This window comes from Aquila chrysaetos, chromosome 13 (assembly GCF_900496995.4).
Source record: "Aquila chrysaetos chrysaetos chromosome 13, bAquChr1.4, whole genome shotgun sequence".
NCBI lineage: Eukaryota > Metazoa > Chordata > Aves > Accipitriformes > Accipitridae > Aquila > Aquila chrysaetos.
This window is the reverse complement of record NC_044016.1, coordinates 33,412,335-33,554,609: the sequence shown is the minus strand read 5'-3', so window position 1 is coordinate 33,554,609 and position 142,275 is coordinate 33,412,335. Positions and strand designations below refer to the sequence as shown.

The window sequence follows — 142,275 nt, the reverse complement described above, 5'->3', positions numbered from 1 at the left end:
GGTCTCTTTATCCCAGCCGTGAAGTATCTATAACACTGCAGTGCAACTTGCTATCATCCACATCTTATTCCTCTTCCTCAGCAAAAAAGGGAATCCTGTTTTTTAACTTTCCTTTTATGGTTCTTTGATCTAAAGTGCAAAGGACTGGTTGAATTTTTGGTACCGTGACTACTCTCTTGCCAGCACCCCTTTAACGTGTGTCTTGTGCCAAAGAATATTAATTATTGTAGGCTACAGTGAAGTCCATCCCTACCCCCACTTGAGCCTCTGAAATGAACAGTGAAGTTGAACTTTGCCAGCAACTGTTAGGAAAAGGGCCAAGAACAGCCTAACAGGAAAGATACTGAGGATTTTTTGTTTGTTTTTCTGCTAAACCATGTTTTTGTAATTATGAGTACTTTGTTGGAATTGCTTAGAAAAGGAAGTGCACATAAAATGGTCCATACAATTAAACTAACTACATATTAGAGTTGAAAGAATATAAGGCTGGTCTCACTCTGTTGCACTCACACAGACAAAACCCCTTCTCAAAAGGAATTTGGCTTGAGAAGGCAGATCTGGAGACAAATCTTAGTTAACTTCAGGCCCATGTGCCATATTGTCTGGTTTACGACTGCCCCAAATGGCCTAAAAGCAAAGGACATTCACACTAAACAAAAGCAATGGCTGAAAGAAAGAGAAAGAGGAATTTGAAAGCTGTCATTTCCAAATCCCTTCTACTCAAAAGTTGGTTCCGGACTCCGGATCAGGAACCCCGAACAAGGCAGCAATTACTTTGTGCTCCTAAAACTATCTTCTACTAGACTGGAGAGAAACAGGACTACTTTATTTTGCTCAGATTCACTTGAATGCTGCTTTAATCTTTCCCCACTTGCTCCTGCCACTTCTCCCCCAAGCTTAGATTTGTAAAATACTGAATCACTAAATTGAGATCATTTGCCACGGCAGCTTTCTCTTGCTTTCCAGGATGGATGATTCTGGGGTATAAAAAAAAAAAGTTTTTCAAGTGTGGGAAATTACAACTTTGTTCCCTAAGTAAATAAATAATGTAAAGGAGTAAGTTGCAGTAGGACTACTTCAAACTGCTATACTTCAAATAGCGTTTTATGATTTCCATTTAAATTGTTTTCTCTAGGAAACGGCAATAACATAGAAGGAGCCTGCTCCTGACTCCCATCACACTGAGGCATATATAGTGAAAGAGGGAACTAAACTTTTAGAAGCATATATGCAGTATTTATGTCCTGTCAAGCACTTTCACTTTCCACAGTAACAAGCCTCCTCCCCTGTACACAAAATGGATTTGATGTATAAACAATATTGCTGAAAACACATCCAAAAAGAAAGCAAGGTCTACTTTACTACAAACCTAGTTTTTAAGACTGATTCTGACCTTGTACAGTCCCTTATATAAGCAAGGGTATGCTGCCATTTGGCTGAGATCAAAATAAAGCCTCCCATCTCCTCAGTAAACAGTACCGCAAAGCACATTATAGTGGGAAACTGGTAAAGTATGTATGACTATTTTTACCCATGCCGTGGGTAATCGTGTTGACGCCTGTGATAGCAACTAACTATTGCCATCTTAAGGTGGCCCTCAGTATTGCTGCAGATGAAGTCGAGCTAGCTGTTGCTGCTACTGTGCGCTGCTCGTTACACACCCTGTCACTTGCAAGTTCTTGAACAAGGTGGTTAGAAGTGCTCGCTCCAAGATTAGTCAAATCCTGCAGTACGGCTCTCTTTCAAAAAAGACACATGTAACGTGTTTAATATTAAAGAAAAGACCCTGCAAGATAAACACTTTCCCTCTCCCTCCTTTCTCTTACATAAAATTATTAAAAGACATCTAATCCCTGGCCAAGCAGATCTGCCAAACCCAGACTTCTGCTTCTAGCAACCGTAAGTCGTATTGCTGCATTTGTTTTGCCTCACTGTACCTCTATAGCCTACCTGCTTAGACAGTTCTGTAACCAGATAGTGCTCCCAAGTGCTTCATAAACTATTAATTTTCATTGTAGACATGGTGTGAGATGACTACTGACCTGATTTATACATAGGAAGTACAGGCACAGAACTAAGGAGACATGCAGACAGTCAAGGCATTCCCACCTTCCAGCTCGACATGACGACGATCTTTGCAAACAAAGCTAAGTAACTTCGTGGATTAAAAAAAACACAAACACCCTCTTGGTGCCTTTTATCTGTAAGAGACATCTGACATCTGTAATTTTCCAATGTGTTTTAATACTAATAAGCAAGCAAGTAACTTCTAGCTGAGTAGCCCGTGAACATTTTTGTACTCGCACATCTTCTGTCACTCCTGCAACTCCCAACTCTGAGCATGAGCGGTGATGGCATCAGGGCAGGGCATAACCGGGAAGTTAAAAACAGATTGGGAAACAAACCTTCCCATGTCACTGGTTCCAAACCCATCCACAGAGGGAATGAATGCAGCGCTACCTTCTTCTGTGAAAGAAATTTGGTATTTTCAGTCCAACGGGCCTGTGAAAAAGCTTCCATGCCCTACTGGTTCTTCAGCCAGATGTACTCTGCAGGGAAATGGAAAACTGAAAAGGATACAAAATGGCCATCTCGCCTGCACAAGTGATCCAGCAGGACAGCACTGAGGCACAGGGGCAGGAAAACTTGCATCCCCAGTACCTGCTATCAGATCTCTTCTGAGATTGCAAATGAGGCCTGAAGACTCTAAATCATATTGTATTTATCCTGAAACAACTTAGAGAGGCAAGCCTAGATGCCTCAAACTAAACCCAGTAATTCCTAAAAATCTGTTGGACACGCATTTATTTTGGATGTAAAATTTTTACCCTTAAATATAAAGGCATCCAAATTTATCAAATTTTTAAATAACTGAATCACTGCAACTCTCCTACATATTTGGCATCATGTAAGAACGTTAAATTAATTCAGGTACAAATTAGATAGTTCCCTTTGTTGCCCTTCCCTTCACAGGCATGTCAACTTGCTACCCTCAGCTGCTCTTCTTTGCAACTTAAATACTATTTAGTTTCACTAGACTTCACCAACTTTGCATAAAGCTGTAATGATCTATTGTGAAACACTTGAGCAATTCAACACAAATCTGGTATCAAAGACAGCTGAGCTTCAAGTGCTTTAACTGAATTTTATAGAAGTAAGAGAGCATGTATTTCATTTGGTATTGCTGATTTGTACTTTCAATAGACAAGCTTTCTGTAGGCTTACTGCACTGTGTGCTGTTTGCTCAGTACAGAACAGCATGTAGCTACACAGTCACTTATACAACTAACTTTGTCCATTTCAGATGAATTTTGCAAATAATGTTAAACATCCCGTTAAGTTACCTGAACGTGTCTGGAAGTTCTGACTTGTGTGACCAAGTGACTTCAGCCCCAGTGTTATTCAGACCGAGATGCTGTACAGCTTTCTTGCTGCCTAACTCCGCAGGGGTGAAGTGTTCCCTCCTTACTCTGCCCAACAGTGGCACCCAGTGGTCAAGTGTTTTCATGAACACTTTGGAAAACGGCTGCTGTTCAAGTTCCCACTCACTGGATTTCCTAAACACAGCTAGAGTCAGTTTAAATGCACCAGCTGTTTTGACTATTGAGGTTCAAAATGCTACCCACTATTGAAACTGTCTAGAAAGCCTGAGACTACCATCGCTGGTGAAGACTAGCCAGAGCTAGGGAAAATGCACAGAATCTGAAATGCTGCACTGAAGGCAGTCAGCCACATCCAAGCAGCAGACAAGGTTACTGTCGGGTCAAACACATCCCCAAGATTGTTCTTTTGAAAAATAAGTATGCCACCTCAAGCAACGAGATATTTTCTATGTCCCTTCCTAAATAGCTACAGACTGTGAAAGGATTCCTGGGCCAGTGAAGATTATTTTGCCCTTGAAGATGGAGCTTTGCTTTTCTAAACGTCCTAGTACTCAAGCCAACTTCCAGGAGTGCAATACAGCCCATCAGACAAACAGTCTACACTTGATGCAGTTTCCCAAGAACCAAAAGCAGCAGTAGGGCTAACAAAGCCCCCAGACATTGAAAGGCACTCAGGAATCTCCATACTGTTATTTTTCCATCAGTAGCCGGAAAAGGATGATGCTTCGGATTTTGGGCATTAACTAAACAGGAACACATAGAGGCGAGCCCAGATGCAGAGTCCAGGACTAAGCTCTGAAAGATTCAGCATTCTTCCCTCTTACACAGAGAAATTGTTTTCAGGTGACTCATATTTATAGTCTCTGTAAATAAGTACTGAGAGGTCAAATGTCAGGATAGCATGTCAGAGAGATAAAGACGACAGGAAAAGCAAGCTATGAAGTGCAGAGAAGGCAGCACGAACAGAACAAACGCTTTTCTCACTAAACCAAGGCTAAGCTGAAAGCATTATCAGAAAAGCCTGTGAACCTAAATTTTAGTAAGCTTAAAACACCCCCAATATTGTAGCATAAGGGATTGCGAGAAGGGGATTAAACTGACATTGGAATTAGACTGATCAATAGATTAAGATGAGATGAACGAAACTGACTTGTAGCTCTTCACCGCTTCCTTACCATGAACTGCTCTGACTTCTAAAAACCACTATCACTTCTAACAAAGATAGAAAATATTCAGCATTACAGTAGTCGACGTTCTTGAAAAATTTTAATACGACAAATGTCTTCATAATACAGGTAAATTGTACATCATAGATTACATGTTTATAAGTGAACTGAATTAGTCTTTTCGTAATTGGACAGTTTCCTCTTTAATTCCATCTTTTGTGACAATGCAAATCTTAAGTGCATCCCCAGTGTACACATCTCTCTCAGCAGCAGAAATAAAGACATCTTTAACCAGCTGCAAAGCCTTTTCCAGGGTCAGAGGTACATGTTCCACATTTTGCATGTTCTTGAAGCCAATCTAAGAAAAGATGAAAATGCATTTTAAAGGAAGTATGATCCATCTAGCATGAAAGCTGTTTCAGTCTCTGCACTCAAATGAGCAGATTTAACAACTTAAAAAGAAGAAATGATTGGTCTATTTTAGAAACCCAAAGCTGGCAAAAGTATTCCTCCACACAGTTTATAGCTGCATGATCAGAACTTTACCAATGCTGATACTCTCACAAAAGTAACTAGAAGCAGATCCAGTATACAGCCAACATAGCTCCTACCACTCATTCTGCATATACAAGATCACAATGAACATTCAGATCTGAACTGATCTAATTCTTCAGAAACTTCTCACTGGGTTAGCAGTATCAGAACTGCCCACAAGCCTTTTCCCTTGTCACTTGTAGTTAGGAACATTTCTTAAAAGCAAATATTCCTCAGCGTACCTAGAATTCAAAAATAACAGTCTATATTGGAGCATAACTAGTACTATTAAGTAGCATATTTTAACTGATAAACTGAAGTGTCCACTTAAGCATCAGAACAGGAGAAGGAGGGGAAGAGTCACTTACTTCACCTCATAAGCAATAAAAAGCTACTTAAGACAACTTTGTTTCTGCAGAAGGTATTTTATTTTCTTCAGTTAATAAAGTTCAAAACTGTCAAAGCTGAGAACCTGGAGTTGTTTAAATAAAAGAAAAAAAAAAAAAGGAACGATTCTATTCCTTTCTCAGCTGATAAGAACTAAGAGTGCTTATTGCTTTTTTTACAAAAGTTGTGTTGACATCAGGCTCAATTGACCAAATACCAACTCCAATGTCAGAGAATAAAATGAGTAAAACATGCTTTGGTATTTCTCTCATTCAACAATTACAGCTTCAATTAAATATGAAAATATTCTTCAAGTATTTTTAGACAGATTTAATTAAGTTTCCAGCAGTTTTATGTAAGAACATTCTTAGAAAATGGTGTCTGAGTTTTGTACAAAGCTTGAGACTTTTAAACAAGTCTATGTTAACTGATAAAATGTATTATACACACCTACTAATTCTATCTTCTTAATTTAGTATTATTTCATGCTAAGTAACAGGCATATTTATGTTATCAGCTAGGGAAAAAAAACGCAGAAAAAAAACCCCAAACGGCTTCTATGGGAAACATAATTCCCCAATTAAAACATTTACCCATATTTTAAACAAGCAGTCCGCTATTTGTAGCACATTAAAAACCTGAACAGATTCTAAAGAAAAACTTTGATTTCTCCTGAGAAGGTAAAGCCACACAAGTCATAAGTGTATGGATTAACAGTCCTACCTGTAACACATTTAAAAATTGTCTCAAAAGCAGTATTCCCCAGAATTAAAGCTACATTAATTTGAATGTCACAAAAGTTTACTGAGATAATAAAGGCAGGGGTGGGGTGGAGAGAACTATTTTACCTGGTTATCAAGCAAGGGTTGCAGCATGGCACTTGCTGATCCACCTGCTTTGAAAGAATCTCTCTGGTATGAGCCCACTGGATCAAAGCTATATACTGCTCCCTTCCCTGGAAAAAAAAAAAAAAAAAAAAAAAAAAAAAACAAACAGTATGTAATCACAATCCAGAAAGATTCTGAGTACTAATAAGCATTTACATCAAGAACCAGCTCTCTCCATAAGCAGTCTCTGCAGTACCACAGACCCCAGCAAACTTTTACCAAATAATACTGCAGTATGTTCAGACAATGCTTTGTACAGTAGGCTCACTATGGTTGTGGCCTGGTACTATATGCAAGTTTATTTTCAATATTTAAGCTATCGCCATGCTCTAACAGACATTTTCTACAGGCCTTACCACAGAAAAAGTGCTGATGCAGAATAATCAAAGCAGGAGAATGTGCTAGAGTGCAGTGCTGCACAAAGAGCTCTGCTGGTTCTAAAGCTAGCATCAAGAGGCAGTTTAGCCATCGTTCTTGAGCGATACAGTTCTTGAATTACCTCCAGAGAGCATGCTTGGATGCCTCTGCATCGCCTTCCCGGAACCAGGGATGATGCTCTGGGCTGCATACTTCCCTCTGGAATTGGGCCAGGTTGCGCAAAGCTTATTAGCTTGCGCCAACATCAGAGATGCAGACACACTGTAGCTCTGAAGCATCAGGGTTTGGTGAGGACACGCTAGACAAAGCGCAGCACCAGGCCAAACTCAGCCTTTCTGTTCAGACAGGCTGCACCCCATTTAATAAACTGGCCAGTGCACTTAGCAGCACAGCACAGGTAGCTGAACAGCCCTGGGAAAGCTAGCAGAGATCCAGAAAGTAACACTAAATCAAAACAAATCAATCTTGCTGGACCCAAATTAAGCCCATGCACGCAAACCTGCACTCTGATTCTTATCAATCGCTACAGCACCCTCATGATCTGACATTTACCACTATGCAGGGCAGACTAATCCCTTTCCAGACTCCACATATTGTAGACATGTCTTAGCAAGACTGGGAAAGCAGTATAACTTAATGGTAACAACAAACTGCAGGGAATGGCTGAAATTATCCAAATAAGACCACCTCTGAGCTCCTGCTCAAAGCCAGAGAACACAGTATTTTAGCAACTCAACCAAATCCTTGGACAAGAGCCCAGTAAGTCCTGGAAGGGCTGTACATTAAACTACAGCTTCCATGTAGAAGTCATGATTTTCATTAGAGGTTAGTTAACATTTAAAAATATCTTTGTAGAAACCTGTCTCTGGAGTAAATCTTTGCATTTAATAAACTCTACCACACTCACAGGCCTGAGTAAAATATACACAATTTCACTGTTAACATCTCCTTTAAAGACACAATTAAGAAATCCAGCAAAACTGTTATAAAGTCTTCCAGTCTAGAGTAAAGTATGAGAGGTAAGCAACATTAGCAGATTTCTCTTGGCATCAAATAATTCTAACATAGTTTTTAGACTTTCAGACCTTCAGAAATGGAAGATCAATTTAGTAGTGGAAACTAAGAAACAAGTCAGATGCATAATGTTCATTTGACCTGTGTAAGTACCATAATGCCTAAAGGTAGGTGCTAGGAATAGGAACATTAACTTTGCTATTCCATCAGTACACCTGAGATGTGAAAGGATAGCTATTCTCCCACAGAAATTTAGCCTCTCTTTTTTTTCTTTTTTTTTGTTTAAAGTCTTACCTTCTTCATCCAGTCCACCAATTATGTTGTAAACATAGTAAGGAAAGAAACGTCGAGAATACAGAATTGTAGACAGCATTGCTGCAATAGCCCCAGTAGTCATGGTCTTGTTATTGGAGTGCTTGTACATCTGCAAGTGGCACAGCATGTCCAAGAAGAAAGTCAAACACTAAATTTTACACTCAATCCCAATTACATTTACTATAACCTCACTACAGAAGAATCTGGTGCTAAGCAAGATTATTAACTAGCATGATTACTGAAAACACACTGGTCTAAAAGTAAAGCCTTCTTACAAGCCAAAAATTAATATTTCTCCAAAGTTTTGCAAAGAATAGATGTTGCCTCATTAACACTATCCTCTCCAGCTCTTCCATTCTTTAAATTTGTGATGTTACACTTAGTAAGAACACAGCATCAATTTCCCCTGCCTGATCTTCCACTAGCCATACAGTTATGATACAAACACTTGAAGAAAAACAACAAAAATTATATTTAAAACATATCATATTATTAGTCTCAAATGTGATACTAAGAATATAAGTTTCTAAATACAATAAGATAGTTAGCTACCTTTAATCTTGCTTCAATAATTTTAGTAAGGGTAAGGCAGTCACCATGGAAACCACTGCATCCAATGACCGTTTGCTCTGTTCTGTAAAACATAAAATTTTGTTGTGATTTTAGACTTAGTATGAGCTATACCGCTTTCTTACACAGTAGATTATTATGAAAACACCAAATGTATTTTCAGTTTCTCTAATGCTATCAAAAACAGTTGTCTAAAATGTAGTAACAGATATTTTATATCTGTATAAAAGGTAACTGCAACCTACACCATGGAGAGGACTCGTTAAGTGAAGGACCATGGAGGTGTCTTTCTTCAATCCACTGACTTCCAAAGCAAGACTGACAAAAGGAAATTCTTAATTTCTTCATGCGACCCTAACTCTAGCTATGACCATTCAGTCTTGCTACAAGATCTGTTCTGAGATGGGGAGCCTGTTACATCATATCACTCAGCCCAGTTTTACTCCATCTGGCCAGAGCAATGCGTTAAGATTGTACAACTATTATGTAACATTTACACTGTAGGTGGTTTTCTGTGTCAGCACAACAGAAGTTAACAGGGCTCCGGATGCATTGTAGAAGGTTAGCTCTTTGCTCAGTTTCAAAATGTTTCATGAACACACGTTTGAAATTTAAATTCTAGTAAATTGGTGAGAGTCTACAAACATTCACGCATACTTATAGACTAACACAAAGTAGTCGTTCAGAAAACAGTTTAAATTGAAATATTCTCAGCCTGTCATTAGAATTACACAAAGCCGTCATGTGCAGTATGCAGAGTGTACCATCACAGCAATTTCCATTTGGACAGTATCAGAGAGTCAAAGATATATATAGCAAGGAGTTAGCCAGGAGAAACTTAAGTTCATATGATCTTGTGTCATCAACAATAAAAAATAAATAAATTGCTTACATAGCTGATGGCAGCCTACTCAGTAAGCACCTGCTACAGTCAAAAGAATGTAAACAATATGTATTTTTAAACCAAGGGAATGCTATCCAGGTGAGTCAAGAAAAGCATAAAATAAGCACAAAAAGTTCCATAACAGAACTACTGACAGGTTTACCTCTCCTAAAACAAACACCTCTTCGAAGTACCAGATGGTTGACTAGAGAGACACAGTACAACCGGCAGCAGTGGGCACGCTTGCGTACCAACACCAAGTGTCCTGACAAAGCAGAACAAGTTACCACAGGATTAAGTTTTGCTACAGTTAAGACAAAAGTTCTTCTGATTATCCAGCCAAAAAACTGACCTAGCTTACATTAAGCCTTGTATCATGCTAAAAATGTTCTGTTATCAGCTAACTTCAAGAGCATGCAACCAGAAATCCGGCTGTATTTACAACATCACATCACATCTTGCATTACAGCAAGAGTCACCATGACTCCAAAATCAATTTTGTTACTATACTTTTTTCTGAGAATCCTGCTTAAAGAAAGTGATAGGTATTCCAGGCAGGTGACATGCTCAGCAATACAAAAGACCTTTCATCTGTTTCAATTCTTACAAGATCTGGACTTACAGTTTGTAGCATTTTGGACTGTCCCGGCAGTGAATTGCATAACCTTCACTCAGTCGTGTGTCAGAGGCAACGATAGAAAAGTCTTCTCCAGCAATCGCCAACACAGTGCTTAAAGAAGAGTATTCATACAATCATGACTTTTAGCACAAATATTTTCATAGGCAACAGAACAACAGACTAGATAGTAGTTCTATATCCAGACTCAGGTTTTGTCAAACGTCTTGTATTCCTCGCTATGTTTCCAACTGTGTGCATCCCTACAAGTGACTCAAGATTGGAGGAAGAAGATACTAGATATACTGAAGAAAATATACATATGTGATTCTCTACTTTGACTAAAAACCATATGGAAACTTGGTAAAACAGAGTTTCTATACAATGCAAGAACCAGACTCAATGGCTTAGCAATTTTGGATGCCTGCTAATTAAAGATTCACCCTCCTAAAACAGTTTGGCTCTCCAAGCAAAACCACTCTAGCCCAGTACTAAGCATCAGTATCATTATACTTAAATTATCATCACTTTTTAAATCTGATGTTATCCTATGTTATTTGCTTCCAAATAACTAGTTTTGTGATTGCCACACATGTGCTACCATTAAGTAACAAATAGATGTCATTTAAAAAGCAGTTAGGCCTTATAAAAAACAAAACAAAACAAACCCCTCTAAATAACACTACCCTGGCCAGATCCTGTCACCAACTCAGAGCAGGTGTCTGTAAAACATCACCTACCTTTAACAGTCATGACAAAGTAGCTTTCAACCCAGTTACAGGTTTAAAAGCTGGTAATACGACCATTACGTGGGTTTTCTGAGCCACTATAAACAAACAGCCCTGCGGGGCACGGAAGGTGCTTATTTTGACCCGCAAAAATTCGGGGAGCCCGAGCGTGCCAAAACCCACACGGACACACAACATCACCCCGAAGAGCTGCAAGCACCCGCGGGACGCTCAGCCCAGGACAAGGCCGAGCCCAGCTCTCCCCCGCGCTGTCCGCCTTTCTCTAGAAAAAGGCGCTCTCAAGGGCAGACCCTCACAGAAAGCCGGGGGGAGGCAAGAGTAAGGCGAGGAAGACCCAGCCCTACGGCCGCTCTCCTCAGCGCCCCCTCCTGCGGGAAGAGGATGCCCTCAGCCCGCCCCACCCCCTGTCTGCCCTCCTCACCCTCCGTTAAAGGTGTAGGGCGAGAAGCGGTGCTGCACGGGCGCGCCGAGCTCGTAGCCCATCTCAGGCCTGAAGTCCGCGTAACCAGCGGCGGATAACATCCCGGCGACCCAGCTCAGTGCTGTCTCACGGCAAAATGGCGGCCCCGGAGCCGGAAGTTGCGATTCACCGCTCTAGGAAGTCAGCTGCCCGCTCTTCTCGTCTGCTCTGGAGGACGTCGAGCCCGGCGCTGGTGGCTGGTTCCCCCGCTTTCACCGGTCTCCGCCCCTGCCAGCGGCCGGGCTGTGAGCCTGTCCCCCCCCTCAGGGCCTTTCCCAGCCTGGGCTTAGCGGCGTGTGTCCCCGCCGCGTGTATGCCCCGTTCCGTCCCACCGTGTGTTCCCCAACCCGAGGCGCAGCACCGGCAGCCGTTCTTTCCCGGTCCGAGCGCGGTCAGCCCCCGCCTTCTGAGCGCCTGGTCATGGAAGCCAGCGGTGAGGTGATCAAAGAGCCCCTTGTGTTTGGGGAGATGGGAAGCCGGGCGGCTCCTGCTCTGGAAAAGGGGATGGGGGGGGCACCTTGAGCAAGGCTGTGGCGAGGAAGGGTCAGGAAGCACACGCGGTCCTTGAGGTGGGTCAGGGGGCGCGGTTTGTACAGCGAGAAAACGGGGAACGACGTTCACGGCGCAGGAGCCACGCGTGCCAACGCCGAGCACTGCTGGGGAAACAACGGCCCGCTGCCCGTCCGCCCCCCGCTCCTTGGGGCCGCCGGCACCTCGACCCCAACCCCGACCTCCCCTCCGCCCTCACTCAAGATGGCGGCGGGGATAGGCGGTGCGGGGCGCGCGGCGGAAGTGACGCACTCGGGACGCGCCGGCGGCGCGGGGCGCGGGGCGCAGCTTGGCTACGGCGGGCGCTGTGCGGCGGCGGGGCGGCAGCGGCAGCCGCAGGTACCGTGAGCGCCGCGCTCGCCTTCCCCCTTCACCGCCACCCCCCTCCCGCTTCTCCACGGGGCTGCTGCACGCTCCGCTGCCCGGCGAGGGATCGACGGGTGCTCAGGGCCAGGCGGGGCCGGTCCGGGCCTGGAGGGCGGGGGCGGGGCCGGGCTCGCTCCGTACCTCCCCGCCGGGGCCCGGCGGCGGGGAAAGCGGGGAAGGGCTCCCTCGGGGGGGGGGGGGGGGGGGGGGGAGAGAAAATGGCGGCCCCCAACCCCCTTCCTCGCGGGGCTGCCCCCCGTCCCGGGGGCGATCGGCGGCCGTTGGTGCCGTTGGCGGGCCGGCAGCTGTGGGACTGCGGCGGGCAGCGCCTTCCTCGTGTGAGGGCGGGCGGGCGGGGGGGGTCGTGGCGGGGGCGGCTGGGCGCTGCTGGGGCCGGTCTTGGGGCGGGTGGGAGGCCCAGACAGCGCGGAGAAGCCGGGGAGGCGGGGTGGGGGGGGGGTCGCTTGATGCCGCCGAAAAGGGCTGTGGGTGTGAGGGGGGAGATCCTGAAAGGGGGCTCGTGGGGGGGCGGGTCGGGGCCTTCTCCGGGGCGTCTCTTGCCTCTAGACTCATGTTCCCTCGACAGAAAGGTTGCCCAGCATCAGTAGTGGAGATGCGAGCAAGGCACGGCTAGGCGGTTACAAGATGGACCTGTGCATAGGTGTTGTCCTAAGTGCGGGTTCTGGCCTGCCTGGGATCTAGACTTCTTGCTAAACAGCTGGGCTGTCCAGGAGTTAGTTGACTTTATTTCTTCTAAGGTCATGTTTCGGTTTCTAATTTACCCCTGTCTCTGGGCTGTAAAACCCGGATGCTGTGTTTGATATCTTCGGTGAGGGTAAAGGTGATCGTGTCTTATGGTCACGGGGAAGAAAAAGCATGCCTTTTCAGGTGCAGTGCAAATATTAATGTAATTCTGAGCTCTCGTACCTTAAAAAAAAAAAAAAAAAAGGCTGAATAGGCTTTCTTCAAATTTTGAGGTGGTCTACCTCGCCTAAAAATGACCTTGAGTATTTCTGGGCAATAGGTGTCTAGTTAGGAAAACTATAAATTAATGGAAGAATATTTGATATCAAGGCGTAACATTTAAATTCTCCCCTTGTGTCATTTATCTCCATAACACAGCAGCAGAGGTATAGTTTTAAAAAAATATTAAGAAATCATGCATACATTTCACTCATGTACCTGAAATTGGCTTTCACGTATTTCTTTTTTTCTCATAAAGTGCATGTCATTGTTTGAAATCTGTTGGTGCTTTATTTTATGGATGTGAATGGAAGAGGGTTTCCTAGCTCTGATTTGACCAGTGATGCTTTTCCCATAGAAGAAAAAATATTTTTGGAAGCCCGAGCCTTAAAATTGCCAGGAAGAGACTTAGAAGCAATGTGTCAGTAAGCTTGTTGATTAGTAGTTAGGAGAATTAAATTCTAAAAAAATCAGTGCTTTTCCAGCTAAAGCAAAGCTTGGAGTAGAATGAGCATTAACAGCTTGAGTTGTTTATGCAGGAGGGTTCAGTTAGACAGAGGCCTGCTCATGTGAGTCAGGTTACCTGCCGGCGAATTCAGCAGAAGCACACTGCAAAGTTTCTGTAGTGTGCCTGAAAAAGGTTATTTTTATGGATTGTGTGTGTGCGTGCGTGTGAATGTTCTTATATGTATTGGTATGTGGGTGTCTCTTATCTAACTCGGGAGCTGATAGGTTTGCTCTTGGGTTTGTGTGTAGGTAGTATTCTCAGGATACTACTTTTTCTCTTTTCAGGCTTTGATTAGTATTTTAGACTCATAATACACGTTTCTCCGGAGCTGATGTTTTCCTAACCTTTCAGCTTGGCTTAAAAAGCTACTTTGTTGGAATGTTTTAAAGGGTTAAAAACCCTCTAGGATTTGAAGCTAATTTAAATTAATCGAAGGAAATACTTCTGGCCTCACCAAAGAAATAACTGGAATCATGGATCAGAACAACAGCTTGCCACCCTACGCTCAAGGCTTAGCCTCCCCTCAGGTAAAAACAAATGATTTGATACGCAACTACGATCTGCATTTCTTTGTGAAAGTGTTTTCCGTTTCTTGCATGTAACTTCAGGATTTTGTTTGCAGATCTGAAAAATTCTCCTGGGTATTGAATAATACTAGTATAAAGCAGAATTTTAAAACCACCAGTTTGTATATCCAGAGGTATAAGAAACATGCAGATATATGGGTTTCCTTCAAGTTGAAACATGACTGACAAGTTGGAAATATTAATTTAATTTTGGTGGTTGCCCTTTAACATACATAATGGACGGTCGCTGCGCTATGAATGCATTTGGTACGATGGGCACAGTCTTTGTTCAAACAATTGCAAATTAAGTTGTGGGTCAAAGTTGAGACATGCTTGCAAGGTAGCGTGAGAAGCATGTCACCATCACTGGCTGGAGATGAACAATGCTAGAACTGACATCTCTAAAGTAATACTTTATTCTATAGATGAACTGCATTTCCAAGGGCTTTCTGTTTTTAGCGAGTTACTACTATATGCCTCAGGTTTGGTATGATCAATTTATGTTGATTTATTTTTAGACTCCTCCTGAAAACTTTTAAAACCAAAATGGAGTCAACAGGATTTGTGGTTTCTGTTTCATGCTTTTTTCTGTAGGGTGCAATGACTCCAGGAATTCCAATTTTTAGCCCAATGATGCCATATGGCACAGGACTGACACCACAGCCTGTCCAGAGCACCAACAGTCTGTCCATCCTAGAGGAACAACAGCGGCAGCAGCAGCAGCAACAAGCAGCGCAGCAATCTACATCACAGCAAGCGACACAGGGAACATCTGGTCAAACTCCCCAGCTCTTCCACTCACAGACTCTTACCACAGCCCCTTTACCGGGAACCACGCCTCTGTACCCCTCTCCAATGACTCCGATGACTCCAATAACTCCTGCAACACCGGCGTCCGAGAGCTCTGGGATAGTGCCGCAGCTACAGTGAGTGTCCCATGTGTTAGTGCAGCATGTCCTTTCTCAGATAGCCCTTTAAAGACTTAGGACCAAAGCCACACAAGGAATTGGGTACTGCATTTTGGTGGGAAGGGAGGTCCTGAGAATTTATGGGTCTCCTCTAGCAATATGAGTCATTTTTGCTTTTATTTTTAGCTTAGCTTCGTTACTAAACCACTTAGTAATATAAACAGTTTCTTAGTGATTTGTCAACCATACATCTTTCAGGCATACCGGTGGAGGATGTTATGTATGTCTTTATTTAGCACCATTGTAACTTCTAACTCTATGCACTTCGGGAGTTCATCATGCTTTCGCTATAAAGTAGTCTGGGTTGATAATCTGGTCTTTCAAAATACGTATACGTGGAAACATATTCTCATTTGTAATTTGCTGGATACTTGTGTCCTGTTCACAGAAAAGCAAACAGCTCCGCTTCACTGTGCGTAGAGCTTTGTTAGTGAGATATTAAAGCAGAATATGGGAACTATCACAGCTGAAAGGGAATTAATAGGGTAGAGAGGAAAAAACTAGTTGCTAGTCTAGGAGCTAGAGCTAAGTTGTACTAAATATTCCATGTTCCAGGCTACAGCTGAGTTTGTAATAAGGGAAGAAAACCTAGAACTAGTTCTAGGTTTAGGTATGAAAGTATTTTCACTGAACTTTAGTTTTACAGAGACTTTTACAGCAATTTACAGAAGGCCCAAAGAGAAATGGTTGATAATGTGAATTTTGCACTGAAAGAATGTTCCTTGTATTTCTTTCTTTCCCCATTGAGGACCTTCAGATTTCAGGGTTTTCCCAGAAAACAAGTTTCCAAGGAAATTTTGCACCTAGGAACTTCTCTTAAACTTTCTAGAGACCTGCTATCCTATCGCCTTGCAGTGGGTTTGCCTCCTGAGTCATTCCCACTTAGTCCTGCATCTCTTCTTCCTCCTTGAAGGGCATATCAAGGAAAATTTCAGGTGGTACTATTACTACCTCATTTTCTCCTGTTTCCAGCAGCTTCCCTGATCATGGTGGGGGCTCTCAGCATCAAGAATTTTTCCTGCCAAACTGAAATAAAGATTCTTCTCATGAGACACTTTTCATAATAGCTGGCAGATAAGGAGGAATCGGCAATCATGCCTTAGGAGCTACTGCCCTACAAAAGGAGGTTCCTGAGCCAAAACACTGCTCAGTGCTCATGTCGGTAGGAAAGATGTCATTCAAACTCCCTTGGAGAAACGAATTAAAGTAAAATAAAATATAAAAAAAAATTAATCAAGCTTGGTTAAAAAATGAGGAAGACACATGAATTCTTTATTGTCTTTTTAATGTATTTCTCTGAACTGTCTTCAGGAATATTGTGTCCACGGTGAATCTTGGCTGCAAACTTGACCTAAAAACTATTGCACTTCGTGCCCGAAATGCTGAATATAATCCCAAGGTAAGAGAAATGTATCAGAGTTCATCCTATAACTGATCTGTCAAAGGCACAGGCTGTGGGTGTAGTTTGCTGTAGTAGATTGAACAACATTCCTGCTATAGATGCAGTTTTATACTATAGTTAAAGAAGAAATCTGTAATAAACCTAAAACATTCTGTCAAATTAGTAAAAAGCATTTTTATACTGATGTAGCTGTGTTTTACACCAGCTTGTAATTTGGTAGATTTAGAAAGAACACAGCACATTTAGGAAGAACCTAACGAACAGTGTAATACACTGGCCAAGTTTTTTGTTGTAGAGCTGGCCTCTGCTGCTATTCATGTGGGCATGTTTGTTCGTAGTGCTCAGAAAGTTCCTTTTTCATATTACTGTGAAATGTCTGATGATGAGGTCTTGTCCCCTATCTCCCAACAAGGAGAAAGGAAGGAACAGTTCAATTCCTGGGCTCCTGCCAGAGCCACAGTTGTTCTGTATACACTGTGGCTTCCTCAACCTGGCTGTTCCCTTGGAATTCTTGTGGTCGCAGTGGAGTCACTCATTTTTTACAGTCTCGCTTCCCCTCTGAGCTCTGTTCCTTTATGTTGTCCCCCAGTATTCCTGCCATCTCCTTGCTCCTGGTGGCTAGGTTTGGTGGAACAGCAAAGTGAAAATGATTTTTTTTTGCATGTTAACTTCTAAGTTGCCTGCTGCTTCTAAATAGCAGTCTGTTAAACTGCGGGATTTTTGTTTAGCTCGGGAAACTTGGAACAACAGCAGAGGACCCGGAGCAAGTTGAATCAAGAAAATGTGATGTTGCTTCATTTTTCTTTCGGGTGGCTCCTCTTAGAAATGTTATCTTTGCAACCACAGTAGTTGGACACAATTTCTAATAAAAGTTTAGATGTTGTGTAGTTGAATTGACTTGCCTTGGGAAGGCTTCAGTTTTCCTGGGATGTGGTTTTTTTGTTGTTTTAGTATTTGGGATTTTGCTGCAGTTTACCTGAACTCTGCTCTCAAAGATTAAAGCAAGCATGCAGACATATGTGATAAATAACTGTTACTGTAAGTTTATATCAGTGATGCTGTTACATAATTGCATGTGAGTAAGATATTGGTGCAGCAAAAATCTGAGCATGCCATGGCAACTTTTAAGGTAGGGGTAGGTGGCTGTGTAAAACTTGTAGGCTAGAATAATCAATATGAAATGCTGTTTTCCACAGCAGAGAGAAAGAAGGGTTACATAACACACTCCTGACTTTTAGTCAGTACATTCATCTATCAAAGAAAGATGTTGCTTGGCTGTATTATTTAAGCCATATTTTGACAAACGTGCTGTTGGGTAACCCACGCTACCGCCTCGGTTATGTCAGCAGAACGGTTTATGGGACTGCATGGGGAGCTGGTCCAAGTTAAATACAACAGGCAAACAGAGGTTTGTGTGTGTGTGCCCACATCAGTTTCCAGAATCTCTTGCTTCAAAGAGTGTAAGAATATTTGGAAACGCAGGCAGAGATGTTACAGTACTTAGAATAAAAAGCTAGAGCTAACCGGACTGCTGTGTTCTACTGCAGTAGTTGAGGCGACTGCTGTTTACACAGAACTTTGATCTCCAGCTTTCTGTTTGCTGGTATTCCAACACTGTTCAGTTTTTTAAGATGCAGAAACAAAACCAATCATAACATATTTGCAGATAGATAGTCTTCCATCTTGCTTAAAACAAATTTCAAGACGTGTGGAGGAAATTTTTTATTTATTTTTAAGATTGTCTCTATTGCTGTGTTGCAAATGTTAGCATTATTTATACGTTGTATATACAGTAATGAGATGAGCTTAGTAAAATAGGAATGCAATGGTAAATATCCTTCTGCCTGACTGTACCTCACAGTGTGTGTTTGAAGCTACTTACAATTCAAGCATTTCAAGTAAATTTTGAGTGATCCATTAAGTATGTTTGAACTTAGTATTTCTTTGCAATACAGTGTAACTTGCTACTTAGATTATGCAGATTTGGTTTTAATGTAACTATTACAGCAATGTATCACTAATGGTCTCAACATTCACATTTCAGCGTTTTGCTGCTGTTATTATGAGAATAAGAGAGCCACGTACTACTGCACTTATATTCAGCTCTGGAAAAATGGTGTGCACAGGAGCGAAAAGGTATGTTTAGGCATTACAAGCAAACTAATTCAGGCTGTCTTTTCTCTTGCACCATGATGTTTTAGAAGTGTGATTATTTGTATACAGTATCTGTATATATACAACAAAGTTGTACAGGTACAACTAAGCTTGCTTCCCAGTTATTTCAAATAGACTTAATAGATGTTTCTACACAAAATGTCCTTTCATGACTGAAAGGACTTCCCTATGAAAGGGGAAATGGTAGTTCTGTTTCTGAAGCTCTTTCATAGCTGATAAATCAGTCTGATAAACTGGTTTGCGGAGGTTATTATATTCACTTTTTTGGCTTTGCAGTTATCTTTTTTTTTTTTTTTCTAATAATTTAAAAATTTCAATGACCATGCACTGGAACTGCTTAAACTGTAGGGGTGGTGGCAGAGGAAGAGCGATTTTATATTTGAATAGTTTCATTCATCACAGGCCAAGAGCTCCAAGTCTCTGGTCCCCGTAGTCTGATCTGTTCTTAACATGATCATTGAAGCATAAGAATTGAAAACTAAACATCAGCTTAACTCCAGTGAGCAGGAGAGAAATTCTGCTCTGAAGAAGTCTGTCAGGAATCCAGAAGGAATAAGCTAATGAGCCGAGATGAATGAATAGAGCTGTACAGGAAACGCTTTCTCTGCCTGGTGACGCTTGAAGTTCAAGTTGTCTTACTCTGTGTCAGGAGCAACCAGATTCTCAGCTGTTTACAAAGCTGAAGGAAACCAAGTTCTGCAACAGCGTGTAAAGCCGTGCAGTTGTGTTAAACCCAGGTTTGAATGCCTGGGCTGAATCAAGCAGAGAATTTTGGCAGTTTACAGATTTTTATAGAAATACACATTTTCTAGCAGTAGTAGTTAGAAGTTGTTCTACACTGAAAACTTAAGTAACAGTTTTCACGTCCCATTAGAGGGACTCGGGTCAATATTTTAAGAGCGTGAAATATGTGGATTTATAATTCACTAGTTTCTGCCTCACGAACAGTGGGTACAACATTAATGGTGTTCAGGATCCTAATGCCAAAATTAGCATGCAAACCAGTGCTAGTTGTTAATTTTGGATGTAAAAATTTTGCATGTGACCTTCCCCTCCCCTCAACACAGACATTTTTTGCCCAGTTACATATTTGTGGTTTAATGCTATTTGCTTCAAGTAATACTTAACGGAGGAAATAATATGAGTATCCTTTTCTCACTTCAGTGAGGAGCAATCCAGACTGGCAGCAAGGAAGTATGCAAGAGTTGTTCAGAAACTGGGTTTTCCAGCAAAATTTTTGGATTTTAAAATTCAGAATATGGTGGGCAGCTGTGATGTGAAATTTCCCATCAGATTAGAAGGACTGGTACTCACACACCAGCAGTTCAGCAGGTAAAAAAAGGCTTGCTTATGTTTCATTCTTGCTGCATATAGACTAGCTTAGAGAGTGACATCCCTTTAGATTATTCCCTTGCACCAGAGGGAAAACCTGCATCTTTATTCCCATCGCTGTGCTGCCTCGGGTGTAACTGAGGTTGCCCAATATGAACCCATCAGAATGATCTTCCCTGCTACTCTCTCCAAGTTTCAGCAAAGCCTACATCTGCTCTGCCCATTCCTGCAGTCCTGCAGATGAAAGCCTGGAATGTGTGTCTGCAACCACGTTTAAACACTGTCACTCTCTTCTCTTACAGCTACGAGCCAGAATTGTTTCCTGGCTTAATCTACAGAATGATCAAGCCAAGAATTGTTCTGCTTATTTTTGTTTCTGGAAAAGTGGTTTTAACTGGTAAGTGAAGACAGTATCTTACTCCAACAGGTTAGATTTAGACTGCGTTACAGAGAACACACAATGATAGCAGAGGTACGTAAGCTGCTAGGTACTTTCCTTTGGAGGTGACAGTACTGAGAAAGAAGAGGTAGTACAGTATTCTGTGGATGAAAATGCACAAAGCACACCAAAGGTTTGGCTAAATCCGTGCAAGCAATGATCATGAATCCTAATCAAGTATGCAGGTGCCCAGAAAGCTGTAAGAGCGCAGGTAGTGTTTGTGTGTGACTGAGCTAACTGTTCTTTTGACAGCTTGGCTGAAGGCTGCTGCCGTTCTCCTTTTATACAGCAGCCGAAGAAGGGGAGATACCCAAGCTGTATGACCTCCTCAACCTTAGGCACTCCACCTACGCCCTTCCTTTTCCCCTCGTGCTGAGTCTTCACTATGGAGGAAAAAACCCACAAGACTCACAGACAAAAGAGCAAGCATGTCCCTGCAGTATGGCAAGCGGCAGGCCTCTGCAGCTGTCTCCGTTGCCAGACCTTGCTCCCTGAGATGTTCACACTCTCAAAAAAAGCCCCACCAGTTAGGATTTTCTGCAGAAATGTCCTATGGGGCTGTGCTTTGTAGTTGGGTCTCCTGCAGAAATCGTGTAGGGAAAAAATCCTATTTGCAAGTATAGCATAAGCATGAAGATGCTAATAGAAGTTTTACCAGTTAGCAAAGTAAACGGTAAGAAGGCTGGCAATGTATGCTCTATATGAAATGTGTATTAAAAAAAAAAAAAAAAAGAGGTCGTAAAAATAGGGATTTATGGATATGCATAGGTTTTGTATAGAGTCACATTCAAATAAACATTCTAAAAGCTAAAATTAAGTATTTGGCAAAAGGTACAAACTAATTTAATTCCCTCTCTTTTTCTAGGTGCTAAAGTACGAGCAGAAATCTATGAAGCATTTGAAAACATCTATCCTATTTTAAAGGGATTCAGAAAGACAACGTAACAGTTTCTACGTCTTTCAGAGAAATCAGGGGTGTATTTTAAAACGTATTGCGTATGGCACAGCAGTAACAAGAGATGGACTTCCAGTGAAACTACAACACCAGGACTTGGACTATTTCCCAGTTAGTGCCTACTTCCCTGATGCTCAAGGGGAACTGTATTCTTGATTATGTCTACTGAGTTACTGTGAGTTGCTTTACTGGGCTGTTCCTGGAGCAGTCCCTCCAAGTTTTATTTATATTCTAGCTTTTAAATAGTTTTAATGCCAGTTCTAATAGAAAATCCGTAAGTTGGTTTAAAAAACAAATGCAACTGTGTCACTCAGTGTATAAACCACTTAAATTGCCATGTATATATGTTTTAACTTCCTTCCATAAGACCATGATTTTTATAATTTTCAGAACTTAAGCTTTTAAATTTTTTCAATTTTAAATTTCTTTGGTGCCAGACACATTCCCTCTTTCCAGTATTAAGCAAGACAGAATAAATTTATTAATGAAAATGGCTCACTGTACATATATATATAATATATACCTTCCTTCTCTTTCCTCCTTAAGCTCCACATGTACAATAAACCCTGTTTATACAATTACGGGAACTGTCTTAATGAATTTTAAGATTACCCAGCTGGTAGAGGAAAATACATTGAGAACTTGTTTTTAATTTAATCTGGACTTTTTCAATAGCACATGCACTACTGTAAGTGACTTGTCATTTTGAGAGAATCTTAACAACGCTCTGGCTTGCTTACCAGCAGTCATATCCTTGGCAACGTCTAGCTTGAATATTTCTAGTATGTTAAAGCAAAAGAGATGACTGGTTCAAGAAGTTTGTGTTCAAGTATGTGTTGCCTTATGTTCAACAGATGGGATTTATGCAAGTCTTAAATAGCTACACTTGATTGAATTGGAACAAAGATCCCTGCTTAGCTTCTAGAATTTCTTTAAATTACTACTTTTGTATTTTACCAACTATGACAGTCTCACTATATTAGTGTTCCTGTAAAATGTCAAAGCCCTTCCGACTAGAGTCAGTATGTACATAATCTTCTCTCTGAACTGTGCTTGAAGCTTAATGGGCTGAGAACTAAAAATAAATTTTTTTTTTCTCCAGTAAGTTTCCAGTAATAGTAACCTCCTTTCTATGACTTGCACGTTCTTTCAAACAGCTTTTTTTTATCTAAAACTAACCCAAATGTAACCATGGTCTCTTTATTTACCAAGTTGGTGTTTCATTCCAGACAAAATGTAGCTTTGGCTGGCTTTGCTACTGCTCCGTTTGCAAATCCTGAGTGACCTTAATCCTTAGTCTTCTCTACTCCCCCTATAGTGGCGTACACCAGTGTTTCTCCAGGTGTTTTAATAATTGGTTTCATGGATCTTATCAGAAAACTGCTGTTCAATAATGGAGCTTTGCCAGGGTTAAGTTCAAGATACCCAAACACTGCATCGCCTTCAGTGCCACACCCCTCTGGGCTGTAAGCTAGTGAACAGTCCCGAACGCTCTTGAACGTAACTGTATGACCATCCATGCTTTTGCAGGATCCTGAACTATTACCGACTTACTTACTTACCTGCAAAACTTGGAGCCGTAATTATCTGTGGGATGGTTTTCAGTAAAATCAGTCAAGCTGTACTACGCTGACTTAAGATACTGTTTGCTGTTCTGTGACACGTATCAAGGCTTAAAACTACCCTTTTAGAAATTAAGTTCTGCGATGACAAAACAGTTTATACGTAAAGCATTCATTCCCTGCCTGCTCATTTTAGTATTTCCAACATCTAAATTAATAAAAAGCCCAACAGCAGGCCTAGGGCTTTCATAAAAATCACCTTCAGAATCACTGGTAAGCAGACATGAAGGGTTTAAGCAGGATAAGGGAATATGTAGCTGAAGTAAATTCTATACTGAGACACCAAAAAAAAAAAAAAAAAAGCCTTATCTTTTCTGCAAATGTAGCTATAGCCAAGCAACTACCACAGTAAATTCGGCATTATGGTTTCACTTCTCTCTTGCCTCAGCTATATGGCAATCAAATAGTAGAAGAATCCCTGCAGAGGGCACGCACTTATTTTTAAACTTCACCAAAGATGGCAGACTTCAGGTACAATTCAGCTTGAAAATCTGCTGCTACAGGCAGTAAGTAACAAGACAAACATGTTCTGGTATGGCTGGCTTTGTTTAAACTGCTTCTGCACCAGATAGCCTCATGCAGAAATAGTTTAACTAACTAACTCAGTTAATAGTTTTAAGTCAGATAAAATGCACAAAAATTAAGTGTTTTATCTTGAATACCCACTCACTCAATCAGAACATGTAACAACTGCCAAGTTAGATTCAGTATACCTTTTGAGAAAGAGAAGCAGATTTAAATTCCACAGTGAAAGACTAGGTAGCTTTGTCTTAGCTATGGGTTCTGGACACCTCCCAAGCATAAGCACTCAAGTGATCACACAGTAGTCTGCTTTTCTCTGGGAATTTATGTTAATTTTTCAGTAGCACAAAGAAAATCCTGACAGACAACAATCTAAGTTCTTGACGTTCAGCCACCAACAAAAGATACTTTCACCAATCCAAAAATACTTCATTTTTATTTAAACATTCAGAATTGAGATTTGAAGTGAAATTCACTGAACAAATGCATCTGGCTTCATTACCAGGTTGAAATAAAAGCCCCTGTGGAGCACAAGAGAGGGCCTGTCAAGGTCTGCTTTTAGTAGTTCTGCAACTGTTACAAGACGCACAGTTACCAGGGTCTTTAGTTCAATTACCTGTTTGCACAGTGCAGAGATGCACTGAAACAAGGCAAGTATTCTGTTTAGATGACTCAACTTAGTAACTTGATGGAAGTTAAATAGAGCCTGCAGAGAAGTCTTGTTTCCATATGAACTCTTCCAGGTATTCATTTCCCTCACCGCAGTTGTCAGCGCACGTGTACACCACCAGTGTTCCCCAGTCAATGCTCTCTCCAAGGCTGTCAACTTGGAGGTGGTTCAGGAGCTGTGGCATAATCTTCAAGGAAAAACAAAAGATTTCAGGTTTAGAGGCAGGCCATGGCTCTCTGCCCTCTCCCTGCGTCTCTTCCAAAAGGGTCCTGCCTTCATTTACGTTCCCTTACACCAAAATCCCAATCAAAGCTACCAAGTAACACAGCAGCTCAAATAAAATAAATTTGGAATTTCCAAAGCAGTGTAGTAGATGCACAGGGAATCAAAGGCATGGCCCTACTTATCTATAGATGTTTTATTTGACTAAGCATTGCCTGATTTTTATAAGCCTCCTTCCATGTGAAATTTACCTTTGTAACTATGTTTTGCCTTTGCATGACATTAAGTGTATTCACCATACATGTGCTTCGAGCATTCAAACTTCTACAGCTGAATACTTCCAGCCAGATGTATTTCCAGTTGACATTGTGAAGGCTTTTTTTTTAAATATACCAGACTCCTATTACTTACGAGATGGTTCCATATTCACAAGTGCACCGTTTTATGGAGGGTGCAAATTATCAGATGGGAACCTACCCTCTATACGTGGAAGTCTTAACAGGAAAAAGCAGTTATGATAGTAAATAAGGGCTCTGTACAATTTAGCATAGTTAGTTTGTAGCAACTTCAACTACCTTGCTTTAATTAACAAGCCAATACCTATACAATTAGATCCTGTTAAGTCTAAACTACGTTACCTATATTACCTTTAAATGAATTTACATACCTGGAATTCAAAAATCCTTTTGGCACCACATGAACAATTTGGGATATCTTTTTCATCAGGAATATTTTCCCTTGATACCCAGATTGGGCCTTCTCCTCCTCTGCAGTATCTAATAATCTGAAATAGAGCAGAAGTTCTCAAAACCATCTTTTCACCTTGGTATAAAATGGGTATTTACTGACATAGACAAAGCTGTAAGATGTTGCAGAAAAAGGTCAGTTCCTTTAAGTAATACCCATGGCAAAATCTATCATTTAGAATAATGCATTTGCAACTAAGACAGGTTCTTTATGTAAGTTTCCTTAACTATTTGAATCATGCAAGTATTCATAACAGTATTTTTTCAATGATCCAGGGATAAACTGCAATGATTTGTATTTCTCTAATTAAGGGACCCAGAAATGTTCAGTCATGTATTTTATAGTCTTGAAATGGAGGAAGAGCAGATTCATAATCAGCACATAGTACAGTATACAGAAAAGTCAGGAATGCAACCCAGCTCCGTTTGCAGTTCTGCATCTAAATGCAAGGGGACTGTCCTAACATCCAAGGAGGTATTTTCAGACATGCATATCCTTTGTTGTTCTGTTACTATCTAAACATTTATACAGCAAATCAGGCATTATCAACAAGAGGACACTTAAGCAGATCAGTTAGAGGGAGGTGATGCACCTACCCCAAGCAAAGGAGGGAACAGACTTAAAATCTCCTACTTCCTGGGTGTGCACCTTAACCCCTCAGCTACCAGGTAAAACATGGAGAGAATTTCTTCGTCCTCCACCACTTTTATGGATTTAGGCCAATGTTTCCTCTAAATGGAACGAGGAACCATGATTTTGTTTGACAAGGTGGCTTTCTTCAGCCTCTTGTGTTAGCAAGAAATAGCATGGGAGGATAGTTCCATTCTATTTTAAATAGTTGAAATTTTAAAGCCATCACTAATTTCTTCAACCTTAAAAAAAGCTAAACCAGCCCTTCCGTGCAGCTGCTGACAGTGACAGAGCTCTTCTCTGCAGTTTTGGTTCTGCTGAGAAGGAAAGCCAACAGGGCTAAAGGCTGAGGAAGAGTGCAATGGTTCACCACCCCCTCTGGTTAGAACCACTTCCCAGGATGGCAGGTCCTCCCCCCACGACGCTGGCTTCAGCACCCCTGTGCCTTCTCATCCTGACCAGTTTCTGTTTGAGATAAATGAGCAGGTGCTAAATTCTTAGTTCAGCGTGAATCAAGTTCTGCATGTAAGGAAGATTAGGGTATATTGGTCAAGGTGTGTGGAGGACGAGGAGGCATCCCCATCGCCATTTCTAACCGTAGGTACAAAAGGCAGTGAAACATTCTGCAGGTGCAGCAGGATGCTGTGTCAGAACCTGTAAGTTCTAAGGCTGCCTCATGTTCTGACCTGCTCTGGTTCAGCAGCTACTCGTTCTTTAAACATTTGGAAGACCTTGTCTTCTTCAGTCTCATGTTTTGCCATTGCTTCCAATGTCTCTTCATCTAAGGACTGAAACGCTTCACCTAAGCAAGAAAAAAAACCCAAACCCCAAAGGTTACGGGCTAATGCAAGACAGCCAAAAGTTAAAAACAATACTGCACCTGTAAGTGCATTTTGCTCTCAAGAATCATTCCTGCCGTAAATCACTCTGAGACTTTTTTTTTGTGACCTATTAAGATTCAGTCACACACGGATCCATTTACTAGTTTTACTTGCATTTTAAACATAGATGTCAGTACTGGAATGCTGGAAAGGGAAGGAGTTAATCTACCAAAGTTTATGGCTCCCAGCTGGTATTGCTTGACTGCTCAACCTTCACAATGTGACACCTGGAAAAGGCCACCCGTGCTGTGCGTGTGCCAGACTTCAGTTTCTAGCACTGAAGAGCGTGTCTCTTACACTCCAACATTCACATCAACGTGGGGCACCAAGCAGTCTCGAGACAGCTTTAGACCCCAGGGACAGCTGGGAACCCAGCAGCCTTCCCCTGTACCACCACAAACTCTCCATCCTGGGCAGGTGCAAAGCCAGTGCGGTGAGCTGCAAACACATCATGAATTTTAGGGGTGCGGGGGGGAAGAGGCCTGCACTTCAACTGCTTCATTCAAGGTCAGTTCAAATAGCCTCAGAACAGTTTTCTTCTAGCACAGACAAGGAGATTTTCTTGAGTATCTTCCATAAATTAAGACAAATTGAACCAAATCAAGCCAAGACCATCTAACTCAAATCTCCCGATTCCAACAGCATCCAGCAGCAGGGGCTCAGGGCCCTGTTTTTCTCACTGGAGTTGTTCCTTCCCTGCGGGAAGCATATGGGGACACGGTGTAACTCCCAGCTACCTGCAGCTTCACTGCAGCAACAGCCACTTCAACAGCTCCTGGAGTTGGGGCTTAGTAAGTCTCTCTCCTCTAAAAGCAGCTTAAATTACGGGATGTCTACAAAAAACGTGCATCACAAATGACTGTAGATTTAGCCTTTTATCACCCGTAGTTTACAATGAACTTAAAAATCACAATATTTTATATTTTAAAAGAAGTGATACAGGCTTCTTTAGGAAGAATTAGACAGCATCTTATTTCTTACCTGCACTGCCTGTAGCTCCGAGTTCCCCTTGTTCTTTCGGGTCCTTTGATGTATCTACAGCTCCTTGTTCATCACCGGGATCTACACTGCTGTCAGCAGGAAATTCTGGTTCCTCAGGTTCTATCAAAATTTCATATTCTGGAAAAAGGAATTCGTTATGTTCTGGAATTGCATCCGCCGAATCATCTACAAAACAGAAAACAGATACCATTTCACAACGTCATCTCGTATTTTATGTCCTTCTCCCCAAAAGCTACACAGCAAACTACATAGCGAAAATACAGCACAAACACTGCATGAGCGAGAACAATTTACATTGCTGCTAGGCCTGATTTAAAGGTAAAAAAGATTTTATATTAAGGACAGTAGAAAACTACAATAGGTGACATGTTGCTCTGAATCTCTGAAAATCCAAGAGACACGGAAGACAGACTAAACAGTGTTTGCAGCTGCATTTTAAAAACCAAAACCTGTGGCTCGACAGCTCTAGCTTCTCTCTAGCTAGCATAGGCGCACAAGTCAAGCGTGCAACAGGCACCCTGAGGCCGTACCATTTTTCTTACTTTTCCATTGCTTATTGTGAGTTGGCAAAGTTTCCACAAATGCATCAAGTATACCTTCTGTAATGACAGTATTAACTACGTGCTAGTACATGTTTCAGGTCCCCCTTGTTTAAATTAAATGTTTCAAATGTCTGACCCATAACTTGATTTGCACAATTCAACTTCTTGTGTTCTGCTTATTTCCGCTTCCTACAAAATTTTCAGAACTAGCATCCCACAAGGTACAACGTGAGATACGTCACACACGCCAAGTTTCATTGCCCCATTATTAACGTGATACTTCTGAAGATTAAAAAAATACTTTAAATACTCTGTACTTGTCCCTTTAACAACCAGCAAACAAGTGTATGAGTGAGATGAGAGAGCAGGAGAGGGGATGGTTTAAGAAAAGGGTCTCTAAAATAGCACACTCATGGAAACTACTCTCTTCACCCACTGATTGTCACACTATCCTGGAAAGGTGTCACCTTTGTCTGTTCCTTAACAACTCATGAATAAGCCATCTTAAAAGGGAAAAAATTGGTCTACGTCCTTTCAGCTTTTCATGACATAAGGCATGCAGAAAGAGGTCTTTGAAAAGGGACCAAAGGCACGCCTTACATTTATTAGCCTTCCAGGAACAACACAGATCCCACGTTCTTATGTCACATCAAGTAAACGGCTGAGAATCTGAAAGAACAACCAACCGATCGTTTCCTCACACGTCGTACAACAACGCAGAAGACACGACCTCCTTTCTTCTCTCCTCTGCAGGCCCTTACCCCATGAACGAGCAAGCTGGGCACGCCGAAAGGACCGCCCGGCTTCGCAACCGCAACCCTTCTCGGCGAGCACCGCGCCACCGCCGCAGCTCACAAACGACGGAGCCCAACGGCAAACTCGCAGCGGGCGTCCGTCCGTCCCCCCCCCCCCCCACCTCCGCCCCCGAAGAGACCCACCTCCGGCGGCGTGCTTCCCGCAGGACCGCCGGTGCCCTCGCCGCCAGTCCAGCGCCTGGTGCTGGGGGCCGCAGTAGGCAGCGCGGCGGCAGCTCCCGCAGACGCGGGGCCCCAGGCAGCCGCAGACGCGGCAGAGAGCGGCACCGCTGCGGAGCCGGAGCGGAGGAGCAGCGGCGGCGAGGCCCGGGGGCGGCTCCTCGGGGGGCGGCTCGGCGGGGTAGGTGTCGTTCCGCCGCGGCAGCTGGTTCCGGAACGCTGCGGGAGAGAAGCGGCCGTCGGCGGGGCGGCCCTCGCCCCACCACCCCCCCACACACACACTCCCCCCCACACACACTCCCCTCACAGCCTCCTCGCTCGCTCGCTCGCCGCCCCCCCGCCCCCGCCTCGCCTCACCGCAGAGCGGCCCCCGCGGGCCCGGCAGGCGGTAGCAGGCGGCGCCGCGGCAGGCGAAGACGAAGAGGGTGCGGTGGAAGGCGTCGGGGCGGTCGGGCAGCGGCGCGTAGAGTTGGAGGAGGAAGGCGCAGGGCTGCTGACAACGGCCGCAGCGAAGGGCGGCGGGGCCCGGCAACCCGGCCTCGCCCAACCACGCCGGCCGACCCCCGACCTTGCTGGGGAAGCAGGCGCTGCGCAACCGCCAGGCACCGCCCGGCCCCGCCGCCGCCGCCGCGAAGCCCAGCTCCACGCCGGCCGCCATGTTGTCGCCGGAAGGGCGGGGCTTCGCCTCGCGGCGGAAGCGGCCGCCCCCCGCCGCTTTCCGCCGCGTGCCTGCGCTTCGGTTTCCTCACAGGGCAAAGGCGGGAAGGGCGGACGGCGCAGTCAGGGGAGGGAGGGGCGGGGGGAAGATAACAAACACGTTGAAGACGCTGCTTTAATTCAGTTTTTAAATAGAACATTCGTAAAGTAATTAATGCCAAGTTGCCTTAAAATAAAAAAAATGAAGCACGATTAGCGTTTGTGGCCATTGCGCAAGATTTGATTCGTGCTCTTCGTTCGTAAGGGCCTTATCTTACATTTAGCCAGCCAGCAATGTATTTTTCTAAACATTAACTTTAATAGCAAGTCTTCTAATTCCCTGTTACATTTTCACATCCATGAAATATTTGAAACCAATCACATTCCTTGTTACAAGTCTAGAAAAACATATTTAAGTAGCCGTTACTGTGCGCATCTCTTTAAATATTTATCAAAAAAAAAACAAAACCAAACCCGATGCTTAATCTGTTATAAAAAACAATACACAGTGAGGATACAAATACAGCTCTAACCCTCGGCGGCAGCAGTTTGTAAGCGGTGAGGGAGAACACGTCTCCCTCCGCCTCCCGGGCCGGTGGGGAAGGCTGGGCGGTGGTCGGCGTTCTCAGCAGGCGCTTACATCCAGTCACAGCATCACGAACCGCTTAGAGCCGTGCGGCTACAGGTTTCTGTACAGGTATCCTGGCGTCTGACGCAAAAAAACAAACCAACCAGTAAACACTTATCATCAAAATGCTGCAAATACCACTCCATTAAACTACTTCTTGTTTTATTTTCCCTGGTCATTGGGTTGCACGCTATTTCAAATAAAGTAGGGAGATTCAAAGCTGCAGTTAATGACACCAGAGAAAGTATTGTGAAAAAAAAAAAAAAACAAAACAAACCAACTAGGATTTTTATACAGATAAATCTAAGGAACTACTAGGGAAAAACCACTACATCTAATGATCTAATGTACGTGTATTGTCCAAAGTAATTTATAACTTGAGAAGCTCTCTTCAAATTAATTGGAGAACGCTTACCAAACATGTCCAGGATTTTATTAACAGCCTCTTGATTTACACTGTAAGTGAATCCATTGGACCTACGGTTGAAAGAAAAAACACCTGTCTCTTGAATGAATATTTCTTATTCCAGTCATTGCTATACAAATAATCTGAATTAAACATTTTCATAACTACTTCATATTTTTCATCCTACCAGCATACATATTAATTTTAAGGACATGGCAGACTTCTAAGCAGATTGTACTCAAGGACAGTTATGGTTTCTTTATCCTTCCCCTTGTTCACAGTCCCCATGTTTCTCTCTTCCCTTGATTTTTATTAGGGACAACTGCAGGAAAAGAACATTTGTATGTTTTCAATCGTATAATTTTCATTATGATCTCGCTGAAACTGAACCAGATCTTCAGCTGATGTCAAATTCTGTTGCACTCAATTGATTTTTTTTTCCTTTTACTTGAAAGGGGAATTTAGCTATAGACATCTATTTACCACTGTGAGAGGGCAGGGGACGTAACAACACTACTTTGTGCACTTTTCAAGAGCACTACAAACCTTAACCAATTCATTTCCCGAACAGGGCATAAGAAAATAGCTCAGGGTTATCAGCTGCCAACTACGTTCTGTGAAACACTCAAGGGAATGTAGGGACTTGTATCAGGGACTTCCATGGTTATACTTTTAAATACAGTAAGAAGCACCACAACACAAATTAATTTGGTAACAGGAAATGCATGTCACTGTATTTTTGTATAACAATAGCTGGTTTTTAATCTTAGGCCTATAAACTATGAACTGTGTTAAAAGACTTTAATGACTAAGCTTTCAGTTAAATTGCTTTGAGACGTCAGTGCTGAACCCCCCCCCCAAAATCAGCAGTATCCCCGATTATTGCTTACATTGCCTGATGAGGTTCATTCTAACCCACAGAGTAACCCTTCTATTAAAAATAAGCAGGACTGTTCTCTTTGCTTATCAAAGCCTTGGGAGAAACTTTGAAAACCAAAAGGTAAAGGGAGGCAGAAGCAGCCTGCTAGTGAGTTAATGAATTTTGTTGCTGGGTCCCACAGGAGTGTTTCCACTGTGACAGGGTGCCATTCTGCTCCTACAACGTGTACAGAAAGGAACTACCTGGGTCTTCACTGCAACTCGGGTAAATCCAATCTACCTTCAGCTGACTGGTGTTCGGGCAGTCGGGGTTCTGCTGTTCTGCTTCATACTAATAGCTCAATCATTAAGAATTGCCAGCAAGACCACACGCTGACTTCAATACACCAAAAAGCCAATGTTACTTACATTTTTTTTTTCTTCACTGCACCTAGTTGCACAAGAGCTGCTAAGGCATTTTTCTGCATGTCAGAAGACAGTGCTTCGTAACACTGCGTGTTCCCTACAGAGAAAGCAGAAACACAATTAAAAGTTTTATCGCTGTCTATTAACAGCTACACTTGTAAAACCTTGTTGCGTAATGGCTGTACACACCCTTCTCAAGAAGTTGAAAAACAAAGTTGCGGACTCCAGGTATCAACTGCTTCTCGGTAAAGGCTTCTTTTGTTTCCTTTGAGAGGTATCTAAAAATTAACTAACATTTTAAAAAAAATTAGCACTTCTTTCCTTTTGATTGTCAGCTTGTTATGAATTACAAACAGACGTGTCCTCATACGTCATTAATCCTGTTCCACTTTGAAAACTGTAGGAGAGGAACTCAAAAGGTATCATTACATAGAGCTTCTGAAATTTTTATTACTGTTTCACAAGCAGGAGAATCCCGATATTAAAATAAGGTTCAGTATTACTATAATAGCTACCTTAGACATTAATTTAACATTCCTGTTCTCACAAACAAAAACAGTATAATTTTTTTAAAGCAATACCTGTTTTACAGATGGTAAAAACTGGGCAAATCAGTGCAGTTCAGCCCAAGTCATACACCAAATCATTAAGAGACTCCACTAGGTTCAAATGCCTACAGTCCCACCAATCTTACACTGACATAGCTGAGATTTTTAGCCTCCTGTTTTTTGTATACATTGCTTATTACAAGAATGAAAGTGTTTAGTCTTATTAAAACCTTGGAAACCCAAAAGAATTTAAAGAGATATGGATGCAATTAATGACTCCCAAAAAAGCTATCAGATATGACATGCAAACTCATTTCTGCACTTGGCAGGACAGCCTACACAAAATGAATTAAGCAAGACCAATGAACCTGGTAAGCAGCACACTCCCTGTTAAGCTTATAAACCCACAACGGGCCACCACATTACAAGGTAGTTACTGCTTTAGTCAATTGGAAAAGTCTGAGCCAAAAGCTAAAAATCAGGATCCTGGGGAGAAGGTGGTTTTTAAGATATTTATTACTGCTATTTCTCAACTCTTGCACGCTCCAGCCACAAAAACAGTCACTATTTATACTGCAGAAGTATCACAGCTCTCCTAGTTTCCCTATAAAACACAGGAGAAAAAAGATAATTTTCTGAAGAACAACATACCTGATAACCTTCCACAAAAGGTCTGAACATAGCTGACAAGAAAGATACTATAACACTTCCTTTGTCGGTAGGGTAGATTTCCTGTTGACTTGTTTGAATGGCATCACATTTTGTGAGTAGAAAACATCCTTCCTCAAAATCCTGGGAGAGAGAAGCATAACCGAAATTTTAAGATCTACAGTAAGCGCAGCTACCTTTCCCCACAAAATCAACAACAAAAACCACACAACAGGACACCACTTCCATTTCTGAACTCAGTTCTCAAGAGACTGGAACCAAAATTTTCCTATGTCCCAGAAATACCTTTATAAAAAGGCAGTGGGAACATGTTCTTAAACACAGCAGCATCTTGATCCACAACAGGCCTAGGAGCAAAGAAAGTGGCTCTGGTAACAGCCAGCCTGAGCTCCCTCAGGATTTTGTCAGAATAGGGTCAGGTTGCCTGGTTTAGGTTTTTTTCCGTGGGTTTATTTATTTATTTATTTTTAAAAGTCAGGGTTTGCCTTTATCTCATGCCCACTGTCTGCAATAAATGATAACACAGTTCACTGACCTGCCCTCTACAAAAGAGACAACACAATGGCCAAAAGTTACACATTATGGAAATTCAATGACAAAAACCATTTTACTGCCAATACTAGCATAAGGCGAGGGACACACACCACACACACATACACACACACACACACAGAACGTGAGGGGATGGGACACAGACATGACAGACACGTGGACGACTAGAGGGTTGGGTTGCTAAGAGATCCCTTAACATTATAGCAACTATTTCATTTGACTCCAGTAAAGTCAGTCATAAGACAGTCACCTTCCTGTTCCCTGCTTGGTTTTGGTACTTAAAAAAAAAATCTACAAGAGGCAACAATTGCTAACAATGAAAACTAAACATAACACTGCTAATCAGCCTTTAAAAAAAGGCCCAATTCTCCTCTATATAAAAATCTACGAGATTTTAATATGGTTCCAAGTCTTGAATATTCTTATGAAAATTATGCTTATCTCTTTTTTTTAACACAGGAAAGATCACAAATATCACCATGAGATATTTGGCCTTAGCATTGATAAAAATCACAGTTAATCAGTTTTAAATCCAAATAAAAACTACACGTGGACTTACCAGTTTATATTTGGTACGACGCTGAACCAGTTTTTTTACTAATAAACTTGTGCTCGCCTGCATTTCAAGCTGGCTGGACTAGAGCCAGCTCCAACCCAGCAGGATGTGTACAAACTGACACAGCAAGTCCCGCAGAGAGCAGAGTGCTGCCTGCAGTTTTCACAGCTTGCGTGTGTCCAGCTGTGTTAGGAGAGCACGCAGACATACTGAGCCCTGTAAGAAGGTGGTATGCAGGAACAATACTGGCTTTGTCTGAGTAATGTTTGTATGGGGCGGGGGGAAGGAGGGGAAGCTCTTTTCAAGCAAATAGCATGCGGCTAAAGCTTCCATAAGACTCTAAGAGGGACACTGTTACGCCATTAGGAAAGTTCTCCCTTCAAAAACCTTCACAGGCTGCATCGCCTCAACTCTGCAGAAGATTTTGGCTGCAGAAATTTACATCAGGCTTCACTATAAGCACTTTCCTCATAGTGCTCGTGATGTACTATATGAATCTACAGGAGATAAATGCCAGTAATAAAAAGCTGAAAGGGCTCAACCATGAACCATCAAAATATAAAAAAAAAGTTTACTAATGCACAGGAACGTCGAAACCTTCAGAGTTCGAGGTATAAGAGGAACACTAGCCATTGTGTAAACACTACAGAGTAGATACCACCACGCTGTGCAGTCAAGGAGAGGTAGGTACAGAGGCGTACTTTAACAGATGAGGTGCTGGGTGTTGGCACAGTTCTCTGGTAGCCCTGCCATCACAGACCACACACATGGAGCTACACAAAACAACTGATCACAGCTGCACTAGAAGGAGTATAATCAACCAGAGGACAATAGGTACTTAAATTTAGAATTGCATACTCTATTTGTCAAAGATAACAAGGGCATACAATGGTTGGTCATTATTTGGTATAATACCTATAGTTTAACTTTCTGAAAGAGCAGCAGTGCCCCTCTGCTACACAGTCTGCAAGAGCTTTTAGGAAAAAATTATCCTGGTGTACCCTCAATGAGAATTCCCATTTTGTTTCTGTACTGACAGAACATACCCACTCTGTGATAGACTTCAATTAAATCTACATTAACACTTTTTTCTTCACAGCCTAAGGTCTCTTTCATAACTGTAGAGCAAGAGGACAGTATTTACAGTTCATTTAAAAGACTGCTTTACATATATTGTTATATTTGTGCTGGAAGACTGGTAGCTTTATGCAGAAAAGCCAAACTTCTGCTACAGTTCATTTTAATAGTTCAGACTTGGGCAATTTCAGGATTTTTAGTTTTTTACTGGAAGGGGGCTGGGGGGAAAGATTGCATATGCAACCTTGTGGATTCAGACAATGTTTTGCAACTAACCAAATGACCCCCTTTTAAGTTCTTCCTCCCACTTACAGATCAAGTCGATATCACTGTAGGTGTTTATCACAAAGCACTTGTTTGGCAGAGCCCTGAAATCAGATGCTATTTTAGTTGGCTGCATTACTGACTATCAGTATTTTTGTATAAGGATGTTTTTACCTTCAATGAAATGCCAGGAAAGAAGATGAACTCATCAGAAAAAACATCTCTCAAGAAGCTGAAGCAGCTATAGACTTCCTCTGAAACAACATATTGTAAAGTACTGTTGTTTAAAAACATAATTTAAAACATGCAAGTGAAAAGCCATTTACTCCTTATTTTAGAGAGAGTACCTACTTCAAATAAAATTTGGACTTGACATTAAAAGCATACGTACATATACAGCAGCAACCACAACAGAACGGCAAGTACTCAAAGCACTTGATTCAATTGTTACCAAAAGGAAAGAGCAGAGGGTTGTAGCTTCTCAGAACATGCATTAAATACCACATAATTAGATGCTGAACAAAACTAAGGTTATGTATGCTGAAAAGTTTCTTTAAGAGCCAAGTATTGGAGAATGCTAAAATACTTCAGAAACAGTAGTGGGAAGAGAAGAAAGACTGAAAACTGGCTGCACCGTATGCAAGTGAGCTGTGCGTAATTTGTGACCTAAAATGCTGGTCTGCTAAACGCCAACAAAATAAGACACTTAGGAACCAGGATCAGCTCATCTTAACCTTGCCCTCTCAGCAGAATATACCTACTTTCAAAAGTATCAAAGGGTACACAAACAAAAAAAGGCAAGCAAAATACCCCGGTCCCTTCCCAACACATCCACCTTATGCCATGGGAACTTATCCAGTCTAACAGTCTCAGACAGCTCCCACTAGCAGTCACAGGAACCTTGTGCTCCTCTCACAGCTGACAGCACAAGGAGCAAAGCAAGTGGACTCTCAGAGCTACCCAAACGTACCTTTTCTGAAGCTGCGCGTCATCTGCAAGGCAACTGCCACCAAAGATGGACGCACAAACACGTTCAGCAGCTGGTTTCTGTAGGTGGCACACATGAGGATGGCCAGAGCACGCTTAAAGACGATTTCCCCTACAGCTCCATCTTCCACTCCTTTGTCATTCAGGACCACGTGGCCATCGACAAGGCGAGCAATGTTGGCATGCAGGGTGAGGCCAGATAGGACTGCTTTTCTGGCACACAGGTTATCTGTCAGGAAAACACAATGCTTAGGAAGATGCAAAAGGGAACATAACTCTATTGAAACAGCCTAAAATGCACCAGTATTTCATTAAGTTTTATCACTGAAGACCAATTATTACCCCAAACACTCAGTTAGAGAGATGTTCTAAAATAATCCATACCAGGAATGGGCAGCCTAGGCATAGTATGAGACGGAGAGAACAAATTTCAGACATTTCTGTAATTAAAGCACTTTAAATTCTTCCACTTGCTAACAATGACAAATACTTCCTTTGTCTCTGGAAGAAGTGTTCTGAGCCTTCAGATAAAAGAGGATAGATCTGTTTGACAGATATATTCATCAGGAAGGAAATGGAGACCATACTTCTGCTTAGGCATTTCTGACACTACACGTTTTAGATCAGATGCATGTCTTCATAATGGTTTTCCTCAACTGTCATATACAAGGAAGGCCTCATCCCACATTAAGCTTAAATAAATCCTAACGTAAGTATCGTTACATAATATACCTGCTCAAAGAGAAACCAGACTGTACTTAAACTCAAATCTCTTCTTGTTTCATAAGACAATCCTTTTAAAATGCCTAAAGCAAGTGTGCAGTTTCAGGGGTTTTTTTTTGGTTTTGTTTTTAAACAACAAAGTTCTTCAAAGGCAGGCATGAGTTTCGCAAACCTGTGGGCTTTGGTCAAGCTTTTTTATCAGTGTGACACACCACAAACTTTATTCAGATAAAGAGCAGCATCTCAAGTTGTGAAAATACACTCACTCACCTTTTTAAAATACCTTACACTTTAAACACTACCAAAACATTCCCTTCATCAAATGTGAACTCTTTGGCAAACAAGGAAAGAAGCAATAAAACCTTCTTACTGAACAGCAAAATACACTTTACATGTTCACAGCACCACAAGCATATCAAATCAATATAGCATCTGACAGAAAAAAAAATTTAAAATTTCATATGCTTTCCCCTTAACATAGATTTCACATAGAATCTCCTTGCATCTTACTTGCTCCTCCAGCCTACTTTGTTCCATTTTTGCAAAAGCTCCCAAGTTTCCCAATATAATAAGAAGCAGAAGTCTGAGCAAGTCACTTTGCAGTTCCTGTTTTTTATATAAAATTTCGAACAGCCAAGCAAATGTTCTGCCTGTAACAACCAACTAGCAAGACAAAGGCACAAACAACTAGCTGTTTGGAGACAGAAGAATGGACACATGTAGTTGCTGATTTGGTGACATCGCCAAATTAGCCTTTAAAATGTATTTATTCTTTCAAATTATTGACAATCCAAACCAACAAACCCTGTTTCTGTATAACTGATGCCTAGAGTGGCGCCAGCACACTCCAACAAAATCTGCTCAGTTGTTGTCATTCCTCTATTTCATTACCACGCCTATTTGCTATTCCCTGACCACAACTCTACTAAAGCAAAAGCTTATTCATTGTTGGTAAGAAAATACACAAAATAAATAAGCAAACCCAAATGTGGTATGCTTTTCAGTTTACTGTGCAGTAAGATTCTAAATGATGTTTAAATATTGCCATGAAATTCTTCCTTTTACCAGTCTAGCAGGAGCAGACCTTGTCTGCATTCACTGCAGTGCAGATCTCTGAAAGGAGAAGTGGTTTTCTCCCAGAAATAACAGAGTTCTGTTGTAACTGTAGCCTGCTCCTGTTTCTTTATTGCAGTAGTGACAGGGATCCTCCATTATGCACATGACTACAAAAGCAAAGACCCATGGTTTAAGTCTACCTACAGTGAAATGGTAAATGTACTTGCATTACACGTTATTTTTCTTTGCTAGCTTTACCACTTAGGTCCTGAGGCTCTAAAATTAATTACCTGTGTCACCTTGGCTCACAGAGAGAAGTTTAAAACAATTATTAAGAAAGTTTGGAAGGAGAATCAACCTTTCAGCAGCCAATATATACATACACATTATATATATAAAAAAGAGTGTGTGCGTGTGTATAAATAAATAAATGAAACCACCAAGGAAGCCTTCTCCCCAAGTCATCACTGTTTCTGGGAAGGGATAAAGTGAAATTTAAAAATGAATAGACAACTTAGAGTTTTGATTTTCTCTCACCCATTTGTTGCCACTAGTTCTTTGCCACAGTAACAACTTATAGTCAATACCAAGCAATAAACATAGCATTACACCAAGTTAACTGCTGCAGATCAGGTAATTGCCTGTGACTTACATAGCATTCAGAAAGATACACACTAGGCAAATCTCAGTACTCTAATACAAGTACCTTATAATTTCCCCCTCATTCCACACTTCAGGATATAATGGTGAAATACCTGTTCTGTTTCCACCTAACTGTTTTTCAAAGTATTATCTTCTACAGGCTAAGTCAAAACCTGTCAGGTTTTAGCATCATTTCTTGCATATCCTAAAATCCATTTACAACTCTGAGGAAAATATTCTGTAAAGTTGTCACCATACACTGCTTCCACAGAAATGTAAGCTATCCTTCATAAGCAACAAAAGGAACAGAAATAACACTTTCACTGCATACCAGGCCATTCAATGAATCCTCCAAAAGTCTGTGTTAAGCCTTTAAGCCACAGGGTCTTTTCTATTAGAAGTTCAAAATCCATGGCTGGCAAATTCTGGAGCAGGACAGCAGCAACTAGCACCCACGGGCTCAAAACCATGTTTTCTATTTGCAAGAGCTCCATTTTATAAGCTACGTCACTGACAAATTCTTGGATATCCTCAGATGGCTTTTGGGGAAGATGCCTGAAAAGAACAATGCAGTTCAAGGTAAAGAGCTCCAAAAACTGGAATATAAATCACACCCTTCCTTATTTCTTCCTTATTGCTCCCAGATCCATAACTACTTTACAGCACCTAGCATCTGGAGGGTGATTCTATCTCTGTGCTATGTATGTAGAACAGAAGTACAGAGCAAAACATCAGTAGCTTCATGACAGTATTTGAAACATAGATCTCTGTATTGATGCTGCACACTTGTTATCTTGAAAAAATATATATGTTATACATATGTATATATATAACATGTACGTTATACAACAAATTGCAAAAGCCACCCAATCCAGTCATAGACACAGCTCCCTGGCACATGATCACGTAACAGTTTGCCGTAATAAAGCAAGAAGGGAGAGAAAGACAGAATTTTTAAGTGGCAAGAACACCGAATTCTCAGAAAACAGAGGTTTGCCTGGCTCATGCATCATCATTAAATTTTAAAATGGCATCTTCTCGACACAGTACAAAGCTACCCAAGTAACAACCTGTTTCAGGAACACCCAGTCACAAGCATGATAAGCCTCTGCTGAGACAAAGCAGGTTCATCTGACATAAATAGTCAGATGGGGGAAGAGTGAGAGAAGGTTGCAAACAAAGTACAAGAGAACATCTTAATTATTTTACATAGGTGAGGACTAAACAAATGCTTTTCCTGTGCATACACCATGGAAAGATGTGGTACCTGGGAACCAAATTGTATGGGCACCGATTGATTCTCCCAGATGCCAAGGTTCTAAGTGATACCGGCTGGCCAACATAGATATGTATGGTACCAAAATTGTCACTGAGGATTCTTCTGGCTTTTAACAACCCCTATGAAAATGGGAAAAGCAAAACTCAAATTTTGGTGCTACAGGGTGTGTATACATCCACCTATGTTCTGTTCTTAAGGAATTTACATACAGATGTAGATTCTTTGGGCTTTGGAACTCCTAGGAGTTCATATGCATAGAGAGATTCTTCTAATATCCTCTCATAACTGATGCTGATGGGAACAAGGTACGTGTCAAAGACTTCACGTTTCAAAAATGGTTCCATCACAATGCTGAGAAGACCTGCAAATTGAAAAAAAAAGAAAAAAAAACAGTGAATCACTTGTCTTTTTCAAGTAGGGAAAAGCAACTGCAATTTAACTTTGAAAAAGATATCTTCAAATTTTAGTAACTGCTAATAGGTGTGCACTGTGCCTGTTCTCTCTTCAAGCAAGCAGAAGCGGAAGACATTGCCCAAGCTTTAAAACGGAAGGTAAATGTAAGCAATGCATTTGGACAGCTATTTGTGCTCTTTTCAGCAGCACTGCTCTGCGCTCACACCGCATCTTCGTTCTAAAGATTCCCCATTACTTTTATAGTTAGCTTACAATATTTCTCTGCTGGTCAGGGGATGCCTATTTTCTAGAAAGAAGAGGGTGAAGAGTTACGCAATTAAGTACACAATGGGGCAAAGGGAGAGAAAGCAGTAGAGTGCAAGAGACACGTATTGCCGTTCTTTGTATGACCTTGGAACTCCAACCATAGTGTTTTGCCCTACTATGACAGACCTCACCAATTTCCCATCACTTTAACAGCCCTTGTGTCTGAAGAACTTAAGAAGCACATAGCAACTAATGAAAGCACTAATAATCATAAAAAGTTCCGAGTTTTCAACAAACCTACCAAACTTTGGAGTCAGAGTCTTGGCGGTGCGGCTTCTAGTCCCTTCAAGAAAAAATTCAATTGGGGCATAGCCACTCTTCAAAAGTAAAACAAAACAAAAAAAGCTGGTCAGAAAAATAAAAACATTTCTTCTTTACTGCCCACAAATAGTTTTAAGTACTTAAAATGTAAGTAAGTTTCTTTTAATGGAAGCCATGCATGTCTAACTTCAGTAATCTCTAAGCCTATATTCATCCATTGTATTTGCCACACCATATAGTTAAATTAAGGAAAATATTGCATCTGTCATGAGATAGGGGCACATGATCCAAAGCAACTGATGAGCAGCAATTTGTTTACTACCGACTGCTGAACTATAACAACAGAGTGCATGCATGCCCTTCACCTACAGCAATTCTGAGGTAAAACACATTTAATCAGATCACAGTGAAGACTTTCAATCACATAGCTATAACACTGTGCGTATTTCACGTGAATCATTCCAACAAACTATTTCCTAGGTGTACATTTTAAGAATTCAGTAATTTATTTACCCTTAGCATCGTTTTTACGTATTCAGCAAACACTGCCCAGTAGAGTCTGTTCCCACCAAAGGAACGTCGCATAAAAAAGGCACCTGCCCTTCGCAGCAGCTCACCAACTATTTTCATTCCTAGGAAATCTGAAAAATAATGAAACAAAAAACAAAACCACACAGAGAAAACTTATTGATTAATATCAGCCAGCAGAATCAACCACTTTCTCTAATACACTGATTCAATTACCAGAATAAAGAAGACCTCTTTCAAGGATTCTGTTGTTGCAAATACCTTTATTTGCTTCAGATTGTCTACCAAGACTTATGTAAACATGAATGGCATAATATGCTTTCAAATTTTTTTGTGTAAGCAGCATTCACTTAGAGCAATTTATTTTCATTATTTAGATGGCCAGATTTCAACCCTAATAAAGACTACATTTTTGAAGTACATTGTCTCACTCATCTGCAGAAGGATCAGTTACCACTGAATGTATCGTAGAAGACAGAAATTAACTGACCAGTTACACTACATTATACCATTCACGATCCTGACTCATCGCATTGGGAGGTGTACACCAAACTAGCTAAAATTTTTTATAGTTTTCTAGTTTTAAGCAATGATGGTCAACACTTAACTTGTCAAAACCAGGAAACATTTAACGTTAACAAATTTCTTAGGGAAGCATTTCAAACGAGTCTACACAGCAGCCGGCCCCATGCCACTTCAACCTCCTTGCCACCTCACTCCATGAAACACTTGAGAACAGATATTCACTCAGTAAAATAAATTCGCATGTCCAGCTGCAACGCTGACAATGACTGCCTTGAAGATGTCATATGTCAGACACACATATATGTGAGATACAGAGAGAGAAGAAAAAATAGATAAAAAGAAATTGGCTACAGGACCCTGGGCAGCAATAGCAGCTGTCAGAGCTTCCCATGTACAGAGGTCCATCTTTTTCCTACTCTCCTACTACCCTCCCTCTCTCACCACAACATAGACTCTATCCCCTCCCTTACTTCCACCCTCCTGCCGCATACTCAACCTCCCAAGCAGGATGCCGGCTGCACGCCCAACGCCTCTCCCCACCCCATAAACTGGCACTGAAACGCATCCCTTCACGTACCTCACGCCTACACCACCTCACCAGCTCTGCACCTCTAATCAGACTTGCTCCCAAGACCTGAGACAGAAACACAATCCCAGCACCAGCTAGATTCCCACTATAGTACTGTATGAGCATGTACTCTGGTGTTAGTGGCAACTGTTTACGTTCCCTTAGCTAATCCCCGTAGATCTATCCGTATGCTACTTGAAGCCAGTCGATAACTAACAAAGCGGAGGCACTTACCACCTGTATCAGGAGAGTGCCTCTCCGCTCAGCACAAGTACCACTTTGAGAGTGAGTTTGTAAACAGCATCTTGTGAACCTCTAACACAATATGCAGTAAATACAACTACAACCATAGAGAACTGTGTTTTCTCCAGAGGCATTTAAAATAATACACACATGCAGCAGTATAATCAAGCTGCAAGCCCCTAATTCTGAAGAACTTTGACCCCAAAACACCCAAAACACTTGAAAAAATGTTAACCACTAAAAAAATCCCTCTAAGCTAAACTAATAGTATCTTAAGATACTGTTTTGAGGTCCAAAACTTAAAAAGGCTCTAATCCAAAAGTCAGCAAAGGATTACACCAATACCTATGACAGCATGTGACCAGATTCTGAACAATATGTGACAGGTAAGCAGCTGCAACACCTTGATTAAGGCATCTATATAAGACATCAACTTCTGACTTCACCAGAATCTAACCCACATCACCCAGAGGCAAGATACCACGGACTCAAAGACCAGCAGAATCTCGTCTTCCCTATCAAGCACGTTCTCCCAGCTTCTGCTGATTTTCTACTGGTCTTCCTAACTGCTTGACTGGAAAAGTAGACTACAGTAGAGCAGTAGGTTCCCAGATCTTTGCTAGCTTGCCTGTGTGCATTACAGTGCTGCACCAGACCCGAGGTTGTTGTCTGCCTGCTTAGAAGACCTGGTTGATACCCAAGACTTCCAAGATCAGGTTTCTCAGTTAAGTGCTGCCGGAGTCTGGATCTTCAAAAAGCACTTTAACTCAGAAGATGTTTACTGTTAAAGTCTTCAAGAATCATTTCCCGCAAATATACTGGCTTCATCTGCTTTAGAATTAAGTGCATCCAAAATCGTGACCTCTGATGTGAAATTTTGTTTCCCAGCCAGCTCTGCTCTCAGCACTTCACATAACAGAGTTCTGCCAATGCTTCAAGGGAATCAGTCACATCAGCAACAAGCACGAGGTGACTGGCATTTCATATCTGGCTACTGTGACTGCACTTAAAACTGTATAAAGTATCACAAAAGGTTCTGTATACACAGTAGCTCTTGGGCAAGTTTTTGCCTGTTCCCAGGCCAAAAAAGCAATACAGAAGTCGTCTTCACAACACCTATCTTTGCCCTGGCCTTGGGTCTACAGATGGGGTACTTTGGGGCAAACTTGCTATGAAGAAATTCACCTTTGATTGGACTCAGCACTGATGAGAAGCTTTCAGGCACCATAAGCATCTCGCCCAAAGAGGTTTTAACAAGACATATTTGGAACAGAAGTTAAACACAACTACTTATAGTAGCAGCTACCAGACCCCTTGGTACCAATTCTCTGAATCCTGAAAACACTATTAAAAGAACATACTTGCCTATTCCTGCAGCAATGACAGGCAAAGCCAAGTCATATGTATATAGCAAATAAGACAGCATCAAAAAGTCTACGTAGCTTCGGTGACTGGGCAGCAGTACAACTGGATGCTCCTGAATGGCGTGTTGCAACTAAAAAAAAAAAAACAAAAACCCAAAAACACCCAGCACAAACAATATTGTTCCAATATTTACAGACTGACTGTTGAAAGTTGAAATACAGACCTTCACAGAGCTTAAAGCAAAGAGAAGCTGATTTGTTTGAGGGTGCTTTCTCTGTCCATATACTCTACACCTTTTTCAGCATGGAACCATAGGAAATTTGGAGCAGTAGTTTCCAGACTAGCAGCCTGTGGTTCACAAGCATCACAGAACTCAAAAGCCTGGGCCACCTCATTACATGATAGTCTAATTCAAATCCCTTTTGATGGGGATGGGAAACCCAATAGGGGCTGTCAGGGCTGACATTGCTGTCGGCCAGGGAATGCACTGCACCCTCCAGAACAGCGGCATCCTGCAATGAAACGGGGAAAACAGCTCCCCTGGAAACTGAGGCAAACTTAAAGCATCTCCTGCCTCAGAGGTGCACAATGTTTCACCACTCTTAGCTATATGAAGGTTTTGCAGAACAGCGAACCCACTCAGCCACATAATTTTAGGTTTTCACCCCCAATTCACCTAAATGCATTATTAGATTTATAATATCAGATAGAAAAACTCTCTCAGTGGCTGATCTAACAGAATCACTGACTCATGGTATTTCTTACCATAGGAAGCATTTGGAAAATGTACAAAAAGTCCTGCTGACTGTTTGCCTCTAAAATACTTATGTAGCATCTGTCTTCCCCCCCACACTTACTAAGAAGTGCAGTAATAAACACAAGTGCAGTTGTTTTTTTTTCAAAGGGTCTTTTTCATATTTGTTCTTGGAGCAAAGATTAGAGTCTTTGTCCAAGTGACTGGTATGAAAATATTATAACTTTTATAGTTCCCCCCCCCCCCCCCCCCCCCCCCCAGTACTCACTCTCTGCATTCCTTCTTCATTCACACAAACTCTCTGGAAAAGCTGTTTAAATATTTTGCTCAGAGTAAAGGCAAAAAATCTGACAGCTCCTAACTGCATACTGTGACCCATCTCATCCAGGATTTCCGTGGCTTCTTCTTGAATAATATCAGGTGATTCTCCCATCTCTTTTGCTAACTAAAGAGAAATAAAACAAACAAAATAGCAATCAGATGTTGTTCCCTTCTCCTTGCCCACACACGCCATTCTACGTGCCACAACAGTTATGGCAGAACTATTGCAATAGTCAGCAAGATTTGATTTTATGTGACAGGCATGCTTCTAATCATACAGAATCTGTTCAGTGTCAGCCAACAAGAGAAAGCCAAGTTAAAGCTGTTCAAAATCAAGAATGAGCTCAGATGTCAATGGTGGGGGGGGAGAGTGTGCAACAGTTTTTCCCCTCCAAACACACAATCTGAATGTTTTAACCTGTAGCATCTTCAGAGGAGATTTAAGTTAGAAGAACATTTCCTATATTATTGGTCTAAAGAAGGCTGTGTGCAATTTTCTTTGACTAGTAAAATGAAACCTGCATTAGCAGAGATCTCACAACATAAATCTTTGAAGTGCATTTGGGTTAGATTTTAAGACTTGACTGAAGAACCTCAGCCCTATCATGCTTCAATTTCTTTGTAACATATTATTTGGCAATGGCTAGCTGAAATGCATACCAAGCACTGTCTTTACCAACTTTGCACGTCAGTGATCTTTTTTCTGTTGCTACGCACATTCCCTTTTGAAGTTTCTTAAAACAGACTTAAATAACGGGCGTCCCTCCTACTTGATACTTTGAATCTAGAAATATTTAATTGAAAAGTTAGTCTTTTACTGTTATGGAGTGAGGAACATGCCTTTTGCTGAACATGGAGGAGGAAAGAGGAGGAATGGCAGAAGAAAAAGCCTCCAAAAAAGCATGGCTCTGTTTAGAGGCCAGCACTGCTTACTTATTATTTCTATTTTGAGACAGAGGAGAAAATCCATCTCCCCCCAACCTACCTCCATATACCACCTTACCATCATATCTACTGGTTCAACTTTGTTTTATTAAATGCATTATCCTTTATCCTGCATATTTCCACATGTAGCTATAACTGATTATTTTAACCACTTAAAGAAGCCAAAAATTGCTTCCACTTGAGCCTGAGAAAAATCAATCTCTCTTAGGAAGCCAAAAAATTATTCTTGTTATTCACTAGGGAGAGAGATACTCATTCACCAGTAAAAAGCCTACCACACAGTTGATCTTCTCTGAATTAAGTGCACATCCACTACAGAGCTAAGCACTTACTGCCCAAAATCAGGAATCAAAAAAACAGACCAGTCACATACAGCAAGCTAAACCAAACAAATGCACTTAATTTTACATACTGCACGTTAGTAACCTCAGCAATTTGTCACAAGAACAAATTCTAGTATGCCCCTGTAAAGCTGTGTAAACTCTGCCCAGGCACGAGGCACACTAATCGCAGCCTGTTGGGCATATTGCCTAAGACAGTCTCAGTTAGATACTTCCAGTAATTTCTAGTGCAAAGCTGATAACTAGATTGCAGTGGCAGGTCTGCTAACCCCCTTCAACCACTTGACGCTAGCTGGGAAAATACCCATCAAAATAATTTTCCATCAAAAAAGCAGCACTTCAGAAAATATCACACAAATGCCTTTCTTTCAAATCTGCTGTAAAATATTTTCTTTCAGTAAATGTTTTAGTGTTTCTGAAGTTGAAAGATTAATTTTTCTGGATTTCATACTACTTGGCAATTCATGACGGCAGCAGGACTACTTTGTAGGACATGGTTTAGTTTGTCAGATTGTAACAGATTTTGATATATCATAGATAACACTGATCATTAAAAAAAAATAAACAGAAAAATTTTATGGTAGCCACTCACTCAGGACTAACCAAAACATCTTCTATGCTTCTACTGGCCTGGAATTATTTTTCATGAATACTGAAAATAGTTACTCTGCTAACTAACACACACTCTTATTTCCGCCATTTCAACACAGTGTAAAATATGAGCCAGTTTGACTACAAAACATTTTATTCATTACAAAGTAGTAGCTGCCCTTCATCTTAAAACAAAAATTTGGTTACATCTTCAACAGTGTTTCTAATTCAAAGAATTCTCTGTGAAATTTAACTCTTATTTTAGGGAAAGTAGCATTTATGACCGATTCATAAATACATCACTAGCCTATAAAATTCCTACAAGACATCCTCAAAGTACAAAAACGTCTACTAAGAAAGAGTGCTTATGTCTTTCGCAGGGCTGCTCTGTGGCGAGGACAACGGAGGAGGAGGAGAAGAAAAAAAAAAAGTCAAGCACATTAGGTAAGTTAGATGGTGAAGTGTCGTATCTGCAAAACCAAAATACTATTTATGAACGAGCTATCTAACAGCTTTAGTGGCAACTCCATGGCAAATCAGTATTTGTTTTTCCTGCCAAAAGAGTACGGCTCTGAAGTTACTGATTTATTGGACCATGTTTCAAACTACAGCTATCGTGTTTGACAAGGTCAGCAATAATCTTTTTTTCCCCCTGCTGCCACACAAAGCTTGGCTGGGTTCAATCTACCTCCTCTTACAGCTAGCTCCGTGTCCAGACTCACCTGCTTGATAACATACTGAACTTGCTCCGACTGGAGAACAGCACTTTTAATAGCGTTTGGCTTGCAAGGTGAAAGTCCCTTGTAGATCACAGGAGTATAACATTTCATCGCGTATCTCAAGTCACTGGACATTCGTCTTTCCTCCAAGATATCTTCAAATTCATCTCTTTTCTTTGATGTGAGCTCTTTCTGCTGGGAACATATAAAAAAAGAGTGAGACACTGTCTTGAGCTATTCAGTGGTCTGCTTGGCTACAATACCAAAATAATGGCATGCAATACTTTTGCAATATTTGGGGTTTCTTTTTAGCTTTCCATAGCGTCTGCATGCCACACTCTGAGTGCATGAACAAATATTACCTGGTTGGAACAATGCTGCAGAAAGAAACTAAAAAGAAAAGGAAAAAAAAAACCAGCAAAAAACCCCCAAACCTTTCCAGCTGCAAAGATGCCCAAATCACCCTACGCCACATGTTACTTAATTCTGCCCAACAGGAAGGAGTTGAGAGAACACCTGGGCTTTGAAAGCTAAAGTGCCTTGCCTCCAGCCTCTCCATGATTAATAGGTATTAACTAAAACACCTCTCACAGCTGCATGAAGACAATGCCATGAATGACGTTATAAAAACACAGTCATCAACACAAAAAAATAATCCCTGCTACTTTAAGTTGCATGTGGGACCTTGGTGATTCGTGCTGTCTTTCACCAAGCTTGGATATAAGGTACATAAAACACAGCCAGGCAGGAACAAACCAGAAAAACCTTATTATCAGCCACATGAAGATCAAAATGCAATATGGTGCACACGTAGGTAAAAAGAGAGCTCCGAGTAACCAACACCGCTGCCAAGCAGCAAAACGGTACATCAAGAACAAATTGTGGACCCATCCCGCTGCAGAAGCCTCGGTGACAAAATTCTTCCCCTTGAGTCAGCAGGTATCCCCTGCGCTGGAGAGAGATGTCTCCTATTACCTCCTATAACACCACAGTTCATATGAATGACCCCTCAGTCTTTCCAAAACTGAAACTGTATTTCTCTGAACTTCAAAACAGCAGCAATAGCCACCAGACACGCAAGGCAACTGGAACAAGCCTCTATGAAACAAAAATATAAAAGTTTTTGGTTATGACCAAGCATATTTATTAGAAGAAGATGCTAAAAATAAAAATGCTTGTCTCTTCCTCTACAGCATCACTTGAAGGGTAGCACAGGCATCCCTTTTATTCTTTCTGCCTCCTCTCCCTTATATACAACCTGTGCAGAACCAGTCTGATAATGAAGGATAAAACATGTCACTTCATGGGCTCTTACAGTGACTTTTTCTGGTGCTGGGAGGAAAGCCTGGCCAGCAAACACATGGGAGAACACCAGGAAGAGATAAGCAAAATGCCCAGCAGCAGCAGCGGCTGGGTTTTCAACCTTGGGAGAGGGAGTCAGGTTTCTCTGCCAGCTGACCACAGCCACATCAGCAACACTATCAAAGCAGCTGACATTTAAAGTAAGTAGAGAGCAAACATCAGCGCACACAAATCCTGCTATAATGTTTGACCTTCTCATAATCTTTTCCCCACACAGTATAGTCACACTTGGATACCATCCTCCTACTACAGTAGCATTTGGTAGATTGTCTAACTTTTCTTTCCGCTGTTGTAGTTTAGAGAATTGTCCCGAAATAACTGCAGAACGAACCCTCCAGGGACTTTTAAAACAATCCTATACAAGGTGTTAAACCCAGGCCTGTAGTCATTTAAAACTTTAAGGGTTTTTTTCCTGTATGGTTTAGTATTAGAGTTTTCAATCTTTCTTCCTCCACAGCTTTCAACTAGTTGGTGTTTTGCAAGAGCCAAGTAACCTAACAACTGTTAAGACTGGAAATAGCTTATATTAGCTATCTGTTGCCATTGACAGGTTATATCAACACCCTTGATTAAAAATAAAACAGAAAAAAACAATCCATTATGCTCTGTAATAGCAAAAAAGATAGCTCAAATACTAGCTGGCTCTAAGCATACACCTACTTAGACCAGTACGTGACAAGTCATGGCTCAGAAAAATCTAAGCAACATTTATGTCAATTACCAAAGTTTAAACCCTGCAGTGTGCAACTACACGAAGCCCAGACAAAGAAACCCAGCGCTCAGCTTGGGTAGCATCAGCCACATCAGCAGTCACCGCGCGGCTACAGCCGCTCCCCAACATGGCTCTGGCGAGCGGGGTTTTGCAAAGGCCACGGCCAGTTGAAAAGTCACCTCTCTGCCACTGCTCCTCATCTGGTGTTTCCAGATTTGATGTACAACTGATTTCTCCCCATGGCAATAGATATTTTCACGCCCTGTCCTGAAGTATTGCTGAGGGAGCCAGAACACACACTTTACCAACCACTAAAGAAGAATAACACTGCTTTTACACATTACAGCCAAGCTGTTCCAGCTTCAATCGCCGACTGGTAGAGAGCACGTTTAGAAGATACGCCGTTGGAAACCTTTACATCAGAAAATGCAGTTACGCGCACTGTTACTGTGACATTGGTGAAGTAGAAAAGCAAAACAGCAGGAGCGTGGAACTCCTCTGCTTCCATGCAACCTTTGACAGCAATAAAACGAGGGTGCTCATGACGCTCTTGGGACACCAGCATACAGCCAAGGAGACACAGAAGAGAAGTTCGGGAATCTCTACCGAAACCAGGAGCTGTTTCCCTCTCTCCCCGGTCCCCTCCTCCAAATGCAAGCAGAGAAGGGGGTTCAGCACCCTGCACCCAAATCTCCTTGTCTGAGGCTGGCGTAGGAGCTGCAGGGGGAAAAAAACAAGGTCAGCGAAGTCATTTCCACCATGTAACACGGGAAAACCCGCTTCGGCCACTCCACCTCCCTGACAATTTTCAAGCGCCGAATTCCTCGCCGCTGCCAGGCTCCTGTCCCACGCCGCAGCCACGGGGGCTGCCTCGCGTAGCACCCCTGCCCTCCGACACCCGCCGGCCCAGCCAGCCTCTCCACCGGGCCTGGCCGCAGGGTTGTCGGACAAAACCTCTCTAAAGCTGAGTTTCAGCCGCCTCTGAGCGTTTTTAAAGCCGCTTGGCCTTTCGCAGCGCATCTCAGGGGAGAAGCGGCGCTCGGGATCCTGTCGCATCTGACACGACAGGTACTGGGGAAGCAGGAGAAGCGGGCCGGGGGACACGCAGCGCCTGGGGAAGGTGAACTTGTGAGGGGAAACGCCCGGCTCCCGCTCGGCCCCCACCTGTCCCCGTTGGGGCCCCGGGAGAGACCTCGTCCCCTCCTGAGCCCCTGCAGAGCACAGCCCCCGCCACGGGGAGCGGGGGGGGGGTAGTAGGGCTGGGGGAGTTGTGCGCGATAGACCCGCGCCCAGCAGAAACCCTCCGCTGCCCCCCTCGGCCCCCAAACCAGGGGGGCAATCGGGGTTGGGGGGCGGGAGGAGGAGGGTTGCGCCAAGCGCCGTCACTCCGCTTCAGAGTGAACGGCACCGGCGCGGCGCGGGGGTGAGGCGGGCAGCCCCCTCCTTCCCCGCGGCCCCCCCCCCCCCCCCCGGTCCCGCCGCTGCCTACCGAGTACATGGGCGCCCCTCGCCGCGCCCGCCCGGGCGCCGCCGCCGCCGCTGCCGCCGCCATGGTCCTGCGAGCTCCGCCGCGCCCCCCCCGCCCGCTCGCCTCGCCTCCCCCGCCCTTCCTCCCTCCCTCTCCCGTCCTCCCTCTCCCTCCCCGGCCCCTCCCCCCCCCCTCCCCCCTTTTGTGCCGCTTTGCGTTGCGGCAGGCGCGGGGGAGGGCGGGGGGACCGCGCGATGGGCGGCGCCATCTTGGGGGCGACGGGAGCCGCCGGGGATCAAACGTCCTTCCGCCCCGCGGCGGCCATGGGGTCGCGGGAGCCGTGCCGCCGGCTGGAGGCGGTGCTCGGTGCCCTCTACGATCTGGGTGGGTGAGCGGGGGCCGTGCCGCGGGGCCGCCGGCGGGGGCGGAGCGGGGCCGGGGGCAGCGCGGCCTTCCCTGGGGGCTGCGGGGAGGGAGGGTTCGCTCTGAAGCGGAGCGGCGGTGGTCGCGGGCGGCTGACCCGGGGTCCGCGTTCCGGCACGCAGGTGAGGAGCCGAGCGCTCGGGGCTCCGCGGAGGACGGCGAGGCGAGCGCAGGAGCCGCGGCGGCGGCGGAGGAGGAGGAGGAGGAGAGCCGGGGACCGCAGCCGGCGGGCGGGCGGCGCGGAGCCCGCGACTTTTTCGGGGAGCTGCGGGCCGAGCTGGGCGCCGCCGCCATCCCGCCGCCCCCCGCCGCCCCGCCGGCCGTGGAGGTCGTGGTGTTTCGCGGGAGGAAGAGGAGGGGACGGCCCGGCCCCTCGGCTGCACCCACCGGGGGTGCCCAGGTAGGACCGGGGGGGGGGGGGGGTCCGGGTGGTCCCCACTGCCCCGAAGCCGCCCTCTCCTGCGGTCGTGGGTGCCCCTGGCCCCTAGCAGGGACCTTCTTGTAAGGGGGTGCGCTCCCCGAGCACGGCACCCGCCAGTAGCTTGCTGGTTCTTTAAAGCGCAGATATATTTATATTTGTTTTTTAAAGCCACACCGGAGAGTTGACATTGAGCGGGTACTGGACCGGGATGCCCTTTTCTGGTGACAGCTAAAACCAAACAAAACCCTCCGCATGTTTGGTTATTTTTATTTTTTTCTGTCTCCCCAGTCTGCTACCATAAATGGTGAGATACCTTCCATAATTCCCCTGTCCCACACCTAGTTTCTTCCCTCTTGCTAATCCAGCTGCCTGGAAATCTGGGATCCTTGGGCGAACGGTGGGCTCAGCTTGATGGCATCCAGTCCTGCTGATTTCCAGCAAGGCTGCTGGCAGAGGCAGGCTGAAGCAGGGGTGGGGGCAGGACTTGAAAACATTTTTTTCCGCAATTTCAGAACATCTCTGGATAAGTATCTCATATTTGAAATAGATGTATCCCAAAAAAATAAATTGATCTGGAGGTAGGACTGCTGATACAGCAAGAAGTGAGTAAAATGGGAAGCAAAGCCTCTTGGCTACTTCTGTCCCTAAGTGTTTTGTGTGCTGCTCTGTTCTTGTCAATAGGTGTGGATGTGAGGTGCCAAAGCTTTCTTCTCTTCTCTGGCGTCACAGCAACACTTGGCCATTCACAAGCAACATGCGTCTTGGAGGATCGGTGTTGGGTGGTCGATGGGGGAAGGCATGACAGCATTACATCTCAGTCCTCTGCTGTGGTTTGTTGGTGCCAAATTCCCTCGTGCTACCAAAAACTGCAGCTGAGTTGCTTCAACAGAGAGCCCTGGGTAGGCTTGGCTGGAAGCTGAGCTGCCTTCCACACCGAGCAGAGGGTCCCTTGCTGGTTGATTGGTCTCCAGATTTTATAGCTTCTCTGGTTGTTTTCTCCGAGTTGAGTTTATGGCCGTTACGTCAGAAGCCCAATTCTAAAATAAGCTCTGGTAGGCCAGCACGTGGCTGTCTTGAATTCAAGGAGACTTACTAGTATCTGGGGTTTGACTGCTGGGAATTGGGACATTCAAGAGACTGACCAAGTGGTTGGTTGAATGCATAAATTTTTGTGCTTTTTCTGGCATGTTTTCCTCTAGAAGTTGCCCTAGATGTTTATTTTCTCATGCTTTTTACAACTTAAATTTTTCTGACCAAAAAGACTGGTGTTAGGCTTGTTTGTAAAACACTCTAAAAATAACCAGGTTTATTTGTGGTTGAAATGGACGATTTTATATAGAAGCTTTTGCAGAGTTGAGAGAAGTTTGGGTTTGGCTCTGGTGGATGCAGAGGGAAGCCCTGATGTAACCCTGGGACCTGAACCTGGGACCGAATGTGACTTAATGTCCTGGAGAGTGAAAAGGAAATGCATTAAAAGCGCTCGGGTTCAGTTTTAATACATGTGTAGCACTCCTGCCCCCTTAAAGGGCACAGTGCCCTTGACAGCAAACAGGGAAAGACGAGCGGATGCTACTCGAACAGGCAGCCGTTTCCCTACCCGTGCTGCCTGCCTGCATCGGCACGCTTGGGAGCGGGCAGAGCATCCGCTCAGAGAGGTGGTTCAGCACGTCCTCCCTGAAATGTGGAGTCAGACACAATCGAAAATAACCCTGGGAGATTTGTTACTGCTCTGAAGTGTCCCACGTAGGACAGTCCCATAGCGGGCAGGCGTGGAGCTTTCCCTGGGGATTTTGCGCTTCTTTTTCTTCCTAGGATACGGTCTGTCCCTGCTGGAGACTTCCCCTGCAGATTGAGAACTGCTGATGGATGGTCTCCGTGTAAATCGCGGAGTAGAAAAGATGTGGCTTTTACTGATCTCATATTGAGCGAGTAGTTTTCTGTTAAACAGCATTAAGTGGGGTCTGCCGTTTGCTGACAGCATCCTTTGGAGTGGTTTCTCTTGTATTAGTTAAGCTGGATATGTGCACTAATATATGTCCATGCAGTTGCAAATTAAGCTTGTTCTGTGTGTTGCCATCAGCACATGCGCTATTACCGCTGCATGCTCCGTCTCAAACAAAATGACTTCAAGTTCGTGTCCTATCCTGCATTAGCAGTTTGGTATGGATTTGGAAATGGCATTATGCGTGATGCGTAGCTCACACGTGGCAGTTTTTCTCTTATACTTTCAAGTATAAATTACATTTTATAAAAATTAATTGCAGATATTAATATTGTTCTGAATTATGAAACTCTTTGTAAGTGTTAGCAGATGATCCAGGCACGAAAATGCAGGACAAAGCTGTATGTGCTGTACTATAATGGTACCCTATAAATTGTGCAAGGTTGTTCCAGTAAGACCCTATAATATCTACATACTAAAAATGCTGTTGAGACTGTCTTTTTTAATAAATCCAGGTAATAAAGCTAGGAAAAGATACTTCTGGAAAGCTGTATACTCTTCCCTACAACTCATTTTATGTTTCACTGCTTTCCAAAAAACTACCACAATCAGCATTCAGGCTGGTGTTACTTGTTATATTAATTTTGAAATGTTTTATTTGTTTATAGACCAAAATAGCGGATGAAGAGAAAAATGCAAATGAACAAGAATTTAACTTCGAAAAAGTAAGTCAGCAGGACCTATTTAATCTCACTATTTTAATGTGCAGGTATGTGTATTTGTATCCTAGGGAAACCTACGGTGGGACTGATGGGAAATGCTTCCAGAAAAGGTTATCTCTTGTAAGTGAGGATTTCCTAATCGGTAATTTTGGCTGCGTGCCTTGCCAAAGGAGAAGCATGCTGGCTGTTGTCAACTGCTCTGTGTGAAAAGAGGCATGTTAGAACTCTGTGGCCTTTCTTTCTGATCTTTCAGTGAGAATTTGAGGAGGATCACTGTATGTTAGCTGTGTAAAGCCATATGAGTACCCATAATGTTTAGCATAGGTCTGTCAGGCCCATGGTGTTAGTCTTGGATTTCTGGTCTCATGTGGGAGGGAAAAAAGGTATCTTGGCATCTATTTTTGAAACAGCAGATGACTTTCCATTTGTCTTTTTATTCTCATCTGTTCTTACATGACTGCAACTAGCATTGGCCTTCTTAGATACTGATCCGTTTACAGATCTGTGCAAGGTGTTTTATGTGCCTGATCTCTGCTCAGGGACGTGCTGTGATCCGGTGAAATGTCTCACTGGAGATTCTCCGTGGAGCTCTGTACTGCTGAGAACAGGGGGGGATTTAACCACTGACTTTAAAAAGATTATGAATTTACCACTCGTTTTGCCAGGTTATTCTTGTATGGTGTCAACTATACGTGTGTGTGTAGTCAAACCAGTTCACCATCTGCCCATCCATGTTTCTCTGCAGCCAAGGAATGAGGACACTCTGTAAATGTTGGGTGTGCTGGGTAGCACATTTCGTTGTTCTTCTTTGTGCTGCACAACATGATTCATTTTTATATGGAGGAGATCTGTGGCATGTGTTGTTTTGTGTGAAATGAGGAGAATCGAAAATTATCCCCTGACAGCCCTCGCCACCCAGACATTAGGTGGACAGTGGTTAACTGTTCTGCAGTATAGCTCCAAACTCAGTTTTAGAGCACGCTGATTTTTGGTATTAGCCAGGGTTTCTTTGGGAGTATGACTTTGTTGTGGTCTGTCAAGTGTTATTTGTTGGACAAATTATGAAATGCTTGCAATTTTCTGTAATGTTCTAGGCTCGTCTGGAAGTGCACAAGTTTGGAATCACTGGCTACAAGAAGCAAGAACAACGCGTATGGGAACAGGAGCGTGCTATCATGCTGGGAGCCAAGGTAATTGTTGCTTGGTTTGTGCCGGGCGGTCACCCAGCTCTTACAGTGCAGGAAAGCAGTAAAAAACGCTGGGGGGGGTTGGCACTACATTTTTAAAACATGAGATCCCCTGCCCTGACCCTTCTCTCGCTTCATCCTTACTTTTACATTTTCTATTCTGTCTTATCTATTTCCTGTAGACATTCGGAAAATTATATGATTGTGTTATCAGAGGTGTTGTATAGATGAAAGATGACTGATTGGGGTGGAAAACAACATTTACTGATTTTTAATCAGGCCATTCAAAACTAAATTGTTGGAGGAAGGGGCTTGTTTTTTAAAGCTTCACTCTCTCTGTGAGTTAAAGGTGGAGGAAACTTTTCAGTTTTATTTATCATCAGTAGTGTAAAAGAAAAAAATAATTTTGTAGGTCTTTCTTCGTGGGTGGGGAGGGCTATGCGTTTTCCTTCTAGCTCAGTGTGTATGTGGAAACCTTGTAGGACTGATACAGAGCATAAACCTCCTTCTGTATTGTCTCCCCCAAGAAAGATACGGTTTCTATGTGTGTACCTTACATCCCTTAAGTCCCTTCCTCTCACCAAAAAGGAAATAAACGATTTCTAATGTTTCACCACCACCACCTGAAAAATATTGTCCATGCAAGTGTGTGAATATTTTTTTGAACCTCTTTGAAAATTTCATCAGTGATATCCCTCCCAATCTTTATTGCAGCCCCCCAAAAAGGAACACGTGAACTACAAGACTTACCAAGAGAAAATGAAGGAGAAAAAAAGGGCGAAGGATGATGATAAGGGAAAGGTTTGTGTGAAATTTTCTGTATAAAAAGGCCGCATGTAAGAGCTAGCCCGAGAGCCTGACAGATAATGCCTCAGGTGCAGGAGGAGTGCCCGAGCTTGACACCTGCTGCTCCCCATGGAGTGGGTTCCTGGCTCCAGCAGCACTGATCTCATCGCAAAAGCTGGTTGTGTGCAGTATGAAAGGCATAGAGTTAGGCTTGTGTTGTAGGTTTCCCTGCCTCATCCCTTGAGGTTGATAGATTGATGACGCAAAAACAACAGGTTTGTTGGTTTGTTTTTTTTTTTCCTTGCCTCTTCAGGGAAAAAAAATGGCCTTCAATTAAAGTATGTTGCATGTGGTCTAACCACAGAGAGCCGGATCTTCAGCTGGTTTCGTATCAGCGCAATTCCATCTACGATCTGTCTCATTATTTAAAGCAAGGGTGAGGTTTCTGTTGCATCCATCCTCTAGCACGGCCCGTCCTGTCTGGCTCCGAGCCTGCTCCCTGCCTCCCTATGGAGTCTTCTCACGTAGGTGGGAGCAGGCTGCAGGGCAGGTAATTGCTCTATCAGCCTCTTTCCTGCCACCCTCTTTCCCAAGGGACCTACTTCTCCTCTCTCGTGTGGCTCAAAGTGCACGACCAGACACAGTTGAACCCTGTTATTTTGCCATGTAAGCTCAGTCAGGCGATGAGGCACGCCTGCCTGGTAGCAAGTCCATCTTTTGACCCAGGGATCTGTCCCACGCCCAAGAAGCTAAGCCTCTCTCCTCGTGCAGCTGGATTTGTGCCTCTTCACGTGGCAGGGGCAGCATGTTGGTCATGAGAGGGCTGTACGTTCCGTAAGGTGGCAGGAAGGGCTCTGGGCACTCCTAGCAGTGCCTCCGTAACGCGTTGCATCACTTGGACTCTGCGAAGGTCTCCCAACCTGCTTGAAATGCCTGCTGCTCCGTGAAGCAAAGGCTACTGCGTGTTTTGTGTGCAGATGGTTGTTTAGCCAAGATGCTCTGTTCCTTTTCCATTAAAATATGTATCTTTAAAAACAGGAACATAAAGGTGATGCTCTTAAGAAGAAGAAGAAGAAGAAAGAACAGGAGAGGTAAGCTGGTTTTAACGTGGTTAAAATTAACTTGCTTTTGTATAGCCTCCCCAGTGTATTTCCCCTATCTAACTATGCACAGTCTTGTATCAGAAGTCATGCAGATCACAGTGGAAGGAACTTCCCCAGCTGGAGAAGAACTGTCACAAAATGGTGATGTTGCTCTGTGTCTAGCAGTTTCGGAGGCTTTAGTTATTCAGGTTAACTGAAAATATGTCAGTTCTGCCCTGACATGTCTAACACTGCAGCTGGAGGTGAAATGGATGGAAGTCCCTGTGTGCGGGCCTAAGATATGCCACTTACTCAGTGCATTGGCCCTGACGCATAATTTCTGCAAAACATAAGCTGCAGTATACAGAGGCTTGAAAGGTGAAGTGGCATTCTTAATCATAGTGTAGCTGGTTCACTGAAATGTACTTTCTATCTTTTTTCCCTATCCAGAAGTCTTTGTGTTTCTGAACTTTTTAAAATTTAAATCATTCTCTAATGTGCTTCAAATTTTGAATGGCTATGCAGGTAATAAATGTTCCCGGGTCATTACCTGCTATGATTTGATATTCCATAATACCAAACACTGATTGCATAAATAGGTGACACTTTCACCATATTAAGCATTTTCTTGACTTTCTGTTGTTTCTCTTAATTCTTTTTTTCCCTCTTCCTATTTCAGGAAGGCCAAAAGGAAGAAATCAGTGCCTAGCATTTGGCATGCAGGACAAGTTGGAAAATTCAGAGACGGGACCTTGATTCTGCAAAGCTATGACATAAAGAAAATTAAATCATCTAAAGTTATCAAATGAACTTATGATACAGAGTGAAATGGACAGTACACATAAGATAGAATTCACGTTACTGCCAATGCAGACTTACGGAACCTCTTGCCTTCCCACCATATCCTAATTTTTTTTACTTTATTTGTTGTTGCAGGATTTCCTATATTCCATTCTGCCTTGGGAAGAATCTGAGAATTTACCATTTCATAAATAAAATTAAGACTTTTTATTAAGAATGTTACACAGGCTATTTTTATTAGTCAATACGTGCTAAAGCAAGCATTGCACTTTCCAGAATCAGCTTATTGGCTGTAAGTAAAATATTCAGTTAATTCATTAATTAATGGATTAAAATATATAGCTCTTCACTTTCATCTGGAAGGAATATGGAAAAAGCAATACCTTACTTGCTCTGAACCTGAAGTAGGTATTATTCTCAATACATCTGTTTCTGTGTCCTTATGAATTGTTAGTGGATAGTGGAACTGCACAACAGTTTTGCTATCCAGCAAAACATCTTAAGGTTTCAAAATTACCTGCTTTGGAATGAAAATAAGATTTTCTGAAGTTTTGTCCCAGGTAAGAGTTACAGATTCAACTTGTATATCTCTGCAGAGATGTCCAAATAAGCGCTGTTTCAAATGGTGGCTTGGTTGGTTTGTTTTTAAAAACATGAGGCATAGACACTCAATAGCTACTGCTTGTTCATGGTTAACTCGGTGTGGCCATGCCTTATAAGGCTTTTCTATGAAATCTTTGTCAAAACTGAAGTTTTAGTGCTATTTGGATTTCAGCAATTTGATGTTTCTGAAAGAACATTTTGGTCCTCTGTAGCTAAATATTTTTTTGGTTTTAAGGTTGTGTTTCCATTAGAAATGGCAGTGGTTAGTAACCTTCCAAAATGTCCTCTCCATTCTACCTTAAGCTAAAGAGACTTGAATATTTTAGGGGGAGGCAAAAAAAAAAGGTTAACTGTTAAGTGACAGAGGAAAAAGTTCATGTTGTGCTGCTTATGTGTAACGTTATCTTTATCTGGAGCTTGTTTGAACAGCTCTGGCAGTGAAGCAGGTATATATAAGGAAAACAGCCCTTGCTGGAGAAACTTCTTCCAGGTGTATTGGTGAAATTCAGTGTACCCCTGCGGGCTGGGGAAGTGAAGCACGCTTCTCGGCTGCCACCTGGGAGCCTGAGTAAGGCGATCTCTAACCCTGAGCTTGCAGCTAGCAAGGAGAACAGCAGCACAGTCCTGTCTGCAAACAGCAGCGTCGGAGGCTGTCCCCTTCCCAGGACAGGGAAATATTCCAGGGCAGGGAGAGCTGTGCTTACTGGTGAGAAGGGGATGCTTACTGGTGCGCTCCTTCCCCCACACCTGCCACCTTACTTTCAGGTCCTGGAGAAGTGCCCCGCCAGCACAGAGGGGTCTAAGAGGAGGGAGAGAGTCCGGAGGGAATGAGAGCCGGCTAAAAAGTGGAAGGGATTGTTTCTGGAGCCATGTGGGAAGAGGAGGGGTGTGCAGAGTTGGTTTGCTCAATACTGTTATCGCATTTCATAATTGCATAATTCGATTTCTTCTTATTCAGTATTGGTTGCAGATTGAAACCGGAATTAATAATCCTATCTGGTTGCAGGCTTAGAGAAATGTCGAATCACGATTGCATGTGAAGATATGCTAGCTAAGCAGAATTGAGTACAGAGCATCAAGACTTGTTGAGGCAGGAGATGGGCTTTGGATGTTGTGGCATAACCTGTGTTTTTTGATTCCTGGTTAATCCTTGAGCTCGGTTTTTCACTGCTCACTTCTACATGAGGTTTTGTTCAGCTGGCTTTGGGTATAGCCTGTGGTGGGAGTTTACATCCTCAGTCAACTTTGGCAATTTAAATGGCTCACTTTCCAGCTCCACAGGTCCCAAAAGTTATTTAGGAGTGAAACTTGGTCAGAATGGAGTGTCTAATTTTTGCAGTCCTGGTCTCAAGTTTGCAAGCTCTGTTAAAGAAGAGCTGAAAAACTCAGTTCTTAAAATAAGAAGTTGAAAACTGAAATGCCAAGCTGACAGTGGAACATGAAAGCTTTGGGGGGGAAAAAACCAAGAATAAAAGCTTATTCAAAATTTTGCATTTTCTCATTCATTTAACACTGGTGTGTGTGCATTATGAAGGATTTCTGTTATATGGTGATAGGTTGCTTTTTTATATCAAATCCCCAAGGTGATTTGAGCTGGCCACGCTACATCCTTGTAGGATACTGTTCTCAGGTAAATATGGTGCCTTCAGCCCTATTTTGTTACTAGATGCATTAACAAAAATGGTAACAACCGACATTTGGCAAACAAAACTGTTGAGAACCTGTTATGCAGCGAGTGTTTCTCTGGGCTGGCATGTGTTATTAATTAAGAGACTAATTAACAGAGTATGTAAGTCTATGTTCAGGCAGCAAGCTGTGTTTGTTGCTTTTGGAGCATGTACTGAGACACGAAAGCCAGTGCTGACTGAGTAACTGATTGATTATGGGCAAGGGAGAGCACGGACCATCTCATTTTGCCCTCTATCTGCAGTCAAGTAGGGGAATGAGGGATAAAGGAAGAATGCAAGGATTTCTCCTTATCTGCTCTCTTTCGCATGCCTTTTCCTGTGACAGCTTTATTCCCATTTCCCCATATGCTAAAACCATTGTGATTATCTTTCCTCCCAGTCAAACCCTTTGCCATGAAGGAGTTGACACCAAGTTGTTGTCTCTTGCAGGAAAAAAACCAAGGCGATGATGTATGGTGTCTCCACACTCTTGTCTGTATTTACTCCTGATTGTTTTGGCCGGATTTCTGTTTCTTACCTTGGCACTGCTGTTTGTGTGTCAGCATGCTTTATTCTGCTTAATAACAGACGTTTATGAAGGTTGCATGGCTTCGATGAGTGCCTTTGTGCAGGGGCTGAGTGTGCTGCCTCTGTAGCATTGCTCAGTCCCTCACAAGGCATCTGCTTGATAGAGGTGTGCAGCTCCAAGATGATAATGTCATTTTAAACCATCTCACAAAGTTTTGTCTTTCCTGCCCTGATGAGCTTTCTGCCCAGTCTGACTCGTATGCTTACCCAAAGGCCTTTCCAATCGGATCCTACTGGTGTCACAGTTATTTCCAGGCTCTGCTTACTCCAGCGTCAGAAATTTCTGGAGACTGGGAAGTCACCCAAAGTGTCTAAGGTGGGTTGGAGCTAAATAACACATCCACAGGTGCCCTATAACCAACGTGAGCCAGAGCTAACGGAGTGCTGCAGAGAAAGAGAGCTGTTCCGTGCCACTGAATCTGGGCTATGTCTGAAGTTGAGGCACGGATGGTTGCTCTGAGGGAAGACTCTTGGCTTTCTCCAGCTACCAGATTATTCTTGACTGTGGTAACAAAGCAGGTGTCAACAGTTAGAGTTAGGCATGCATCCTGCATGAGTGCCTCATCTACATTATGTCATAATATTTTTTTATAATAATTTGTAATAATAAATAGGGTACTGATGCTGAATTTGTTGGCAATGTTTTAAGAATTTATTTAGAAACTGTAAAACAGCATAAACTCATATGTCAGGTTTTCCAAAAGGGTAATAATAATAACAATACACAAAGTTTTAGTCAGACCAAAAGACAAAAAGCAGTTTGTTTCCAATTCAAAAAATACAAACGTTTTCTACAGGTACAAAATTATAAAAAGTTTGTATTTTCCTCTTGATCTGGTGACAGACACATACAGCAGAGATGTATATTTCACCAGCTCCAAATTCATATAAGCTATGGGAAATGACCATAAAGAAAAAAAACGTTGTGGTTAAGAAGAAAACAGAGAAACAACTTCTCATCTTTCGTTTAACCAGAAGTGAACACCGTTATCTTATTCCTTTGCACTTTTTTGGTTGCCAACATTTAAATTAGTGTTATTCATGCTTCTTATAACAATCAGAAATAACAGCGGGTTTACCTCATGCATTTATTTTTAATATTCATCACGTAATGTCTTCTCACCATGCTACCTAGAAAGGTTAGTGTTTTTATTGACAACATTTAAGGGAGGTGGAGGATGAAGGAATGCAGTTGGGATCCAGGAATATTTCTATCTACCGCTTCACAAGAAAATGTTAGAAATCCTCCAATTAGCATAAAAAATAATTTTGTAATTAATTCTGCTTGGATGTTTGCAATAACAAATGTAACAAAAACGTCGCTTAACAGAAGGGGAAAATGCTGCCGAATGCCTCTGTCAGTAAAACGCACGTCTGTCTCCTGTATTGTGCAAAGATGCAGGAGCCCCGCACATCTAGTGTCTGTGACTTGCATATGGGCTTCCGCGTGTAAGAAGACCAGGTGCGTCTTACTTGGGATGGATTTGTGCTTCAGGCTGCCGCTCCAGCCGGTTGTGTATGTGCAGCGTTCAGTAGTGCTGGGCAGAGGAATCGCCAGAAATGTTGTCAGTAAAAACTAGAAGCAGCTCACTTTTAAAAAAAAAAAAAAAAAAAAAAAAAAGACTCTCCATCTTCGTTTGGTAATTTTCAGTGACAAGTGCCCTTTACATTTGCAATGTGGTTGATTTGTTACCGTAACCTGTTGAAGGGCTTGAAACTGTAATCTCCCTTCCAAAGCTGATCTAGCCAAGATGCTTGGGGTTTTCATCTTACCTTGCCTGGTTCAAAGTTGAATTCTTGACTTTGCTATTGAAGCAGAATGCTGCAAAGCTGGTAGGGCTTGAGATTAGGTCTAACAACTCTCTTTCCTCATCTTTCTGTTTGTGAGCAAAGGATGTACGAGATGGCACCAGAAAGCTGCCGTTACCAGGTGGTTGGTACTTTGCATCCCTTCTCACAGGAACAGGCAATCTGAATTGTGGTCCAAAAATGCACCACCTCTCGTTGGCAGTCGTAAGCACAGTGGTTTTCATACGGTGGTAGTGGCAGCTTAGCCTTGGATCTCATCTCTCTCTTACCTCATTTAAGAAATATTATGTAAGAAAGAAGGAAAAAAAAAAAAGCTGCATCTCATTTCTTCTTGCTCTAGAACAACTCGGAAACCAGAGTATTGGGTGCTCTCTGCCATCTTTACTAACTACACTTTGGAAAAAAAACCCCAACAAAATAAAAAGAAAAGCTTACGCAGCACTACGACAGAACTCTTATCACCAGCCAAGAACAAACTACGGCAATACACTATCATGGCATTATTTACAACACGATGGAACATTATGCATATAATAAATTACATTTAATACTTTTCCTCTTAAACTCTGATATAGGTAAGCTCATGCTTTTTAAATTTTATTTAATTTATTCAGTCCAATATATTTTCCTCTATGTATCTTAACTGAATAGGCAAGTATAGGAGATGACAATGCTGTTTGCCTATCTTTTCGATGTTTTTAGGAGCCAAATTGCTTTCCAGATTCATGATACATCACAGTATGCTCCTGTCCTCACTGACATTTATTTTATAGTGCATACCTTTCCACAGCAGAAGTAGTAAGGGATTGTCAGCTAGGCCTGTGCTCATATTGACATTAACTCTTAGTAAGAGATCTTCTTGTGAGCTCTTTTTGAGTTGATGAGGGAAAAGGAGGGTGTGGAAATTGTGTAGCATTGCACGCCTTGGGAAGTCTGACAATGCTCCTGATGGCACAATTCTTCTGTTTGTTCCCACTAAACTTAACAGGGAAGTTTGCAGAGGAAAGAGCCAGGAAGAAGGTTCACAAAGGCTAAGGTTGGGGTTCAAGGGGGGAGATGAAAACTAGGAGTCCCTTGTTGCTCTGCGGGACGGAAAGTTTGCCTGCTGTGTTTATTTAGCAGCTGTGCAGAGGTTCCAAATTGGTATATCTTCAGAAGTCAAGCTTTGTCATGTTTATTAGAGGAGGGCTTGCTTGTTTGGGGTTTTTTTTTTAAACATTAAGTTTAAATGTACAGCTATCTTGTGGGGGCTCTGTACCATAGCGGATGGGATTCATCCCAGTGCGAAAGGCTCTGCTCTTCCGCTTTTAAGGAGCAGCCTGGCCTCTACGAGCAGAAGAGTCCCAGGAAAGGCAGCTCCGTGCGGGTCCAGGTGCCGGAGGAGCTTGGAGTCCCAGGGAGCTACGCAAATACCCCAAGAAATCAAAAGGAAGCAAGAGCATCCAAAGTGGTCCCCCTGGGTATCTGTGCTACCCTTCAGCCCCCTGCGTTCTCCCCGGACAGTCAGCAATGCAGTTTCTGCAGGGACCGTAGTACTAAAGCCTGACTCCCTCCTAAAGAAAGGCTTTGGAGGAAACAAAAACTGGCATAAGAGATGATGCTGTAGATGAAGAACCTGCGAACTGCTGGGTTTATAACGAGACAGCCCTCGGGGGAGTTACCTGCAGAGAAGCAAACTACTTCCAGCCTAAGCAGAGAGGTGGAAGTGCCCCACTTCTCCCCACCCGATGCTCTTCTGCAAAGGGAAAATTCTGCTCTTCCTATGTTCAGATGGCCACTGCCATCTGGATGCTCTGCATAAATATTCAAATGTGGAGTAATTAATTTCCTAGTGTAATTCTAACTACTTAAGCATTATTTCTGTTAATCAAACTACCAAAATGTATCCAGCTGAAGTCATGAGACTACATGCTATTGGGGTAATTGGTTTATTGCTATGGGCCGTGCCAAACCCAAGTCCTTGAATGTGTACACAATCAACATATACAACCACTTTGTTTAGGTTTTGACCCAGGCGAAATTAGTCTTACTAATGCAGGTTACCTACTTGTAACTATTCTTTTTATTTTATTTGCGTTTCTGCTAGGTTAAAAGGAGACTGTAATGGTAGCTAATCTGTACCCTACTTATGTGAATGTTAGAATGTGTAGAGGATAACAAACGAGCTCCTCTACAGGTCTGAAGCATGTCCCTACCTACTGTCCATATTTCCATTAGAAATTAGTAACCTGTATCACTCACTGTGTTCTCCCCAAGGTATAACACACTAGGAACCGATACCAAAGCAACTATGAAAACCAAAACCGAGTACTGCAAACACTTCTAAAACCCATTCAGAATTAATTTTAAACATCTGGCAATGGTTGAAGATTGGAAAGATGTAAATTCATTTGAGTTCCCTTCACAGAAGTTTGGAGTAAAGACAAAGGTTCAGTCCCAAAACAAACAATGCCCTTTTGTTCTTAATACAAGGGAAAGTGGAGTGCCTTCTGTATTAAAATTATGACGGGATGTTTCCCAATATAAAAAACTATGTGCAACTTATGTACAGTATTCCCATACACTGCTCTGACTGGCAACACCCAAAGCCAATGCTATGCAACTGTTAGGTTCATAGAAGAGCACACTGAAGAGGAAATTTGGGGTCCGGTAGCATTCTAGCTGAGGTAGGTTAAAACAGACCCACTAATTAGAAAATCCTGCACGAGTTCATATGGTATTAAACGAAACTGAAAATTGTAACACAGTTGGTCTCGGCTATTCTTTAAGAAACCAAGATGAGCATAGCACAGTTATTCCAATGTCTACAACTTTACTAACACAATCCATTCCAGACTTTGAAGAAAGTAGCATTGCTTTCCCACTTAAAAGCTTATGTCATTTTTTCCCGTCGTTGCTTTTCTTTCCTATTTCAGCCTTGACATCACTGAAGGTGCACTGCTGTTCTGCAGGAGAGGTGGGCGACAGGACGCTTGGTTGGTTACAGGCAGACTGCCTTTTGTCTGTGCAATAGCCTGGGTCTGTTTCGTTCCCCACAACGGCTGCAAGGTGGGATGATCCCCGGGAAGATGCTGGCCGCCCTGCTGCCGGGAAGCTTTGCCATCACTCAGCACGACCTGAGTGATGTGCTCCGGCCAGAGAGCAGAAGCGGACCCGCAGTAGGATGCTTGGGGGCTGGCAAGCTGCCCAAAAGCAGGCCTGGGCTGTTTGTCCTGTGGCTGTGGTGTAATGCAAGGCAGTAAGCTGGAGTTCGGTTAGAATATTTGTTTTCAGGTTTAGTAATTACATGTCTGATAACAATATGCGTGTGCGTATACGTATGCTTGGAGAGGAAAATTTGTATAAGCGGCAGGATTTAAAAAAAGGAAGTAGCGCATCGATGGGATTTAAGAGTTTCTGCTTTTCTTGTTTGATAGCACCACACTTAACGTAGGATCAGAGTGACAGAGTCCGAGGTGTCATGGGCTCACGCAGTCTGCTGCATCTTGTCCTGACACAGTGCCGCTATACACACACACGCTTGCATATGTTAACTGGGTTCAGAGGAAAAGCAGCACACGCACAAATCAATGTGTTTTCTGACAACAGCAAGCCGGTGACAGTGCCATGGCTGTGGGAAAAGTTCCCTGTCAGTCAGACTCCTGTTGTCATGGGCAACTCCTGAAACGGCTGCTTGTTTTCATGGGAGATGCCCAGACACAGGTAAGCCTTGCAAAAGATTTGTGTCCCAACCCAGAAAAATTCTTAGGGACGAATTTCACACGAATGCTATGAAATCTCTCTCGCTCAAGTGCTTCGTTAGGATCAAGACATTAATTGGCTCAAACTAGTCTCATAGAAAATTAAGGCTTCTGATCTCAAAGCTACATTGGAACTACAGTGGCCCCGGGCTTATATCAGGATCAAGGCTAGAAAGCAGCATTTCTCTACAGGGGATACTTTGCATGTGCCATATTTAAATAAATCTCTTATCAATTCAGTTCAAAGGGATCTCCCCTGCACCATTTTTCAAGAGTTGTGCTGATAACCACAATCAGATCTTCTGTATGTGATAGTCTCCACAATCACACCTACATAACAAACACTAAAATGTATCAAGGATATTTTTCTCTCTACTTTTTGAATCTGAATTCTTCGTATATCATGGTGTTAGCTAAAATGAGCGCAACTACTACATGGCAGTGTTTGGAAACCAATCTTATTCTCGTTGAAGACAACGAGGTAAGTTCTGCCACTGAATTCTAGGGGAATGTTATCCCATAGCTTACTGCAGTCTAGAGCCAGAAAGAATAATTAATGGTCATTTGAGCCCCTGCATGTAATGGACAACTGGGAATTCTTAAGCACACAGCCTCCACTTCAGCTGTCAAAACATATGCTTTCTTGATTTAAGGACTTCACGGGAATCCAGTTCACCTACTGGTAAATTGCTCCAACAGCCGTTGTCCCTCAGTCTTAGTCTTACCCATTTTTTCCAGCATCCCTAATATCTTTTAAGCGCAAATCCAGCTATCCAGCCAAAATACACTCATTTAACCTTTTGCTTTATAAATGTACGTGTGTGTGCACGTGCACATATGTGTACATATGTATGCAATGCAGTGTAGATATGTTCAGGTACCCATCTGTAATCGAGTGCCAGTTCAGTGGGTATGCTTCCTATGGCTGTTAAATTAAAAATGGAGTGTGCTAGCTGTAAACCAGTGGATTATTCGGTGAGCAACATGCTGTACCATGTTTTAAGTCAGGGAAGAGAATGCTTTTTTACTGACTTACTGAAAAGTGCCAAATCACACCAAGAAAGCTTACAGAATCCAGCACAGGGTCGGGCAGGGGCTTCCTTAGTTGTTGGGCAACTTGGGCTGTTTTACACATTGTGGCACCTCCAGTCCCGTGTGCAAGGTCACCTGCACAAAGAAGAAATAACACGTAGATTCAAAACTGGGATGTCCTCAGCAGAAAGCAGTTGTGAAGGCCAAGAGCAAGTAAATGACAGGGGAAGGGCTGCGGGACTTCGGGTCCAGGTTGAAGTCATCAACAATGTTAATGGAGATGATACTGAGCCCCTGCAATACACAAGTCTCCTTCCTCCCTTCCTCTTGAACACCTCGGGGTCTAGAACCCAAGTGTCCATACCTCTTCCATAATCCAGCCACCAGCTGTAGGTCTCCAGCAGTGCTGCTTGCTAGACACAAGATGGATGGCATCTTTGTGTGAGGGACCCCAAGTACTTCAGGACTGGGATCACACAGTGGAGCCCATATACCAAATATAAGAAAATCCTTTTATCTTTGCTGTCCTGGCAGGACAGAGCACAGGACATTTTGGTGCTCCTTCTATATCCTGACATCTCTACAAGGTTAAGGTTCCCACACAGACGTACCAGAGCACCATTAAACAGCAAACACAAGCTTAGTCTCAGAGTTTCCCCTTGTCGGCCACGCTCTGCCTTAACTCAGTTGCGCTAAGAAATGTAAGCCAGGTACTTAAAGGATGTAGGTAGCTAAAACTGAAGGTAGGTTGCGAGTAAAAATCCATGTTGAATAGAGCAGTGAGGTGCCCAGAGAAGTGCTTGTGTCTTCCACGTTGGTGCATCAAATACAATCAAGCTATGAAACCTCCTTGAAAGATTTGGATGCCACCAGTAACAAATGCTGAATGTTCATGCACTAATAAGGCCATGCGAGGTTTCTGGTTTTAAATGATGAGAGTTCCACCCTGGCTGCATTGGTCCTGCCTGACCTAAGCTGACATCCTTCAGCCCTCAGGCTCCTGGGTGTTTCCATAGGTTCTCCCTTACACTACATCCTCTTTCTAGCCATATGCAGTGGTCTTGAAGTAAAAATGCATTATATTTAAAGAAGGTTCCTCCAAGAGGAGGTCCTCTTGAGACCAGAGAGCAATCTCCAAAATTCAGAAAGAGCACGAACCGACGTGCTGACTGGCTCTTCTCTGTTGCACTAATTCTCTGACCTACATTGGTTTTGCTCTCCTTACCACTGTGCTGCTCACATTTCTGGCTCTTGCCAATGTTAATAATCTCCAGATGTAAGATCTAAGAGGAATTAGGATACTCATGTTTTTTTAGTCAAACTGGCAGAGGAAGCAAACCTCAGCAACACTGCTTTCCAAGTGGAGAGCTGCAGCAAAATAAGTGTAGGAATTAGTGCGTGCAGGTACTTCTACTTGGTTTTACAGCTTATTCCTCACATCCGCGAGGCAAGGCAGAAGGTCAAATGCAGTTTTCCAAAAAGTGTTAGTAGCCTAGGTGTCAGTCTGAGAAGGAAAGAGCCCCTGTCCGTACCAACTACCTACAGACGATGTTATCAGCCCCAGCAGCAATGGCCGGTAGCGTACAATCGCCTTCGGATGAGAAGGGTAAGCGGGACTGAACTGCAGCAGACTTACCTGGACGTTTCGATTGAGGCTCAACGCAGGCATGAAGACACCCTCGACGTTTTCAAACGCTGGAGGCCCTTGCTGCTGCCCATTTATGTAAAAGGTCAGGTTGTGCTTGTTCAGATCCAGGAGAACACCAACGGTGGCACCTTTGGAAACTCCTCCTTCAGTCCTAAGGTACAAAGAGACCACACTGGTGGTGAAGGTAGCATGCTACACCATCGCTGCTCTCTCAGGGACAAGGGCAATGGGAGAACGGAGCAGCACGGTAAAATGATTATCCCTGCGGCACTTGGCAATGACTGATCCACACCTTTATCGGAAGCATATGTACCACATGCGTGGGAGCTTAGTGGGGGGATCCTAAAGAGAAATCAGGTCCATCTCTCCTCTGACTCCAATCTAAGAGCTGAAAACGGGGTCCAGAGCTAACAGGTCCCCTCGGCTGCTGAGAGACGGGGAGGTGAGCAAGTCAGGTCAGTACGGAGCGTGCGGGACAGGAGTCCTGGAGACACGGCTCCTCAGAGCATCCCTGCTATAGTGAAGTGATGCACAGCAGGGAATGAAAAAGCAGAAAGCTGGTTTCCTAGGTGTTCATTTCTAATCATTATGCCTGCTACAGCTTGAGACTCAGACTTCCAGTTCGAGTACTCACCTTGGCATTCCCTAAGGGGACCCAGCTTTCCAGAGACCCGGGAGCCAGCACGGGTACAACAGACAGAGGTTTTTGGGGAGGAAGGGGAGTTGGGGCTGGTTAGGGATAAGCGTAGCTCTCTGACGGACAAGGTGCTCAGCTATAGGACTGGGAGCTGTTTCAAGTGTGCAGGCACGGTTATTAATATCAGTGATAATTGGTTGTGTCAGGAGCAGCTGCTGAGAGCTACCACGGTATCAGAGCTTGCCAGGACAGACTCAGCCAGCCATTACACGCTTGAGCGATTTGACATTAATGCACTTTGATTTGGGGGTTAGTCAAACCCAGTATTACTTTAAAGAGCACCGAGCAAAAAAAATCTACTAGATATGCAGATTGGCCACAGGCACTGCTACTCTGCTAATATTATGGGGGGTCTGTGATGGATTTACAGCCTGACACAATTTATTCAGGGTAAATCAGATTTCAAATAATTTGCAATAGGAAAGGAAGCAGCTGTCTTTTGTCCCACGTGCTCCCCTCAGGCACACAACATTCACAGGATTAATGCGATTCTAACATAAAATTTATCGCAATAGGTAGGCAAAATATTAAAAAAGGGGGGGGTGGGTGTCAAAATATGATTAGGAACAATATAGTGCAGAGTGAGAAATTTTCGTCTTGTCCACTAGGTGTCATAAACAGGTTTCCTTTAGATTAAATGTGGCACATGGCATTTCCTCTGAAGGCAAAGGGAGTTTCATCTGTGGCATAATTATAGAATACTATTCTGTCTTCTTCATTTAAAGCTCTTCAAACAATAATAGTATAGCTGAGAATCACGAATTGACTCTGAGATGTGTTCGATTTCAAACTTTACCATTCTCAGGTTCCTTTTATTTGCTTTCTGGTCCTATAAGCATTAATAGGTTTCTCTTTGAGCTCTTCTCCAAAACCATAAAGTAAATTATTTTCCCACAAAACTTAAGATGCTTACCTATCCTCAGTATCTCGACTGTTTTTATTAAGAGCACTCAATCATAAAACCTGTGATGAGATTGTGGGAAGCACCAGTACTATGATCTAGAGCTATTTACAAACAGATTAGATTTTTTTTTTCTTCTCTGTTTAGGAACAGCTTTGATTGTAGGGCACCATGTTTTATATCCTGCAGTGTTTTAAAATAGATTTTATGACATCCTTTTAAAGGACATTGATTCTCTTATGGCAACACAAACTGCAACTTTGCCTTTTTGAGATTATTATGCTCTTTCCTATATGATAAGCTAATTTGCTTCTTGTGGGCTAATTAGCTGTGTGCTGCACAGTGACATTGAGTGACTCCTCTGCAGCCCCCGGGGACAGCCCTGCTGAAGAGGAGATAAATGCTGCCTGCGAGACAAGTGCAGGACCCAGCTGAGACCCCTCCAGGGGTACGGGGCTGGAGCAGAGGGATGGGGACCCTCTCCCTTCCTTGCTGCCACAAGGCTGGCAGGACTTCAGCAGGTAGATTGTCCCGTCCCTTGGCCACCACCTCCCCACAGTAAGCATCCAGCTCTGGCAGGACGAAGGCAGGGCAAAGGCACTTTGCCGTGCTGCTTCTTCTGGGCTGAACAGCTGCTCCTCCCCAGCATCCCATGATTTCCTTGGGAACAGTACTTTGAAGACTCCAGTGCTTTTTGGACTACTGTCATGGTGACTTCCTTTAGGAGGAGAGGTGGGAGAGTCAAAGTTTCATAAGCAAACTTATGCAAGGCATTTCCTCGCTTTTCTGTACGTCATTTTGACAGTATTACAGGATAATTTTTCTAATAAATGCCTTAGCTGCAATAAAAGAAGCTGGCTAGCTCAAGAGACGCCAACTGATGTTGATGTCTTTCCTGGTACACTTCTGTCACAGCATGTAAAAAAGCTGCTGCTTTACTGTAATGCATTTTTTAAACTACTTAATGACAGTTATACCATAGGCCCCTAGTAATCTGCAGGGCATGTAAAAGGAAAATACAACTGTTTGTTACAATACTTCTTCAATAAATACTTAGCATTCACTAAATGATAACCTAGTTTTGAAGATATGCACCACTCTTTCATTATTTCAAGTAAATCCCACTTCTCACACCTCTTTTCTCACAGTCCTGCACATTTTTATTTCTGTGTGCAACGATGAAGTCCTGAGTGTGGAAGTGCTGGGCGGAAGCCTGGAAGGTCAGAGTACAGACGGGGGAATTTGGCTACTGTGACAAATGCCTTTGCCTGTGGCAGTGGAGGCTGTTATTCTAAGATGCTTTCAGCAGCAGCTTGGACAATGTGCAGAATAGGACTGCATGGATTGGCTTGAGCAACTAAAGATAGTAATAAGCTTCACTATTATTGAAAAATAAAGCTTAACAATTTATGAACTCTTTAATAAACTGAAGAATTAGTTTAACTCTCTGTTAACAGTATTTTAACCATGAGCTTTACAGTAACTTTAGAACTTCATCACACCTATTGTCGAGGACAGTAATTTTCAGTCAATTATAACATTTTTGTGTGTTGAAAAACTTGTCTTGAGGTCTCTGAAGTCAGTGAAGAGACTCTCCTGATCACAGGGGGCTTTAAGACTGCACTCCAAATTCTCTACATTTTGACTTCCCACTGTCTTTCAGTATCAAACATCTCAGTGCAATTTTCGTCTCTTTCTTTACATAACCATGTAGTGGCTAGAGTATTGCCTATAGCACCAGGTACTCCTGCTCTTGGGAACTTTGCCAAGGAATGGATCTATTGCAATGAATGCCAGTGCCTCTTAGCAACAGGCATACAACATCTCTGGTGTGAACTGATTATTTCCAGGAATAACAAGGCTGAAAGGTACCTCATAAAGCTATATCCCTGCCCTAAAGTGTTTTCTTAACCAGTTTGCTCAACCTATTCTCAAAGGTTCCCTCTGGTTTTGATAGCATTAGAGTCTTCTGTTCATGCCTCTTCTTCTAGCATTACAGAAGGCATGCTAGTTTTTAAGGATGTAGACAGGTCCAATTTTGCATGCTGTGAGTGAAAGGAACAGGAAAGTACTCTAAACGTGACAGGTCCCATGAATAGGTCTTTCAAGCTCCACCTCAGCTTATCCTCAAAGCTAGTCCTTTATTTATTGCCCTAATTTATTCTCATGAAGATTAGGAAACATGAAATGATTACTAAGATGTAACTTTCATCACAATAACATCCGGGAGGCCAAAAGCTGACAATAAATTTCGTTTGGACTGTGTTACTGTGCTGTCGTGCACTTGTCTCCAGTGGTGGAAAACAACTAGACAGCAATAACTGTTTCCACAAGACTGTTACAGCTAATGAGTTAAAAAACTGACCTACTTGACTGTCACGGTTAAAAATATAATGCCTAGACCTAATTTCATTGAAGCGCATGTGATTTCATAAGACTACATGCCCTTTATGAGTGTACTTCACTTGAACAGATATTCCACGGGTCTATCTATGCCTTGGATGTGCCTGCAAAGCCTTTGTGTTTTATCTAGTAAAAACCAGGAGACTATCATCAACAGAAAGCACTTAGTTCTCCTGTTTAAGCAGGATGATTGGAAATCCAAAGTGTTTCCACTGTTTGTGCTTCCCAGAAAAAAAGTGCTTGCTTAGCTCGTGTAGAGCATGGCGAGGACCAAATCCATAAAATAGGTTTCTGGGACAGTAGTACACAGAATCATTGCCAGCTTTTTTCCAGAAAACATAAGCTGTTTCACAGAGCGTTAAAATTAATACAGCTTGACGTTACTGCCACACTAAATCGAATCAAGATGTTAAAGGGAGAGAGACCCTTTTGATACATTTATTACACTGATGTCATTTTACTCTGCATTGTCTTAGGACATAATCTAAGGTCTTTGGAGCCGTGGAAAATATTCCAATTTACTTCAGATAGCTTTTGATCCAGCTGTAAAGTTCTTCCACCTGTCTGTAAGGAACTGCAAAATCAAACTATGCTTCAAACAAAAATTCCCAGCAATTGCAGTATACTTACTTAAAATACAAATATGCTTTAGAGTGTAAATGACTATTCAACAGGAGGCATTACAACCAGCTTTAGGATCCAGGGCATGTTGGCATGAACTTATCTCTTTAAGGAGATAATACCTGCATTTGAGCATTTTAAAAATCACTGCAAGCCTTTCTTTTAATCATCTGGTATAACAGAAGCTCTTCCGTGCAATGGGCCAGTTGGATGGAAGCTGTTACTTAGCCCTCACTGCCAAACAGTCCCCTGTGTCCTGATCACCCTAGGTGTGACCTAAGGCATTACCTTTAATCAGCTTTCAGGACTGGCAATAAACACCTGCATTTTGGACAGGTGCCCACCAGTGCTTTGCCTAATTATCTTGCAACCCTGCAGCCAAGAATCCTCCGAAGGAAGAGACTCAACCACCTTTCCCCCCACGCTCCTCCAGCAATGAGAGAGAAATCCTGCATCCCAGTGCGCTGCGCTCCTGTCTGCTGATATCGTGGGTGGGATGTGCAATAATGGGCTTAAATCACTCCAGGGGAGATTTAGGCTAGATCTTAGGAAAAAAACTGCTAACAGTGAGGATAACAAATACCAGCACAGATTGCTGAGATGCAATCGCTGTCACTAGTGATTTTTAAGAAGGAATAAAATAACTACATTTAGCAGGGAGATGGACTAGATGGCTCCCTGAGACCCCTTCCTCTTATGCAAAGCAGAAAAAACTATCAGTAATCAGAAAAGCATGCAAGTGGCACTTACCGATTGGTGTGAGAATTGCAATGCATGAACCAGCTGCGGTTGTTGTCAACGTACATGGCCCATGCCTTGTCATCCTTGCCTAGCATCATGTCCTTGACGACATTAATCCTGGCAATACCAAAGGCTGGATCCGGATGGTTGTCATACCGGTCCACATGCAGTTCCCAGTAATGCACGCCCTTGGAGAAGGCTGCTGTGCCAAGAACAACCCGGTCATCGTAGCTGTTGCAGGTAGCAGTCTGGTTGTCATTCGACAGCACTATGTCTCTGTGAGCTGAGGAGGGGTCGAAGGTGAACCACGCCACTGTGGAAGGGGAAAAGGAAAGGCAGGATTATGGCAGAACGGGCTGTGTTCAAGTGTTGTCTGCTTTACTTCCATCAGGAGAATGAGATTCTGCCTTCCTAAAGACCCCGGTGCACTTTCAGGTAATAAAGACAATCTTTCCTTGTTACTGTAGGCAGCTACACAACATCATTACTTTGAGCTGGTACCCTGCTCTTTTCCAGCTCAGAAGTGCCTTATATTATCTGTGCTTGTTCCTCTGAACGTAAGCTGCCAAGGGCAGTGACTTTCTGTTCTCACACAGTAACAAGAAAGTCACTGAAGAGACAAAGGTTTCTCCATGATACGGAAACTGCTCACATGGGTGAATTGGTTCAGGATCACCTTTAATAGAAATGGAGTTCCACTGTGTCCATGCTGACTTCAGTGTTTAGGACTGACTTCACTAGTTTATCAAAGGAAGAAAAAAAGGGAAAAAAAAAAAAAAAAACAAACAGAAAAAGCTCTTAAAGTATAAATATTTTACACTGGCCTATTTTGGCAACACAGCATAAAAGTGGAAATGCTAATAGCATGCGCTTCTTGATTCATTACAATATCATTAATGAAGATGAACTTCTTGTAAGGCCCGTATGGATGTCAAGTATAATTACAGAGGAACAAGCATGAATTCCCATCTCTGTATTATCAAACCTTGCTGTGAAATTGAAACAGTAGTGAAGAAAAAGGCAAATTCCAAAGATATACGGAGAAGTGGAGACAGAATGGCACAAATATATCCTGTGTTGCATAACTGCTTCTGTACACTAAAGCAAATAAGAATCTTAGCTAGACCCTAAACTTCTACAGCCAAATAAAACTGCATGATGTGAAACCTGAAGTGTCACTGATAATGGAAAATCCCCAAGAGTGCTAGGAGGAGAGCTCAGTCCCTGTGCACATGCACTTCCCGGCCTCACCACTCAGATGATCCAAAATCTCCATGCCAGTAAGTGCCAAAGGTATTAGTGGGTATAAAGGGATGCAAGTGTCCTGCCACTGAGACCTGCAGCTTTTCACTTAGAAACTGGCAAAAACCCAACTCACCATCTGATGTCTGTAAAATAACTGTCTTGCTGTAAGGACCAACTCCCGATGAGTTGAAAGCTTTGACTCTTGCATTATAGGTACTGTTGAAATGAAGGCCATCGATGGTGCAGAGAGTCTCCTTGCCAACATATACTTCCTAAAGATTCCGGGAATAAAAAAAGGAGAGAGAGAAAGAGGGACATAGTTTAACTGTTTCTCTGTGCCTTGTGCTCATATGTTAAGACTTCTAAATATAAGCCACAAGTGAACAGCTTCTCACTGCTTCCCAGGATGTAGAAGTTATGCTGTTATAACACGGTCAGCCACAGCAGTGGAGACATCAAGGATGGTTAGCAGTGGAGACACTAAGGTGAAGATGAAGCTGGAAGGCTACAGCAATAAAGGGCAACACAGAAAGACCTTAATTTTTATCCTCTTTTCCTAAACATCTCCTCCAAAACACTATTTTGGATAGTAGTCCCAGTGCCTGACCCACCGTGGCCATTCTTATATTTATGTAGGACCAAAAAAGGGGGGCATGGAAAAATAAAAAAATCAAGTAAGCTCAGTTTTATTCTGTTGGAAAGGTTGTTTTGTGCCTGTGTTAAAATACAATTTTGAAACCTGCAAACACAGAGCCAGAAGAAACTGATGTCCTAAAGATTAGGCTCACATGATGAAACAGCAACTAGACAACAGAAACATCATAAAAGTCTGCAAAGATTTATTGACCGGCAAGCACTTGTGTAATGTGAAATATTTCAGGAGGAGAAACATCTAGGCAGGCTAATGAAGAGGATCAGTCAGATTATAGAGTCTATGATGAACTGAAAGAAGCCTGGAAACTTTGTGTTTGTTGGAGAACTGAACAGAAAATGACAGAAAAGGAAAAAATCCTTTCTTGGCAGCAGGTTGAAAGCCACAATTCCCTTCCACCTCCGATTTCTCCGATTCTGTGAAATCCATAGGTTTATGGTAGCAAAGGCCCTAAAGAGCTTAAGGCTGTGACTAAGCAGACCACTCAGGCCCCAGTTCAGTTAAAACACTTACATAGATGCCTAAGAGCAGTCCTGTTGATTAAGGCTCTTTGATATGAACCTAAAGTGAATTAAGTATGTGATGAATAAGAAAGGGATTACCTAAGTTTACAGCGTGCCATGTGTTTGTCCACTTTGCTACCATGGTGGCTGCTACAAATAACGAAATCTCTTGGGTCCTGAGTTAGCTGACAATATTTCATGGAGAGAAAGAAGAGTTTTAATAGAATAGCTTAATTTATCTCCATGTTATAACATATGCTGTCTGTGCAAAAAGTTGTATTTGTAAGACAGCTCTCACATTTTCTAATCCACTTCATATTTTTATCACTGTTCACTGCTTGTGCTTATTCAGATTGATGCTCTCTGCTATGATGGGAGACAAAACCTGTTCTTTAAATCCACCCATTGAATACTGGTAAAGTGCAGTCAGTGTCATTGCTTTCAGATACATAATCCTTCATGAAAAGGGTCAGCAAACTCTTACTGAAATGGCATTGCTGAGAAGCCTGCAGTTTATCTTTCAATGGGTAAAACTGAGGGTGTTCCTACCACAGCAAGCAAAGCGTTCCCCTGAGAAGCTGTCAACCTAGATTTTTAAGGATTGAGATGGTTTTGTATGTTTTTCAATCCAAAATCTTGACATGTGCTGTCAAGTGCTGTTCAGTGCTGGCAGCCCTAAAACCTTTGCCAGTTACAAAACCCCACCCACAAATGGGCTTGGAACCACACCAGCCTGAAATCTTGTTTATTCACAAGTATTTATTTAGATGTGAATAGCACTTGAAAAGTACTTATCCAAGACACTGGAATTCATTACACCTTGTTCCTAACTCTTCATTCATCACACACTGATAACACTCTTACCTACTAACAGTAACTCTACCAGCAGCTCCCAGCAGCCATTCACAAAGGTACCTTTTCCCCTGTTCAGTACTGGAGACCAGCCTCTTCAAACTCATGTGAAACAAGACTTGGACCAAGGAACTGAGGAGAAACACAGTGCCCTCTTCAAAATACCCTGCCAGTATTGCTGTCTCTTCTAATGAGGGGCGTCCAAATCAGGTGCCTTCGCTGGCTATGGGTGTAGCGGTTTGGCACAGGGAGGCAATTCCTTAGATAGACCCATGCCAGGCCATTTTCAGCTTGAGAAATCTTTAGGTTTCCAGTGAGAAGGCAGTTTGCAACTCCTGAAGAAATGCCATCACATGTTTTTGGCAAAATTTCCCATTTGTGAAGAGAGCAGCTGTACTCCACAATGACCTCCAGATGCTTTCAAGGCACTAGTCCCTAGGGAATGCATGGGGCCAGCCTCGTCCTGCAGCAACAGGAGCATGAAGCCTGCCTGAGAAGGAACGGTCACAGCTTCCAGCAGGACCGTGGCTGGCAGAAAGCTGATTGAATTATTTCCATAGTTTGTTTATCGGGATGTGGTGAGAAAGGAGAGGAGCCTCTAAGTACCCTGTACCTGCAGCAAGGAGCAAGCAGTTGTGGCATCCCCCCGAGGGTCTGGAAGGACAGCACTCGGGATGCCTTCCCATACTTACCAACCCCATCACAGCGTGTCTGCGGAAAGCTTTCACCAGCCTCGTCTCATCCACTCCCAGAGAAAAGATTTAGAAATCCCATATTTTTTGTGCAGGAGCCCATTTGCACTCAGAAAACCAGGAAAAACTGAGTTGCATTTCTGGACCAAGAATCTCAGCTGTTGAAACAGGGTGCTATGGACAGATGAGAGTAGGGCCTTCAAAGAGACCTCTGTTTTGTGGAATGAACTACCTTCAGCTCCTGTAGGCTAGTAGGGGATTTTCTGCTCAGGGACCTCAAGGCCCTCTTTGTCAGAGCCCTGAGAATAACCTCAACCGAACTTCCTACCCAAGCTGGGGGTCCTTTTAATAAGCAGCATCTGCACTGCTTTCCACATCCACGCAACAGAAGCAGGGATGTTTTGACAACCCGTATCTTCCCCACCCCCTCTCCCCACCCTCAGACAAACTCAAATCCGTATCCTGAGGAAAGTCACATACAAAAAACTACAAATAAGTGCTGAATGAAATTCTCACTCGGAATTGGCCACCGTCTCCATCATCAAGTTCCAAGATGTAACCCTCCACCGGGTTGTGGCTCAAAGGCGGCATCCTCCAGGCCAACGTCACACTGTTGTTTCTGGTGCAGCACTTCTCCAGCTGCAGTAATGGGACGGGTGGCACTGTAAAAGGAACTGGGTGCAGATTAGTGTCACTCTGCCCTACCCCATCGGTCTGTGCCACGAGCAGCACGGCGACTGCTCACCTCCCTCCCCTCGCAGAGGGGTCAAGATGCCTTAGGAAGAGGACCCGTTCCCTTCCTTGAAACAAAAGGCAGCAAAAATGATATAATAAAATGTCGTTACTTGGTTAGACAAAGCATTCAGCTGAAATATGTGAACAGCAACATATCTGGACATGCTTCTAGTGCCTCATAAGAACTACGGTCTGGGGACCTCACGTCTGGTTTCCTTCCCAGGGCTCAATGGCTGGAAGAGTTTTTTCTCAGGCTAGAGCACTTGGCCCCCGCTGTCCCCAAAAGGATAGAGGGAGCAGGGGTGGCAGGGGGTGTCTCGGACCATGGGGCGGCATGGGAGACAACACAGTGCTGCCAGGAAGCCCAGCTCATTAACGAAGAATTGGGTTATTAACCGGCAGAGCAGCCACTCGTCTCAGCACGGCAGCAAGGTAGAGCCTGAGCTCCACCGACAGCAGGAAAATAATTCTTCACAGTAGTTTGGGTTTTTTTTTATCTAATGTAACAGCCCAACCCCAGTTTTCCATCAAAACCACCTTAGATATGTTATCTTTGTGGCAGCCATACTTAAAAGAAAGTCTTGAAGAAAATTGTTCCATTTGCAAATTTTATCTAAATCACTTGGTTCAGGTAGCAAAAGGAACTTCTGCACCACAGGAGACTGCTTGTGGCTCTCTCCTCTTGGAAATTACGGGTGCAAAGTTATCTACCAACATGCCTTTTTAGTGACTCGCTCAGGAGAAACATCAAGAGACTGTTGACCAGACCAGCATCTTAAAATAAAAAACAGAGTAAAACATTCAGCCATGCCTCTGTGGGAAAGAGGCCTCCACCACACCTTCTCTGCTAAACAAAACTAAACTCTCACTGTTCACTCTTTGCTGGAAATTATAAAGTGAAAATTCAGTCTTCTGGAGAGATCTGGCATGTATCTTAGGCACTGTTGAAATCGCACAGGTTAAGTGAGGTGTAAGTGATGCATATACCCTGCCTGGTCCTCTGCCCCAGGCTGAATTTCACCGTTCGGGATAATTTCTGCAGAGCTCGACTGTGTCTTACAAGGAGCGGAGTTCTCTGAGCATTCATTGACTTAGCTCTTAACAATGTCAGTTTGCTCTTCTTTTATCTACTCTGCTTTGAGCCTCTAGTTTATTTTCCTCCGTCTGCATGAAAGCTAAGCCCTTGAGCTGTTCCTTTCGTCCTATTTTACCTCTCCAGATAAAAGAGGACTGTTTGCGTTTTGTGTGCCAAGCAGTCTGTGGGAAAATGGATGCTACCGTGTGACGGGGCTAAGGCTTCACCCCCACTTTGGAAGTGACACAAAAGTCAACATCACACTTGTGATAAACAGTGCAGAAGGTACTGCGGCTTTCCACTGGCATTATCCATCACTGCAGTGAATGCAGATGGTTGGTAGCCCAGAAGAATGACTGTGGTCTGAAACAAAAGAGCTTTATAAATTAGCTCTTGAAGGTTTTTCTGCAAAAAGAGCCTTGTTCCTTTTCCCTGATATTTAAGGATGATTCAGAGGGTGTCATAAATAAAAACCTACTTGTTTTTTCACATGGAAAGTTCAGACTTTTCTCTAGGAGAAACTGTGTCTAGAGAAGTAACAGAAATGTGACATTACAAGAATCAAAAACCTGAAAACAAGGAATTCAGAGGTAATGGGATTTTTTAAGTGAACCATTTTAAGTTCAGGGTTTTGTCTGCGTTTGTTAGCCTGTGTATTTCCAGTGATTGATGAGCCCAGGAGAAGACAGGGCTGTATCAGCCATCCACACTCCTGTCACTTTAGCAAACTGGTTAACCCTCTCAGGAGGCATTTGCCAGGACCTCCCCACTTCTGAGACTCCCCCTGGCAAAACTGGATGAAAACCCAATTCCTGAAGTTTACCAAGTGGAAAATAAACAACACCCCCTCACCTCTGAATAAACTGCTAACATCTCCAACCCCCTGCAAAAATCTCCTAGGAACACTGACAGGAGGCTTTCAGGGATGGTTCAAGTAATGCACAATGCTATTAAAAAAAGAGCAGAATTTTGGGGGGAGAGTGTTTTATGAGACCCTTTTAATTATGGAAACAGGAATGCCATCTAGGATTAGAATATGTTTTCATACAGTAAAGTGCTGTTGTTCCCACTTCCCAGGGCCGTGTGAATTTTGGTCCTACGTGTGAGAGTCATGCATACTATGGGGAACTGCCTGGGCTTCTTTACTGTGTCACTGGAAAAAAACTGAAGTTTTTCTGAGTAACCCTTATCAGCCTCCCTACTGCCTTTGAGCCAGCCTGTGGCCTGAACTGCACAATCTACAGTAGCTGAAGGAGAGGTAAGAAGCTCCCACCAAGCAGCTGAGCAGCTTTGCTGGAGGATGCTCGTTGCGCCTGTCCTCCTGCCTCCTCCCCTGGATGCGGATGGGCAGAGATTTGCCTTAATCTCAGATTCCCTCTGGGAGGAGAAAAGGTGAATGCTTGTTTAAAAGTCATAGGAAAGTGCGAAGCGAGTTGAATAATCGGGACGCTGGGATATACTTCATTGTGAAGAGCAATGAGCCAGGACCAAGAAAAGAAAAATATAGGCTAAGTGTCAGAAAGAAGACTCAGATGTTAAATTACAGTGCTGTCCCACTTCTTGATCAACTTGAAGTCCTCTAGAGAGTTTTTGAAGGAAAAGATTAAAAATATAAAGGGAGAAATGATACTGCATTGGCACAGCAAGACCTATTAATGAGTCTGAACGATGTCCTGCTATTTTAAAAGCACTTCACGCAGGTCACACTTAGCTAAAAAATGTGATACTGATGCCTCATGTCAACTCAGCAGTTTCAAAACCACATTGCTCAACATATCTCACAGCTGGTCTCCTCTCAGGGTAGAGTAGGGCTGCTCTAAGATGTTGTCTGTCATTTGTCCTCTTGACAAGCAAGTTGTGCAGTGATGCCCTCCACCTTCCTCGATTAATTTTTAAAGGACTAAATGCAGTGAAAGAATGGGACCCTCAGAAACATGAAAACTTTGACCTCCTCCGAAACTGCAGCATGGCCCGGTAATAGCCTGAGTTGCTGCTGTAGCAAGTGCCCTACAAACAGTGTTATCGAGAGAGAAGGAAAGAGCCCAGGCAAAGACCCGGGCCCATGATGCAGAGCAGAGAGAACCAGGGATAAAGCCTACGATGAAACGGTTACTCTTTCATTATCAGGGCCGTGCAGCTCACAGCTGGAGAAGCAGAGAAGATTTGCGGCAGGAGATGTGTCTGGGGAATCTTCATGGACTGGTTTGCAGAAGAGGGAAGGAGTCACTCCTGACAAGGAGAAGGGGCATATGCATGAGTATTCAGAGGTGATACAGAAGAGTAGCTATATTTTTTCCTATTTTGTACGTAATCTCTGTTTTACAACAAATGAAGATTACATGACAGTTCCAGCTGTTTGAACAAAACAAACCTGGAACACATATTTGCCTGTGCCCATAGCTTGAACTGAGGAAATGTGATGTACACATCAGTGATCCCGTCATCAAAAAGGACAGGAATTTTGTGCCAAGGCACTCAGAAAAAGCAATAGAGAGAAGAAAACACGGACAGAGGAAAGGGATCTGGGAAAGCTCAAAATGCCAGCAATTACTAGAGCTGTGCACGTGTCTCAGCAGGTCAGCTAGCCTGGGGAGTGTAGGACTCTTGCCAAAGGGCTATCAATGAGACCCTTTGGTCAACATGACTGCTTAACATTACTTCTGCACCTATCACATTTCTGCACATTTAATTTGTTACCAAATTGCTTTTTCTTTCTGTAAAAAGAAAAAGCACCCCCTGATCTTTATTTATTGAGACGAGCTTTAGATATGGGCTTATAGAGAGTCCACCAGTAAGGTATATGAACAAGTCATCTAAGCAAATGTAATGTGATTTGTTCTCGTTTTCATTATTCTTTGTCTAACACAGTGAATCAATGTTTACTTACAAGCATGCTTTCACTCTAAATGACCCATGCAAGCTCACTGAGGTTGAATGAGGCCAGAGTTGAAAAAAAAAATAGAAATTCAGTCATGCACTAAGCATCGATAACAGTACAGACCTTAAATTGCAAAGCTTTTGGAACAAAAAAACTGGCAGTTGGAAAAGGCACACTGGTCCTATTCTTCCAGGTTTCCCCAAAAGTCCTTTACAGATCGTCTCTGATGTCTTTAATGCATCTACTCTTGTCAGATCAAGCAGTATAATGACTTAGCAACACTCCCCTCAACACCAACATTTGGCAAAGATTGATAACTTGCTGGTGCGCTGGGGTAGGCAGGATTGGGAAAAGAGGAGCAGATGTAAAAAGACACATAGATTTTTCTTTGTGAAATTGGAGGCTCAGAAATACGCAAGTCCTGATGGTGATAAAGAGCAAAACATCACCCTGCAACACCAGCTTCTCCTCACAGTCAGCAAAGTGATGTTCCCAGTAAGTCTGGGTGCTCGCTGCTGAAATGCCGAGTTGCTTACTCTGTGGTACCTGTATTTCTAGATGCAAGACCACTATTCATGAGAAGATAATGCAGAGCTGGTTGAAGTCATAGAAGTAAAATTTCAGAAAAAAAATGCCAAAGTGTCAGACTGAGCAGTTTAAAAGCAAATAGATTTGCTGCCATAAACTGAAAAACATAAATACACCTCTATGTACTAAACGATCCTCAATACCTATGAATGGTAGCTTGGGAGCAGTCGGTAGCTTGTTCTGCTTGGGCACACAGGGGTGCGAGGGGGAATAATGCCGTCCCTTATGCACCTTCAGGAATGCTGGCCAGGTTAATGCCATTTCCACCACTCCTTGCATGGTGTGTACGTGGTCACGCCAGTTGTGCTGACCAACTTGATGGGATGTGCAACAGGTAGTCCCTGGTCAAGGCCGAGGCAGCTGAAGGAAAAGCCTCTCCTGAGGACTAACTGTTAAGGTGCCTCTGGGGAGCAATGGCCCAGGGTGTTTGTAAGCTCTATGCAGGTTTGTGCAGAAGCAGTCCTGTCCTCTTCTCTGCTCCTCAGACTGTGTCTAGCTCAGTACCAGAGCTTCACTGCGATCGTATGATAAACAAGAGCGTAGCAGGCAGCACTATCTTTCATAAAGCTTCAGTGAATCTGGCTCAATTAAAGTCTCCTAAGTCTTCAAGCTTAAAGCCAGATGAATGTCCAAAAGCCAAATACCTAAGCTGCTCTCACCTCAAGTGACCTGTGGTTAATTAGCAATCTAAGTGGATAGTTTAACTAAAGTTTTGGAAATGGTTTGGGAAGGAGAGTGGTGGAAGATTAGTATTAAATATATTTAACAACAAATATGGCCAGCATTAAACATAAACTGATTTAAAAAGACAAGTGCAGACAGTATTCGGAGAAGTTTTATCAGTGATACTCTTTCTCCTTGACTCTGCTTTCCTGGCTGTCAACATTTCAAAGGAGCAGTTCACAGGTGGTTTTTGAGTAACTTTAACACAGCCCATTTATGCCAAAATGCAAACCACTCTTGGTGAGCAGACTTTGGCCTTTAACTGTTTATCCATTGTTTCTCCACATATTTACCTGCCAAATTATCCACCCTAATTACTTCATCTTGGGTCTCTTAGGTTCAGAATTAGGCCCAGAGAGAACAGATAAACTGAACAGAAATCTTTATGCTTGCTTGGAGTCAAAAAAAAGCACATCTGACATCACAACGCAATTATCCTTAACTTGTTCATTGACTTCTGGCAGCCTCTACCCTGTCACCCACATTTATAATTAAGGATTGAATCACCACTGAGGGAAGCTAATGGCATCCATCATTCCCAGGGACCACAGTGGCCTTCAAATCTAGCCGGTCTATGGAACTATCTAATTCTGATGCAGTTCTCATCCTGCTCCATATAAACCAAGCTCATTACAAGTGCATGATGTTAATAATTTTTTTGCCAATGGCATCCACTGTTCATCAGCTTCTGCTTTTAAATACTTTTTTTAACCTCCTTTCCCTTTAGTGTGTCCCTTGGAATCATTCAGATACCTGGAATCAAGGAAGGGTATAGCCATGGATCTCCTTTCCCCTTGTGAATCTCTGCCTCACAGGTTTTTTTTAAGCTGGGCACTGTTCACAGCACAGTGCAGATATAAGTCAAAGGGTTTGGGGTTTTTTTCCCTATTCAAGCATAGGGGTGTGTGTGTGTGTGTGAATATTTATTTACTACTTCAGCGGTTCCTGACAAGACAGGGGTAATTGGTATTTTGAATTAGCCATGTTAAACTTAGGAATGCTGTAAAATGGCATCAAGTTTCATGCACCTAATGTCTTTTTAATCTTCAAAGTTGATAGATAGCCCTACTCTGAAGAATGTATCTTTTCAAATCTTTAGCTGCACCGGGTATCTCTGTCTGAGCTTGTTCAGGTCAGTGCATGTGAAGTGAGCACACCTTTCTAGGAAACACCCAGTAATCTGAATTTGCTTGAAAATCTTTTAGAACTATCCAGCAATTTCAAGTCATCCCTCTTTCCTCCCTCCATGCCCCTGTCCCTCCCAGCACTGTTTCAAAACATGCACAAAAAACAGAACAAAGAAAATCATAAAAGCTCACCCCTACATTTCATCTGAATAAAATCCAGCTGGTGAATCGACTGCAGTAAAGGTTCGCTATCCAGAGTCAAGTCAAACTCAGCAGACACTTTTGGCTCCAAGGCTCCTTTGACCCACTGTTCCTGAGATACCTGAACACGCTTGATTAAAGCATCCGAAATCTGAAAGAGAGTATCAGGCTTATAACGAAATGGCAGATGCACACATTAAAAGTGACAGAACGCCTGTGAGATACAGCACAAAGAAAGCAGAAATATGACAGCACAACAGCTGAGATGGGATCTGGTCGTTTTGGGGTGAGGTCCATTTATGTTGCATCCTTTCATCCTGTCTTTTCAAAACAAATCTCATCCTAGGGTAGGAAAGTAAAAATCTCATTTATGAAGCCTGTTAAGAAGATGTTACATATCATGCCTCTGAATGCCACCTATACTTCTGCACTCTGTTCTCTGACCTGCACAGTTTTGCTCTCCTGTTTAAAAAGCAGTTGCACAAAGAGAGGTTTAAATGTTAGAGCATCTCTCTGTTCAGCAGAGATGATTCAGTGGATGAAAGCTGAAAGGAATAAAAAAATCAAATGGGAAGAAAGGTGTGTATTTCTCACAGTGAGGGTGCTAAGTTGTCAGATTTTTGAAGAATATGATGGATTTTCTATCATTACATCAGAACTGAATTTCATTTTTAAAGTGTTACTCTAGCTCAGCCCACAGACAATTAGGCCAAAAGTCAGACTAAGATGATTGCAATGGACTCTTCCAAAAGTGAAATCCTGGCTCTGTGGATGGAAATCAATGAACTCAGCTGTCCCTGAGTTCAGTGAAGCTGCCATTCGGATATCTGGAGTCCCTCCCAGTGAGCTTCCTGGAAGTCACAGGGAGCAGAATTTTCTTCTGGATAGGTCAGAGAGAGTTTTTCTTTACTGCAGGAGTTCAGATACCTTTTCTCATTGCTGTTACTGGAAGACACTCCTGTCTAAGCGCCTGCATCAACAGCTCCTAATCAGTCTGTGCAGTAAGTGGAGGAGCATCTCATAGCCTTCCTATGACCTTGGAGTCACTTACTGGGATATTGGATCCCTTGGCTGTGTTTCAGTGTCCTGGCTGAGTAGTAGTTGCTCTAAGTAATGCAGTGCCTCAGTGTTTGCTGGTTGCCTTGAAAGCATCATTAGATAAACCAGGAAAGGGTAAAAACAGAAGTATTTTTTAATAAAAGGTGACTGCAAAGAATGAAGCCACAAAGGTTACAGGAACTAGATGATCTTTAAGGTCCCTTCCAACCCAAACCATTCTGTGATTGTATGAAAAGCAAGCTGAAATGAAAGCAAAGGATGTATCTAGCTAGCATCTAGATAAGACCTAAAGGTTTCATTTGTCCTGCAGTATCCAACTGACAGCCTGCTAAAACCTGTGTAGTCTTGAGATTAATAAACACCACGCATTCCCCACTCTCGCTTGAGACCAGACGTGACAGTAACAATCAATCTGGAGTGCTAATAGATTTAAGTTGGCTAATTCTTATCCTGTTTTTTAGGGATGCTGTGACAGCCCCCTGATACTCATGCATTCATGTGTGCATCGTGCCCTGTTCAGCTGACAGCCACGTGCAGATCATTTTGTTTGATGTGCCTTTCTTCTTAGGCAATTAATAAGGCAACAAAACTAATAGGGCAAAATAAAATAATTAATAAAAATAATAGAATTAATTAGGCAAAAGTTTTAATTGGATAATAAAACTGTTATGTTTTACCTCATCAGTAGACACTTTCACTGCTTGTACTTAAGAAACAATATCCTGCAAATTAAGGCAATTGTTGGCTAGGCCATATTTTGCAAAGACGGGGTACCTGGATCCTCCAGCTACAAGTCTTGTAGCCCCTGTAAGGTGCAACAACCCCAGTGATGCAAAGCTACACACAGGCTCTTAAGGCTGGATTTCCTCACAGGGGAGATGTGGAAAGGACTCTTTCACATGAGAAAGAGTAATGCAAAGGGGAGAAGCAAAGAGGGGCAGAAGTACTACTCTGGTGAGTCATAGACCTTTCCAAATTGACCAGAGAGCTCTGTGAAGCCCTGTGTTGGTTTTCTCAGAGGAGAATAAAATAATATTCTGCAGAAAGTTATCATTACCTGCATAGCACCTCTCTTTCAGCCCAGAAGGAAGGGCTGGCAAGAGGAAAGATGTCAGCAATCAGGGAAGTGGTGTGACCGCTAACTCCACACCTCGGTCAGAGTGCGGCTGTTCAAAGCCGTCCCTTCGCTGGGACGTTCATGCAGTCACCAGACTATCATCTGAGCTTTTAGACAGTACTAACAGGAGGTAAGGTGAACCTGCCTCGAAGGTGGGAGAGGCTAATTAGCAAAGCTACCCGGTTTTAGATTTAACATTGATGTCTTGTCTTTTTTTCCCCCCAGAACATCAGAAAGAAAAATACCTGTAAAAACCCAGAGGGATCATTTTCTTTGATAACTTCTAGGCAGTACTCCATAAGCCCTGTTGACTGGCGTAGCTTCAGTGTACAGTGATTTATCTGGTCCCAAACAACCTGGAAAACAAGCATCAGTACAGTTCTGATGACTGCCTCAGCTTACAGTGAATTGTGTAAGATTATTTCAGAAGAGACAACAAATGGAAAAGTGTGTTAAAGCTATGCTTAATTTAGCTGCCATATGGCCATTGCCATATCTCCATCAGCTACACTCACTTGCTCTGTATTGTAAATACCGATAATTAGCTTGGCAAAATGTTGTGCACAGGGAATCTCAATTTTCAGAGCAGATTAATTGCTCAAAGATCAGACTTGCTTGGGGCAGAAAGAGCACAGAACATGTTTCTGCATTTGCCGTATTCACATTTACAATCACACTTTCACTAAAATCTGAGCTTTTAAAAAATCCTTCACTTCAAAAGGCAAATATTATAGAGGATAACTGCAGGAGTGGTTTCTTGCAGATTATACTCTACCATGCTCTTCACAGCTCACCACTGATCCTGCTCTGCTTAAGAATGCATTGCTGGGATTAAGAAATAAAAAAGCTGCATCTTGTTTTTCCACATTTTGGACTTGATTCTGCTGCCACAAGGCTGTAGACTAGGCTGAATAGCACTGTGTTTGATAGCACAACTCCTGAGGTACAACAGCCTAACAGGAATAAACTGCAGGATTAGCTGTGCTGTTAGCAGTTGTGTCCTAAGTATTGGTTCTTGTTAAGCATGGCGGGGGGGATGTTAAATGCTGATCTCAGGTAGATTTTATTCATTGTTTGCCATAGGTATTTCACTTCAATTTTTCCTTCTGTCTTAGGTACTATTAATGTTACTGGCACTATAATATCTCAAAATCACATATGCAGTTCAACATTTCAAGAAATGTATCTTTTTAAATATTTCTTGACTGCCACTTTCTTGAACAATTTATAGCTTTCTTCTCCCCACCTCCCTTTACTGCATTTCTTTAGTATCTTTTGAGTAGCACATGGATTTCTGGAGGTGGTTTGCCCGAATTTCAAAGGTTTGAAGAGACACCAAAATCCCAGCCTTTTACCTGGGCAGAAGGTCCCAGAATTGAAACCACACACAGGTTTCACTGATAAGCACCTCTCAAAAGACAGCCCAAAACCATCAGATAAATAAAGGCTGGTGGCCTGATTCAACAAACTGCTGAATTATATGCCTCATTTTAAGTGTATAAGCACAGTTCCACTAAACTGCTGAACTGGAACCTGCGAAAGGACTTCAGGATTTGGTCACGAGGAATCTTCATGGTGTAAAGGGCTGGGGACTTGACAAAATGCACAGTAACACAGGTATCAGCAGCAGCCGTGCTCAGCTGATGAGAGCTGTGCTCACCTTCAGCTTGTGCTCACGTTCTTTGGTCACCTTTGTGAGCAGTTTTGCCTTCTGTCGTGTTAACGCATCAACCAAGGCATCACACTGAGCGACAAGGCAGGCTTCATAATCCAACCCGTTCTCCTAGAAGAAGGTGAGAGTCATACTCATCAAAGAAAGCATACTTTACAGCTTAAGCTATTGCTCATTCTTACCTGTTTTTCTATTCAGAAAAGATTTCCTTTCAAGACCTCGGCATTTCTGTGCCTTTCTGATTTCATTATAGCTGTGCCAGTAATAGCTGCATGCTATAAAATGAAACAGAAAGTTGCTGTGCCACAAATGGGCTTATTTAAAACCTTGATTTACTGGCACTTTCCGGACAACAGATGTAGTACAACATAATATAAAAGCTAAACCTAACATACACAGTGCATACATATACATAAGAGCATTCAGCCCCATTCTGGTTTAATTACCCCACTGTAGCAACTTTGAAATCACTGGCTCTACACCATGGCAATTAGAACAGAATTATGGACCAGAATCTAGTCTACAGGCTTATTACAAGGAAATTAATCAGGTACAAAGCCCTGAGATTTGTGTATTGCGTCAAGTACTTTTTAAAAAATAGCTAGCACTTGGCAGTGGAGACATGTATTTGATTAGCTTTAAAAAAACAAAAAAAACATGGCAGTTTTTTATTTGCATTGTGGTAAAACTCTCTGCTAGGCAAAGGCCAGCATCTGAGGTATACAACACTGAGCCTTGCGTAGGGCCTGGGTATCACTTCGCATTACCAATGAGGTAGGACAAACCATGCTACCACAGAATCCCACGCAGCTGTAGAAACCCGGGCAGATGGTACTACAAGATCCTGGGGACAGCTTGCTCTGGCCATAGAACTGATGCTGTAGCACCCATTCAGAGGGACGCTCTCCCTTGCTTCCTCTTCTCATGAGACTAGAAGAAGAGGAAAGCTTTCAAGCTCCTCTTTTGAGGACATGTTCAGTTGTCCTGTCAGCTTTCCTCCCAAATACCCCAATTTAAAAAAAAAAAAAAAGCGCAGCATTAAATGTGAGAAGATTTTAAACAAGTGCTGAAGAAGAAGCATCTTTGTGGTAAGCCCCTAACTCATTCCTATCTCTTAGCTCTTTTGTTTATGTTTTTCTCTTCTTTTCTGTTCATTTGCTTTGTCTTCATTCTTTTGAGACTAAAATTTTCAGCACTGTATCCCCTTCCCTCACTGCAATCCACCCATCCCTTTCTCCAGCTGAGGGATGCAGGGTCACCCTTCCCCGAAAGGCCCCCACTGCAGTCCTAGACCTGTCAGCAAGATGTGGGGGGGAGAGACACCGAACAGCCCAGTTACTCTTCTCAGGTTTGTCTTAGACTGTTCCTGTTTGCATCTCTCCCTCCTCGGCTTATATCACACCCGACTCCCCCTTAAGCTGGTTTCCATCCAGCTACTCTTGAAGGGCTGGTTTGTGTACAGAGCCTGAATCAGTTGATGGCTATAGCGCATCATTTCTCTCCTCATTTTCTGTTCACGTGTCAAACAGGGTGTTTGGCGATATGCCTCTTTCAAGCGAGAAAGGATTAAATTGTTACAGCAGATGGGAAAATGTGAAAATCAGATAGTGACAGCAACAAGGAGGAGCAAGGAAGCAACAGGGGCAATGAGGAACAGGCAGTTTCCGAAAAGAAGAGACCAAGAGATTTAAAAGTGACCTCAGAAAGGAGAAGGGAAGGAAAAAAGAGGGGGAAACAACAGATCTGCAAAGCAGGGAAAAGAAAAGTAGATTATAAATTTGCAAAGTGCCCCAGGCTAGAGAAAAGCACAGCTCCTGGTAACTGTGGCAAACTCAGCGAGGAGACAAAGAGTGCAGATGGCTGTCTGGTATGCTGTGCATTGAGACAGGATAATAAAACGTACATATTGCTCACTCCTTTGTATAAACGTACATTTTAAAGACATTTTTGCTGAGGGGTAAATATCTGTATGTGTGTGTGGCAACCACCATAAGACTTCTATTAGAAATAACCTGCCCTGAGATACATGGTTCTCAGTATGAATCTACACACAAAGGCTACATCTATTCCCTGCCAAACAGTCCAAGAACTGTTTTTTCGGTCCAGATGCCAAAAGGCACAGACCAGCTCACGGCACATCTAAACTCTTCTCCCTCAAATAGCGTGGCTGTACCAAACCTGCCTACCAGGAGTATTCCCTGGTATGTGCTATCATCAAATGCTGCTTGAGCATCACCTGGGAAGAGTGCAATTTGTCATGGGAGAAAACCATGCCAGGGAGCTCATTAAGGGTTAAAGTGTGGGGGTGATCGCCTCAGAGCTGTGCCCCAGCCTTCTACTTTTACTTAGGAATACATATGCAGTGGATTAGTCCTGCTGTTTTGGTTTGCTGAGATTTGATGTCCTCACTCAGACTCACGACGGAGACAGGGTCAACATGTGAGGGTCAGATTCAGCTTTGTGCCCAGACATGCCTAAATGTTAGAGGGTGACTGCTGGATACAATTTCCTCTTCTGAGTTCTCCTCTAGCATTTTAAGCAATGAGCAGCATCAAAAAAATGGCTTGGTCTTTTGATCTAATTGTAGCAGCTCCCTTATGCAGAGCAATTTGGCAGTGATTTTGTTGAAACACATTAAAGGATTTGACAGCATAGTCATAAATAGTTGTAATAGGCCACCTTTAGGTTTCAGGAGGGAAAACTACATTTTTAATGGAGCTAGGTGACTCAAGAAAAGATTGGTGATGATAGACTACTGTTTTGGATGAGTTATCCCATCCTAAAATAGCTGTTCATACCCATAGGAAGAATTGCTCTCTAGAGGTGTCTCTTGTCCTTGGACAAGGAAAGAAGCCTAAATGACTGGGTTAGATGAGCTACATAACTTTTAAATAGGTAAAGTCAGCTGAGAGAAACCTCACGCTGTGTCCAAAACACGGCACATGACAGGTGCCGGTCGGTGGCTTCGCACTCATTTTTTTCAGTTAGATGTGCTTTTTTTTACCAGTTTCTCAGTCTTGGCTTGTTCCCTTCCCCACGTGGCCACAGAAGACTGTGAGGGTGGGTAGCTACACTGCCCTGGGGCAACCTGAGAGCTTGGGCACCATTTGTGATATGAGTTCATCACCTGGAGTGTTAAGTGGAGTGTTTTAATGATTTTATGCTAAACTAAATACAGATTTTTGAACTCCTGCTTTGGCTTTCTGTTACTAACAGGCACAGGACTTGCTTGTTGATGGAAGATGAGCAAGCAGCAGAGCGGGCATATCGTAGAGCAGATGATGCATATCCCACAGAAAACCCACCGCCGCAGAGCATCGCTGCTGCGGATAACAAGTGTCCCCTCCCAGGCACCGTGCGGCTCAAACTGCGGCGGCACATTTCCAGCCACACTCTGCAGGATGAGAAGGACCTTGAGGATCATCTGACCTCCAGCACTGATGAGTCTAAATTTGGTTGAAAATGGGACTTGGTTTGTTTTGGGTTTGTGCCCTCAATTATGGCACTCACCGTGAGCCCCTTTTCTGACTATTAAAGCTGGGCAATTACAGGCATGAAAATATCTTCTGCTTCCATAAACGACCACACTGATTTAGCAGCATTTGTTTCTTCTTCTTTTTTTTCACTTCCTACAAGTACTCGAATAAGCAGGTTGACTGGATTTTGTCCAGAAACGAGTACATTTTTAGAAAATGTAAGATGAAAAACAAGTAGTAAATTCTGAATGTGTTAAAATGAGAACTTATCCTAAATGCCCAATTCAAGCAATTGCAGTCAGGAAGGAGCCCAGAAGCATGACCGATGGATTCAATCAAATACTAATCAACACAGCTCAGATGTCCAGTATTGAGTATCAGCTTCTCGCAACAAACAGCAAACAATCTAGAAGCTCAGAGGGGCTTGCAGGCATTATTTGATGAATAACTTTGCCTAGCAAATCCATTCAAGAAAGGTTAGATGATTCCAGGAAAGATGAGAATAGCAGAGGAGACAAAGTCATCAAATAAATTATTCACTCAGTTCTATTGATTACTGTATTATCAAAACAGCTAATATTCTACAGTTACCTGGATCTGCTGCAATAAATTTTTCAGCTGAACCAAAAATTCTTTAGCTTCCTTTGCTTTATCTGAAACACCATTTAAAGCCTGAGACAGCTGTGCCTGCAAGGAAAAAAAGAAGGAAAAAAAGGAAAATTTAGAGATAAAATGCAAATGTGTTTCTTACTAATCCCCGGGTTTGATGATTAATAGTGTGCTAAAAGGCTTACTTGCTGTCGCATGTGTTCTTACACGCACAGTGTTTGTGCTAGAAAAGAATAGTTAAGATTTTAATGGTAATAAGATTTAATAAAGGTGAAATATGCATGTGGGGGCAGTCAAGTATTGTGTCTGCACATTCCACTTTATTGCAGTGACTTGGTAAGTCAAAATACCTTTTTATAAGACAGCTACCCCCGTATATAAGGAGATAACAGTCTCACACTTACACAGTAGCATCTGTCATGCTGAAAAATCCCCCAGTGCTTTCCAAAATGGTACTTTTTTTTTTCACCAAAGCCTGAATTCTTTATAAATGTGGTAGATCCTACCAAACCTGAGATACACTAGGACTTCAAAGACAAATCTGCATTTTCAGACTTCATAGTAATATCCCTTTGGGGCTCCAGTTTCCCATGCTCTAACCCAACAAAAGGGTGAATATTTCTGGAAAAGCTGGAACAAACCCTTCCTCTAACTCTTGACTGGTGAGACATATGGAATACGTCTTTTCTAAGTCCACACTGAACACCTAACCTCCCCTTTCCTCAGCCAGCACCTGAGATCTCTAAACCGAACAAGAAGCTTCTCGATGGACTTCCAGGATGGGAAGGAAATGGCTGTTCTGCCCCCAGCAGACCAAGAACCGCCATGGTCTGACCGGAGCAGCCCCGGCACAACTTCCCTGGAAGTCTGACTGGAATTACAGAAACCATACTGCCCTGCTTGTCAGCCCATGGCAAGCCTGGATCCAGCATTACTTCTCCGTGCAGACATAATGCAGAGCAACCGGATAAGTCCCATCGTTGAGTGTCCTGCAGGTTAGACGCTCTCTTTGTGGGTCTACCCCTCAAGCAGACTTGGCAACTACCGATTGCTGACGTCCAGTTAATTATCCTCACCAAACGGATATGACAGCTGGCATCAGGAAATGGAAGATTAAGTATCTTTACTAACGTCAGGCTTTCAGAAGGTTGCCATCTCTTGTTTCCTTAGGACTAGAGTGTGCCTTGAGACAGAGCCTTGTATGTAGGAAGGCACAAAGATTATGAGCCTCTAAGAGGAGGCCTAATTGAAATTCAGTTAGCCACCACTCATTCTCTGCTTCCCTCTTGCTCCTGGAGGGACGTAAATTACTGCATCCCTGAAAAGGGCACAGCTCGCTTCTTCAGGCTGCCCAAGTTTTGAGCTTACCTCCTGCCTGAACATCTCCTACTCATCCTCCCCTTGTGCTCACCCGTTCGTGCAGGACAGCAAAAAGCAGACCCTGGCAGCTCCTCGTGGACACTTCACAGCCCAGCTTGGAGGCAGGCTGCCTTACACAGGCAGAGGCACTGCCTAAACCCCACACGGCTCTGTGGGAAGTGGGTACAAACCCCGACCAGGAGCTCGGACTGAATCATAGAGAAAGAAGCCACCCTAGGGTTTTTTTCCTCATATTCACACAAACCTTTTCCCTTTTAGCCCGGTTGTAGGTATTACATTAATGCTAAATTTGGAAATAAAGTATGCTTCACTACAAGTCATTTGTAACAAATGTAATGGTAAGACACATTACTGTGTAAGTTTCTCAGTATTTGAATATTTAGTATTGTCTTACACAAACTCTAGTCACTGATTCCACCAGATCAGACAATCAGGGCTTCAGATCAGCTGTCCATGGGCTGACCATGGTTGCTGGAGTTTAAAGCCCACCCTTTTTGATGGCACTTTCTGCTCCATCCACAACGCACATGTAAGCCTTTGGTTTGTCAAGCTGACGCAGGACAATGTGGAAGCGGCGTATGACCCAGTGGCTGGGAAGGAAGCGAGAAAGAAGTAGGTGGCAAAAGCATGGTATGCTCTGCCATTGACTGGCCCAACCAAATTGTCCCAGGGAGGCAAGGGCTCCTTTCTTTCAAATCAAAACCAATGTTTGGTCCCCACAGAAGTAAAACTTGCACTTTTCCAACATCTGCCCTGGCTCTCAAATCATCTCAAAGTGCATTTCACCAGATAAGAGGAGCCAAAAGCTTTATGTGGGCATCACAGCAGCCATAGAAAACTGAATCACCGCAGACGAATTGTAACCCACATATGTACCGATGGCAATTAGCACAGTCACTCCTGGCTCCCGGCACGCTCCCATCGCAAAGGGCTGCAATAGAAACTCAACGACGTCATTGTTCAAAGGGCTCGTGAGCGAATTGCCAGGTTCATTAAAACCTGTGGTTGCATTAACGCGACTGCAGCGTGAAGCTGAGGAGAAGACCCCATCTCCATTTGTGAAAGCCACTTAGAGATAATAGCCTTGTTTTTCCAAGCATTTGTAAAAGATACCTTACAAAGCAGTGGAATTTAGTCATGCACTTCCCATTAAAATCAAATGGAGCTACATGACTAAGCCCTCAGTAAACCAACCAAGCCATAAAAAATGCCCTGTACACTCAGAGTAATCTTTCGTGGTGTAGAAACATTTACTGGAAGCCAAACTGAAATGTTATAAGCTCTGTTGACTGCGACAATTAATAACTCCTGACAAACGGTATTCTACCTGGCATTATCCTTAATACCTGGTATTGCAACCAATAATGTGGATGCAGGAGATGGATACCAAGTTTCTACTTCTATCAAATACAGGAACAGGGAGATAACAAGGGTGAGTAATTAAACCCAGATGGCATGGAAGACCGATGCTTCCTTTGATTTTAGAAAATGAACCAGATAATGCCCACGTCCTTTTTCAACTGAACAGTTCATGCTCATTTAACTTGTTTTTCCTCTATCTCTCTTTAGCAGCAGATTAACTATTGATTAGATAATCTTGCCCTGGCACTGAATTCTGAAACAGGCCACATGTTTTTGGGAACACAACTCTTTAGGCCAGCAAATAAAAGCAGGCATTTGGACTCCAACACTTGCCTTCAACCGCCTGCCCGCCCTGCCCTTCAAAGACCCATCCAGCTGTGGGTTTTTTCAGAGTTTCGGTATGTATGTATATATATATGTATGTGTGTGTATATATATATAACCATTTAGAATGGGCAGAGCTGAAATGTGTCCACCATCATTCCTCATATTGGTAGGTCAAAAGGCCTACCAACTTAAATCTGACAACAGTGTTTCTGTTCTTGCTACAAAGACATAAAAGGACTTCACTTTGGCAGAAGACTTACACAGTTTTACTTAATAACCTTAAACTGCTGGTCCAGATGCACTTTGCATGTAAGTGAATATAATAAAGTCCAGCTAAGTCAGTGGATTTTCACATATTTATGCCATTGGGGCCCTGCTGTTATTTTACGCCAGTTTTAATTTCTCTGTAGGAGAAGTTACATACAGCAGCGTAATGGGGAACCTGCAGCCTTAACAGGGGCCAACCAGTCTAGTACAGCTTTCATGACAGCAGCACAGCTGAGGGGAAATGCACATTCCACGGCACAGTCTGCAGCACTGTACGGACAAGGTTATACACTCTAATTTGCCACTAGATCACTACATAAGGCCCTAACAAAGGCGAAGTCAAACAGTTCAAACAAAAGGCTGATACAGAAGTGGAATGGAAACGGATCCTGAAGCTGAAGGTGGGCAGGGCCTCTGGAAAAGCAGGTCTACAGTCAGTAGAAAAAATGTTTGAAGTTTGCTGTTGTGGGATGAAACTGTGTCCTGAGAGGTGGGGAAATGGCTCTGGCAGCCCTTCTTAGGTGAAGAATACCAGCCACCGGCCTTAGAAGGAGATAAGCAGGTGCTTATCAGCTGATGGTGAACAACTGTCAGTCTGTCAGGCTAAGAACACTTACAGACAAGCCCTTCCAGCTGCTTCTACCAGCTACGCCTGGAGCATCTGGAGAGAACACATAAACCTTGCACTACGTTTGGCATGCCACTCAATGTAAGTAATCTATGGATTGGCCAAAGTAACTACAGGTACTAGACTTGTAGAAATTACTGTATATGAGAACTATTTCTACGCAGAACTATCTAATTCCAAAACAATTTATCTGAACGAATGGGAGCTGATGATTTAGGCTGTCTGGCTATCTGGTTCCATTATATTTCTTTTCTGCCAAGCGCATTGTTCTGGGAAAAATAATATTGACAACAGCACAATTTTAGAGTCCCCAAATTAGTTAATTTTGAGTATTTTTTTCTTTCATTACAATTTTTGCATTGATTGAGTGTGTAAATCAAGAGAAAAATCATATTCTGTGACACCTTATTCCCAGAAAAAAATGCAGTAAAAATACAAACCACCTGGGTATTGTTTGTCTTTTGACAATACTTGACAGTAGGAAAGAGAGAAACTGACTGACTCTGAACTTTGATTACAGCGGAGTTTATCACATTGTTCAAAAAGGCATCAGTTTTAACTCAAAGTAGACCGTAATACAGCACAAGCTGGTGTCTCACGCTCTCCAAAACATCAGCCACACTTGAACAGTGAACTCAGTCCCTGCTCATTAAAATAATTCTGCTCCCAAGAGGATTCTGCCATTGGCATAAGCAGCAATAGCTGCGAATTTGCAGTCTGCTCCTTCTGGGCCAAGAGAACTTCTCCTCTGCACAAATACGTTAGGGAGGAGATGGCTGAGCCCTTGGCAGAGCATTCAAACCAAAACACGGACTGAAAAAGTTTGTCTTTCTCAGATGGATGCCCCCAAGGGGCATCTTTTTTGAATCTTAAAATCAAAAGTCAATTTTTTGCCTTGCCAAATGTCTTGGCCTAGCTTGTGCTCAACCACTCCATGGCTGAGGGGTGATGAGACCAGTTTGGATTTTGACCTCTCCGACAGTGTCTGAAAGGCTCTCTCTGTGCTTCCCTTGCTGCTAACTGCAGCAGAGAGCGGGAAGAAGGGAACCCTGTGGCCAGTGCTCTTTGCTCAGCTTGGGGGGAAGTCCTTTCCCCCAGTATGGTGGGAAGCTCCGGAGGACTGTTCTCACCACTCAGGCATTAAAGTCCCCTCCGTACATTCATATGTATTAACTAATCATTTTTCCAGGGTCCACTGTTCTTAGCAAGAAAGAGCTAACTTCACACACTCGTTCAACTTCCAAGGTCATGTCTTGCTCTTTATTCAAATGGTTGCAAAGTCTTATTTTTAACAAGGAGAGCACGGCCAAGTGAGCCAGCAGCTCTACCAGACCTCGGTGACCCCCCTGTGCAGCTATGCGGCTGGCTCCGATGTCCCCCGGGGGCTCCAGGGAGGGCTACAGAGCATCGCTTGCAGGGTAGCCTGAATCGGACCGTGACATTACGTGAATCAGAAAAAGCTTTACTTATCCCCAGACCCCATCCATCCTACAATTCCTTACTCATCGTTGTGTCATGAAGGTCCCTCCAGCCATTGCTCCTGGCCTCTTCGGGAACTGAGTGGGAGGGGAGACCTCTTTGAGGGCCAGGAGACAACACAAGGTCCCAGGATCCTCCTTACCATGCTCGCCTGTCTAAAACCCTCGGGTGGCTCTGGGCCACTCTCCCCCATTGACACGTGGGGGACACGTGGGGGTGGGAAATGGTTGTGGCAGCTTGCACTGGGCGAAAGGGAGGTGGTGAAGGGATGGAATGACCACCCCGTCTCTTCGCAGGCACCCACGCGAGGACGGGATGGCCAAAGGCCCTGTGGAAGGCGAACGAGTTAGCGAGACGGACTCGCTAATTCCAGGTGTCTGCCTGAGGCCTGGCAGAGCCTGAGATTTGCTGGCTAAGGTGGGGCCAACGCGGGAGGGAGCCTGAGGGTCTTCTAACCCCGAGCAGAGGCTGCGGGGTCGCCGGGCAGTCGGGAAGGGCCCGGTGAGCAAAGCGCCAAGGAGAAAAAAGCCTGGGAGGATGATGGACGTGAAGTAGCCCCCCGTCCCACGGCCTCCAGCCCAACGCCGGGCCGCTGGGCCCAAGAAACCCCCGGGGCCGAGCGTCGCCCCGGCTCCTCCCGGCCGGCCGAGGGGACTGACTCACCTTGTGCTGCTTCCACATGGCGCCCAGGGCCTTCACCTCATGCTTGCCGTGCTTGCCCTCCTCCAGGCACTGGTAGCAGACGGGGCTGCGGCAGCTCACGCAGTACATGCTGTAGTTCTCCAGGTCGTGCTCGGCGCACGTCGGTACCTTCCGGCCGCCGCCGCCTCCCGCCCCTTTCCCGCCATCGCCGCCGCCGGGGGCGCCCGGCTGTCCGGGCGGCGGGACCAGGCGGTGCTTGGCGAAGGGCCCGCGGGCCGGGTGGCAGCGGAGCTGGCAGGCGGCACAGTACAGCACCTCGCACTGCTCGCACAGCACCGCGGCCGGCTCGGCCGGGCTGCGGTCGCAGAGCTGGCACTTGGCGGCGGTGGCGGCGGCGGCGCGGCCCTGCTGGTAGCGCTGCACGATGGCCTCCAGCAAGCGGTTGCGCTGGAAGCCGCGGAGGCCGCGCTGGTCCAGGGAAGCGCTCCGGTGGCACTGCGGGCAGGTGAGGGAGGAGCTGGCGGGGCCGGCGCCCCTCGGAGCCGCCGCCGCCGCCGCTCCCGGGGGTGCCGGCACCAGCGGCAGCACCCGCACGCCGTTGGGGGACTTCAGGCTGGGGGTGTAGGAGCCGTAGCCGCTGTCGGTCTCGCTGTGCAGGCTCAGCTTGTCGGCGTGGTCCCCGCCGCCGCCGCCGCCGCCGCCCGCCGCGCACTCCGAGTCCGGGCAGGCGGCGGAGCCCGCGGCGGCTCCCGGCCCCGGTGCGGCGGCGGCGGCTGCGGCGGGCGGCGGGGGTCCCCGCGGGTGGAGCAGGGGCGGCAGGTGCTGCTCGCTCTCGGGGGTCTGCACGGCGATGGTGCGGGGCGCAGGGCAGGCAGACATTGTGCGAGCAGGGCAGGATGATGGGCTCCCGGAAGAGCGAACCGCACACCGGGCACTTCAGCTCCTCTTCCATGGCCGCGGCGCGGGGCTTTGTGTGAGGGGAGCGGGCGGGCTCAGGCGGGAGCTGCGGGGTGGCCGCCGGCTCCCCCCATCCCCCCGCGCCGCCCGCCGCCGCCGGCTTCGCCTCAGGGCGCCGGGGAGAGGCCGGGAGGGCGGAGGGCCCCGCTCCCGCCGGTTCAGCACCCGCCGGGGCTAGACAGCTCCGGCCGGGGCCGGGGCCGGGGCCGGGGCCGGGGCCGGGGCCGGAGGGGCCGGGCCCGGAGGGGCCGCCCGGAGGCTGTTCGGGGCGAGGGAAGGGCTCCCTCAGGCCGGTGGCTCGGGCAGGGAGCGCGGTGGGGCTGTTTTAACGTTGGTGGCATAGAGTAATAATATATGGGGAAGGGAGGCGGGGGGAGGAGGGAGGGCAGGAGTGGGAAGGGGCGGGAGGAGCCCTCGCCAGCAAATAAGTGGTCGCTCTCTCTACGGCTGGGGACGGCGAAAACATTTTTTTAAAGGCTCTCCGTACAGCGATGTCTTTATAGGTTTAAATAAAGCCATTGTTTGGGGAGCGGATTGAAGGCAGGCGGGGTTTCGTCATCCCTTGTAGCCCTCTCCCCCCTCCCCGAGGAAAGGAGGACGCTTCCCAAAAAACTGAGAGCCGGCTTCTCCTTCGAGGAAAGGAGGACGCTTCCCAAAAAACTGAGAGCCCGCTTCTCCTTCGTACGGGTCTCACCGTGCCGGAGCAGAACCGAGACGCACAAAATGTCAGGCACTGTTAGAGGGAGGAATGGAAAAGGGGTTGAGAGAAGCGCCAAGGCCGGTTGCAGATGGGGCGGCTGGAAGGGAGGGAAGGGAGCAGCGAGCGGGGAGACGTGCCGCATCGCCCCAGCTCGGAGCCGTGTAACCCCATCAGAAATTTGCTGCCAAGATAAATCAGGGATGACAGCTGAGAGTTTATGAACTGAAAATAACCATCCTTAGAAGAAAGAAACCAGCAGTGGGAAGTCCCCCCGTCTGTTTTGTTTACTCTACATATGCTTAGCGTGGATGTAACAGTGGTTTATTTTCATAGGGAAGAGATTATGCGTAAGAGTGATTTCACTGCTTCTTTCCTTTTTTTTTTTTAAATTCGTCTATCTTGTTTAAAAGCCACTTCTGTATTAACTTCAGTTCTATAAGCAGATCCTAATTTTTTGTTTGTTTTAAAATGCGAGCTGGTTGTTTCAGAGCAGCTCTTTCAAAAATATAGAACTAACTGGTGTCAAAAGAAAAAAAAAGAAAAGCGAGAACATCTTAAAGGCATCCCCTCTCATCATAATGTTTCTGAGGACATGATGAGCATTTGGTGACACTGGGTAGGAAAGGATTTTCTAGTTTCAGGCTTTGCTCTTGCCAGATTATTAAAACTGTCAATGCATAGAAAAGGAGGAATGGAGACAGAGAGCAGGAATATATTAGAGGTTCCCATTTTTTCAGTCTTTCCTCTGCCCTTTTCCTTCTTGTATCTTGCCTAGCCGTTCTCATGTAAAGCTGAGGGGGAAGAAAGCCTCGAGGGGTTTAAAGCTTTGGAGTTCCCCAGTTCAAGGTGGAAAGGGGCAGGTTTGTCCTCTGTTGCAGAAAAGAAACAGCCCTAACTCACATAAACCCTCCAGTCTTCTGGCTAGGTATCTTCTTCTTTGGTGTGACCTCTGTGCCGAGGTTGAGAGTTTATAGACTGACTGTGTGTTTGGGCTACCTCCAGCTAGAAACCTCAGCAGTGCAAGGAATGGTCTGAAACACCACTGATTTCACAGCTACCTTATGCTACTATACCGCAAGAAAAAAGCTGTGGGTGAAATGCTGTTATGTTCATAGTCTCTGTTCTTTGCTCTACCATCTGTCAGCAGCGGGAGTGGATGCATGCTAAAGATTTCTTGCAGATCCATAGGTGAATCCAAGGTGCAAATTTCAAGTCTGTGTTGGAAGCCATAATCCTAAAGGTAATTAGGAAGGCACGGTAGCTTTTTTCCTGGACTTTAGCTTTCTTTCTTTACCTGCGTTGGGTGTAAGGTGACAGTGATCATAACTTGTGTAATGATAGCACTAGGTCTGAGACATCTAAGCAAAACTGGACATATCAGACAAGAAGTGGTGGAAATGAAAAGGTTTGAACACCAAACCCGACCAGCTCCCCTTTGTAGCTGCCTTTTAGCTGGGGCTTATGACTTCCACAGTTCCAATACAGTGAATATTACATTTCCATTTTGACCATTACTCTAGAGTTTATGTGAAATCCTAGGATTGTTTGCACTTGACTACAGAGGGAAATGGCAAGAAAGAAACCATCTCTGAAGTACAACCCCTCTCTTTCAAACCAAACTTTTCTTCTCCTGATCTGGCCTCAGAGCATATTTCCATAACAGATGACATTTGAAATGGAGATGAAAAAGTGATCTGGTCTTCTCTGTACTGTGGTGTGACTTGTACTTCATTCAACATCTTTTTCCACCTACTTTAGAAGTTTGTCTGAAGCATTTATGCCCAGGAAAGCTATGGCTTTGAGAGAAGGGAGAGCTGCGTGGTCCGGTGCACCCGTTTCCCTATCCTACTGATCCCAGAATGGCTCTTGCTTCCAAGGAATTGTAGAGTTTGAGTGCAGAAACCTTCATCCCCATGGCACCAGAGACTGCTGATGGCACTAGCACCCACTGTAACGATACTCAATGCTCTGATGGGTTTAGGTTGCAGAGCACAGATTTTCCTCCCTATGACAAATGTTTATCTATATAACTGTAAGTTCGCTACCGATGATGACCAGTCAAAACACACCGCTGTCATCCTTACTGCTCCAGAGACTGATCTAAGCGTTGAAAAATGCCACTGAGCTTGAACAGACTGACTTTGGACACCCTTACTCTTGGTGAGGAACAGATCACACTGAGTCGTTCCCACTAATTTTAATGGAGCTATTCATAAAGCACTGTTTGGTCTGAGCCTGATAGAATTGGGCCTTTACTATGTTTTGTAATCGAGCCATTTTTCTAATGGAGATGATCCCTATGATTTTTCGTCTTTTTATGTTCAAATGAGTCTTTAATCTGTTAGAGCTGTAATGGTGTATGGATAACCTAGAAACCCTATTCTGGCAGTCCTGGCTTTGATCTTTATTTTAATACTTCAGTATCACTAGTATCATCCCCTTAAACTATTTACCCTCTGTAAGAACTTATTAGCATCTTTTATATTGCCCCTGACAGGAAAAAAGCTAATGATGAAGTTTATTTATAAATTTATATAAAAAAAAGATAAGGCAGGCTGCGGTACAGCCCCTCAGTAAGGAGAGAGATTTGATTCATCTTTTTGCCTCACTTGTTTTATTGCTTATGCCTTCTCCTTCTGTTTGCTGGTTTTAGGAGGGTTGGGTTGTTTTCCCATTCCTTTTTTTGTACTTTTTAATATTTTATATTGCCCTCACACATTAACCCCTTTCCAATTAGTTTTCCCTCTTTCTTTTCTCATTTTTTTCCTTCAATAGCTGTCCACCAAGGTCACTTCACTTTCTTCAGTTTTCTTCTTTTACCACTGCTGTTTCCCCATGGGGAACTTTTTGATTCCAGCATTCCAGCATCGCTCCTGCTAACGGGCATCCTCCCGTTTGAAGGGTAGCAGAGAAAAAAAGCATCTTATCTCCACAGGTGCTTATTCCATTGCAAAAAGGAGGACAGAGAGAGAGTTCACAAGAGAAAAAAACACACCTGGGCTGATGCCAGCAGCTTGTGGGGCAGCATAAGGTGAAGAGTCTCGCTGCCTCGTTATAAATGCTTGGTGCTCAATTATCAGCGGAGGATGCCCTCAGCAACCACTGTGGACGACGCAGCTGCAGCTGCAGGTCATCTCTGAATTTTAGGCTGGAGTACTAACCGGTGGCTGTGTGTTTTGATACACACCCCGCCACCACCTTGGCATTGCTCTTATGCATAACAAACAACACACCACACTGTAATCTCTCCTCTCTGCTTGTTCCTCATGTTCTTTACCCAGACTCTTCTCCCCAACATTCCCAGCTCCAGCTGATGCTGCACTTTCTGTTTGAGGGGTGATGTGGCAAAGAGGCATGGGAGGGCAGGCTTCTGCTGTGGCTTAGAGGAAAAGCTGATGTATACGGTCTGTGGGGCAGGCCAGCTTTGGAAATGGTAGCTATGCCTTACCCCTTTCCGTTCTTTCCTTGGTTTTGTAGATTTGTATTAGGTACATTAGGTAGGTGTAACAGTTTTGAAATCGGTTTGATTCGGGGGGAGGGGAGTTTTGAGCATGCATTCAAGTAGCTATTATGTTATTTAGGGTTTTCAAATGTTTGCACATTGATCTGTTCATGAAAGGAATGAAGGCAGAGCTTGGCAGGAGCCCAGAAGAGTGCCACAGAAGCATGGCTGCTGATAAAAAGCTTATCTGTTGGCTAGCAGAAGACTGTATCTGTAATAGAAATGCAGCTACGTATTGAGTTTTCTCTGTCAGAGGAGTAAATCTGCCATAAAAAATATAATTCACAACAGAGGACAATTCTATACAATGGAATTTGATTCAGACTGTCTGCTGAGTATATGCTTGCTGTGATGGTTAAATGGCAAAAAATGATGCTTGATCCTAAACATTGCTTGACAAATACTCACACTTCTAAATCTATTTCAGCAATCTATGAATGAAATTCAATACAGAGGAAAATACTGCTTTAAACATACATGCCAACAAAAAGTGGTAGGTTGGCACGAACAAATTTCAGTAAGAGGTCAGTTTCAACACTTCTTAACAAATTTGTGCTGAAAAGAAAGCACAAAAGGCACTAACCTACAGTCAGGACTCTTGAAAAATAAGATCTCATGTTTCTGTGATGTAAAAATACCTCAGCCTGCAAGGCTCTGGAATTACTCCAGGGACGTCTTGGCTTTTCTGCTGCGTGAGGAGCCCTCTCTGTTTTTGCTGTTCCTGCAGTGGAGTGAGATCCTTTCCTTCGCTGCTACAGTGGGACCTGCAGGCAGCATCCTCAGTGGGGTGCTCGCTCTTTTGAGAGGGGAGAGGACGAGAGCGCTGGACCCCGAGCAGCTGCGTGGGAAGGAGAGCAGGAAATTGTGCCCTGCTTTGGACCCATTCCAGAACACCATTGACAACGGGATCATGGTCAGCATCTTCACAGTACGATTATTGTAGGGAGCTCTTGTGGCATTTGCTGCCCTTTTTTAAAGTAAGTGTGTAAATTTGCACAGAGCTGATTCGGTTTCAGCGGTATTATGGCAGAGGTTGGGTTATGGCTCCACATTTTGTTCCCCATGCCCACCTGAGGATAGGGTCGTAGGAAGCTGTCCCGAGCATGGACTTGCAGTCTGTCTCAACCCTCTGCATCCGTCCTCCTGTGGTCCCCTGCTCTCCCCAGCTGTCCCCACGGTCATCTTATTCATGCCTGTAAGGAAAAGAAGTTTGTCTGACTTTTTTTTATATAAAATCCAAACCTGTCCCAATATTCTCTTATGGTAGGAAGACTGGAAGGAGGTAGGAAAAAGTAATGGCATCCTAAGCGTTGGGGGGTGGGAGGGAAGAGCAAAGAGGGACAAACATCCCCAACAAAAACAAAGGAAGAGCAAGTAATCTTAACGTTGAAGTGCCAGCGTTTCCTAAGAGCACAGGACGGGCCGAAAGAAAACAGACATTTGGAAAAGAAGCTGGGCTGGGTTACATACTTGTATATACAGTTGTAAAGTGGAGGTAATTGCCACCATGTGGCAATCTCTGCACATGTAAAGAAAATCCTTACATAAACGGGGTAGTGAATTTTTGTCCCTGAGCTGGGCTAGGGAGCTGATCCATTTATGACTCACTGAGAAAGGTCTTTGATCAAGCAGGGAGGCCCAAGCAGCTTTTGAACAGCTTTACCATATATAAGAAAAGATAAAAAAGTGCTGTCGTTGTTTAGCAAAAGACAACTAGTGAGGAAATTTCCCTGAGTCATGAAGGATCTATAAATACCCTAGGAGATGGGCTTTGCTTTTCTATTCTGCAAGTAGCTCGAGATCAGCCCCTCCCACAAGGTCTCCAGAAACCGTGCCCTGAACGCATATTTGAAAGACCAGGAGACCTGTGAACCCTGCCTTGGCTGTAACTACTGGGACAAAATTTACGTGGAGTTCTAGTGGGTTTGACCAAAGCCTTCTCTATTTATTACAATGTCACCCAGCAGCATCGAAAATCAAGAGACTTGGAAGCTGCATGGAGAAGCAAGGGGTAGGAGCCAAGAAAACAGGATCACTGGGGAGAAGTGTTGGAGGTGATAATTGCGAGTGAGGCCAGATTGACAGGTTGCAGAAACAGGGGCTGCCTAGGGCTTCCCCTTCTCTTTTCAGCTTGGTTTCTATTAAGTAAACAAGAACTCCTACATTGTTACGCACCAGAGAATCAAGACAGGAGAGCCTCTTACGAGCGTGGGGACTCGTGTCCTGCCAGTTGATGACGAGACAAGCACTGTAATCCGGCATAAATCTGTGTCACCGCTCTAAAGAGAGGTCCTTTCTGCCACCGCCCCTAGCTGTCCAGTCTCATCACCTCTCCCGCGCTCACGGTAGCTTTCACACAGCCACAAGAATTAAACCAGCCCAGGACAGTTAGTTTTCAGCATCAGCCTCTTGATTCAGAGATGCCTGTGCCTGCACAAGGACGGGAGTGGGCAGCACCACTGAGAATTTGTACTGGATCCAAAGAGCAATGTCCATGGCCTGAGACATCAGCATCAATCAGGTGGGGAGCCACGTCCACAAGATGCCAAGCTTTATATACCTTTTTTTCATCAACGCAGCACCTCACCTACCTGAGATTTATGCGCCCCTCTCTTCAGCAGCTTGTTGAGCTGCCTAGTAGGAGGGAGAAAATAGATGTCAGCCAAATCAATTGCACTCACACCAGCAATGTATTTTATTGCTTCGTTTAGCATTACATTTTCTGATTTGAAAAACAACTTATTTCTGCCTTCGGTCTCTCTTTCTCTTTGCTATGTTTTCCTTTCTTCTATGATGGTATCTTTTAATATTCTTAAATAAGTACAGAAATTCTGCTTCCCTCTTCCTTGTGTTGCTTTCCCTTGCTACTCTCCACTCTCTCCTTGTTGCAGAGAAACTCCCTTGCTCCTTCACCCTCCCCTCCTGATACCCATCGTAGCCTTTCAGCCCTTCTCCCACCTTTGTCTCCCCCACGGACAAGAGGGAAGCAAGCTGGAGAACACGATTTGTATACAAAGCGGTGGGGTTTATCCCGTCAGTCACCTGTACTGGCTATGGTGAGAAACCCTCATTCAAGAGATGGAAGATTTGCCTGCCTGTCCCTCAGGCGCTAAAGATGCTGACCACGAGGTTTTCATTTTCACATCGCTGTGATGCAAGAGGCAGAGGATCCTCCCTGGGGAGAACCCCTCCCATAAGAGATTTTATTCGTCAGTGTGCATTGCCCGATGCCAGCCCCCGAACAGAAGCAGAGCAGAGGGGTTTGCATGAAGAAAGCAGCATCATCAGACTCCTGTGCAGCTCCAGCAATGTAGGTCATCGAGGGACGTGGGAAGCTGCCACCATTTAGCCTCCTGGGAAGTACTAACCTAGAAGAAATGCCAGGCCCTCTCTGGTCCAAAGTCAGAAGGTACAAAGACAACTGTGAGTCCCACAAAGCACATTGACAGTCTGGTCCGTCAGCTTCAAATCCTTATTTATGTTGATTTTGCACCATTATAACCACTGATTTCAATAGCACGAGCTGCTTTTCACCGTAGCGTGTACATAACATGAAGTATGCATGGAATCAAGTACATTCGCTGACTAGTTCCTCTTTATGCTTCTGCTCTCGTCCTGTAGGAATGGCTAATCCACTTTCAGGCCTCCTACTCATTCCTCGAGCTTCATTATTTCCCAGTACCCACCACATGGGAAACCAGAATTCCATAAATCCCACTTCTCAGAAAAACCCCCAACCATTACCAATCTGATTTCAGTTTTCTTCTTATACTTGCTTTGATACCCACAAAGATAAATGAAACGGCAAGATTTGTGAAATACCCAATCTACTGCATGCATATTTAAAACCGAATCCATCAGCACATTACCCCAGCTGCAGCGAGATTAGTCAGAATCTCCCCCCTCAACTTTTCCCTCCTAAGTCTCTTGCTGGGCTCTTGCCTCTGAGTTGATTCCACTTTTAATTTTATGTTTCCGTCCATAGCAGAGAAGTAAAACAGCTGAAAGGGACAGATAAGGGACTTAGCCCACTACAACCACCATCCAACTCCAAATTGGATTGACTGGCTGAGTGCCCCCAAATCCTCCATGGATATGCAATTTAATAGAAAGAAAAAGCTCCACACACAAAGAAAAATATGCAGAAAATAATAAGGCCACTCTATGAAACATAACAGTTTCAGCAATGAGTATAAGATTATAGTCTTAATTCAAACGAAATGTAACATACATGCTCTTATGTTACCTGAGGAAAAAAGAACCCCAGCTGATTATTTAATTTGTCCTTTTACTAAATGATTTAATTTTTAGCAAGCCATTACCCAAGGAAGAACATAAAAAAGGCCATATCGCATCAGCCTAACGATGAACCTGGTCCACCTTGTCTTTGACAGCAGCCAGTAATGGATACCCAGGAAAGACTCTAAAATAGGAGTGCAACAAAACAGATGGGAAAAAAACCCGCTAAGGATCACTTGAGGAAGAGGAAAAATAGGTTAAGGCAGGTGGAGGAACTAAAGTAATTCCCTCAGTTTTGTAGACAGCTGTATATGCATCGTATCAGTGCACGCGAGGCTTTACTCCCATGGATGGGCGCACATGGATTTCTTAAGCGGGAGCTCCAAGCAGGAGCGGTGCTCACAGGGAGCAGGGCTCTTGGCTGTGCGTGAGTGCTCCCTTACTTGACGGCAGCGATGGAGATCGGCTCTCCTGCCTGCAGAGGCAGAGCAGAGGGGATTTGGCCAACCATTCATTTCTCTTTTTTTTTCCTTTTAACTTGAGCTATTGCCCATAAGGTTCAGCCAGTTTTAACGGCAAGCAGAAATCGTCTGTCTTCAAAGTATGCGTTGGCATCTTCTCTCATTGCTTAGTTAATGGGAAGATTAAGATTCTAACAGTCCTCTCAAACTTCTTTGTCCCAAACCAGGCAGATCTCTGCCCTAGTAGCATACTGTGCTGTCCTCATCTCGCCTTCTCACTAGTCTTTTAAATTATTCCATTTGGCTTCACAACTTGCCTTCCCTTAATCTCCTAACAGGGTGGTGACACGCTGATCCCTTTCCAGGAGCTCTGCCTGCAACCTAACCTTTCCTGACTGCCAAACTTCCGCCTGCTCCTCATTTCCCTCCCACTGTGCCACCAGTGTCACCAGTCCTTTTCTACATCTCGAGCTTTCCATTTTCTTTCATTATTTTTCTGCTAGGAAAACTCAGGTTAGCCTATTCACTGCTGAACCACCACAGTAGTTGCTGAGTAACAAAAAATCAGTGGAACATTACAACATTTGCAGCGGCTCATTTAGCAGCACCACAAATGTTTTGCACGAGGAGAGCGCAGTGATTTCTCTTTGCTCCTAATAATTGGAATATCTCCAGTATGAATGCTGCTGGGTTGTTTTTGTTTTTTTTTTTAATTCTGATTTGGTAAAACAGAGTCTCCATTCATGATCTGTGCACAGCGCAGGTCCGCAAGCAAGAGGTGGAGGGTGGGATTCGTTTCACCCCGAGAGCGGGGCTCATCCCGCCGCGGGACAGGCACCTCTGGCCGCGGGGACCCGCTGCCCATCGCCCCGCTTGTGCTTCTCCTGACACCCGGTGAGATGAGACCTGTCACCCACCCTTCACCTGGGTCAGGCTGGATGAGGGAAATGCCGTCTCCGGGGGCTTTTCTTGCTAAAGTGGCAGCAGCATCCCCGGTGAGGGACTGGAGAGGTACAGCGGATGCGGGCACCAGAGGAGATGGGGGGGCATCGTTCTTTTGGCAAAACACTGGTTTGTACAACAGATCCCCACTCTGCTCACCGTCCTGCCTGCTTCGGGACGTCAGGTTATTTCTGGCCTTGCTGACAGCCCTTGCTGTTCATACAATGAGTGTGGGTAGCAATGCTAGCTCTGACATTCAGGCTTAATTGACCCTCATCCCTCAAGGACACAGAGCAGAACAAAGAAAGGCTGTGCTATAAATACACTGAACTAGGCCACGCACCCTTGTCTGGAAAGCCCTTCATCTCTCCTGTCATCGTCTTGCCCAAGGAGCCTGCAGGTTCTCCGTGGTGTCTGTCCCGGGCACACGTGGCTGCCCAGCCTTCCTCCGGCCCCGGCCCCGCTGAGGGCACTCGTCCCCTCTACTACCTCTTGCGTGCGGAAGGACGTTCCCCTGGTCCTCCTTGTCTTCTCAGGAATTGTCACTAATCTGGATGGCTCGCTTCACGGCTTGTTGGGTAGGACAATGCTTTCAACCATTTCTTCAGCGGAAGCCGTATTTGTATTTCAATCACAGGTGCAACTGCCACTGACAAACATCTCCTCAGGCAAAAGACATTCTAAGCTAAAACTTGGGTGATACACAGGCTGGACCCACATGTAGTGGCATCATCGGTGAAGTCATTATTTGAGACAGCAGAGGTCCCAAAATAATACTAGAATTTTTTTTTCATGCATGTAAACCTGTTCTATGGGAGTATATGTACATCAGATGTTCCTGTTGATCAGCTCTGAGAAATTTCAGCCTGCTTTTCTGTAGCTCCACCACAGGAGAAGGTGGATGGGAATTGGGGGTGGATGGGGTCTGCAGGAATTCTGGAAGAGGCTGCTGAGGTGACCCCCAGTGAGACCAGAAGGGCACCCGCCTTCCACTTGCTTCTTCCTCTTTCATATTTAAAATTTCAAATACTTTCACTGAGCCATTTGTCAGTCCACTACTAATAATTACAATGATAATCACAAGATCACTGTAAGTATTGAAGTGGGGTTTTGTGATGTTCTAGGACACTCAGTTGAATGGTATTATATAATAAGAAATTCAAACTATTTTTCCTGTGCATTTTTTTTTTATTTTACATCTCTACTTAAAGAGTAAAGATAGGATGCCTTGAACCTGGAATATAAAAAAGCAGCTGCCTTCACATTCCAGCAATACAAATGCAGCATGACAAACTATATACATATACACGTACACACAGCCCCCCCCTCAGCCTGCACAGCTGTTAATAAATATGTATTTTACATTTAGCCAGTAACTGCTGTTCAAGGTTTCTTTCCAGATGCTCAGGGATGAGTTAAACATCACTTTGATTCCAGGGTAATGCATTCCCCATATCAAAAGCTAGCAAAAGGAGCTCCTTTGATAGCAAAAGAGACAGCCAGTGGTGATTAAAACAAGCAAGCGTCCTGGGGAAGTGTTTGAAGCGAACTGCAGCCCCTGATCAAAGCACAGGTAATGTAAGCAACACAAGGCTAGTAGGAAGAAATCCTGTCTTTTATTAGACCAGCACACACTATTGGAGAAAATGGGCAACTTTTGATACACAGGCCTTTCTTCAGGACTATCACTTGGTCTAATAAGAAGTGCTGTGTCTCCCTACCTATGTTGCTTCTCTTGTGTTCGCAGACCACTGCTGAGCTGATACTCCTGCTGCTCCGGCAGAGGTAAGTCTTGCTGACAGACGTGATTGATGCCACACTGTCTAACAGTTTAGAGGAATAAGCTCCGATCTTAATTATTCCAGTACAGAAATGCAGGTCCCAAGGAGAATTTATGTGAATTATTGAAAGAGAGCTCTGTCAGAGGAAGAAGAAACAAGCAGTTGAAAGATGTGTTTGTGAAAGCCCAACACTTCTGTTACAACAATGGCAAAAACCTATTTTCCAACATGGTGAAGGTTACTGTAGAGCGAAGCTGTCTGAAGTCTCTTGTCTCTCACAGTCACTCTCTGGCTTTGTGCAACTTTATTTTTTATTTTTTTTATTCCAGTGAGTTCAGCTATTTATTTATTTCTTCATCTGTAGCTACGCACCCCTCTGCCCTACCTGACTGTCTGGTTACCGGCCAATTGAGGCAAAAAAAAAGGCCCTTCTGCCTGTTTCTCCCAAGAGCAGCCAGACTGAAAAGAAGCACATTCGAGAACAAGCGGAGAGCTGAAAAGAGCCCTCTCCAGCTCTCATTTGCAAGGGCTTCACTGCTTCTCAGCTTTTCCTCCTCTCTCAGCAGCAGCTTCCTCCACCCCGAGGACTTGTGACCTCCACGGGAATGAGGCTGAGCTGATGGTAAGACCCTCAGCCACGTGTGGGACTGCAGGGAGAAAACAGTGGGACAGGGAGGGAGAAGGGAAAGGTGATTAATTGGGATGAGAATTTCTGCAAAGGTAGCTTTTGACATAGAGTTGAGCAACAATGTGGAGAAGAAAGAGCCTCGAGTTTGTGTTTGGGGTCTATAAGGACATGAAACAGATTTGGGGATTGGAATTGATTTATCCTGAAAATCAGTTGGGTGCCTTGGAGAACTATGGGATGGGACTGAACTGGGGGGAGGCAGGTACAAGTCCTGGGAGGGGAGTGTGGCTCTTTTGTGAGAAGTTTGTTTGAAATTGCATCCCCTTCACTGGGCTGTGCGTGAGATTCCTCCGGGGGAAGGACGAGAGGGACAAAATGTTAAGACAAGCCTTTATTTTTTGTGCTGCTAAAGTGAATCCTTTAGTGAAGGCTTTTGATTGAAGGTAATGGTGACACATGCTCCAGCTGTAGATCTACCACTTTGCTTCCAAACCGTCTGTGATCAGAGGAACATTTTCGCCAGCCTGCTCTGCTGCCAAACAGGCAGGCAAGCAGGAGTGAGACAGAGCGGCTGACTAATTTCCAAATGTCAAGGCTCGCCTTTTACTGTCTCTCTGCCCCCAGTTTTAGAGAGGCAGGCTGCCTATTTTTGATGGCAGTGCCTTGGGCAAGAGGACTGTTACTGCTCTTGGGACACTGGCTGCCGATGCTGCACACCGCTCCTGAAGTCTCAGCACACAGTAATCCCTGAGGAACGCATCTTCATCCATTTCTTCAGGGACTGTTTTTTCTCAGCCTGTGTAATATTGCGTGAGAAGCTGCCGCAAAGTCCTGCGCAAATGCCACTTGCACTTTCCTTGTCAATGGAGAGCTGAGCTTGTGTTACAGATCCTGGCTTTGTACCAGCATGTACCTGTTTATTCCTCTTACAGACAGATCTGGTACATTGTGTACAAGGCTCTCCAGGGAGCACGTACATAGTTTAACAATAACACATCGCCAAATGTATTCCCTCTCATAGACAGAAGAAGACACAGCTATTTCCTGAAATAAACACGTCCCCCATCTATCCAATCCTTTCACATTCCTTCAGACAAAGACCTGGGGAAAAAGATGAAATCGTAACCTTTCCCTGAAAACAACTCCACAGTCCTTGCCCGAGGAGGACACAGCACAGAGGAGGTCTTGGCTGGGAATGTTCCATAGCCATGGCACATTAGACCTAGGCACGTGGCTTGTAAACCCCCAACAGCTCTTAATGAAAGAACTGACTTTTTAGCAGTCAAAAATCAAATCTTGAGGTATATTCAGAAGTAAACAAGAAACTCCTGCAATTGTGGAGAAACGGGGTGTCGAAAATGTCCATCAGTTACTGCCCACCAGATTGCTCACGCTGCAAACCATCAGACGGTTTTGACAGCTGTGTTCTGCTGAGGCTGTAACTTCTCCGAAAACTCTCAGGGGTGATGCAAAATGGGGTGTACCCATCTGTAAGTAAGTCGCATATATATGAGTAAACATATGAAAGCTACGTGCAAAGGTGCAAACAGATGTGAATGGAAAAATAAGAGCTCTTTGCTATGTACATTAACAGAAATTTGAGAAGAAATAGGGGAATCAGAGCCCTCTCTCCCCTGCAGGCATTTCAGCATAGCCGTTCTTGTTTTTCTCCTTTTCCCCTTCTTTTGGCTTCTCCTTTCTGTCTTACTGACCATTTTAATAACTCTTTTAAGGGTGCTATTTTTCTAAGCACCGTTTCCAGCAAACTTTTCTTCCCTTTGCCACATGTCTCTCTTTCTTTCTTTCTTTATTGTCTCCCTGGTTACACACCTCACTCTACTGCTGGGGTGATACCCCCAAATGTACACTTCAAATTTGCTTATTCCTCCCCATTATCTTTGCTCCAGCCAAAGCTCCAGTGATCTTTGAACTCGGGTCCTTATTCCCTGCAGAGGTCTTAACCTCACAAGTGGCTCTTCTCTTGTTACATTTTTCTTATTTCACTGCTGCTTTTTCAATGTCATTATCTCTCTTTTCCACCACCAACACAACCCCCTCAAAGCTGCCCCTATCTTTCTTGTCTTCCAACCTCTCCTGAGACTCTCCTCATTGAATTTCCCATAAGGATCCCTGCAAAGATCACAAGACCCGTAGAAACCCCTGCCAAAGTGCTGAAATATGCATTGGCTGTACCTGCGCTGATAGTGATAGCCCTTGCGAGCCTCCTGTGTCAATCATGAGCTCTGCTGTTCACATGGTATCCTGCAAAGACGATAAACTAAGCATGGACTCCTGCAGAGAAAACAGAAGCTGGAAGGGCTCCCCTGGTGCTTCACATTACACTGAAACTTGAAAAAAAGTAAGGATAAATATATTCAACCTTTGCAAGACAAGGAAGCACAGCAAAATGTTGCAGAAGGACTCATTTAAGGAAGTTTTAGAAATGTGAAGGAAATACACAGTGCTGGGTTAAGATGCAAGGGTGATACAGAGCAGAGTGGTATTAAACTTTGGAAACTTCACAGGAAAAAAAGGAGATCGAGAGGAATTAGAGCCTGGAAATTCAAAGTTAAGTTAACCCCACTGTTGCATATATAGGCAATCAGGACCAAGTTGGCTTAGAAAGGCTTAAATCTGGCTCAGCACCTTCCTGCCCCAGGCTCTCTAATAGTCAGTGTTTGTCCCTAGACTATAAAGTATTTGACACCCTAAATCCTCTGTAGCTTCATCAGTTCTTTGGCCCATATTGCCATCATCCTAAACTAGGTCTAGCACACTTTAAGTTGCAGAGGACACACATAAGGGAATATCCGAGCACACAGGGCTGTAGTCTTTTTGAAAATCATAAAAGCTTAAAGTAGTTAGCAATTTCCTAACCACTGACATCAATAAATTATATGAGGAAAGAGGGTTGGAAATGAACTGAATCTTTGGAAGAAGTACGGGAAGAAAAAGAGGGCAGGCACTGCTACTGTTTTACCAGAACAAGGACAGGAGAAATGTCTGTGATCTTCTCACAGCCCTTCGGGCAGGTTCTTAGATACAGCCACGGCTTGCTCTGGGGCAAGGGTGCTAAAACAGTCTTGAGCTCTTCGCCCTTTTAGCATGAGGCAGCCTGAACAAGCAGCACCTCCAGCCAGATCATGGATGTGTCCCTCCTTCACTGACTAGCTGACCCAGGACTTTAAAACCCATGACATCACCACTGACGTTCATGTATGCAATTCATTTTGCATTAACAAATTCTGCAGGTGAAGCTTTTGCTCAAAACCAATGGAGTCTGTTTCAACCATCTTAAAATGTAGCTTGTTTTCTCTAAAGGTCCATTGCAACAGTCAGCTTTGATTTTTCCAGTGGTTTTACATAACCATTTGCTTCCATACCAGAGAACAGATGATGCCAGATAAACACAAATTTATGCCAGTATGACTTTAATGACTTCAGTGGAGTTGAATTAAGTGATGTGTTTAGCCTGTTTAGTTGGTAGTGTTCCCTTCCGTTTTTGATAAATTAACCAGTTGTGATCATGGGTTTTTAATAAACTGACAAGGTCTAATTTCTTCTTACAGCTGTGGGTTCCCTACCTGATGAGTATAAAACAAGACTTACTAATACCACTATTTTTAGCCATCTTTTAACCTATGTTGTTCTTGTTTATATTTTACTTGAGTGTTTATTTTTTTATTTATGCATTATTTTATTTTTCCCTAAATACCAGTAGAAATGAAGCAATGCGTGATGATTGAGGAAAAATTACCATACAAGAAATGTTTAAAGGTATGTAGTTGAACAGTTCTGTAAACCGGGAGGAGAGGAATAGCCAGAGGGGAATAATCCTTTGTTCAGGCAAGGCTGCCTCTGTCATCCAAGAGGACAAAACTAAGACAGTAGGGCATTGCCGGGCTGCACTTCCACTGCCATCTGAAAAGTGCCCAAGGGCAGTTGCGCTTTGCTAGCTGAAGCTATTTTCCTTCCCATCTGCTGAAGTTGATTTAGAGAAGTGCATTATGCAACCTAACTAACTGCTCTGCTGTAGTCCTGCTATGCTGAGGTTCAAATGGATGTGGCAGCACACTTAACAATTCTAGGAGAAGTTTTGAGGAAAAGGAGTGATTATATCAAACCAGACTTTTCAGTCTGCAATGGTAAAGGTATTGCTATATGGCTATCTAAAAAAAAAAAAAAAAAAAAGAGAAAGAAAAAAAGAAAGACCTGAGGAAAAGTGAAGATTAAAACTGAGAAAGGCTGAAGTACACTCAGTTGTATCAGCAAGAAGGAGTAATAGCGTGAAAACCAATCAGGACAAGACCAAAGACACATTACCTGCACAGCTTGGCCGTTTGGCAGCGAAACAGGGATGTTACCGTACACCACCAATCCAGGGCACGGCCACCTGCAGTCCTTCAGGCCATCTCATATCACTGCCAGTATAGGAAGTGGCATTTATAAATCACACATGTTAAGTGCTTGCCCTCAGCTAACAAAAAAATAAACATCTCAGTGGGTATTTGTGAAATGTGATAAAATATCCCTATTAATATTTAGTTTCATGAAATCCTTCTTCAAATTCCCTACATTTTCTGTGATAAAACTATCTGATGGTGTCCTTTACGTAGGCCAGTATTACAAATGACACCGTCTTTCTTGTTCCTTGTTTATGTGACTATTACACACCTCCCAGCTCTATTTGGTAAATCAGTGTTGCTCTGAGGACCTAGCTCCCCTAGGGAAGAGGGTGACGGCGAGTTTGTTCGTCAGCTGTTTTCTGAACCATGCAACATTCAGACACCACAGACATCCAGTCGCTTTTTAAGAGCAGGGAGAAGTGGCTGGTCACAATGATCTGTGTGACCAACCGTTTCCAGCTCAACCTACCCTTGTTTCTTCCAGAGATGAACAAGAAAGACCAAACAAACACCATCGCTGCACTGATAGATGAACCCATCTCCGGCTGTTACGTCACAAGCGTGCACTAGTCCCAAGCAACCCATTTTCCCCAAGAACAGTCCAAGTTGTAGTTCAGAAAGGTGTGGACGTACAGTTTGAAAAGCTAAAGGGGCCATACCTCCCTTGACAACTGGTGCTGGCTTCAGAAATCCCCCATAGGTATTGATTTGGCTCTATGCTGTGCTGTGTTGGGTATTACGAACGGCCGTAAGAGTCATTGCTGCTGCTGGGATGCATTTGACAACCAGGCTGCCGCCTCCACTAAAAACTGACATAAGCTCGTCTTTGAGGATGAGTATCACTTACTCAATGAGCAGGACATGCACAAACCTTCGATACGGAGCTTATTTCAGTCCTAGGCCCTAACCCAATTCCCTCTACAGCACAGACTGTCACTGACTTCCCTGAGATTTGGATCACGCTTTGTGGGGCTTCTTTTAGGAATGCCGGAGGTCTCCAGAACATATTAGGCAGCATCTTCCTACGAAAATCTTGGAAACTATCTTAAATTGCATGCTTCTTGCAGTTTTAACTAGCTAGGGCTTTGCTGGTATTTCATTACATGAATGAGAATTCAAAGTAATTAATTTTCAGAATCAAGTTTAGAGCAGGGACAGCAAAGTATTTCAGTTCTGAAATGATTAAAAAATCACAGTATTTATAAGATAGTACTTGTTTATCTTCTGATCTGTGACAATTCACCAAAAAGTAGTATAAAATTATCATCTTCTTTCTCTCTCCCTCTCTCCCTGCCTCAAAGCAATACCAGGGCAGAGAATGACTCAGCAAGAATAAAGTTGGTAAATATAACTGGTTTCATCAAAAGAGTGACTGCCACAGGATGCAAGTAACCTGCTTTCAGAGCACTGACGGAATTATGTCGATTCCATTCTAAAAGCTTTCATAATCTTTGAAACATAAAAGAGCTGGTTCTTGCTATTTTTTGCTTACAGTAGAAAATTGACAAGAATTGCGAGATACTTTAAAGTTATTTCAGGTCACTGATATTCCAAAAGTTCTGAAAGCTCATAATTAATTAAAAATTATTTGCAATTGTACTGCAAAAAGTGACCATGTAAAAATGCGAAGTTGAACTCAAAGCATGTATACTTTGCACTCCAAATCTTACTTCTCACAGGGGAGGGGCTTTGTGGCCTTGCATGTTTATACATCATGAAACAATGAACTTGTACAATGTCATGTTATCCAAAACCCATTTTCACGGTTAAGTGTTGGACTTGTTAGCAATCGTATTTCTGATGGTTCCTCTTCAGGCAGTCTCTGTAGGCTTCCCTCTTCCTTGGCCAATTTAGCAAAGAAAGACAAAAAATCCTTTTGCATTTGCCCAGGCAGAATGATTCTTATTTTTCCAAACTTGCCAAAAATACTTCAGAAATCCCCGTTCTTTCCTTCTAACTCATTTGTATACCTGTTTGTTCCTGTTGGTGACTGATTACAGCTGCAGTGATCGGCTTGATCTGATCTCCTTTACAGCACAGATGTTTGGTTTTCACAGCTTCCTCTCTTTGCGGATATTTGTTATCGCATTTCCCCCTGGAGTTCTACCAGTTCTTGGGCAGAAGTCAGAGAAGCAACCACTCAGTCTGCAGGACCTGAGAGGGACATTTCTAATAGAAAAGGAGGGAAAGAAGATGGGTAAATCATTTTTGCGCTATTTGAAATGTGAACTGCTTTGATAGTATCTCTCCGACAGGTTCACGTCAGCTAAAAATCTGGTATCCTAAGTATTTACGCCAAGAAGTTCCTTTCAAGTGTTACATTTGCTACATGGAATATATTTTATTTTAAAATCCTAACAGTATTTTAAAGTTATTCCTTTGCCTATGCATTATAAAAGTTGATTGCCCATTCTAAATAAGGCTCAGTCTTGTTGCTGTTTGGGTGCCACACACTAAAATGCTGCAAGAAACAACGATCGTAGTACAGCTAGCAGCACATCTGCCTCTGAGTCAGTAATTAGCGAGTGCCCCCGCATTAAATTTAGGGGTCACTGGGCTGCTGAATGTGCTGTTCTTGTATGAAATATGAAACAAAAATTCTAATCACTTGTTGGCCACTAAATAACTGATGACAGCTTTCATCAGAGACTCACAATAGCTTTGCTCCTCTAACTGTGCCAGGTAATTACATTCTCTCTACCTAAATGAACTTTCAATTACAGAGAGTACTTTTCTCCTCTAAACTGTTTAGAAATAATGTTATGCACTGTTAAATTATTGCCCTTGCCCCACCTCAGAGGCGGCTCAGTTTCAGCACAAGACAAAGCGATCCAGGTCCATACCTGGACGCTCCGCACAAGCTTTGGCCCAGCCTCGATTCGGCTCTCGGGTGCTGTGCTCTCGGGTGCTGTGCCCTCGGGCATCGCTGTAGCTTCATCCATCCCGTGCAACCCTAGCTGCTGGAAGGAAAAGGTCCTGCTGAAATCTGCTCATCATTCTCCCCTTCTGAGAGCTCGCACAGGAGCACAGGCTGTTTACAGCACCAGGTAGTACTCCAGCGCAGGTGGAAGGCAGTGTGGGATAATGGCATTTGGCCCAGCTGAACTGAAGGGTATGAATTGTTTTCTTTTATGGCCTCAATTTTGCATTTGATTATTCAGCAATTCAGTTGAGGCACAAACCTGTCTACTTGCATTGTGGGAGAGGAAGGTCATTTTTCAAGAACACCGGTACGTCTGAATATAAAATTATGCCCCCCCCTTCCCCAGCAAGCATTATAGCCATTCATTGCTGAAGAGAAGTGTTTATCTCCTGAGTGGTGTAACCTACATCTATCTTGTGGAAATATGTTATCTAACAGATTTCTCTATTCAGCCTGGGAAAAAAATCTCATATATACATTTACTAAGGGAGAACGCCAAATAAAGAACCAAGAAATATGATCTCTTTATTAACATTAGCTGAACATAATAGTATATAGAACTTCCATGTTTGCTTACAACTGACCATTTTACAGAAAAATAAGTAATACTTTTTAAAAAAATGATTGACTCCTCCTCCTCACTCATAAATGCTTCAAGGCAGATATCAAATTGCTAGAGAATCTGCAATATTCTACACTCCGCAAGCACAAATCCTTCTTGCCTCTTCTGCACACCCGCAGCCATACCTGTTCAGCAGAGCTTTCTCTTTGCCATGCAGTGTTGCCTGCAGATTTAGAACTCCCGTCATTTTTACCTCAAACGACCTTGGCCCAGCTTAGACAGCATCCTCCAGATTTGACCCCGATGCAGATCTCACTAAAAGAAAGGGTCTGTTCAGTGTCACTAGGATAATAAGACAAATACCCTTAAAGCCTGTAGCTCTGATCCCTCGGCTATCTGCTTTTGGTAATCAGATTCTGGAAAGCCGTCCCTTTAAGTCAGTACTGTTAAGAGTAAGAAGCGCGGTGTTGTGAGGCTAACAAACTGAACTAACAGCAGAGCAGCGGGAATAAATGTCCCCTCAAGCCTTCTTTTTGAAGAGGCAAATGCTTATCAGAACTAGATTGAACTCATAGGAAAGGGGGAAAAAAAAACATCAAAAGGCACTTTGAAGTCCTTCTTTTCTTTTGTATTTTTGACACAGTAAAAGGAGATGAAGGGAAGATGTTCAGAGCCATTAAGAGCTGTGGGCACGAGGCTAGTTTATTACATAATTATCTCACAAAACTCTGCTGGGTTCTGTCATGCCTATGAATTTTCATGTAATACCGAAATGATTAACTCTTACAACCTACCATTGTTTCTCATTTAATTTTGGTGGATTTGCTTTTACCAGCTGATGTGAAATACTAAAATGGCTTGCTTTGTTAATTACAACAGAAATCCTGAAGACAAGGACACTGCAGGAATATGAATTTGGTGTGGTCTAAACAGCAACTCTTTTTTTCTGCTAGACTTCACATAATGGGGAAGAATCTATGAGACTGGAGAGGAAGGAAAAAAAGACTGATACTGCCACATCTAATTTAATAAAGTGAGAGGACAGAGTGAGGAGATTTTAAAACCAGTGTTGCAGGGCACCGAGTGATGTACTGTGGAGAAAATTTATAATTTGATCTAAGGTTAAACAGACATGTGAACAAGCCATATTTTGGCATCATCAGGAAAATAAATGGTTGGTTACCTTAACTGTAAGTCCCATCAACTTTACTATCAGATCAAGTCCTTATTTCTCCTTAGCATGATCCTTCCTACAACCCTGAACTAGGATTCTGATATGAAAGTACAGACCTTCATTCTTTTTTTTCCCCTTCACAACACAAACCAGTAGCACTTGGTAACTGACTGCAACGTAAAAAAAAAAGAGCTAGAGAGAGGAATGAGACCCCTCATCATTGCAGAAAAATAACTGCCTATTTGCCACATTCACATGCTCTTCGGATTTCCATACTGCTTCTCACTGCTCTAAGCTGGGCATAAATTAGTTCAAAAATCCGTACCATCCTCATTGTGAAAAGGAGAGAGGAAACAGAGCTCTGCTTTGAGTAGCTGCAAACAAAAAGGGGAAAAAAATAACCCTACATGCTCTTTATCGCTGGCTGGAAGATGCCTTCAGCGGTGTAACTGTTACTCACACACACTTGCAGATCTCTACAGACCAGTCCCTCTGTGTCACCTCCGATTCCTGCTTCCTTCAGAATCTATTGCCCTCGCTCTGCCCAGTCCTAATCACCTTTCTGCACCTAAGCACCTACCCCCCATGCCCTAGGGACATTCTTTCTCTCTGTTGTCAAAATTTTGCTTTTTTTGGTTCTCCATGAAAAAGGAAGAATTAGCAGTCTGACTTCACTACAGAGGGCTAAGGGCAGCACTAGTTATCGAAGAGAAGCCGAGGAAGGCAGCTGCGAGAGTTCACGTGTGGCAGCTGAAGCAAGAAGGACAAAAGCAAAAGGCAAGGATAGGAACTAAGGCATCAGAGACCATAGCTAAGGGACACTGCTTGGGAAGAGGGTCCATAAGAGGACAAGGACAAGAACTGGTGAAAAACCAGCAACAAGGGCAAGAGGAGCAGGCTGGGAGAGTAAGTGGCACACACAAGGGGTTATAACCACAAGAACAGATTTCAGCAGGAACTTTAAACTGAAGCCTGGATCCCTACATCTCCATATTTCTGTGTTTCTAGCAGTTAGTTCTGAACCCTGCAGAAAAAGGTAGAGGTGTCCTTCTTGTGTATCTCTGTGGTAGCTGGTAGCAGGCCTATAAAAAAGATAACAGCCCACTATCGCTCCTGTTTAGTCAGGTAGCTTAAATAGGAGGGTATCTGCTCTAGATGGAAGGGTACCGCTTTGCCAGGGACCTACCTGGAGGCCACTGTGATATTCTGTGTTAGTACATACTTGGGCTTTCACTTTTTAGGCATAGGTATGGAAATATACTTGGGAAAAAAGTGTCAAAATTAGGACTCTTGACCATTTTTATTTCAAACCACATTTCTGATGAAAAATTATGCCTAAGAATTGAATGATCTTTGGCTGAAAATCTAGTTTCTGTTTGGATATGCCACTACATGGCGTCATATATCAGGTGCCAATTTTACCCAGCATCTTCTAAATTCTCCTTAGCCAAAGGACCGAATTTCACATCATTTCCAGAGCACCACAGAACAGCGTGATATCTGTTCCTCCGCACCAGTGATAAAAACCATAGGCCTCATGAGAAACAAGAGTATGTTCAGGCACTCTGATTACAGGAGCAAATGGAAGAGTAAAGCATGTGTCACTAATTATTAATTTGTCTTGCATACACCCAGTTTGTGGTATCTGGATCCTGACCTGTCCTTGACAAGCAATCCTGACTGCAAGTTAACCCCATGGGAGGCATCTTGCAAACACAAAAAGGACTTAAAAAAGCCGATGGCACTGACAGATGAGCTCTGGTGCATCTTGTTTGGCAGGTTTTAAGAGATCCCTGCTGCACAGCGGACAAAATGTGACATTAGCCACATCACTGCAAAATCTGGAGTCTTACTTTAAATCTCTAATGAAAGTGGCTTTAAGCAAAGGTGCTGCTCTGCGCAGGGTAGCCTGAAGCAGAGGCACGTGTCCTTCTGTCAGTTTTGTCTGGTGGAAAATCATCCCTAGGAATCACAAACCAGGCACTTAAAATTAGTAGATGGTTTTTCACCATGACCTACCTTTAGCTCCCCGTGACCTGGTTCCAGTGTGGATAACAATACCACCTTCTATCACAGGGTTGTCATAAAGAATGTCATTAACATTTGTAGCTAAGTCAGTTATTAGAGGGGAAAGCATCATAGAAAAGGCTGTAGGAAACAGTCCTAATATATCAATTCAAAATACACTATAATGCATATAGATCACCGCATTGGGAAAGAGGAGTGTTAGGAAATGAGGTACAAATGATACACAGGCATTGTGTATCTTCTTAATGAACGAGGAAAGGAAAAAACATCACATATTCCTATGTAAATTAAAAATATAGTATAACGCATTTGAGTAAAGAAATGGTATGGGACACCTCTCTTCTGGCACTTCCTAATTCTTTATGACATAAACTACATGTATTTTTAATGTGGGGTTTTTTAGGTTAACATCCTTAGCGAAGGACAGTTTAGATGAGTAACACGTTTCTGTAGTTCAGTTCTAGGAACCAACAAAGAGTGAGAGGTTTGTACAGCTAACGAAAGCTTACTCCATAACCAAAAGACATAACTGCAAAAGACTCCAGCTTCCATTATCACCATGTTATAACTAGGTCAGACTAAATAAAGCAGTAGATTTAGACTTTAAAGGATAGTTACAAATTTAATATGAATGAAGGCTAGAAAAGGTTGCCAGCTGAGAGAAGGGTCACCGAGAACACAAAAAGCAGGTTTTTTTATTTTTCAGATGACAAAGTTGAGCAGTAAGCCAGCATAAAGATTTTTGCAATAGTAGATATGGCAACAAGGTGCCTAAAGGACCTGAGTGTGAGGAAAATGCACTTAGAATCTAATGGGATCAGGCAAGCTGAAAAAAATAATTAAGATAAGCTGGTCTAGATAAAATAAGAATATTCACAAGCTTTTCCAAATAGCTGTCATCTGGGAAAAAAAAGGGGGGGGGGGCTGGAAGGAGAACAAATGAATGTATTTGCTAATAAGCAGTAAGATAATACAGTGCCTACATCCTCAGCAAACTGAATATTTTTGCTGTCAGGCACCCTTGGCCTGGAAGGATGAGGGGTTTGTTGATGCTTTTAATCTACAGTAGGGATGGTTTTAAATGCCTTTAGTTTCCTAAAAGCTATCACCACTATTTTATTTTTCACAATCGACCTGGGCAGAAGTGGCATCATGACAAACAGGGGAAAAAAAAATACCTTCTTGATTCCAACGTACAAAGCATTAAAAAGCACATCAGGTCATCTGAAAAATCAATCCCTAAAGTAACCTGTAAACATGAATAAAGATTGGCAAAAGTTTCCTCCACTGGAAGCAGTTTTAAAACAATTGTCATAGAGTCTGATGATGTTTAAACTGTGAAAAAGCCACGTGAGTCTAGGAACAAAACTGAAAATAAGGTAGAGGCTTAACTCAATATCACTGTATCTGGTTATTTCTTGAAGAGAAAACCCCACAAACGAAGCAGGGTTGTGGCAACAGGACTGCACCTTTAAACCACCTGGCTTTGCAATGGCAGCGCATTCCCAGAACTCCCAATTTTATACCCTGCTTCGTTTTGGATTTTGGATGATCCAAAATTGCCATAATTTATTCAAGCGACTCTAGAGATACAAACAGGTCAAGGGAAAAGGGGGGGGGGGGGGAATAAAAGGCGCAGAAACACACCTAGGAGTTGGCCCACTGAGGTAACAGGACTGTGCCCGCACTGGCATTCTAGGGACCCCCGTGCCGCATCCCCCCTGCCCAGAACCACCCTTCTCACGAAAAGCCCCGGGTATTTCTGTAAACCAGAGCAATAAACCGCCCTGTGAATAAACCTGGATTAAAAGGAGCGAGCCGTCTCTCAGACGGCGAGATTTGATTCACAGAGCAGGTACACCGAAGCGTAGGCGCAACGCTTGGAGATAAGGACTTCTGACACGACGCCCGGCTGTGAGGGTGTGAAGGGAAGCACCTCGATGGAAGGGAGAGAGCACCTTCGTGTCACCAGGCGACTGCCGCAACACCACCGCCTCAGAAGAGCTGCCTACCCTCCGCCTGTAGCATTTAATCCGCTTTCCCGCTTGCTTTCACTGCATTTCATCCCGGCACCCCCGGGCCCCGTCCCCGCCGCGGCCTTCCCCCTCGCCCAGCCCCAGGGCAGGCGGCTGCCGCGGGGGCTGTTTTGGGACGGGACACGGGGGGCACAGGCCCGCCGGCCCCGGCCCCCAGGCCGAGGCGGGAGGCAGGCCGGCAGCCGGGCCTCGCCCGCGGGGTCGCGGGCCGCCGTGGCGCAGCTCGCCTCAGACAAAGCCGCCGCGGCGCGGCGCGGTGAGGCGGCGGGGCGGTGAGGCGGCCGGGTGCCGCCGCCCACCCCCGGGCACCTGCGGCCCGGCTTCCCCGCCGCCGAGGGCCTCCGCCTCCGCCCCGCCCGCCGGGCCTCTTCCCCCACCCCCGACCCGGCCCGGCCCGGCCCGGCCCGTAGGCGGGGCGGGCTCGGCTCCGGGCGGCGCCTCCCGCAGCGGGGCCCAGGCGGCTCCTTCCGTCGGTCGCCGCCGCCGCCGCCGCAGCATGAGCGGGCCGGGGTTGCTGGGGCCCGGTGGAGGCGCGGGGCTGCCGCCGCTGCCCAAGAGCCTGAGCGGGTTGTTGAACTCCTCCTCCTCCGGCGGCGGCGGCCAGGGCGGGCGCTGGCGGGACCTGGAGCGGCTTTACGCGCAGAAGTCCCGCATCCAGGACGAGCTGAGCGGCGGCGGCCGGGGCTCGCCGCGGCCGCCCAAACCTCCCAACCTGGACGCGGCGCTGGCCCTGCTCCGCAAGGAGATGGTGAGCGGGGCGGGCCGGGACCGGGCCTCGGCGGGGGCGGCAGACGTGGCGAGCGGCGGCGGGGGACGCAGATTCCCCCCCCCCCCCGCCGCCCCGGGTCCCGGCGGGCCGGGCCGGCCGCGGCCCGTCGAGCCCGCTGTGGAGAGAGCGGGGGGGATGCGGGCCCACGTTAAGCCGGGCCGGCTGCTGCGGGGTGCGGGTGCCGTGAAAGGCGCCGGTAAGGGACACCCCCCCCCCCCCCCCCGATTCTACCGGCCTGCCTCTGTAATGGTGGGGCTCCTCCGTCTGCGGATTGAGAGCCGTTTAACGAGCATCCATTTGAACCTGACACCCATTTTAAAAGGCTTGTCTGTCGGTTAAATAAAAAAAAAAAAAAAAAAGGGTGTCAGCATTGATTCATTCAGTTGGGGTGAAGTGCAATTAAACATAGTTTTCTTCAGGACTTTGTTTTGATTCTGTAGCGCGGCGTTATTAGTGGAATTCCTCCGGGCGCACCTTTTGATGAAACAGTGCTTTGGGTGTTGGTGCTTTGCTGGTGCCGGCTGCGGTTGTAATGACTAATAATAACCTAAGCGTTGTGCACTTAAGTCTTCTGAAACACAGAAAATATGATATTGCTGAAAATCCGCCTGTTTTAAGACCCTTTTTCTCGCGGTCAAACGGTGTTTGAGTACGAGAAGCTCTGTTGAAGGAGCTTTCTGTGCTCAGGACAATGTAGTGTGCTGAAATCTTAAGTCTGCCACCAGTGTTTCAACAAGTAGCCCAAACGCGGTTTGAGATATTCTTAAAACTGTGTGTTAGGATTGCCAGTTTGCTCTGAAGCACAGGAAGCACAAGTGGCTATCGACCGCTGGGGCTTTTTTCTACAGCGCTCTAAGGGGAAACAAGGGTATGATCTTAGTCATCTTAATCCTTTCCAAAAAAGCAAAGATAACTCATTACAAAAGTCTAATCTATTTTTTCCAAATGAAAAATCAAATGACATGCTTGACAACTAGACTTGCCCTTTGATACTCTGTTATCCTTGATGATAATTTGATAAAATGCTTCTGAAGAAAGAAATACTTTACCTCTGAACACATCAAAGGCTTTCAAGCAACAGTCTCCTCGGTTCCAGGTGTACTTTTTGTGGCCAGTACAAATTAGAGAGACTCTCGCGTACTAATAGGCTGCCTTTCATCAAGTAGATAATGGCACTTTATTATTTATATTGAACACTCTTTCTTGCAACAGTCAAAGATAGCATTTCTATTAGGTAACGAGCTTGCTTTGAGTTTTCAATAGTGAATGAGGAAGAAATGCATGGCAGCATCTTTCCCTGCATGATGAAGCAAGGTACTATGTATGTAAGTTTTGAAGATGAGAAGGTGATGGATTTAGATGCTTTGGAGGGGGAGGAAGGAAAGGAGAGGTCACTTCAGAACTGTGATCCTGATGAACAGAGTCGATTGCATGGGACTGTGCATTATAGGTTGCCTTGTAGGTGCTATGATAAAACTCTAGAGTCAAATGCAGATTTGCTGGGATTAAAAACTTTATGCTTATGCATAAAGGCTGAGGCATTTATTCAGGCATTTGCTACCTCGGGGATCATACTTGAAAGTCATGAAGAGCTAGAGGCTGCATTTTTCTCAATAGACTTACTGTTCTTGTTTGATTGTTGACACTAGTGGCTGCTACAGAAAAATAAGATATTAAACGTAACTATTTGGTGTTAAGGCCTGCAAAGTTAATTCTGCTGAGCAATTTCCATCTTGGAGGTTGCACTTCGCATAGAACTGATCTTCACAGAAAGCACTGAAGTGCTTTATGGAGTTGAAACGGGAGAGCTGCTGGTGCAAATGTGCCTGCTTTCCTCAGGAGATGAGGAACCGGTCGTCTGTCTCCAGGTTGAGTTTTCTGGCTTGACTCACTCCTAATAGCTCTTTGAACCGTTCTTCACCGCAGTCTTGTCCTTCAAACATTTTTTGCTAATGCAAGTCCGCCTGGTGGGCCTCATGTTCGCATATCATAGCGTTAAGTTCAGCTTCACAGCATCCTTTCTTACCTGAGGCGAGCCGTTTGTTTAGGTGGGGCAAGCCAGACCTCATCGCCTGCCATCTCCAAAGGTTGATGTTCAGACTTTATTCTTGGGCAGGTAAACAGTCATTAGCTTAACGAGTCTGAAGAAATTACTTCAGCAGGGCTGAAAGGGTCTGGATATGGTACAAATCCCTCCATTTTATTTTCCCTCCTGCAGTCTTGGTTGGTTGGTTGGGTTTTGTTTTACAAATTTTTTCAGAAAGAGATTTGCACAAGTGCTGGTTTCCTCTTACAGAATAGAGAGCAAGGAAGAGTAGCGTATGCTTCCTGCGGAGTGCATGCTTGAACAATAAGGGGAGAGAAACTTGTTGTGTTGGTTACAGAGGAAAATGGTAAGAAAAGCAGCATAGATCCGAGGTGGTGGAAAGGCTTGTCTGTCACCTCCTGGCAGCTAGTCCAGCATTCTACCTCTTGCTCCATGTCTTGTCCTAACGTCCTCATGTTTGGTCTGTACGGGACATCATGTCTCGGCTTCATGACCTCACCACGTAATTTGTGTTGGTCCTGAAAGATGCCATAACCTATTTTTCTGAGTTGGAACTGTGTTGTGGTGTGCGATACTTTTTCTTACTTCTCCTCCTTCCATCTTTAGAAGAAGGAGCTAGTAGGATAGTTCAGCAATGCCAAAGGAAGATCTTCATGCTAGCTTCTTGTGGTTTTCTTGTGTGCTGAGGATATCTGTCCTTAGAATTAGACATGTAAGGAGAGGTTTTTGAGGTAAGAGTTCTCATTCTGGGTAAAATACAGCCTGGCATTCAGGCTGCAGTAAAGGCTACTAACATTATTATTTGTTTTTTTTCCTCTGAACATGAGTTGTAGCAGAAACTTTAATTTGATGAAACTGAGGCTCACTAAGAACAGCCTGTCAGCTTAACGCTTAGTTGAAAATTTAGGAAGAAATGGCTGCTTCTTGAAAATGTTAAATTGGGTAGTGGTTTTAATTTACTGCAAGACAAAACCTAGATTTAATTTGATCTGACTTGGATGGGTGACAGTATCAAACGAACTCTCCATTTTGTTGCCAGAGAGGGAAACTGCTTGGAGTTAAATGACTAGCTTTATTTTGCTTTGCGGTGCAATCTACTGGTTTTGTACGTGACCTAAAGATGCAGGCTACACGGTAACCTTTTTTTTTAATGTTGCTCCAAATCTTTAATTAGGTCTGGAACTAATATTTTAGAAGTTTGGGGACCAAACCATTAGGCACTTAATTATAAATCAAGCCTATGCTTGAGTAGCACGTGAAAATATTCTGAAGGTTTGCAGGCTACAACGTGTGTCCTCATCTCACTTCTGCTTTAGTTTTGCTGCCTTCAAGTAGCACGCTGTATTGTGCTAGACATACCTAGCCTTGTCAGATGCCTATGTGTGTTGATACAGAAAAGAAAGGATAGTAGAAATGTTTAGCTGGGAAGCAGAAAACCAGGCAGAGCTCCATTTGCAACTTTTAATCCAGGCCGTTTTAAAAAAAACAAACAGAGAGCCTATGACACTGTGTGAGAAAGATGTGTGAAAGTTACTGAAAAAGTATGTCTCTTGCATAATGAGGAATATAGAGTTTATGAATTTATCTGTAATGCTTCAGATAGGAGTGAACTGCTTGTTGGAAGTTAAGCAGGGCGTTGTAATACGACAAAATCTTGAAGAACACTTTGCTCATGTTCTTCTGTATCGCATCGCTTTGTTCTTTTGCCCAGTTTATCCCGTGGGGAGTCTGTCACCTTAGAAAATGAATTATACTCCATATTTCATAACTGTTCAAGTTGGAAAGAAGCTTGATCCTCCTGTTTAGCAACGAAAGATACTTAGCATTATACTGCCAGTAAAATCACAATTGTAATACTGTTGTTTGTTTGTTTGTTTGAATTCTTCCCCCCTCAGGTTGGCCTTCGACAGCTAGATATGTCATTACTGTGTCAGCTGTACTCCCTGTATGAATCGATTCAAGAATACAAAGGTGCCTGCCAAGCTGACTCTAATGCAGACTGCACGTACGCTCTGGAAAATGGCTTTTTTGATGAAGAGGAGGAATACTTCTAGAAGCAGGAAGATTCACCTCCAGGCTGACCGAGGTTCTTTTGTCCTTCTCTCCCTGTAACACACCTCAGCAAGAACGACTGGAATCTGTACGGATCCCCCTTCCTGAGGAGGAACGCCCAGCTACCCCGAGTTGTGTTAAATTCACTTATTTTAACAGGCTGTCAGTACAAGTTATTCATGCAAATACCACTTGAGGAAAGTGCTGTACTCTAACTTTTGAAGAGTCCTCAGACATGCTTGACAAGAGTTTTCAATTTAATTTGCAAGGTGGGTGTTTTCAACTTGCAAACGTTGGTAGCTTATAACTGGAATTTTTATCGTAGAAGACAGCAGCGACTTCCTGAGTTGTAATAACTTTGTAAGGGGGGAGGGAAGCCTCCGCTGTGGTGTAAATAGCTATAGGTGATTTTTTTTTTTTGGTCAACGGTATTGATAAGTGCAGTTTGAACAGGCATCTGGATGCACGCACATCCTCAGCTCTACTAAGCTAGATCTGCTTTTACCAGCTGCATCCAGTTTTGTACCAGGTGGATTGTTTACACAGTTTAAATTTTTTTTTTCTCCTTAAGCTAATTTTGACTTTTCCTTATTCCTAGCTTACAAAGCTGTACATGTGATAGTGAATGTTATCAGCAGTTTTTTTCTGTTGATCTAATTCACTTTCTTGGTACTGCCACTTGGCATTAACTTTTATACTGTTGTCTGGATTTCTTGCATCAACATAGCTCTTTGACCTGCTAAACTCTGTTCTGAAATGGTTTGCTTAGCTTTTACTGTCCTGCATAGTAAAAGCACAGATTCAAACATAGTCTGTCTGCCACTATGTGGCTTGGAATAACATGAACTCTTGTGCAAGTGTTCTCGATCATATGAAGAATAAGGAAACCTCTCATATGACACAATGGGACAAACTGCAATATTTTATACTGGGTGAACTTTGTTTCTGTGAGGTAGACTACAGCTCTTTTTAAAAATGCAGAATAAGTATTTTGAGCACATACTTTGCATATGTTAAAACTTTTTATACTAACTTGTTCTTTGAAGTATAACTTATTTTTGTTTTCAGAACTTACTACAGCACTCGGTTAAGTTTTTATTATTTCATAGTGTGTACATGTAATGCTTAATCAGCTTGGAAAATGAGAGTTGCCAACTATCTGAGTCTTCACCCTTCTCTGTTTTAAGTAAAATCAGCTCCCAACGCGATTTTCATTTCTTAACTTTAATTCTAAAGATTGCTGTAAAACACAGTGCCTGAATCTTGACACAAGCTAATAATTAAGGGCTTAAATCTCAAAGGGTTTTTGCATGGTTCACGTCTGGCATGCATACAGTTTACAGAAAGAATTGGAGATCACGTTCCGGGGTAGCTCCTCTCTTAGTTTTTTAGCAAAGGCTAGGATGTTGCAGTGATAAAAGCCAAGAGACTTCCAGGGTGGAGGTTTTGTGCATTCCCTTTAAAACTGGCTTATTTTAGTGGAATTTAAAGGCCACAAGAGTAAAGACTGTGCTGTAATTGTGTATGTGTATAAGTTCTTAATCTAGTCTGTGGCAATGGTTGGATTTTTTTTTTAAATGTTAATTCTGGTCTAATTACTTCACTCACCCAAAACTAAAATGAATGATAAGGCAAACACAGGTAATCCGAATGGCTACATCTATATTTAAAAAGTTGTATATGTATGTGTGTATATATGTATGAGTATATATACACACACATCTGTACATACAACTTCATGCTTTGACTTAAGAATGTGTCAGCTTTGAATATAATTTGCTGTGCTCTTGGTATTTAGATGAGGCTTTTTCTAGACTGTTGAAGTACTGCTATTTTCTTGCTCTTTCCCAAAAAATAAAAAGCATGACGTTTAGCATAACATTTTAATGTTGTGTGTATTTTAATTTACCATTTCCTTCAATGAATCCAAACCATCCCCCCTTCCCAACCTCCCCCTAAATACCTGGATTGAAGAGAGCAATTTTTAAATTACAGTGGAAAAGGTTCTACCTGCCTATATGTGGAATGGGAATTTCCTACTTCTCTGTCTTAATTGGATTTTACTTGTTTTTTAATTCAACAGAGAAAATCCTGTCTCTACTAGAATTAAAGATTCTGTTTCACAAATACTTACACAGTGCCATTCATTAATAGTCCCACTGGTGAGAATGGACTTAATCAAAATTCACGGTACTTTCTCTTATATAAATGAAACTTAAAAGGCAAAATTATTTATGTTTCTAATTTCAGTACAGCACGCTTGTGAGTTGGGGAACATGGAATGTTTGGCTGGTATTTGCAGTACCAAGAGAAGCATAAAAGTTTCAAGGCATCGCTCCACAACATTATCTGCACTGGAGAAAAGGATAGATTATTAGGACTTTCTAAGTTTTCAGCACCTTGTCCCTTTTAATAACACCGTCTTGCATGGGAGAGTTTACAGTCTATATTCCAAAGGCAAATTCAGAAGCTGTGAAGGCTGGCTAGCTAGACAAAGGTTTTTAAAAAGAGTAAATTTGTTATAAAATCAATAAGCAGTTGTTCCAGAGGCAGATTTCTGTGCCTGGTGTTTCAGTTGTGAGCTGTATCTCTTTACTACATTATAACAGCATTAAGTAGGGAAATGCTTTGAAAGAGAGGTGCTTGGTGAGAAAGTAGAGCTTCAACACTGAATAATTGTTACATGCAGCTTCAAGTAAGTTTGGTTGTGTGCATGACAGAACAAGCTGTGTTACTACAAAAGCTTGGTACCCTTGGTCCAAACCACATACCGACAACAATCCCTTTCCCATTTTTACTCTGTAACCCCAATTTGAATTGCACATAACCTTTTAAGGATACCTTTTAAGGGTATAACGAAAGAAACTCTTGAAAACTTCCCTACCCAGTGAATACCGCACAACTCTCAGTCCCCCACAGTGCGGCCAGCTTAGCCAGTAAGGAGCGGGCGCGGGAAAAGACAGGTTTACAAGGAAACAAGGACAGCCAGACTCCTGCGGCTCAGAGGTGGAAAACTGTGAGTACAGCGGTTCAGAAGGCAGTCTGCCATGGGTAACTCTTCACTGGCCTTTCTCCAAAGGGCCTACAAATATGGTAAAACAGTTGGAAATAAGGAAGTATTAGGTCTGTGCTATCTATATTTGAAGATTTTTTTTTTTTTTTAACAACATACCACCCTTATTTTATTGCTATGACAACTGCAAGAGTCATACGATCATAATTACATTACAGTCTAGTCCCTTGGAAATTTTCTTAGTCTACAAAAAGAGAGGAGTCTGGAAGATGTGCTGCACTCTGGAGAAAGCGGGTGTCCTAAAAAATGGGTGGCTGATGCCCTGGCACCTACAACAGATGAGCATTTAGGTTCAGCTTCAGCTGCTGGTGAATTCACCATCAGCCCTATTGATTTTAGTGTGGAGGGACATGGAAGCAGGGATCTTTTCCCTGAAATCAGAACTGCTGCTTGGTCTCTTGTATTTCCAAGACTGTGGAAGAGCTGCATGGTATCTATACTAAGATATAAGAGGTATTCAAATACACACTACAAATGTTTTCAAAGGTAATACTTCGTAATGCAGTGAAACGCAGTAGGTGGTCATTTGAATAACTTGTAAAAAAGATCAGTGTTGCTTCAAAGAAAGAGTTTTCCAGTAAAGGTAGGGCAAAATCGCACTGTTTATGGGTAGCTTGGACTTGGATGCTCACTAAAGTTGAGTTTTTAATACAAAATTTAGTGTAGTCACGTGAAACTGGAAGACTAAGGGAAGGATTAGGCAAAAATTACTATTATTACAGTATTTGTAATTGATTTAGTTCCTAATCATAGGTAACCAAACAATTTTGCACGACCCTCTAAAATATTTTTTTTTTTAAATTATATTTACATTTTCTAGTAAATAATACAGTTTGCAAAATCTTAACTGCAACGAAGACAGTAGCAAAGCCCCCAGCATCTCTATAAGAAAGTTGATCCACTTAGTACCTCTTTACAAACCTAAGGTTTTGCCTCATATTTGGTCAAGTTCCTAAGGAAACAAAGCTTATGCAATGACTCTGTCCACGCATGTTCTGTCAGTCTGTTTGCTATAAACCACATCTGATAGGACAGAAGTTGGAAAGTTGCTCTGTGTTTACAAACCTTGTGAAAATTAGCAGCTGGAGGAGGGGAGAGACTTTCTGCTGCTTCCATGGACAGGATCACAGGTAAAACTCAGGTTTTAATTTCTGTTTGGGCACCCAGCATCCAGAAAGCAAAAGCTGGGTGGTCACCCCGGCTGCTGGCAGCTCTGCAGCAGCCAGGGCACGTGCCGTGTCTTCCATGGTGCTGGGTGCCAGTGGGTGGTGTGGGAAGGAGGTGGAGAGTCTTCAGCACATCTTTTAGCGAGTGAGGATGAAAACTGGGGATACAGCAAGGGTCCCAGGGAAGACCCCAGGTGTTGCCTTTGAGACTAAATGGGAAGCTGGAAGGGGTGAGTGTTGTGGTGAGGGATGTCACAGTTTCTGGAGGCTGGAGCTTCGTGCAGTTTGGAAGGAGACGCTGAGGTCCTGGGACACAAGTTGTTTAAGATCCCATGTTTCATTAGTTCTGCTGCTGACAGCTTGGGGGATTTTTCATGTCCTTTTCCAACCTGTTTTATTAGAGTCTGGGTATATGCTACTTGTCATGTATTTTTAATGTTACAGTCATTTGTTGCAGGTACACAGTTTTGCTTAACTGGAAAGAACACGTTTTGTTTGCCTTGCTGCCTAGCTAAAGCCGTTCATCTTGCTTGAGGAATTAGGTTGCTGTGAGGGCAAGGGGAACTAATTCCCCCACTCTGTCGTTCAGCTGACCACTGGGGAGGAATGTGAAATGGGAGGATTAATCGGGTACATGCTAAAGGGAACCCTATCAACAGGTCTTTTCTTCTCCAACATGCAGCTTTGTGTCCTTCAGCCACTTCGAAAGAATTTACTCCTGTTTTCGTGATGCCTGCCTGTAGAGGATACATTACCACAGCAGTTTGAGCTTTGTATTCCTTTTCATATGCTACATGCATTTTCTCAGAAAACAACTCCTCAGAAGTACATTTTTCCATCCATTGTTATCTTTGGTTTATTTGAAGTTACTAAATTTAACTCTAGACAATGCTGCATGACCCAAGGAAATAGCTTGTTTGTTTTCTTAGCAAACTAGTTAAAAGCTCTGTTGTATTTGCAGAGTCATCTTATATTGATTTTAACATTTTCTGGGAGTTTCAAAGCTCCCTAAACTACATGCTAAAGCTTCCTAACTGGCTGTTCTATGATCCTGGCAACTCCAACTCCACAGCTAGCTTTGCGAATGTCCAGGGTCTGCTGCGAGGACTAGCTTCTGCCCCGGCTCAAAGAACCTGGAGGATCTGTGCGGACGCGGTGACAAACTCTCCTGAGCAGAGGTTGTCTGGAAGAGCAGCGGAGGCCCCACAGAACCCAGATGTGCTCCAGGACAGATGTGATGGATTAAACCTTAGGTGAAGCTCGATGTGTGCTGGAGTGGTGCCTGCAGCTTGCGCGGCAATTATGCCTTGTAAGGAAGCAGTAGGATTAGGAGGGAGTTCTTATTCCAGATGACCAGCAGTGAGTTTGGCCATTTGTTTTTAAATGACAGAGGAACTTTGGAGGGGATGAATATTCACTGCAGAAGTCTGTTTGCCTTACTTTTTTGGCTCCCTTTCAGACTTTCTGTTCAGGAAAAGTCATTAGATGAATGTGGAAACAACCAGCCCTGAGTAATGAAGCCCACATCTGATTTCAGAGGAATGTGCTTTTAGCTGTAGAATTTACATTTTTCAGATAAGGTTGGTATGCAATTTAAAGAGACAAACCCATTTGCTATTGACATACTCATGCTTGTGACTATTCCAACTCTGCACTGAACTTTTGCCATGGGTTTTAAATGCATTCATGCTAAGACATTATTAAGATAATGTCTTCAAGTGAATGGAATCTTTGAGAATTCCTCAATTTAACATGAGAGGAGAAATCCCATGCAAATCGTGGATTATTAGAATTTAAAAAAAATGTGACTGAACCAGACTGTTTAGAATTGTGAGTGCATAGAGGGTTCAATCCTGTGTCAAACCACTGCCTTAAATTCATGTTAGCAGAAGTAGTTCAATCCTCCCTGCAGTGGTATTCTCTTTCAGAAATCACAAGCATTTCTTCCACGGGTCAGAAACGTCCCTGTGATTATCTGGCCAGATGCATGAGTAAGAGTTTGAGAGCTCATTTTGGCTCAGGATACCAGGCACTGTCACAAACAATAAAGTTGCCTGTCTGAGCCCTACCAGCTCTTGCTTAAACCCTTCTGACTGGTCAAACAGCAAAACCTTTTAAATCACTTACAAAAAGGCAACATCATAAGGTCGTTACTTCAGTTATAAAAGCACCTGGATGATAGGGACAGTACACTTATTTATTTTTCCTCTCAACTCAGCCCTTTACAATGTCTTCAGTTTAACTGAATCTGGAATTTAACAAAAACCTGTAGCACTAATTATTTGTATTGAAAGCCCTCATGGCCTACAATTTTGTTAGGGTTGCTTAAGATATTGGAAAGTTCAAGCAGGGCATGCAGAGGTGAATTAACAAGGAGTGATGCAAAGTTTTGAACAGGTAAAGTACAAGCTTGAACAGGACCACATTTCTAACTTGTTCCATTACTACTAAGTAACATCATAGGCAGTTCCTATCATGGAATAAAATTATTTTTTATATGCTACATTACACAAAAGGTAAACTACTGAAATATTAAAATAGTTGTTTGGTATAAGGGATGGACATTTTATCAGAATCAGCTGAAAGAAAAATAATACATCAAATCAGAGTGAGAATTAATTTCTCATAGCATTAGAATATCGAAGTCCTGTTACCATTTTGTTTTTATCCTGTATGAACACAGCATGTCTATATTCTCTCTAAGAGTCTCAATATTCCTTTTTCTTCTGTTTACTATTGTACAAATAATAACAATCTTGGCTTGTATCTTTGAATTACCCTTGTTCTTTCTGACTGATACTTAGTCATGTTGCTCAAATTGGAGAAGCATTTCCTTAAAAACCTTGCATCATAGAATATAAGCTGTAGAGAGAAATTGAATATATAGCACCTATTCACTATATAACTTATACCTTTCTCTGTGTGCATTTTTAGAAGAGGAAAGACATTTATGAACAAAGGCCTAGTGTATTTTGGGGACTGTCACAGCACAGTTATTGTGCTTGCATAAAGGATTAAAATTTAATGATAAATGAGAGAGGTAGAAATTTGCGGTGGGGAAGAAGGAATTCTGTTTTATGTATTTATCCTGTCTCATGTCCTTTTCCGTAGGATTTGCTTGAGGTCCGAGTTTTCATATGTAAATAGATTTGTCTTGTCTTCAGTGCTTTATGTGGTTACACAATGGGACTTTTTTTCCTCTGTGCCACTTATCACTAGCCAGTCATTCAGAAAGTCCTTTCTGTTTCTGTTGCAAATGTAGCACTGTTCTCTGCTTTCAATGTCACTTCTTCTCATAGAGAATAAAAATCTTTTCTATGCTTTCAAATGCAGGTGTGTACGGACAGAATACGTCAATCAGTATTAGAGAAGCCAAGCGTATCTCACTATTACTGCAGACATTAATTTGTAAGAGCGTCTGCTTAAAAGTGTGCCGGCTATGGAAATTTACACTACAATTTCTTTTGCAAATTAGAAGGGAGTTTGTACAGATGCGTTTATTCTCCAGGAAGAGGGATCTCAATTCACCATGCCCGTTCTCTCATTCTCTGAATTAAATGCTTTCACTTGTAGGCAATGATCATATTTTTGTTTCAACTTAACTGTGTGTAACCCAGTGTGTAAGTCCTTACACAGGGCCTGTAGTAGATCTGAAGAGGTACAGGCTGCCTTATTTATTTATAAGTCTTAAATGCTTTACAGTCTGACAGCCAAGGAATCTGTCTGATGGATTTTCATGTTGCTGGCTTAGCAAGGCTGTTGCAGGGGGTAGCAGGGAATTGGAAGCGTGCAACCTGGAGAATAAAAGTAGAGAACACAAACTTACTAAAAGATCAAGCCACCATCTTCACAACGGGTTCCTCAGATAAAATCTTGTATTTTCACAAAATCGTATCGCTTGAATAAATGGTCATAGTTGAAAAGCAGCTGGGCATCCCAACAGCCACTGCAAGCAGTAAGAGCTGACAGGTCTCCTAATTTAGGAAAGGACCTTAGCTTTAGTCTCTCAGAGCCTGGATCTCACTCTGCCAGTGAGAACATCTGTCAAGAGTACCCATCCAGCCTGAGGGCTGAAGGACCAGATGACTTCTGAGTTCACTTCTAGCTCCATCTGATTCTGTGAAAAAAAAAACCTCTTCCCATCGGCAGCGGCAGGGGCAGCTGCCAGCTCCGGCAGGACAAAGAGCTGAGCCCTCAGGAGCAGCTGCTGGGAGTTTAGAGGAGCCAGCACTTTCCCATATAATGGCATGAAATGGCAGATGGCACCTTCTGCCCCACCGTTACAGTGAGGAAGGATCTGCACGTGAGGGGTTCCTGTTCTGCCGTCCTCTAGCAGAACGTATTGTAGAGGATTAAAAAACACCTTGCTGAACTTTCTGTCAAAGCGCTCCTGCAGCTGAATTAGATTAGCATCACCAGGCTGGCATTTTTTTAAATGAAAGCAGATGAGTAACAGTGAAGGAAGGGAGACATGATCTGTACATGTTTCTGATGCTGTTTTATCAGGTACGTGACTTTTTTTTTTTTTTTTGAAACTGATACAATCTGTCCTGTTGCACAATAGTCAAAACTATTGTGGGGATAAGATGCCTTTCTCCCAGGTGGCCTTTTCTTTCAGCGTAGGGCCTTTACATGGTCAGAAGCTGCACAATCTCATACATAGATAAGGCACAAAATGCACAGGCTGTAAGAATAGGATTGACCTTCCCTCTCTCCCCATCTACACACACACACACACACTTCATTTAGATAAATTGCACAATTCAATTGAGCAGGAAAGTTTTTAAGGAAAAATCCACTTAAAATGAAAGAAGGATAAAATAAAGTTGGAAAAGACATGAGTTTTAATACAAACTAAGTCTTGTCATGTGGTTATGTAAAGAAACAAATAGCTACCATTGTGTTCATGGACAGCAAAGTTAATTTGCTTTTCCAAAGGAAAGGTTTTGAATAATCTGTCCACCCTTGCTGAAAAAATTCTTCACTAACCAGTACTGTCTTATTTTCATTTTGCGCTCTCCCAGGACGGAATGAGTAAGAGATGAATTGTGTTTTCCTTGCTGTGCAACCCACTTGCCATTTCCACACTATTAAGTAGGAGAAATGTCCTCACAGGGAAACAGAGGTTCCTGTTGTTTAAAAAATTGATAAGCAGTATGCTCAAAGTGATGCATTCACTTTTGCTCCCTGTCCTGCAAAGTCCAAGCCATTTTTTCTGGTGCTGGTATGTGGCACTTTATTATGCAGTAGATGCTCTCGATGGAGAATGTTTTCTTCCTAGTTATTATTACACTTTTCTTTCTTAGCTTTTGATTTCTGGTGATCAAAAGAACGCTGTAGTCCTACTGAGAGAAAGAGATGCTATCTCTGCTGTAGCCAACCCATGATACATCAGTGGCTTTGAAGGTTAGAACCAAAGCTTTATACTGGAAGTGAAGTGACACCAAAGAAGGGATCAAAGTTTAGGAGTGATGCATGTATGACAGCATTGGATGGGCTACAGCATGTGTGGCAGGGAATCACTATAAAGGTAACATCCACAGACGCTTACAGAGTGAA

At 43.5% G+C, this 142,275-nt stretch overlaps 7 protein-coding genes across 11 annotated transcripts; 3 read left to right on the top strand and 4 right to left on the bottom strand.

Moving 5' to 3' along the window:
• Positions 1–4,632: 4,632 nt before the first annotated feature.
• Positions 4,633–11,624, bottom strand: PSMB1 (proteasome 20S subunit beta 1). The gene is made up of 6 exons (XM_030036037.2): positions 11,304–11,624; positions 10,140–10,247; positions 8,617–8,698; positions 8,044–8,173; positions 6,319–6,425; positions 4,633–4,907 (listed from the first exon to the last, which is right to left on the bottom strand). The coding sequence occupies exons 1-6, from the start codon at positions 11,402–11,404 to the stop codon at positions 4,722–4,724; spliced, it is 714 nt and encodes a 237-aa protein (XP_029891897.1). The 5' UTR covers positions 11,405–11,624; the 3' UTR covers positions 4,633–4,721.
• Positions 11,625–11,669: 45 nt separating this feature from the next.
• LOC115350406 (TATA-box binding protein) lies at positions 11,670–22,670 on the top strand. Of its 5 annotated transcripts, none has more exons than XM_030036033.2 (8): positions 11,670–11,780; positions 14,013–14,255; positions 14,889–15,220; positions 16,574–16,661; positions 18,709–18,800; positions 20,004–20,171; positions 20,474–20,568; positions 21,476–22,670. In XM_030036033.2, the coding sequence occupies exons 2-8, from the start codon at positions 14,202–14,204 to the stop codon at positions 21,553–21,555; spliced, it is 909 nt and encodes a 302-aa protein (XP_029891893.1). In that variant the 5' UTR covers positions 11,670–11,780; positions 14,013–14,201; the 3' UTR covers positions 21,556–22,670. The 5 variants fall into 5 exon arrangements, with proteins under 5 accessions (XP_029891893.1, XP_029891895.1, XP_029891891.1 ...); XM_030036035.2 differs by having other exon boundaries at positions 11,675–11,775; XM_030036031.2 differs by lacking the exon at positions 11,670–11,780 and adding an exon at positions 12,150–12,230.
• A 1,456-nt stretch (positions 22,671–24,126) lies between these two features.
• Positions 24,127–30,068, bottom strand: PDCD2 (programmed cell death 2). Its single transcript, XM_030036030.2, has 6 exons — positions 29,735–30,068; positions 29,342–29,596; positions 27,841–28,026; positions 26,665–26,780; positions 25,269–25,385; positions 24,127–24,566 (listed from the first exon to the last, which is right to left on the bottom strand). The coding sequence occupies exons 1-6, from the start codon at positions 30,033–30,035 to the stop codon at positions 24,405–24,407; spliced, it is 1,137 nt and encodes a 378-aa protein (XP_029891890.1). The 5' UTR covers positions 30,036–30,068; the 3' UTR covers positions 24,127–24,404.
• A 127-nt stretch (positions 30,069–30,195) lies between these two features.
• On the bottom strand, positions 30,196–52,435 carry GNPAT (glyceronephosphate O-acyltransferase). The gene is given in 17 exon segments (XM_030036029.1): positions 30,196–30,782; positions 31,117–31,178; positions 32,395–32,488; positions 32,581–32,680; positions 33,591–33,731; positions 36,232–36,311; positions 37,028–37,273; positions 39,797–40,020; positions 40,733–40,863; positions 40,954–41,105; positions 41,706–41,781; positions 42,239–42,366; positions 44,955–45,084; positions 45,977–46,153; positions 48,629–48,820; positions 52,189–52,273; positions 52,275–52,435. Coding segments are annotated over 17 exon segments (2,223 nt in total). The 3' UTR covers positions 30,196–30,738.
• C13H1orf131 (chromosome 13 C1orf131 homolog) lies at positions 52,408–61,620 on the top strand. The gene is made up of 7 exons (XM_030036036.2): positions 52,408–52,551; positions 52,713–52,990; positions 55,622–55,678; positions 56,770–56,865; positions 57,577–57,663; positions 58,687–58,739; positions 59,410–61,620. Exons 1-7 carry the CDS (start codon positions 52,422–52,424, stop codon positions 59,537–59,539), a joined length of 831 nt encoding a protein of 276 aa, XP_029891896.1. The 5' UTR covers positions 52,408–52,421; the 3' UTR covers positions 59,540–61,620.
• Positions 61,621–65,316: 3,696 nt separating this feature from the next.
• On the bottom strand, positions 65,317–102,544 carry TRIM67 (tripartite motif containing 67). The gene is given in 11 exon segments (XM_030036028.1): positions 65,317–69,105; positions 70,607–70,769; positions 75,991–76,294; positions 77,360–77,498; positions 80,442–80,587; positions 87,244–87,403; positions 89,674–89,784; positions 91,089–91,211; positions 95,168–95,263; positions 101,292–102,128; positions 102,130–102,544. Coding segments are annotated over 11 exon segments (2,238 nt in total). The 5' UTR covers positions 102,223–102,544; the 3' UTR covers positions 65,317–69,039.
• A 25,480-nt stretch (positions 102,545–128,024) lies between these two features.
• Positions 128,025–134,356, top strand: FAM89A (family with sequence similarity 89 member A). Its single transcript, XM_030036039.2, has 2 exons — positions 128,025–128,357; positions 132,321–134,356. Exons 1-2 carry the CDS (start codon positions 128,106–128,108, stop codon positions 132,477–132,479), a joined length of 411 nt encoding a protein of 136 aa, XP_029891899.1. The 5' UTR covers positions 128,025–128,105; the 3' UTR covers positions 132,480–134,356.
• The last annotated feature ends 7,919 nt before the right edge of the window (positions 134,357–142,275 follow it).

Coding starts and splice junctions, on each gene's coding strand:
- PSMB1 (XM_030036037.2), bottom strand. CDS start 11,404: ATGTTATCCGCCGCTGGTTACGCGGACTTCAGGCCTGAGATGGGCTAC. Junction 10,248..11,303: donor CCCTACACCTTTAACGGAGG/GTGAGGAGGGCA, acceptor CTCTTCTTTAAG/CACTGTGTTGGCGATTGCTG. Junction 8,699..10,139: donor AGTCCAAAATGCTACAAACT/GTAAGTCCAGAT, acceptor TATGTTTTACAG/AACAGAGCAAACGGTCATTG.
- LOC115350406 (XM_030036033.2), top strand. CDS start 14,202: ATGGATCAGAACAACAGCTTGCCACCCTACGCTCAAGGCTTAGCCTCC. Junction 16,662..18,708: donor ATGCTGAATATAATCCCAAG/GTAAGAGAAATG, acceptor TTCACATTTCAG/CGTTTTGCTGCTGTTATTAT. Junction 20,569..21,475: donor TGGAAAAGTGGTTTTAACTG/GTAAGTGAAGAC, acceptor CTCTTTTTCTAG/GTGCTAAAGTACGAGCAGAA.
- PDCD2 (XM_030036030.2), bottom strand. CDS start 30,035: ATGGCGGCCGGCGTGGAGCTGGGCTTCGCGGCGGCGGCGGCGGGGCCG. Junction 25,386..26,664: donor TAGCTGCTGAACCAGAGCAG/GTCAGAACATGA, acceptor GCTCTATTTCAG/ATTATTAGATACTGCAGAGG. Junction 24,567..25,268: donor AAAGGATTTTTGAATTCCAG/GTATGTAAATTC, acceptor TTTTCCTTGAAG/ATTATGCCACAGCTCCTGAA.
- C13H1orf131 (XM_030036036.2), top strand. CDS start 52,422: ATGGGCGGCGCCATCTTGGGGGCGACGGGAGCCGCCGGGGATCAAACG. Junction 52,552..52,712: donor CGGTGCCCTCTACGATCTGG/GTGGGTGAGCGG, acceptor TCCGGCACGCAG/GTGAGGAGCCGAGCGCTCGG. Junction 52,991..55,621: donor CACCCACCGGGGGTGCCCAG/GTAGGACCGGGG, acceptor ATTTGTTTATAG/ACCAAAATAGCGGATGAAGA.
- FAM89A (XM_030036039.2), top strand. CDS start 128,106: ATGAGCGGGCCGGGGTTGCTGGGGCCCGGTGGAGGCGCGGGGCTGCCG. Junction 128,358..132,320: donor CCCTGCTCCGCAAGGAGATG/GTGAGCGGGGCG, acceptor TTCCCCCCTCAG/GTTGGCCTTCGACAGCTAGA.